Source organism: Cibotium barometz, chromosome 44 (assembly GCF_041138505.1).
Source record: "Cibotium barometz isolate CiBa-2024 chromosome 44, ASM4113850v1, whole genome shotgun sequence".
Lineage (NCBI taxonomy): Eukaryota > Viridiplantae > Streptophyta > Polypodiopsida > Cyatheales > Cibotiaceae > Cibotium > Cibotium barometz.
The window spans coordinates 16,374,142-16,518,320 of NC_141089.1; the positions used below are offsets into that span (position 1 = coordinate 16,374,142).

General features: G+C 41.8%; 3 protein-coding genes across 5 annotated transcripts; all 3 read left to right on the top strand.

The window, feature by feature from the left end:
* The first annotated feature begins 12,686 nt into the window (after window positions 1-12,686).
* LOC147613006 (protein NOI4-like) lies at window positions 12,687-14,326 on the top strand. Its single transcript, XM_086782019.1, has 3 exons — window positions 12,687-13,090; window positions 13,751-13,939; window positions 14,069-14,326. Exons 1-3 carry the CDS (start codon window positions 13,025-13,027, stop codon window positions 14,105-14,107), a joined length of 294 nt encoding a protein of 97 aa, XP_086638145.1. The 5' UTR covers window positions 12,687-13,024; the 3' UTR covers window positions 14,108-14,326.
* A 24,319-nt stretch (window positions 14,327-38,645) lies between these two features.
* LOC147613007 (putative WRKY transcription factor 3) lies at window positions 38,646-76,541 on the top strand. Its single transcript, XM_086782307.1, has 5 exons — window positions 38,646-39,990; window positions 40,143-40,307; window positions 40,416-41,149; window positions 41,240-41,401; window positions 75,499-76,541. Exons 1-5 carry the CDS (start codon window positions 39,493-39,495, stop codon window positions 76,049-76,051), a joined length of 2,112 nt encoding a protein of 703 aa, XP_086638433.1. The 5' UTR covers window positions 38,646-39,492; the 3' UTR covers window positions 76,052-76,541.
* Window positions 76,542-129,521: 52,980 nt separating this feature from the next.
* Window positions 129,522-132,694, top strand: LOC147613008 (uncharacterized). Of its 3 annotated transcripts, none has more exons than XM_086782310.1 (2): window positions 129,522-129,801; window positions 130,175-132,694. In XM_086782310.1, exon 2 carries the CDS (start codon window positions 130,188-130,190, stop codon window positions 132,447-132,449), a length of 2,262 nt encoding a protein of 753 aa, XP_086638436.1. In that variant the 5' UTR covers window positions 129,522-129,801; window positions 130,175-130,187; the 3' UTR covers window positions 132,450-132,694. The 3 variants fall into 3 exon arrangements, with proteins under 3 accessions (XP_086638436.1, XP_086638435.1, XP_086638434.1); XM_086782309.1 differs by having other exon boundaries at window positions 129,523-129,806; XM_086782308.1 differs by lacking the exon at window positions 129,522-129,801 and adding an exon at window positions 129,818-129,980.
* Window positions 132,695-144,179: the final 11,485 nt, after the last annotated feature.

Here is a 144,179-nt window from a genome sequence, read left to right on the forward strand (position 1 = left end):
GTGAGTTTTCTGAGCTTCTTGTATACACAAAGTCTATGCATAATATAGGCAGTAGTAAGAGAGACAGTCTATGCAATGTGTTTGAGACAGCACCATATAGATAGCATGCTCTTACACTACTCTCTCTAAATTTCTGCCGCCGGGGGGATCCAAGGGGGGCCGGCGGGGGAGTTCGGAGGCAGCGCCCCCGAAGCTTGAAACGAACTCAAAATCGTGATGATTTTTCTAATGGTCGACAGCAAAACATCCTATTATTTTGTGCGCTGAGTGCACAAATTCATTCAAGAAAAATAGTAAGAAGTAACGCTGCACATCTCATACTGTGTGTGGAGTGGTGGCAGCAAAACATCCAATTATTTTGTGTGCTGAGCGCACAAATTCATTCAAGAAAAATAGCAAGAAGTAACGCCGCACATCTCATACTGTGTGTGGAGTGTGGCGGCAGCAAAACATCCTATTATTTTGTGCGCTGAGCGCACAAATTCATTCAAGAAAAATAGCACAAATTCATGGATAATACCTTTCTGTGTCTCTTTGTTGGGGAGAAAGATTGGAGTGGGGAGAGGGCCCTGCGCATGAGATCAGCGTTTCTTTGCTGGGGAGACGTATGATGCTTCATGATCGCTTCTCTGCATGTGTGTTCGAGGGAAGATACTTCTGTGCACCGACTACTAAAAGCCTTAAGTAATTGCTTCATAAGAAGTAGCTGACTACAAAAAACCCTAAGTTAGGCACTGGACAATTTTTTTTATCCTGACACTAATGAATTTTAACACTAAAATTTAAGGGTTTGGTCAATATTTTTTCGATTTTTTTAAATCTAGCTAGCACAGTTATGCTATGGCATCCAACTGGTAGAGTTTTTGAAATCTAACAGGAGATTATGAAAAAGCACAAGAACTAACACAAAGCAAATATGTGTGTGTGTGTGTGTGTGTGTGTGTGTGTGTGTGTGTGTGTGTGTATACATACACACACACACACAAACATATATACATATATACAACATGTACTCTTTTTGATACCCTTCTTTATGACTATTTTTGCAATAAATATTTTTATTTGCTTCTACCCATAGTCTTACAATGAGCCTAGTAAAATTGTATTATGGCTGGTATATGCTATTGATTAGAGCAAGGACATCTAGTATCAAAATATTTTTGGCTAATATTCAATGTAAATTCCTTAATTGTTGTTGTGATTGCATTATGCAGGGAGGCTCGTGTTTTCCTCCATTCTACAATGGGTGCATGCATCCGAGTCTCCTTTTCGAATGGCAAATGTCTTGTGTCAATCAACATGATCCGGGGGAAGCTTGGAACTATTGGTGGGATAAATGTGGAGGCCTTACTTGAAATTGGAGGAGAGTATGAGCCCATTTGTCCTTTACACTTGTATGCAGGGATTGGAGATGAGGCATATTTTATCCTGGAGCATTCATTGTCCTCTGTATATATTGCCAGATTAGAGAATTATTTTGAGACCCCAGAACAAGGCCCCTCAACTATATTTCCTCCCGATTCTCGAAAGAGTACTCTAATGCAAGTGGCATTAACTTTGACTTTGACACTTTTTGTTTTGCATTGTGCATTGAATTAGAGAGCATTGTGCTTTGCAGTGACTTGGACACTGAAGAGATAGAAGAAATCAATGTCCAGGAACATGGGTCATTGCAAGAGGAGGTAGAGGTCTCGCCTGTGGAAAAGTGCTTTCAACATTTGGAAGAGGAAGATGTTCAGTTTGATAGTGCGGTCTCTTGCTTTCAAATAATCCGCATGTTACCTCCCAACTGATGTCTTGCACACTTTAATCCATGATTGTGATTACAAAGGCAAGGTAAAAGAGCTTCCCAAGGTGTACCTAGAGTTCAGTACGTACGAGCTTGAAGGTGGGAAAGGTATGGAAGGGATGGAGCAAAAATACGAGGGCAACATTTGGACAAAGCCACAAACGCAAACTAGGGCCAATAAAACTTTTGTTCTTAGGAAGAGCTTCTGTGGGGGAACCTTCCAGTGCATGAATGAGCACTGCTCCTTTAGGACACGTATGAATCAACCAAACAAACTCCACTGGAATGGGCAGCTGATAAAATCTCCAAAATATGGGAATTTAGCAATTGGGAGCTTCGGGAACCTTGAGTGTTTTTTCTGCAAGCATGTGCCAATGTGTCTTAAAGAATGTCCTGCTTGTGTCTATTATTTTATGCCAAAAGAATCAATGCACAGCAGACTATTTATTCATTATGGCAAACATACACACATGGTTTCCAAGGGAATGTGCCGAGCATCGATACGAAATATCAAGGCCATTGTAGCACGTGCAGTGGGCATCGACCACAACGCTGGACCCAGAAAGGTACAAATGATTGTGGCAAGGGAGGTGGTTCTAAGAGCATTCACTGATGATGACAAGGCACAGGGAGAATTCATGACAGAGAGGGAGCTGCAGGAGATGTCGCAAGAGTTGCAAAGTTTGATAAATGTCAAAAAGTACGTAGGAAGTGCAATTTAGCAAAGAATAGTATGTAATTATCATCTTTAATACACTAAGTATGCTTTATGAATGCAGGGTGAAGCAGATGGTAATGCAAACATGAAAAACAACACGGCCTTTGGGTGAAGGATATGAAGCCATTCTTAATCTAAAAAGAACATGCCATTTTGAGTTCTTCCATGGTTCTCGATTTCCATTGCAAGCCACCACTACTACTGAGCGTTGCTTTATCTTTAAGATGTCTACTACTGGACCTGGTTCTGGGATTGACATTGTTCGGCGAATGGACAAGGATGGTAATGGGGATCTTCATCAAGCATGGGTCTGCTTTGATCATGTGCATCGAGATGGCATACAATGGGAGCACATGTTTATGACCACATGTAAGTTACAAGCAGTAGAGGGCATTGCTTGTTTTGTGTCTTTAATATAACTCTCTTTCCATTTGCGGCATGCAGGATTGGTGAGCTGTTGACAATAGCAACTTGTGAATTTAGAGAAGAGGATGAGGATGCTCAAGTCATGTTTTGGGAAAACATGAATTTGGTAATGGTGGAGCACACAGGGAAGGTAGCAAATTTTTTTGGGTTTATGGCGGATGAGGTTGGCGCTAACTGGAATGCAGTGAGACGTGTCTTCAACAACGGCAAGGAGATGATTGAAAGGGAAAGGTCATGTTTATGGCATTGGGAAGACAACCTTCGTGTCCACACGCAGAGGTACATCTATAGCCCACATCAAGAAAAGCACAGGGAGATGTGTGAGAAGTGGAGGACTGCCCCAAACAAAGAAAGTGCCCTTCAACAATTTCGCAGGATACGAGCATGGTGGGCAACTGGCAAGGCAGCTGATAGAAACATCCCTAAGCTTGTTAGCTGGTTGAGTTGGTGGCACTATAGGGTTAGTCGATGGGGTGATTTCATTTTAAAGGTAATGTTCGTAAGAGATTATTCATTGTATTATTATGTGCCTCCTACTTATGTGCACTGCATTGTTTTTAATCAATTTCTACCACTCTCTTGTAGGATGGAGAGCCTATTGTCAATGCTCTTGTCCCAAGGACAAATATGTCGGAGACCAAGCATGCAAGCTGGTTGGCAGGGGAGGGGTATAGGCAAAAGATTAGTCTTTATGATGCTTGTGTGACAGATCTAATCAATGCTTACTTCCAATGTGCCAGATAATTGGCTTTCTTAGAAGGAAAATACACAGGTTCTGGGCCTACATTGGAGCTTTTGGTTGAGAGAGCTCTTTCTCGACAAAAAGCAAGTCCATCCCCAGTAGCTACCTCACGAGCAGTGGATGATGCAGTGGCAGGGACCCCTATGTTTTCAAATAGGGTAAAATTCAAGGGTGAGAATAAAACTATTCGAGCCAAAAGGCCACTACACGACTCAACAGAAGAAAACTTTGGAAACTCTAGCCATAGGATTGAGTTTAACTATGTGACAAGAGAGAGGTTAGAGCCTGCAATAGAGGTCGATGAGCAATGCAAAGTTTTAGAGAGCCTTGAAAGTGATGTGCATGATACAAAATGGGCCTTGCAAAGGATACCAACAGTGAATCGAGTTGAGTGCAACCACTGGGCATCGGGGAAAAAGTGTAGCTCAAAGTTGCGAGGGGGTGATGTCAGTCCTTGTTTTTGGAGTGATTGTCAACTATCCTCTTGGAAAAAGGAGAAGTATTGCTATTTTTGTAATACAGATGTTAGGCACACTTGAAAAATTACAAAGACAATATTACATCCACCAGAGGATGTCCCTTGTGTTTGGCCCATTGCTAAAGGTACCAAGTTACAAGTGAAAGAAGCCTGCAAGCTTATTAGAGCAGGATATGACGTTGGTATTCCTCTTGAGTTTTTTCTAGAAAAGGAGCTTGAAAAATGCACTAGTGAGACAAACAAGGAGGTGAAACAATTTCCATATCGACGAGGAATTTCAAAGGCTGCATTTGGTCAAATCACTGCGGCCTTAGATATGCATGCAGAAGTTGTAGGCAGCCATATACATATAGAAGGGGTAAAGGAAACATTTAGTATTAATCCATTGACCAATGGGAGCCAAGACACACCTCTGATAGAGGTCACTATTCAGAAGAATCCAATGTGTTCATGTGTGGAGTTCAGAGATAGAGTGGCCAAGAAAAGACCATATCTTGCATGCAAGCACATATACTTTGTGTTCTTAATGATTCTTGGACAGGATGTGAATAACAATATGCATATTCATCAAGTTTGTATTTCTGAGAGAATTGTAAAAGACATGCTAACTAAGTCTATTAGAAGTCATCCTCAACAGCTTTAGGAACCTGCAACCCACTTTAGTTGAAATATGTATGGGAGTCATGTCATACTAGCTGAACCGTAGTACGAGTTTATTAGTGATTGTTTTGGAAATGTTTTGGTTATTTTATAAATTTTCCTGTCTATTGTCTTTTGTTTGCTAATGGCTCTCCAACATTGTGAATACTATAGATTCAACATCCTTTTAGTGAGCCAAGCAATATGGGTTTAATAGTGATTTTTTGTATCTGCACCATTGGTTCGAAAAAAAATTTATTGCAATGGTCATTTTAGAACATTTCATGTTTTCTTTGTTTGATTGCTACAGAATTGCACTGTGGTTCCACTCTTCTCTTTAACATTGCATGCTCGCTTAACATCATACCATGCCCGTACCTGCTCTCTTTCACAAGAACTTGAGCTCTACTCATTGCTTTGTGCTCGCTGCTCTTGGCTCGCTTTTTGACCACCCCCACTTTACACACACAAGCTCAATCTTGCCATAACTCATTCACTCATCATCCCACTCATTCATGCATCCAATACAAGAAGAAAGCTAAGCTAATGCATACACAAGCTCAAAGCATACTTCATTCTCAAGCTCTTACTTCCCTAGCATGCACACTAAAGAATAGAAATGAGAAGACTCATATCATTGCATGGAATTAGAAGAGCATTGCTCATACAATAATGTAGATGGGGAGAGAGAAGAGCTTGCACCTCTATGAATAAGAGGGAGAGCTAGTCTCAAGAGAGCTCAAGCATAAGTTTAGCCCAATGTGTCTAAACTCTCAAATGAGCCACTTTTTATACTAAAACTCCTAAAACTCCCAAAACTTCCCATGTGGGATTATTCTTAAGCCCACTCCCACACTCATCTACAACTTGGAACTCTTTACAAGAGCCCTAAATAAGAATGTCAAGTCTCTGGTTTTCCTGCTTGCATCTTTGCGTTTCATCCTTGCATTGATCACCACTCGTCACGCAACACTCCCCCCTTCCTATTTTGCGCACGTCCTCGAGCGCGGTAGAAGCAAAAGCTGTAAAAAACAATGGATACAAGTAAAGCCTTTTATTGAAAAAAAACCAGCAATGACAATCTCACACGTGAGCATACAAGTGAAAGGCTGATTAGAGTTTTAAAGAGTGCTAAAAGAGGTGAGTAAAGACTAGTCAAAGTGAGACTAGGTGGTAGATAGTGCTATGCAAAGGCAAGTGTGCTTGTACACCGCAAATGCGTTCTTGCATGGTGACTTGAAGAGGTGTATATGGATCAGCCACCACTAAGTTTTGAGGATACAGGTCACCCAGAGTATGTATGTAAGCTTCGTAAGGCCTTGTATGGGCTGAAGCAAGCTCCATGAGCATGGCGTGACAAGATTGCTGAGTATCTTGTCACTATTGGTTTTCATATGGCATATGCAGATCACTCTTTGTATATGTGCGCAAGGGTGATAAGGGTATTATGATCATCATCATTTATGCATGTGAAAAGTCTTCTTAAAAGGAAGTTTGAGATGAAGGATTTGGAAGACATGCGCTACTTTTTGGAAATTGAGATCATTTGCACACTTGAAGGTATTTGGCTGTCATAGAGACAGTATGCATTGGACATGTTGTCCAAGTATGGGATGCTGATTGTAAACCAATCTCGGTGCCATTAGATTAAAATGGTAAGCTTAGTGCAGATGCAGGTTATGTGTTGGAGGATCCCACTATGTACAAGAAAATTATGGGGAGTTTGATCTATGTCACGACCAACATGCCAGATTTGAGCTACACTGTTGGCTTAGAGAGCCAGTTTATATAGGTTCCTCCATGCAAACCACATCTTGACAGTGTACGACGATGCACACTGCAATACTTGAGGGCCACTACTGATTATGCATTGTTTTATGTAGCAGGTGTACCATTGGAGCTATATGGGTACACAGATGCAGATTGCGCAGGTAGCATCTCAAACATGAGATTTACCAGTAGATTCATGTTTTTATTAGTAGGGAGTGCTGCTGTGACATGGAGCCACAAAAGAAGCAGCCCACACTTGCTTTGTCGAGTACAAAGGAGCTGCGGTGGTAACATGTGAGGTAGCTTGGTTACGTAAGCTACTTGTTTATTGATTTGGGGTTGCATGTGGAGAGAAAGGTTGTCATATATTGTGACAATCTTAGCAGTATACAATTGGCCATGAACCCTGTTTTTCATGCGCGGACGAAACATATTGAGGTACATTACCACTTCATCAGGGAGAGAGTCTTGGCAGGTGACATCAACTTGGCCTACGTCAACACACAGGATCAGGTTTCTGACATCTTTACGAAGGCCTTGGGAGCTAAGAAGCTTCGTAGATTTTGAGATATGCTTGGAGTTCATGAATGGATTTGAGCTTGAGGGGGAGTGTTGAGATGTCAAGCTCAACATGAGCTGACACTCACGAGGTGCCTGCATGATTGTTCAACATTTATATCACTAGTGGGTTTGGTAGCTGGCACCGACATATCTTTGCCAGAGATTCTACAGCTAGACTACACCAACTAGTCCACATCTACCCACTCCTCTTAGCGTGTTCATATTATGGACCGCTTGTATATACTCTATTATGTGTATTAGTCACTTTATCTTCCTTGTAGACCTTTTTTGTTGTGTGAAGAAGAAGAAGAAAAATTTTCAGCCTCTCACTCTTCTAGGGTTTGTGTGAGTGTGTGTGTGCTTGCAAGAGATCAAACTCTCTTCTCCCCTACATCTTTACAAGTTGCACTCTACTCTATGGACCTATTGCACAAGTTACACTCTGCTCTATGGACCTATTGCATGGCATACAAGGTGGTTGTCAACAACAGCACGCCTTTTTACCTTGCATTTGGGCTTAATGCAATCATGTCAATGGAAGACTTGGTTCAAGTGTGGCTAGACATAACCTCAAGGGGAACCCTCTCACAGAGAGATTAGTTGCCTTAAGAGTTACTTAGTGAGCAAAGAATGTGATCCACTTGATGGTTGAAAAACAATGGTGCAAGCAATGGTTGAAAAACAATGGTGCAAGCAATGGATTTACAACCAACTCAGGGATAAAAATGTATGGAGATAGGTGACATAGTGTTGACGTATTAATGTCAAGAACACCAAAAATGTCCCTACCAAGTGACAGAGATTGCTCCTCAAGGTGCCAATAAGATAGAGACCCTAGTAGATGGGATGGAGGTGGAAGGTTACTTCAATGCTAGCAAGCTAAAGCACTACTATGGGCCTCCTCTCACCCAAGATATGCTCTTCCAAACCCACAAGAAAAAATAGGAGAAACGAGAGGCTGATAAACAACAAAACAGAGGGCATGCCTTAAGGCTCATCGAACAAAAGAAGACCCAAAAAGGTTGGAATCCCCAAGCATACAGATCTCTGTACATGTTGATCTTCACGATGCAGCTGAAATAGAATCACTCGTGAAACCAAATTACCTTGAGCTAGAGCTTCCCCACAAGAAGACCATTTCATGGCCAGCCTTGGAGTTAACACTGGGGCACAATGTTTTGTCTTGGGAGATGTGGACCTCGTTAGGCCACCTGTCCCTCACACTGTCCAACTGCCACAACGACGATTACTACGGTAAACAATTCCCAATCCATGACCATCTGGTGGTGGTTGGTTTGAATCAGAGTTTCTTATTGGAAATAAACTAGCATCGTGCAAGTTTTATGTGACTCCCACAAGTACAATTAGAGAGAGCGTCATCCTCGAAAGGGGATGGATTGTGGCCATGCAACCTTTTTGAGTTATCTTGTTTAAATTTTTGATTGAAAAAGAGGCCCTTTTGAGATTATTCATGTGCTGAGGTTGGTTTTTGGACAGGAACCACCTCATTTTTAAAAGTATGTTCAAGACACTTCAAGGTTGACTTTATCAAGGTCTATACTTTTAGTGCATGAAATATGTTTGTTGGCTCATGGTTAAAATTGGTTTTAGGGAAATAATGATGAATAGCTCGAATCTATAAGGTATAGAAAGTAAAAATGGTCAATTTTTACAAGTTGAGTGTATAGTCAAAGTTTAAATCCATTCAAACCATTCCATTTGGTACAAAAAGATCCCTATGTTACATTTAGACCATCATTTTATTTTGATTAAGTACTTGATATTTTTACCTATGATTTATCCGATAAATCATATATGACAAATACCAGAAGATGGGGATATGCACAAGTATACAAGTCAAGCTACCAATTGAATATTGTAAGTGTGTGAAAACGAAGTGTGCAATTATTTCTATCATGGTTGCAACTCTTTGTACTCGCAATGGAATAAAGTAGAGATTAATGCACTTTATGTTCAATCATCAACTACATAATATCTAAAAATGAACTTTCTCTCTCTCTCTCTCTCTCTCTCTCTCTCTCTCACACACACACACACACACACACACACACACACACACACACACACACATAAACAGAGTTGAAGATAGCTTAGTAAGCACAACACACACATACACACGTGTGCACGTGCACACACATAAATAGAGTTGAAGATATCTTAGTAAGCCCAACAACATCCATAAAACTACATAGAAATTGCCGAGCAACAAGCATTACCATAAATTGATCATATGTGAATCAATTTATCAACATGCTTCGTTAAGATGGAAGATTTACATAGCTATAATTTTGTTAATTATATGCATTCTTACACTTTGCATCATATGCTATGATGATGTGGAAGGCCTAGTTTTTCAAAGAAAGTGTAAGCGTGTTGATTTTGACACAGTCATGTATTTGAATGGCATAAGTTTCTAAGAAAAAGATGCAAGGGTTTGGTTAACTTTATGAGGCCCTGCAAAGGTTTATTGTATGTGTATATAAATTAACCCCAAGTGAACAGACTTGTTAACATATTCCATTAGCATAGGAGATTTCTGCGAGTCTTCTATACATTGGATTGACAACATTACTCGTTCGAGCTATGTGCAGTTTGGAAGTCATCATATTAATGATAGAAAAACAATAAGCGAGTAGGTTGATAAAATGAGAGGAGGGAGAGTGTGTGTGTAGAAAGGCCCTATGTGGAGAAATGATTATGCAATTAAAATTGGACCTTGTCTTTATCATAGAGGCTTAGAGTTTTGCAAAAATTTAACTATGATTCTTACGTGTAGTAGCATTGTCATGTGTAAAGGCTTAGAGTTTTGTAAAATTTTAACTATGATCCTTACATGTAGAAGTATCATTTTAGTTGTTTTGGAGTGGTGAAAGCTAGCAACCTTTTTGAGTTGTCTTGTTTAAATTTTTTATTGAAAAAGAGGCCCTTTTGAGGTTATTCATGCTGATAGGTTGGTTTTTGGACACGAACCACCTCATTTTTAAAAGTATGTTCAAGACACTTCAAGGTTGACTTTATCAAGGTCTAGAGTTTTAGTGCATGAAATATGTGTGTTGGCTCATGGGGTTAAAAGTGGTTTTAGGGAAATAATGATGAATAGCTTGAATCTACAAGGTATAGAAAGTAAGAATGGTCAAGTTTACAAGTTGAGTGTATAGTCAAAGTTTAAATCCATTCAAACCATTCAATTTGGTACAGAAAGATCCCTATGTTACATTTAGGCCATCATTTTATTTTGATTAAGTACTTGATATTTTTACCTATTATTTATACAATAAATCATACATGACAAATACCAGAAGATGGGGGTATGCACAAATATACAAGTCAAGCTACCGACTGAATATTGTAAGTGTGTGAAAACGAAGTGTGCAATTATTTCTATCATGGTTACAACTCTTTGTACTCGCAATGGAATAAAGTAGAGATTAATGCACTTTATGTTCAATCATCAACTACATAATATCTAAAAATGATCTTTGGTTTGTGAAGTATTCCAACCTTCTTCAGAGTCACCTTTAAACCATGTAGGATACATTTGTTGCTTGAGCACAATTGCTTATATATAGCATTGCAAATCCTAAAAGTTTCTGTTTGTGAGTCACATGTCCACTACATCATGTCTACATGTATCAATGTCCAACTACCTTATGTTACAAATTGAAGAAAATATTCTGAGCATTTGATTCAACTAATGACATAGCCAAGCATTGCCATGTTGAAGCTAGCGTTAGATTGGTGGGACCTTGCTAGGTGGCGCATCCACTAAAAGCCATGTAGCTTATACGTTAGAACTCTCTCTCTCTCTCTCTCTCTCTCTCTCTCTCTCTCTCTCTCTCTCTCACACACACACACACACACACACACACACACACACACACACACACATAAACAGAGTTGAAGATAGCTTAGTAAGCACAACACACACATATATACACGTCATGTGCATGCGCACACACAGAAACAGAGTTGAAGATAGCTTAGTAAGCACAACAACATCCATCAAACTACATAGAAATTGCCGAGCAACAAGCATTACCATAAATTGATCATATATGAATCAATTTATCAACATGCTTCGTTAAGATGGAAGATTTACATAGCTATAATTTTGTTAATTATATGCATTCTTACACTTTGCATCATATGCTATGACGATGTGGAAGGCCTAGTTTTTCAAAGAAAGTGTAAGCGTGTTGATTTTGACACAGCCATTGTATTTGAATGGCATAAATTTCTAACAAAAAGATGCAAGGGTTTGGTCAACTTTATGAGGCCCTGTCAAAGGTTTATTGTATATGTATATAAATTAACCCCAAGTGAACAGACTTGTCAACATATTCCATTAGCATAGGAGATTTCTGCGAGTCTTCTATACATTGGATTGACAACATTACTCGTTCGAGCTATGTGCAGTTTGGAAGTCATCATATTAATGCTAGAAAAACAATAAACGAGTAGGTTGATAAAATGAGAGGAGGGAGAGTGTGTGTGTAGAAAGGTCCTATGTGGAGAAATGATGTCAAGAAAATCAATAATATATATGTTTGCACAATTACCTTTGGTCTAATCTATTGTTAGAAAAAGAACGTCTTTTAGTGCATTTCTCAAGGTTACGCGATTGAAAAAAACGGGTTGCAAATTAGGCTTGCATCAAAATTAATGACTGAGAATTTGAACTTTTAGTTATAGTGTGTAGATTTTCAAATGGAGAAAAAACTGTTTTAATGTAGTTTTAGAGGCTAAGGCTTTAAAAAAAACCGTTTTAATGTATTTCTAGAGGCTAAGGCTTTTAAAAATTTGTTTTAATGTATTTTTAAAGGCTAAGGCTTTAGAAACATGTTTTAGAGGCTATAGCTTTTTAGAACAAACGTTTTGATGTATTTTTAGAGGTTGAGGCTAAAAAAGGGTTGAGATTTTGGAGAAGTCACCAAATTTTTCTCCTTGTTCTTTTCTTGAAAATTTTAGTTATGCAACATGGCAGTAGCTCAGTTGTGGTAGAAGAGGACTAGTGTTATCAAAGAGGTCCTGGTTTCGATCCTCTCGCTGCGCGGTAGTGGTGTGTGGTGTGTGTGAGCTGTATACATAAGCCGAGTGTAAATATCCATTTCCTATTAGTTTCAAGCCTTCTTTTAAAAAAATGGTTGATTTATAGATTTTTAAACGTTTTTTTGGGTTGTTGAGAAAAATATTAATCTTATTTTAAATTGATTTTATTTTTGTTTTTCGAGCCGAGGTTTAGAGACGAGCAAGCTCATTTTTGAGCCGAGGTTTAGAGACGAGCAAGCTCATTCTGAGACTCGAATAGAGAAAGGCTTTTGTCATTAGCTTTGTCGGGTCCAGTCTAAGAGACACTCTCAAAGGCGATTTCGCTCCTTCCTTAAGGCACTAGGCATTACCGCTAAAAACCCATGTAAACCTTTATTTTGAAATTGATGTGTGTAGTTTTGTGTGTTGCCGTGTTGGACCAGCCTACCGAGCTGTTGACCAAGATCATGTGCATGCAACATTGCCCTCACCCGCCCCCCCCCTCGAGCTCTCCATAGCCATAGCTAGTGGAAGAATAGGCGCCATAGCGTACTCCTGCAAGTGAAGATTGTCGATCCACAGTCTGAAGAAACCCCCCGCCATAGCCAGAATCTGCAGAGAGCAGAGACGGGCTGCATCACCGCTCCGCCATAGCCATTAACTGCAGTCAGAGAAAAAGGACCAGGGAGCAGAATTTGCAGAGGAGGAGGGAGGAAGTCCACATCTCCGCCATAGCCAGAAATTCAGTGGGAAGGGGAGCATTCTCGCCTGGAAAAACCTACACTCTCTGCAGCCATTTTTTGCCTGCAGATCCAGCATTTGAGGTTTTGATTTCAGCTCATCCTCGATCATATGTCTGCAGCGGAAAACCCTAAAGTCAGAGAGCAGACACAAAAAGTGATTGTTACGGCTATGACGGTAAGCCATCTTGCGCCCATGTTGTTACATCTTATTTTCTCTTATCTGCATGCATACGTACATACATACATACCTGCCCACCTACCTAGCCACTTACATACATACATGCATATGTGCACACACACGCATTTGTTTTTGATATGCTTGCATGTCACAAGGACCTTTTCTCTCCGTCTACTTCATAGCTTTTAAATTATTTGAACAGACTATGCCCTTTTTTTGTAGTACATATACACATCTATCTATCTATCTATCTATCTATGTATATGCATATGTATATGTATGTTACATGTGTGTGTGTGTGTGTGTATAATATAGAGTTTTCGAACTTGTGGTTTTTTTAATGAAGCATGAAACCTTTTGAAAAAAAACCTTCAAAACCTTGAAACGTTTCTTGCGACTGTGGCACCTAGTTAGGATCTAAGCTCTTGGACATGTCATTTTGATGTCTTTCATTTATGTATGGACAATCAAACTGCATTTTGGCTGTGTTCAGTTTTAGAAAAACATATTTTCATCTCTCTCTCTCTCTCTCTCTCTCTCTCACACACACACACACACACACACACAGGCTCTCAGGCATGAGCACACACACATGAAGTTTTTCTATCCTGTGGGGACACTCTCGGTATTAATAGTACTGCCTTGGATTATGTACAGTCAGATAAGGGTGCAGCACTTCCTAAATTCGGTGCTTGGGATGAGCAGGATCCTTCATCTGGTGAAGGATTCACCGTCATCTTCAACAAAGCACGAGCAGCTCGCTTACATGCACAGTCTCCTGCGAAAATGCATCAGGATAATGTGCAGAGCATAACTCAAAATGCAAAACCTCAGAAGAAGTTTTTGGTGTGTATGCCCAGCTGTTCTTAATTGTAGATTTCTTATATCTGTGTAGACACCTGCCTTATGGTGGCTTTTTTTTTTGTTCTATTTAAGTTTGTGCTAACATGTTCCCTTTTTTGTTGGGCTTGTCAGATATGGGGATGCTGCTTTCAATCATCAGATGCAGCATAATCCTTTTTGAGTGTTTATTATCAGATCTATGGTTTCTGATGTTTGATCTTAGTTGGGTTCTTTGTAGTTGGCTTAACTTCAGCTGATACAACAGCTCTATTGTAGTGTAAATGTTGTACACATTTTTTGTTTGCCAGGAGCTTGTTCGATTTATCCTTTCGCATCTGTTATTCTAATTGCTATGCAAATTTTCACTCTCAAGAGTGAAGTTTCTTGTTTTTTCACACTTGTTAGGTGAAAGTGGCAACTTCAAACCCTACCAACAAGTCCTAAGTTCTAATCATGTTCAATACTGCTTTAGCAAACAAAACAGAAGCACTCTAAGATGATAGTTATCATTGCATAATTTTCGCATGACGACTTTTAGTACCATATAATAGAGGCTGCAACACAGGGCATCATCACTTGTGAATTCTCTTTCAAGACTAGTATGTGAATTCTCATTAGTAAGAACCTTTCTAATCAGTGAATCCCCATGATTAAGAACATTTCCACTACTTTGTGTACATTCAGCCCATGGTGGAGATGCCTTGCTGTCACAAGCAAGCTGTTTCACTTTCATGACAAATTGTCCAGCCTTCAAGCCCTCCCTCCTTAAGAATAACTTGTTTGAGGGGTAGCACTTTGAGACGTCACAAGACAGGATATTAGATGGTTGTTGGTAAGTACTCAAGAATGTGCTTGCTAGCTTGTCATAACATGTTATGACAAGCCATCTCGGTGGTTTTACTTGCTCAAAGTCATCTCATGTGCCGACCAACACCCCATGTCATTATTGTTGGATGACTTTACAGAATTATGGCCTACTGACTCTATATATAGTTCTGAAGCCACACCATGTAATCACCTATTTAAAGGTCCTTCATATATATGCTGTGTTTTCTCTTGAGTAGCCACTTGTTAGGCTCCACATTGCTTGCCCATCCCTGTTTGCCAACATAGGGCAAAAGCAAGGGGCAAAAAACTACCAATGAGAAGACGATTTTCAGCTTGTATGACGGTTTTTTTTTTCACCCTCTCTCAAATCCTTAAACATTTGCACGAGATGTTTCTCCCTTTCTTGCTTTCTTGCACATCCATATGGAGAAACCATGCCTTTCTTGCCAAAATAGCTTGCATGATGAGGGTACTATCTTGTACATCTTTCATGCCTCAAGGTCTAGCACTTGTTAGACCCAGGCTTTGATACTAATGAAAGGTCTCCATAGACCACACCCAAGGATTATCTGACCTAGAACCAAAACCTTAACGAGGTTTCATAGACCCAACATAGGCGTACGTATTGTATGACCGTGATGGATTGTACTCACCACCACTCAATTGTAGGTTCAATGCTTGGAACCACCTTCGAGCTTGAGGTCTAGTTACCGTGAACCTGCTTGGTACTGATGGCCCCTGTACCACTAGGCCAGACCACCCACCTTGTAACTCCATAACCACGAGATCTTGCACACTTCCTTGGTAGCCCCAAGCCACCAAGGGGCATGACTACTTGACCTCTCGTGTAATAAGTGACCCCAAGGACACTTATATAGTAACAACCCAGCTATTATTGACCCTTGGTCTATTTATTAGTATATAAGTGATCCTAAGGTCACTTATATAGGCCCTTGGTCTATTTATAAGCTTTCTTGCTTTATTTATAAGCTTTTCGCCATTATTAGTCCTAATTATAAGTTGTTAGCGAATCTAGAACTTTTCTTTGCTAGTGTCCTTAGAACCCTCTAAGTCCCCATGCCCCTTAATCATGGGTTAACCTTAACCTTAATCTTGGGTTATCACATGCCCCTAGCCCTAATCTTAGGCCTGTCGTGACTTAACAGATGGACTCTCACTTTAGATTAGCATTGATGAGATCTATGAATTCTTTAAATCCTAGACTACAAAGTTTAATTTCAATCGTCATCTTAGTTCATCTAAATCGCTTGATGGTTTGGGTTGGTTTTTCATCCATTGATGGACTTCATTCCAGGCTTATGGGTTCCTTGTTAAGTACTCAACCATCGCGAGTCACACAGGCAGAGAGGATTACCCTCAAGGTCCCTATTTCTTCTTTAAGCTCAACCATTGTGATAGCCACACAAGCAGAAAGGATTGCTCTCAAGGCTCTTATTTCTTCTTTAAGCTCAACCATCATGATAGTCACATGGGCAAAGAGGATTGTTGTCAAGGCTCTTGTTTCTTCTTTATGCTTTGACCTTATTAAAGGCACATTGGCTATGGTCACAGGCTCGTCTCATTGGAGCCGATGTATAAAGGCATGGTTTGGATTAGAGCACTAAACCCACTTGAAACTGCTAGCCATAAGGTCTTGAAACAAACCTTCATTGCGGGATTCTCACATAGTAGAGCTAGATGGAGCCCATTGCACAACCTCAAGCAAGAGAAAAATGAGATTATGTAGGACTATATTTCCATATGAGATATAGTCTCCATGAAAGGCTGGATGACTTATTGCTGATTGGTTTATGATTTATCTCAAGAGCAAGAGGCTTCATGACCAAGTCTAGGCGCACTACATCTTTGATGAGTGTTTCCACGAGGTAATAGGCCTACTACATCTTTGATGAGTGTTTCCACGAGGTAATAGGCCTACTAGTAGATAATATGTAAGACAGGAATCTACATAAACCAAGAGATAGGGGATACATTATCCAAAGCCTCAGCGAGTAAGGGTGCCCAACTAGAACTAGCGAAAGTCGTAGTCAAGGACATGGGCATGGATGAGTTGGTAGAAAATCTTCTTAAATTGATTAAGCTAGATACAGCTTAAAGGGAAACCTTACAGTCAAGCCCTAGTTATTTCCATGAAGAGATATGGTTTGGTGTGTATATTTTTATCGAAACCATACAAGCACATAGTGTCCATTGTTAAGACCAAGAAAATAACAATTTTGTGCTCATCGCCATCATGGGAACCATGACACAACTCAATGTGTGGAATTTGGCACCATGATAGATGCTCCTTGCGCCAAGGTAATAACCATTAGCCTTATCAGCCCCACTAGTCACTCCTTAACCAACATAAAATATAGTGCTTTTACCAAACCCATTACCGAGCGGTATGTATAGACCACTATAGATTCCATATCCACCTCTAATATTACCACCTCAATCGGTTCCTCCAAGAATAACACCAATATAACAATACTCAATGACTGTGACAATGACTCTAGCTATAGAGACAAAAAACTAGAAATAAGAGAGCTATGAGTATTATGAATAATAAGACCCATATGAGTAGCATAAAGATCCTTATGATTATCCTGAACAAGTGCTAACCATAGACTATGCCTCTTGGTTTGAAGCTAGTGCTCAAAGCAGCTCTTCCCAAAGAGAAGAAGCCCATTGACTATGCAAATCTTCCAAAGAAACGTAAAGAGTACCCCAACCTTATGCTGGAGAAAGGGCAAATGAAATAGGCTCAAGAGCTTGTGAGGAAGGTGCACGCTAAATTAGAGTCTATACTCGAGCAAGTGGTCAAGTACAAACTATTGACCCCACTTGAGCAGCATATTCCATACTAGAGCGAATCAGAGAACTTATGAGGGAGCCTCAGAGCATGACAAAGGCCTTGACCAAACCCGTAGCAATTCTTAAGGGGCCATGGAAAGAGCTAGTTCAGGAGCCTCTGCCCAACTAGACCCCATTGACAAATGCAATGATTGGGAGACAAAATTTAGCCTTCCATGGGTCATCATACCCACTATAACATTTCCTCTGAAAGCGATGATGAGGACTTCATATCATCTCCTTCATAGGCACCATCTTCTAGGGAAGTTTCAGTGTATATCCCGTACATATTCATAGGTCCAAGCCCACCTCCAAGTGAGTGCAAATATTTACCTGCGTGACATAGTAGGTGTTAGATACCTGTAACGCTGCTACGGGCGTTACCACAGGAGGGGACGGCCTCTGGCTCACCACCCACTAGCCATAGAGGAAGAATGAGGATTGCCCCTCATCCCCCAGGCTATATAGTGTGTGGCCTGCCGTCCACACTAGCCTGGCCGCCCATGACTCCGCATGGGCGTCCTCTTCCACTGAACCCCAGACATGGCCATCCGGTCTGCCGTCGGTCATCATAGGCGTTACAGCCTACGTGACATTCCCCCCCCCTTAAGAAGAGTTTTCGTCCTCGAAAACAAACTGGGGAAACCTTTTGGAAATTGCACTACGGCGTTCCCAGGTAGCTACCTCCTCATCCCTATCTGTCCATTTAACAAGTACCTCCTGATACACTTTATGTCGGGTTTGTCTGTCACGATACTATAGAATCTTTTCAAGTTCATGTGGTATCTTTGGTGGCTCTATCAAGTCCACCAAAATCTCTGGAGAAACTGCGTTCTCTAACCCGTGAACTGATTTCTTCAGTTTACTGACATGGAAGACAGGATAGACTTGAGAACTCTCCGGTACTCAAGTTTATATGCTACGTCCCCAATCTTCTTAAGGATTTTAAAAGGACCACAATATCTCTCGGAGAAAGTTTATCACACTTTCCCGTTTTCATGGTTATTTCTCCCCCCGACGAAGTTTATCACTCCCCTTTGAAGCCGTGGCAGTCAAAGGTGATGAAGGGCCTACGTCAGAGCTCTTCGGCTCCAAACTATACCCAGAAGACACGGCTAGTCTCTCCGGACTAACTCTCGCTTCCCTTCCCGTTGCACCTTCGGCCAGTCTCTCCGGACTAGCAATCTGTGCCAACGAGGGAGGTGTGGTCTTCTAAAAATCAAATCACCCATAGGGTAATTGATCATAATTTGGGCAACTACTAGTCTTGATTCCTAGAGACAACGCTTTTTTCCTCATCCATGCAAGGCACAGCTGTTGGCCTAGTCTTCTAGAATAGAATTGCTCGAGAACCTATTTATCTAACGTAGGGCTTTCACTTAATATGTTGGAAAGCTACCCGACTAATCGGGTCCACCCGTCCGTAGGATGGTGCCGTCAGGGCATTCCATCCTCCCACTTTCCACCCTACTCACACGTCAATTTGTTTTTTAATTAATCCTACCACATTGTTTGACATAAACAAACATGTTCCTTAATTAAGGCCCTTTCACAAGGTTTATTAAAACAACCTTTGCCTTTTTCCACAATAATGCCAAAGACAAGATTTATAAAAACAAAGTTTAAACATGAATCAATTTCATACAAGCCAAACTGGCTCTCTTATTCTTTTCCTTTATACTGCCGATGATCTAGAATTCGGCCTTCCAGCCTCCACATGCTGGGCAAAACCCTACGGGACCATACACCTCATCGTCGGCCGTTGGCGAGGACTCAAGCCGGCCTGTCGCCCTCTCAGGCTCCATCGCTCGATCCTCCCGCCCCTCAGAGGGATGTCTGCGCACTAGGGTGGGCTAATTCACCGCACTAGCCTGGGCCCTCAGAACTAGGCAGCATCATCACAATCACTTGCCTCAATCGACAAACCTCATTCTCCCAATGGTATGAGGGATACCATGGGCCAACTCCGGGCCTTACTAACGTCTCCGCCGTCCGGCTACACAAGCACAAGAACGGGGCATCGTCAAGGCAGGGAGAAGTTGTACCTGTACCTTAATTTAACCAAGATAACAATCCATTTACTCACTAAACCATATGACTAGGATCCATGTCACCTTCTTTAAGAAAACAATCTTTTTCACAAAGATTTTAGCATTTCAACTTGAGATTGCGATAAGACATTCTTTATTAAGGCATGTGCTATTGCTTAAAAGAATACAAACATTAAATGGTAAATCAATTAAATAGATCACTGTAACAATCAATAGAGAAGCTGGGGCCATACCTCAACCCCTAAGAATGATATGTAAATTAAAAAAAACAAAATATGTATATACCTTATAGAAATTTGTCGTTTATCTCGTTGTCCTTGCTTGTTAACAAGAGCTTTAGAACTTGACATATGAGAATAGAGTCTTCTAATACCTTGTCCTTTGATTGAAATCATCCAATAATCTCCAAGATTTATAAAATCATCCAATAATCTCCAAGATTTATCTCCTCTTACTCATACTGTGACTCTTCTCTCTTTCTAAGATCTATGGTGGCAAAATAGCCTTCTCTTTTACAGGGCTATGGCATACTATTCTTTCTCTAAAAGAAAAGCTATAGAGTTTTGGTCTCTTCCTCTGAAAGACTATAGCAATCTAAGCTTCTTTTCTGAGATATTAGATAAGAATGAAGGGATATATGCATCTCAAACTCTAGGATTACCTTGAGGCTACTTGCTTTTCTCTATGTAGAGACCCTGACAGAAACAGCAAACTGTTTCGGTCATAACTCTCTGGTAAAAACTCAGAATATGGTCATGTAACCAGTCAAAAGAACGGGAAGGCATCTTGTCTACAAGCTTGCGTGGGCAGAATAGGCAAAAACGTCTGTATATAGTCACAAAAGCACCATCTTTGGAAACGCGTTGTTTTTCCATATTTTTAGTATGCATGGACTCTAAATGTGTAAAAGTACTCTAAATATGACCTCTTATCACTTAAACTCGAAATTCTATTTTTGGGGATACTTATCTCTTAATAGAACTATTCTTATGTTCTTATTTCTTTTAGGATTTTTGAAGCTAATATTTTTATTCTAACACTTTTCTAATGTTTTATTGTCTCACTCTTTCTAATTACACTCTCTTTTCTTATTGAAATCTATATTAAAAGAGACACATACATACATGGCTTGGAAGGGACGTTACAGTATCTGAAGGTCAAACTCCTGTAGAATCTCCGCCCATCGAGCTTTTCTATCCTTCAGTTCATTTTGACTTGAAAGCCATTTCAGACTTTCATGGTCTGTCCGGACCTCAAAAGTAGCACCATATAAATAGTGTCTCCACTTTTTCAGTGCATGAACTATGGCTAGTAACTCTTGCTCATAAGCCAAGTAGTTACGCTGCGCACGATCTAATTTTTTACTCTCAAATGCAATTGGGCGCCCCCTTTGCATAAGTACGGCCCTAATGGCCTCATTACTAGCGTCTGTTTCCAAAACAAACGGTTCATTTGGATCGACAATAGTCAAAACAGGTGCAGCTGCTACGGTCACCTTGAGCTTATCAAAGCTCTTCTGTTGGGCTTTCCCCCAACTAATGTTTTTTGTTTTTGACCGTAAACTGGTCAGTCAACGGGACTGCGATCTTCGCGTAGTCCTTCACATACTGTCGGTAGAACCCCGACATGCCAAGAAAAATCTGCAGTTCCTCGAGATTCTTTGGCGCTGGCCATTTAAGAATAGCTTCTACTTTTTCTGGCTCCATCCGCGTACCATCAGCGGATATAATATGGCCAAGGTAGTGAATTTTTGTTTCAAAAAATTCATATTTGCTCTTCTTTGCAAATAGTTTGTGCTTTCGCAACAACTCGAACACTAGACGCAAATGCTCTATGTGTTCTTTGTGTGTCTTACTGTACACAAGAATATCATCTAGGAAAACTACTACGAATTTTCCCAGATATGGACGTAAAATGCTATCCATCAGCGTCATAAACGTCGCTGGAGCATTGGTTAGCCCAAATGGCATAACCAAAAACTCAAAATGCTCGAAACGGGTCCTAAATGCTGTCTTCACAACATCTTCTTGTTTAATTCTAACCTGATGATACCCAGATCTCAGGTCTATTTTTGTGAAGTATCTAGATCCATAGAGTTGATCAAACAACTCATCCATGCGTGGCATCGGATACTTGCTCTTAATCGTTATCTGATTAAGAGCTCTATAGTCTGTGCACATCCGCATAGATCCGTCTTTCTTCTTTACCAGAAGAATAGGCGATGCCCACGGACTTGAACTAGGCCGAATAAAGCCTTTGTTCAAATATTTCGTCAATTGTTTTTCCACCTCCTGTGCCTCGGAGTGGCTTAATCTATAAGCAGGTTTGCTTATAGGTTTTGATCCTGGCATAACTTCGATGCCATGGTCTACTTCTCTAGATGGTGGTAAACCATCTGGTAAATCATCAAGAAAAACATCCTGAAATTCCTCTAATAAATTCATTAAAGTATCTACGTACTTTTTCTACGTACTTTTTCTTTAATGTCTCATTCACCTTGGATTTTTTCTTGTTTGAATCACATGCATGCCAAACAGGGTTTTCAAACAGTGGGTCTCGTCCAAGGCTATTTTTTTTTTCTTGTTTATCTACGCAAACATTATTTACAGTTTCATCTACGGAAACAGAATTTAAAAGAGGGTAACAAGCATATACCTCTGCTATTTGGTCTCTGCGGACCGCTGTACACAGCTCCATGGAGGAAATAAGTGATGTGGCGGGGACAGTACGGTCGCCCTCCTGTGGTGTAATGACTCTACCTCCATGCTCAAAACATAGCGTATTATGTAAGTAATTCCGAGCTAGACTAGGGCTAGACTAGGGCCCAAGCCATACAGCCACTCCCTGCCTAGATATACGTCTGCTCTGGCTAAGTGCATGACCTGAAAGTCAAGCGGAGCCTCGTAGTCCTGCATAGATAATGGGACCCCCAATACTACGGTATTCCATACCGCTTTGTCATATCCGTTGGCTAGGCCAACAGTATACTCATGATCACTCCGGGTCTCAATCAACCCCAACTTCTTGACTAACGAGTAGTTCAAGAAGTTGTGGCTAGCTCCATCATCAATAAAAACTGTGACTCTACGGCCACCTATGGTGCCATACATGCGCACCATGTCATGCAGACCTACAGTAGGCTGGCACATCGCTGGTGTCACTGAACAAGCATGATGCTCATCACAATGACACACTGTCACCTCTCTGAACTCCGCGGAACTGAGAGGGAGTCTCTGCACTGTATGCAACTGCCTAGAAGATTTACCATCTTTTTTGGGCTCGTTGCCACTCGTGCTGGCTTTAGGCTTTGGACACAGCCTTCGTGTGCCCTACATCATTGCAATTAAAGCAGCACTACCCTCGGCCCTGCTCGAACCACCACGTGCACTACGGCGCTTGATGTCATCAAATATCTACGCATACTTAATTGCCTCTGCTAAGTCTTTAGGCTGTAAGGGCTCTACGTACTCAAGGTAATCATCTTTGAGGCCTCTCTTAAAGCCTCGTAATGTTTGGAATGCATCGATTCTCTTTAGCTTGAGTACTATCTCCCTATAGTCTGAGATGTACTGAGTTAGGGATTTGTTCTCCATCGAGCACTTGTCCCATAACTCCCAGCTTCTCTCTGCCTCATTAACAGGCAAAAATTCTTTTCGAAACATCGTTTCAAACTCCGTCCAAGTGGCAGGACGAGTTGTCAAACTCATCCACCACTTGTACGCTTTGCCGGTTAATGAGAGGCTAGCCTCTACGGGCTGTATACGGCTAGGCTGCTGTCGCAGCGCGTGCAAATCTGACCACTTCGCTAGAAACATATTGATCGAGTCCTTGTTTCTCTCCTTTTCCTCGCCACCAAAACTAGGCGGCTTTAAGTCTTTTAATAACGACGAAGCTGTCGCCACAGACGGCCCCACAGGCGCATCGGCCTGTACTCCTGCAACCACTAGCGAGGCTACGCTCACCCGTGCCGCAGGAGCTCGGCTACCACGAGGAGTCGGAGTACTAGTCAAGGCGGCTGTCAGTGCATCTAACCGTGTGGAGATGCTCTGTAGCATCGTCACTAAATCAGCCTGGACTTTACCCATACTGTTCAGTTTGGCATTAAGATATTTAAACAGTCCACTAGAAAGCTCCGTCTCTGTCAGGACATCAGCAGGGTCCAATAGGTCATAATCATCGTCGTCGTACTCCAAGAGGTCCTCCTCGGTCCCCTCGGCGACGTCTATATTCATGTCCTCTGGCTCATCGGCCAGAAAGGGTTCATTTGCCAATGCGGCCGCCTGCGGGCTCGTTGGGTCCTAAGGCAGGGTCAATAGACGAGGAGGGCGCTGGCGGATCACGCGTGATCGACGAGCGCACTCCGAACCGGACAACGGTCAGGCGTGTACGGCCTGACAATTCGATCGGGGTCAAACCCGCGATTGAGGACAAGAGATTTGAAAAACCTAGAGAAGTAGAAGGTGGTAGGGACACACTACGCCTAGCAGACATGTTTAATTCTTGCAAAAAAAAATAATGTGAGAACTCAAAAATTACAAAAGAAAACGCTAATAAAATGAGCAGTGGTGGAGAGATAATAATCCCCCCCCTTTACGGTCGCCTGTCGATTTGTGTTGCGCTGCGAGCCTCCAGACAGCGCCGCTTCTCCTGGATGCTCCGATCCGAGAGAAAAAAAAATGCCTGCAACTCATAACAAAAATTAAATTTGTTCGGGAGGCTGTGCCTGAAACAGTCGGATTATCCCTTGCCGGGATTATCCCTCCCCAGCCGAGAGAGAGGATCCGTTTGAATTTAGTTTCATTTTGAATTTTATTAAAAATGAATAATTAAAATATAAAAAAATAAATGATTTTTCTTCTTCTTCTTCTTCTTCTTCTTCTTCTTCTCTGGTGGCCGCCTGTTTGCTGCGCTGGTTGGCTGGCCGTGGGCCGTCGGGCGACGGCTGCTCTGGTGGCCGTCGCCCGGTTGGCCGCCGCCTAGCTGGTTGCTGGGCTGGCCGCCCCAGGTTCTTCGCCCCCCTCAGACAGCGCAAACGGGTCGGTGCTCTTCGCCCCACCTCAAACGGCGCAAACGGGTCCTGGGGCTGGTCTTGCCCCCCTGGTCGCACAAGAGCATTACGACTGTGATTACGACCGGACGTATCTTCGCTCCCCCCCGCAAATCACCCGACGCACCAGGCGACCTCTCTCTCACCACCCAAACGAGATTATGTTTGCGCAGACAAACTTCAACGTAGAAAAGAAAAAAAATGAAAATTGCTTACCTGCGTTTTTGGTGTGTGCTACCGAGAGAGAGAGAGAGAGAGAGAGAGAGTTCTTCCCTTCAAAAATGTCTTCCTTTCAATTCTGGCAGCCTCCCTCCACACACTCCATTGTGGAGATAAGGATGAGAAGATGAATGGTTGAAAACCATTGAGTGGGCTCCGGTCCCCCGGTCACTCACGGACCCTGATGACCCCATCGAACCGACGCTCTGATACCAGTGTTAGATACCTGTAACAGAGAAGAATGGGTACCTAAGAGCCCACACAACTAAACTTAAAGAGGAGGAGCAGTCGTGTCACATTGAAAGCACTCTCCCTCCATACCCAAAACTAAAGGATTGCCAAAATTTCCCATGAATAAGTTGGGAATGTAATGAAATGAACACCATGTTACTTCACATCTATAAAACCATGCACTTACTTAAAGCTAAGAATTTAATACATTGCACAAGGAACCTTCATGCACACACCATGGTGGATGGTGGACATCCACAAAATGGAAGCTTAGCCATTCCCAAAAATTGCACTTGGAAGTTTCAACTACATGGACAATAAGCTTGACCCATCGATGAGTGTCGATTTCTAAAGTGCAGAGGGAGCTACAAAGTTATGGGTTGGTTCCAATGGAATGAAATGGTTCGTGAGAGACCAATCTATGCAGAGGTGGGAATGGGATGGTCCCAAGGGCAAAAGGCTGATTGAAGCAAATGTGGTAGAGGTTGGGATGAAGTAGGAGTTGGTGTGACGGATTTGGGGAGGGTGGTGGGAACCTAAGAGCCCACACAATTAAACTTAAAGAGGAGGAGGATCAATTGTGTCACATTGAAAGCACCCTCCCTCCATACCCAAAACTGAAGAACTACCAAAACTCTCCATAAATAAGGTGGGACTACTTTGAATGCAATGAAATGAGAACTATGTTACTTGACATCTGTAAAACCATGCTTAAAACTAATAATTTAATTTGTTGCATAAGGAACATTCATGCACACATTGTTGGGCACACACCACAACATCACCCTTGCATAGGGAGCCTAGAAAGCTGCCTCTCGATCTTTTGGATCCATTCGTCACTAAATGTCACTCATCATTAGGGATGATTCCTACCCATTGGCATAATTTCATTCTACGTTCCATTTACCTGAAATAGGCCCTTACCTTGACAAGGTAGGCCTCATGGCCTTTTGTAAAAACCAATCACCTTGGGATCTAGATCTCCTTCTCACCCTATGCACTACATTGATTCCTACCATAATATGGATAATTTAGGGGAGGTTGAGCTGCCAAATGGGTAACTTCATTGGACCTTGCTCATTGAGGATCTCGTGTAAAGAGCCCTACACCTCCTGACCCCATATCCAAATGGGTAACTTCATTGGACCTTGCTCATTGAGGATCTCGTGTAAAGAGCCCTACACCTCCTGACCCCATATCCAAATTCCATAGTGGGAATGGTAGGCTCAGCACATGATCACCAATGACAGACTCAATTCTAATGGGGCTAAATTTGACAACATGATAGTCCCCGAATGGGTGCCTCTAGTCCGCCGTGTGCTCACCTTTCTCACACACCAAAAGGCCCGGGATGACCCAACACGGTGTCCCTCACCATCCTAGCTAAACTGCTTTCTGATCAAGTTGCAAATTGGGTCAAAGCCTTTACCACTAAACTCCAAAACTCTTGAAAGAACTCGATAGACAAGGTACATTGCATCCATATGCTCACAAAGATCCTTTGGCATGCCATTGCCAAAGAGTTTCCACCTCCTATGCCTTGCGTAGCCCACTCCTCGGCTTATGGCACAACATCTCATTGATAACCCCAAGTCCCAATCTCACCTAAAGAAACACAAATGGGAGCCATCTTGTAACCCATGTGTTTCTTCCCCAAGGCTAGCCATAGAGGAACCTTTAACCACCCACATGCCATTGACTAGCCATAGACGAACCTTCAACCAGCCACATGCCATTGACTAGCCATAGAGGAACCTTTTAACCACCCACATGCCATTGGCTCCAACCCAACCGTAACCTTAACCTCCCACAACCACCATCCCCATTCCCGGTCCACTCAAGAGAAGCTCCTCTCGGATTTGTAAGTGATATGTTTAAGGCTTCGTACTTCTTTGCACTAAACCCACATCTCGGAGAGGTTAACCCAAGCCAATGATGCCCATCAAAAGATTCACCAAGTGATCCATGAGTAGGCTCCCCAAATATGTCTCACCAACTCCTAGTTCATCCTAACCTCTACCACATTCACTTTGATCAACCTTCCGCCCTTAGGACCATCCCATTCCCACCTATGTGACACAACAAGGATGCCATAGATTAGTCTCTCACCAAGCATTTTATTCCAATGGAGCCAACCCATGACTTTGTAGCTTCCCCTTGTACTTCAAAAATCGACACTCATCAATGGGTCAAGCTTATTGGCCATGTAGCCATGCTAACCTCTAAGCGCCATATCCCCTAATGCACTAATGCACATGAAGCTTAGCCATTCCCAACAATTGTGCTTTAGGCTACCTATGAGAAGAATGCCAAGCTTGAAGCGAACTCAAGAAAGCAACATGTGAAATCCATCAACTTTATAATGATCTCATGGTGGTAGCTGAAGCCACCCAGGAGGAGCTAGCCCAGACTCACAAAAGCAGGACATGGATGCCCTCCAACTTTGATAATACCAAATCCTAGAGACTACTAAGATTGTGTTAGCCCAAGCAATCTATACGTTTAGCCATTTCATAACCATTTGGATACACCCTTTGACAAGGCCAAATTTTTCTTAATGAATCAACACATGTATCACCTATTTGCTCAGTGTAATATACCTACGGCACACACTAGAGGGGGGGAGGCTAGCACTTTGTTGATTCTAGAGACTACCCAGCTCTAGGTCACAGAGGATTCCAACCTAAGTGGCACACGGCCTATCTTCTTTAATGATCACCAAATATGGTAGGAATACATGGCCACACCCATAGAAGTTTGCATTGACCCAAAGCGCATTCTTTTGTCCTTCGAGGTTACTATATGAATTGGCATCGACAGAATTACTTCTTAGACAATTTTTTGTATCTGGAGAGTCGGACCATCCACCAAACCATTCACAACCTCCTTGGCCTAGGTAGGAACCTTCTAGACATTTTGGGTTCCACCTTGTGCCTCTTGCACTAACTTGGCAATCTGATCCCGAACACGCTACTATTCCACCCAATTCACCCCGCGAGCTTCTCCTTCATCTTTGGCACTTCCTGACTCCTTTCTTTCGTCTGAGGTAGATCCCTTTGCTTGATTCTATTGTAGCTCCAATTGATGGCACTATCAAAATTGGGCATTCCGACTTTCGGTGCCCCTGGAGCCTTATAGTAATAACATTAAAAGTGCCTCACAAGAGTTGTTAGTTGTGTTAGATTCATAGGTCGTTGCACCTTAGCTATTGTACCAAAATAAACTTCAGTAGCATGAGTAGTGGTATGGTATATTGCACAGTATGGGGTTAACTTACGGTTTTCCTTGGTATGACCTTGATTAGAGCACTTGGTACACTTCTAGTCAGACTCTGGATCCCAGTTCCTCCTGCACTTCCTTTGGTGAACTTTGCCAATATTGCCAACAATCGGCTTTGACTTTCTTATCTGGCTTCTGGCTTTTCTTCTTCCAATTCTAGTGCTTTAAATTTGAATTCAAATCCGTATCCAAGTCGTCGTACACAGTCTCATCCACTTCCTAGTTTGAATACTTTTATCCTTGGCAGTTCCTACCTCCTTTTGTCATGGGCCCTTGAGACCATGTGACCACCAATACAACCTGTGGTGGACCGTCTTCCATTGGTAATGGCTCATCTAGACCATATTAATTGTCGGGGCTTTGAGGTAGACCCCTCTGCTTGATTATGTTGTAGCTCCAATTAATGGCACTGCCAAACTGGGCATTCCGACTTCTAGTGCTCGGAGCCTTATAATAATAACATTAAAAAGTATCTTTGGGTATTCCCCCTAATCCACCTTTCCTGTACGAACAGTGGTGGGCTGGTGCTAAGTGGATTAATAGGAGTCACTTGCTACACTGGTATCGCTGGTTGTGCTAGCTCCACAAGTCGTTGTCTTGTGACGAACTTAGCTATTATACCAACAAGCCTCAGTAACATGAGTAGTGGTTTGGCATATTACATCGTATGGGGTTAACTTAAAATCTTCCTTGGTATGACCTTGATTGGAGCACTTTCTACACTAGACATCCGGTCTAACTTTGGATCTAGTTCCTCTAGTGAACTTTACCAATACTACTGCAAACAGTCAATCTTTTACTTTCTTATTCGGCTTCTTCTTCGAGATTTTCTTCTTCTGATTCTGGTGCTTTGAATATGAATCTAAATCCACATTTGATTCCTCATCCAAAGTGTCCTCCACTTCTTGGTATGAATCCAAGGAATCTATATCCCACTTGTGCTTTCTCTTCTTTAGGAGCCTTTTCTGTCAAACTGCATTCACCCATTGTGAGGTCTGCCGATATGATAGCTGGTTTTAACTTTTTACACAATCTGCATACAAACCACTCCCCCATTAAAGCTTCAGTTGGCCGATCCGTGTGATCTACCCTACTCCAGAGAGTGCCCACATTAGGTGCCCCTCAAAGGTGCCCCTCAAGTATCCAAATTTCACTGGCAAGGAGGAGGAGGATCCGGATACCCATGTCGCCAACTTTGAGAATATCTGGCGTGCCACAATGGCATGGCACCAAACTGTCTCAAATGTCACGAGACGATGAAGAGGAATGACTTCAGTGGAACCTTTGATCAAGTAACCAATTGGCATACTCAATATGGCCCTAATCATTTTTTTCACTTTCAAGGACCTGCGAGATGCATCATTTTCAGAAAGACAAAACGTCCTCATAGGTGCTGGGATAAGCTAGCATAAGAGTTTATCAGTATAAGACTATGCAGCTAAAAGTCAGCTGATGGGGTAATATTGTAGCCCTAAGGCCTAGAGAAACCCAAGGTCAAACATTCATACCAAGATTGGCAAAAAGAAGGCCAAAAATCAACAAATTCCATGCGCAAACAACCTCAACCAGGGTCCCTGATTGACTGTCAAAATCCTCCTCGGTGAAGGTCTCCTCCCACATGTCCTACCTCCCTTGGATTCTCTTTGTTCACCAACTTAATGAGTTGATCATACTCTAAACGAGCTTTATAACGTTGCCCATGGTCGATCATGCACTTGATCGCCTTCAATGGTCATAACTGTGCTCGTTCCAAAGGATTTCCAAATTGTCAAGCTCTTGCTTGGTATGTGGATCAAAAATTACAGGCATTCCGCTCAACAAAAGAAACAAACAGAAATCCTCAAACCACATGGGACAGGGAATGGTAAACAAAAGAAATAGAAATAGATAGAAATCCTCAAACCACATGGGACAGGGAATGGTATCGACATGAGATTACTTATGATAACCTAACCCATTAGAAAAATGGATAGTATTAAATTTGATACGGTCATCAAATATATGACTAGCTAATTGAATAACGAATAAGTTAGCCAGGCAAGAATTTATATATGATAAAGCATATGCATCAAATATATGACTAGCCAATTGAATAGCAAATAAGTTAGCCATACAAGAATTCATATATGATAAAGTATCAACATCAGCAAAAAAAAACCCAAATGTAAATTGGAAGGTTATTAGTAGTAGGGGCCAATTGCAATGAATTGATTCAACTTTTTTGGTCTCTAAAACATTGCTTGCTTGGTTGGGAGAGGTAATCCCTCAACCAACGACAAGTCCATGATAATAGAACAGCATTCTAAAGCAAATTTGAGAGAAACACCGAAGAATTGAATGCAGCAGGATCGCCAAAAGTGTTGGCTAATGACCAACACATACGAGTTAACATGTTAATACATTACAATCAAGTGATAACATAAATAGATATCAATACATACCAAACATTTACAAGATAAATAGTGAACGACATAACATATCTCTGGCTTACTATAAAAGATATCTCTGGCTGTTGATGGTCATTCATTACATTTTGAGCTTACACTTTGCGATATATGATAATCGAAAAAGATACAAAGCGACATGTACTATTTTAGTATGCCGGTTGGTATCTAAGTACAAAAATAATGAGTAAGGTGACTAAGGTTTTAATACTATATGGTTAGTCCTATGGGTCAATGATAATGAGTAAGGTGACTAAGGTTTTAATACTATAGAGTTAATACTATGGATTAACAATAATGAGTGAGGTGACTAAGGTTTTAATAATATATTGTTAATACTATGGATTAACAATAATGAGTAAGATGACTAGGGTTTTAATACTATATCGTTAATACTATGGATTAACAATAATAAGTAAGGTAACTAACATTTTAATACTATGACTAAGGTTTTAATATTATATGGTTAATGGATTAACAATATATACATGGGCTCTACATATAATAGACACATAGGCATCACTCTTTCTAGAACCTTCATTAAGCCATCGTCTCTCGACAACCATTACAATTTTAGATGGGGGGGCCATGGCCTAGCCCATGGTATGACCCATCGCCTAGACCTTTCTAAAATTAACATGAACCTTTTGTAAACCTCATCTCTCCAACCACACCACCTTTTCGTCCACCCTATCTCTATCACTAGTGCTTGCTATACTATCAAATCCCTTGAACCCAGAGGCCACTTTGCTCCATTTTGCAGCTATAGGCAAAGCCATCTACCCTGTATGACCAATCTAATGATCTTGACTCCCCCAAAATAGGAATTTTGAGTAAATGTCGAAGCAAGAACCAAAGAGAGTCAAAGAAAGAAATTGAGTTGGAGTTGGAGTTGGAGTTGGAGAAGTGCACGCACATGAGCATCCGTTCCACCCATTGCCCATGCACATCACCTGCAACTATTGCTATCACAATTTTCTTTTCACATCTTACACCTCACAGTATGCATGCACACATGCATTTGTAAGTAACTTTGTCAACACCAACCTTTCAGGTACATCTTTGGATGGATGGGGGGACTATGGTGGGTGCAAGCCTGGACCATGATATGACCCATCACTTAGAAAACCCTCGAGACTTTGCAAGTACCTCCAAAGAGCTTCACTATATGTAACCTCTATTTTTTAGCTCCAATTCAACACCAACCATTGCTCAGAGAACCCTCGATCTTGTAGGTACCTCCAACGAGCTTCACTACATGCAACCTCTATTTCTTGGCTCAAATTCAACACCAAAAAACCTCACCTTGACCAACATATTCATCACAAAAAGCCCCATCTTTGGGCAATCTCAAGGCATCACACTATGAGCTCGGGGTTTCAAATCATGTCATGCCAATCCGAACTACCATCTACCCATGCAAATCATTCCATGGTGGTTTTGGCACGCATTCTCACCAATCACAAGGGTGCGGACTACTTCTAATCACTACCTAATTTTGATGGGTCCAAGCCACTTCCACAACCTCGAAGGCTTCGCAACGAATCTCTACATCACCTATCATTTTCCATGTTGCCTACTACCACAAGGGTTACCCAAAGCTTCTCACCACTTTGCCCTATATCCAGTTTTACAAATCGGTCCTGAACTATACCACTTAACCTCACATGCCAACTTCATGATGGCATATCTTGGACCGTCAACACCTTTCCACCCCGGCAGACAGCAGCAACTTCAGCACCGACTTAGGTGATGTGAGGACATGGTCACAATCAGGAAGGGGCTATGCTAACCACCCCAGAGGTTAACATGGTTTCACGTGCCTGACCTACCATAATACGCTTTGCCATCTTACTCGCTCAAAGGGCACTTGTCCTTTTTATAAAATGGTGCTAGAACATATGATGCGGCCTTAAAATAGTCTAGTCTATGGTCATAGGCATCATTTAAGACCCTTGCTAGATTGGGCTTATTTCAACGTCTCATAGTGGGTAGAGGTAATGCTACACTAATTGGTAAAAGAGCCAAATTGGACCTCATAATGTGTGGTGTAAGCATGGTAAGGTGGACCAAAAAGTAGTGCCCTAGACAATGTGCTTTTTTATGCTACTTAATAATAGGTGAGAAGAAAAGAATTAAATTGTTTTTAAGGCTTTGTGCACTTTTTACTAGCATTAAAAGTACTTTAGAATTTTAAATAACATCATAGATGACTCTATATCGACATGGAGGGTTGTGATATATAGGAATACGTTGTTTGCATATTCTTATATTATTTTCTTTACAAAATGGCTCACACATACACATGCATGCTCACACATACACGTGCATGCATGCACATACACACATGCATGTGCATGCACACACACACACAAACACACACACACACACACACTCACTCACTCACTCGCCGCTCATGTGATAAAGTCAAGGCACAGATACAAATTGTCTCTTCCTTAATCATGATTATATTTATGATAATGTATGTTGCCACTTCTTGAAACCCGTGAATATTGAGTGAGTCATTGTGTTCAAATATTTTGATTAAGTACAAAACTTTTACAGAATTTGTTGATGCACCTTTTATTAGTGATATGAAGTCAGTGTTTAAGTAAAAACGATAAATATTTTATTGATGCAAAAGTGTTCAATGAAGTCCATTATGTTTTACCTTTTAATGATGCATCGATGATGGTAATCGAGGGCGTTGGGGCCCTTGGATAAGGCTACATTATAAGGCCTTTAAAGTTTTAGATTCTTTTACCTTTGAAGGTTTTTGTATAGCATTTCACACTTTTTTAACCTTGATGCATTAATGATGGTAATTATGAGGGAGTTGGGGCTTTGGATAAGGTTAGATTATAAAGCCTTTTAAGTTTTAGATTCTTTTCTTTGAAGGCTTTCGTATACCATTTAACATTTTGTAAATCTTTAAGTTATTTTTGAACCTTAGAGTCTAAACATTCTCCTTATAGAGCCCTCCCTTCAACTCAACTAAGGGATAACCTTCAGGCTTTGCTTAAAAGAATAAATATTGAGGAGGGCTATTGTTCATCACACTATGGATGTAGATGGGCAGAGATTAGAGAAGGTGATGAGGGCACTAAGTACCATAGCCATGTAAAATGAAGGTGATGAGGGCACTAAGTACCATAGCCATGCAAAATGAAGGTGATGAGGTGACTAAGTACCATAGCTATGCATAATGATGTGGAGGTAAGTTGCTATAGGAAGGGGGCCGCTAGTGATCTAATCTATGAAGGTGATGAGGGCACTAAGTACCATAGCCATGCAAAATGAAGGTGATGAGGTGACTAAGTACCATAGCTATGCATAATGATGTGGAGGTAAGTTGCTATAGGAAGGGGGCCGCTAGTGATCTAATCTATGAATGCTCTCCCACATCACTGAATGTGACAAGTTTGTGCAAATATCTCCAAATATTGTGTAGCATTAGTGTCACCTTGAAATTTTAGCATCGATTTAGCCACTTGATCTAGCTTGGCTTTTTCCCCCATAGAACCTCTTGTTCCTCTTCCAACTATGATTAAGAGATTGTGCAAGCCTAGATCATTAAGAGATTGTGCAAGCCTAGATCATTAAAACCAATAATGCATCATCTTAGCATTTGTTAATCATTATGTAGATGTCAAGGAAGCCCCTCTGTGTATATTGTGCAATGATGAATTGCTTGGTTAAGCCTTGATGTACTCTGAGGAGCATGCTAATAAAGAGTCAGATGAGTGCTTGTTTGCTGCCTATAAGCCTTGATGTACTCTGAGGAGCATGCTAATAAAGAGTCAGATGAGTGCTTGTTTGCTGCCTATAAGCCTTGATGTACTCTGAGGAGCATGCTAATAAAGAGTCAGATGAGTGCTTGTTTGCTGCCTATAAGCCCAAGGTGTTGAATTGCTCACAACTCATCGCCGCGATTACATAGATGAGCATGCAATTCTTGAAAACACCTCGCACATTATACTAATGATCTCCAATTAACCTTTTGTGCAAAACAGCCATACAAATGCATAAATTTTACAAGGACCCTTGCCTCTCCTCAATCATCAAAGTGAGGGGAACCCACAACTTGCCTCCATTCACACACATAATAATAGATGCATACGCAACATTTCAACAATGTTGGCATCATAAAACACAAAATTCACCTTGCTTGTGGTGTCATGTAGGCCATGCATGACTTACTAAAGAATAATGCATGGAACTTTATCAAATTGAACAAAAGACTAACTTAAAAGGGACAATTCCATGCATAGTATGTGTTTGCAATCAAATATCATCAAATTGTTTCAAGTTCCATGGCATGCCTTCTTATAACTTGCTTTACTAGGGGACAAATACTTCTATCTTAAAACTATGCACAATCCCTCTTGTTTGCTTGGTCTTATTGTTGCAATTGGCCTTTAAAGTTACTTCCCAATCATCTCCACAAACTTCATTGTCTTAAATACATGAAAATGACAACCTTTCATATTTGCTATAATCTTTTTCTTTGAAACTTTCTTAAAGAAAGAAGTTACATCAAGAAAATGAGATCAGGAGATGACATGACAGCTTCTTAAGAGATGTACACACAGAGCCATGTTGTCAAAGGGAGATGACAAATACGGAGACACAATTTTCACAGATGGTTGCATTATATAATATAGTTTTTTTGTAAAATACGACACATGGTAAAAAAGCCTCAGAGATTATTGATGCTTTTAAAAGGGATGCCATTGGGTTGTCTAAAACGTGCACGACAAACATTTGAAAGAAGATAGACTCACACAATAATTATTATTATTCTAGATAAAAGAAAGTAAAACAAGGTTAGTTCAATGTCACACTGCAAGTGTAGTTGACAATGTGATAATGCATTGAGTTTTATTCACAATTGAGGTTTTTTTTTATATAAAAGAAAGTAAAACAAGGTTAGTTCAATGTCACACTGCAAGTGTAGTTGCACATATAACCATGTGATATTGCACTGAGTTTTATGCACCATTATAAAATGGGTATAACAATCACTCCAACGAGATATGACTTATGGGTATAAAATGGGTATAACAATCACTCCAACGAGATATGACTTATGGGACTAAATATAATAACCACTCTAAGAATAAAAAGGGCACTAAAATATGGATATCTTTAAAGCTCAATCTCTCTTGAAGCATTGCCTACTTACTTTCCTATAACAAGTTGCTCTAACCTAAATGAGTTTAGCTCATTTATTCTTGAGCTATGTTGGAGTGAGCTCTATAGAGACCTAGATTGTTGTGCCCTTTATAATCTTAGATTACCTAAAGGCTGTAACTCTTTCTTCCATTGTTTTAAAAGTGATAACTACATGCCCACCACTGAAGTCCATAATTTAGATCACCTGAGGGCTATAACTCTTGCTTACATTATTCAAAAGTGATAACTATGTGCCCATTGAAGTGCATAATTTTGCTAATCATCTCCATGTCCCATGTGGTTTGTGGTATAACATCCACGATAATTTAAAATTTCTCATATGCTAGTGTAATACTACCGACCAATTTGTTCTAGTGCAATACCACCAACCTATTTAATTTATGGGTGGAATTTCCCATTGGTTGTCAAAGCTAATGCTTCCCTACATTTTTGTTCATAAAGTTGGATATTGGCATGCCATTTGTCTCCTTGTGATTTTTGTGGACATGGTTTTCCACTGCCTTCTTGAGGATGTCCCTAGCTATATACTACCAACCAATTTGCTCTAGTGCAATACCACCAACCTATCTAATTTATGGGTGGAATTTCCCATTGGTTTTTAAAGCTAATGCTTCCCTATTTATTTGTTCATAAAGTTATATGATGGCATGCCGTTTGTCTCCTTGTGATTTTTTGTGGCCATGGTTTTCCATGTCCTTCTTGAGGATGTCCCTAGCTGCATGGAGGTTTTCTACCACCTCCTTTGTGTGTGTGTGTGTGTGAGAGAGAGAGAGAGAGAGAGAGAGAGAGAGAGAGAGAGAGAGAGAGAGAGAGAGAGAGAGAGAGAGAGAGAGTTTGCACGGTGATTTCTTTTAATATGAGGTAAAAGAGTGGATGCCACTATTCATGCTCACAACTTATATTATTAGTCCTACTCATGAATTTTACGATGATTTCTCTTTATATTCATTAAATGTGAAGTTTTGTGCTAATTCTCAAATATGGATTCCACTTTGTCACTTTAGGCTTGATGTTGTAATAATAAGGCCTTTATGTTAAAGCCCACCCGCTTGCTTCATGATATTACCATAGTCATGCGTAGGTATTTATCTTAGTTCTAGAACCTATATTCTTCTTGTTATTCTCTTATGTGCTCTCCCCCCCCTCCCCCCCCTCCTCATGCAAGTGTGTATCTCACCCCAATGTCATGCAATCGTTGACATTAGGGTGCCTTCAAATCATGGAGTCTTACAAATGTCTACTATTGGATTCATGATGACTATAACACCCATGAACCCAACTTCTTTTGAATATTCTATTAACCAAACATGTGGTTGCTCTACCACACCACCATTATGTACTTACAAACAATATGCAAGGGAATAATTTGATAGCCAGAAACACATTGCCTCTAGGGGGGCATCACAAGCTATTTATTTGCTATTAGTAGAATTGTAAATGTTCATTAGATGATGCGGCATAGATAGGCTGGAACTTGGCACATCTTTTTTGATGTATTGGAATTCAACACGCTTGTCGTATTAGAAGAGCAACAAATGGTATTCATCTTCGAGAGTATGGCTTGCAAATGTGAGTGTGTGTATGGGGTTTTTTTTTTGGGGGGGGGGGGTGATGTAAGAAGAAGCTTGCTATTTTTTTTGCAAAACACAAAGAGCCTCGTTTTTCTAGGTGAGTGATGCCTATTACATCATTTGTATAGCCCGCTCTCTTACATGCTCCATCTTAAAAATCAAACATTCCCCTTGCTTTGAGCTTTGGTAACTTACAAACATTTTAACACTTTGCTTTGTCTCCAAAGGGGTAAGACCTCATTGCAAGCCTATGTAGAGTCTTATCCTGAAATCCAAGCCGCTGTAGTATTAGCATGTGTGCAATAATTCATAATCATTGCATCTCATGGCTAAAGTGAGGTACCACGAGGCCTACCAAAAGGTTGTCCCAAAGGGTTGTAATCCATGATGCTCTCGGCACTTAACAGACTTCATATACGTCTTCTTGCACACCAGTGGTCTTATTGGACCCGATAAATTGCCCACCATCAACAATGAGGGATGTGCAAGTGAGATCTCTTCTTTTATTGGGTCGGATATCGCCCACCATCAACGAGGGATGAGCAAGTGAGATCTCTTCTTTTATGGGGTCGGATATCTTGCGCCCACTAGAGATGCGAGGGTTCAACGGGGGATGAAGGGACATGATCATGTCTTAAAAGCCATGAAAATTAGAATATCATAAATTCACCCTCCTTCTTTTAAGTTTGTGGTGCATCATCAAAAGTTTTCCTTGACTTCCCCCCGAGTCCACTTCGTGGGTGGGCATGGGAGTCTCTCCAAGATTGTGTATGTCGGCTTCTCTCCTCTCGGTGGTAAGAAAAAACCCACGTCTTTTTGTAGGATATCTGATTACCTTTTCATATAAGGGGGTCCCTTGTAAGTTGTAGGGAAGGGTGCTGCTTTTTTTCCATTTTTTTGCCTCTCTTATTTTAAGAAAATGGGGTCCCTTGTGCTGTCATTTCTCAACTGCCCTCATTCATCTTTTTTGTTTCTGTAGTCCGAATCTCACCCAAATTTGTCTTTCTATTGATGCTTTCCTTCTTTACTGGTATGGTGTTTGTTGTGTATTTGGATTCTAGTTCCACCTCATCCCCTTGTGCTCGGCCTTAGGGCTCCTTGTTTCCTTTTACTGTGTTACTGTTATGCTCTTCCCAACAGCTCCCATGATATATATATATACACACACATACATGTATACATACACATATCCATTATTGCAATTTGGCACCACCTGATGCAAAACCTACTTAACCTACTGTCCTGACCATTTCCGGTTACCCTAAATCTCTCTTCTGACCTTGAATTCGCACCCATCAGGTGGGTTTTGACTGCTTCGCATACCCTTGTGGGTTTGCTGTACGTGGGCGATTTGAAAGAAGCTTGTGGGCGATTTGAAAGAAGCTTGTGGGCGATTAAACCCAGCTTGCTGCCGTATCTGGGGGGCGATTTAACACAGTATCTGGGCGATTTTGCACGGCTTATTGCATCATCCGGGCGATTTAATACCTTTGTTTTGGTGATTTCTGTGAGAACAGAGCAGGAGGCTTGTCGACGGTGATACAGGGATTTTTTCCAGCACAAAGAGGGGGATTGAGTTTTTTTTCACAGTCAGCGAGAGGGTATATTCATCTTGGTGCCGTGTTTTGCACGGGTCTGCCATTTCCGCTCAATAAGAATCTTTGCTGGCCCAGGCGATTTTGCAGACAATCTAGCTGGTGTTTTCTGCCGAGTTAGGCGATCTCTACCGCTGGCAAATTTTGGGTGACTGCAGCCAATTTAGCAGAAGTTCAGGTCACCAGTGCAGATAATTTGGCAGTGTTTTTGCCCCTAGTTTGGGGGCAAATTCGACAGAATGGAAACGACTGCAAGTAGCACAGACGTACTACACGAAGGTAGGCTGGCATCAGTCACGACGAAGCCTCCTTCAGCCCGCCCAACTTTAACCCTACCTTCAAGAAACCCAGCAGAAGCCTTCCTTAAAGGCTCTGATGCTGCCACCCCCAGCCCCATGACCTTTGTTTCTAGTCTTTTTGCAGACCACGACCCTTATGCTGGAGATTACAAGTCCTTCTCTCAGCTCCTAGCTGGAGCCATCACCTCCCCCACAGCTACCTATATGGGAGATGGGTTGATGACTCCATCCAGCCTTCCATCAACAGCAAATAACAACATGCCTGCAGTAGGAAACAGTGGTGCTGATGGAGGATCACCACATCGATCAAACTCGGCCAGATTCAGGTCCATGATGCCTCCCAGGCTCCCCATACCTCGCTCGCCATATCTCACCATCCCTCCAGGGCTCAGTCCTACTACTCTCCTAGACTCGCCTGTACTTTTCTCCACAGGCCAGGTGAGCTGTTTTTTAGTACATGCACTTGCCTTAGCATCATATCAGCTGCATTTGGTATGTGCCTTACCATCATTTAGCTCCATCTGCCATAACTTTATGTTTGTGATTGAATCATTTAGGTCCTAGTGTTGTGGTTTGTCATTGGCTTGCAGGCAGAACCATCCCCAACCACAGGCACATTCTTCTTTCCTCCTTTTCTTCAGGACACTGGGTTAACAGCTAATAGCTACAAGGAGAGGAGTTATGGACAAGATGGCAGTCCCACTTTTGTTTTCAAACCTCTCCCACAGTTACCAAATTCTCCTCTTGCTAGCATGGTATGATTATCTTTTTGGCAATTTTCGTCAGTGTTAGAAGTTTGTTTCAAAATGATGGGTCTTTTCTTTTAAATAAATCTTAACACGGTCAGTGATGATTTTTTTCAGGGTCCTTACGGGCTTTCACATCAGCAGGCCTTGGCACAGGTACAGGCACAAGCACAGTCGCAAGCATCATCTGAATCACCAGGAGCCGGCACATCTCCTACTTTTGAACTCTCATCCTTGGTGTCGTCAGCCATGGTCCCCTCATTCAATGGTCCCAAGCTTCCTTCAAATTCAGTAGGCCTTCTTGAACCAGCAGCAGAGCTGTCGACAGAGCCTTCAGAAAAGGCCCTATCATCTCAAGTATTGGTCCCAGCACAACCTTTACCACACTTGGTTGAAAGGCCTTCTGAAGATGGCTACAACTGGAGGAAGTATGGGCAGAAGCAGGTGAAAGGTAGTGAATACCCTCGCAGTTACTACAAGTGTACACACCCTAGTTGTCCTGTGAAGAAAAAGGTCGAGCGTTCATATGACGGACAAATAACTGAAATTGTGTATAAAGGAGAGCATAATCATCCAAAGCCTCAAGCTACTCGCAGGATGGCAATGAGCAATACGCATGCTGCAAACGGATTGGGAAGAGAGGCTTCACATGCATTGGAGTTTGAGAGACCCAGTGCTTCTCTTGGGATAGGTAAGACTGATAGAGAGAGGGGCTCAGCAGACCCTACAACAAGGGGTCAGTTGGTCCCCTTTTCTGGTGGTTTATCGGGAACCCCTGAACCATCTTTGGGCTCAACTAGTGATGACGAAGCGGAGAACGGTGGTGACGATGAGTCAGACTCAAAGCGCAGGTAGTACTGATTTTGCTCAAGAGTCCTCAAGCTTCTTTTCTTCTTCTTGTTTGTAATCAATTTTTTACCTTCTAATTGACTTGGATCTAGGAAAGTTGAGAAGGCTAAGGAACCGATTGCAAACCCCCCACTCAGAACCATTCGAGAGCCTCGAGTTGTTGTACAGACGACAAGTGAGGTGGACATTCTTGATGATGGCTATAGATGGCGGAAATATGGCCAGAAAGTGGTCAAGGGAAATCCCCACCCTCGGTTTGAGCTTCTCCCTTTCAAATTTTTTTTTGAGTACCTTTATTTTTCTCTTCCGTTGCTTGTGCTCTCTAATGTTAGGAAGCAGGAATATGAATTAAATGAGGATGTTCAAGTAAGTGCCTTCACCCTAACCATGGAAATAAACGGCTGGCTGATCACTGTGAATTTGTCCTTTAGATTTAATGAACATTTATAAAATGACCACTTCGCTCTCTCTCAGCCGCGCAGCCCTCAGCCCTCAGCCCTCAGCCCCATCAGACTAGCAGTAGAGAACAGCATTTGGGTGTCCAGAAATAGCGTAGAACCTGCAGCAAACAGAAGCTTCAGAGCCTCTCAAATCAGCAGCAGCTCCAGCAGACTTGGAGGAGAAGAGTTTCTGGCTTGGTATTTTTGAGGCAACAACCGATCACAAAGTTTTCAGCTTTTCGAGTCCTTGTCATTCATAATCTCATATATTTCTCATATCAGTAAAGCAAATACTTAGCAAAGAAAAGAGGGATGGGAGAGAGGGTCTTTTTTTTTGGGGGGGGGGGGAGGTCGTGGGTGCTATGGCCTAATGCTGGTTCTTTCAAGTACGCTCTTTCATCGTCTTGCTGTCTACATGCACTTGTGCATTAAAAGTTCACTAACCAGAGTATTTGACATTGTATGACAGAAGTTGGGACTTAAGATGGGCAGTCTCATGACCCATGGGCCCACTCCCCAGTGGAGATGGTGCCATTTGAACGCAACGACGCATCTCATTCACCTGCTTAGGGACCATTTGGAATGCCTTCAGGGCTACAGGAACAGAGTAGTAGCTTTTTTGTACCCTTGGAGCCTGGAACTCTTCCCTTCGTTGGAGGAACCCAAGGAACCCACCATGCCCCACCCCTCTGGGGGCTTGTTGAGTAATTTGCCTAACTAGAGGGCTGTCGTCAGTTTACTGAATGTTTTGATGTAAGCTTTTTTTTATTTGAAGGGTCTTTTAAAGGGCCACCCCCGAAACCACCATCTGGAAAGCTTGCTGTAATGCATCCACATTTAAGTGGCCAAAACGAAAGTGCCACAAATCTCCGACCCGAGAACCTGTCAACGAGGAGAGTGCAGAGAACTTGTAGATACCATTCTCCACACCGCCTTCCCAAACAACCTGGCTAGTCTCATGGTCCCGTAGAGCAACTGAATGCTCCTCAAATTCCACCCGAAAGCCAGTCTTCCATACTTCATGCACTGACAGAAGATGAAAACCCAGAGCAGGGAGAAGCATGCTTGCCCCCCTTGCCGTCGGGAATAATCTCCATTCGGCCCTCACTGTGTATCGGAATAGTGGAGTTGTCGCCAATAAAGATGCGACCTGATTGCCGTTTCAGATCCAAAAAGAAGTCACGGGACAGAGTCATATGCCTGGAAGCACCACTGTCAAGAATCCATTCCGGGGTATCCTTCGCGGTGAAGCCAACTGCCTCCTTGCTTGAAGACAATGAAGCGTCGGAGTCCATCATCTCTAAGTGCACAAATGCAGGAGTCTTTGCAGCTGAGACTGATGAATCAGCACTCTTCCCAGTCCGCTTAGGACACTTCCTCCAATAGTGGCCTTTCTCGCCACAATCATTGCAGGATCTTTCGGCCTTCAGCTTCTCTTGTTCTGAGTCAGGCTTCCTCTCAGAAGACTTCTCCGGTGAAGCCTTCCCTTTGCCCTTGTTGTTATATCGGCCTTTCGATCGTTGGCCAGTTAAGGCCTCCGAACCGCTGCTGTGAGGAGGGTTCGTGAAACGTTCCTCCTGGCCCAAGACCATTGGCAGAAGCTCCTCCCAGGTAATGGTGCTGAGCCTGCCACTCGTAATCAACGAGGAGTAGAAAGCAGAATACTGAGCAGGCAAGTGGGACAGCAAAGTGATGGCCATGTCTTCAGATGATATCTCCTTCCCAGCCTGGAGGAGTTCCTGTTGAAGGGCCTGCAGCTTGTTAATGTGTTCCCGCATCGTCGAGGACTTTGCAGGGTTCATAACCCGCATCTGCACTTCCAAGGAGATCCTTTTCATGGGTGATACCCTGTTATAAAGAGAAGCCAGGTGCTCCCATATGCCTCTGGCCAGCGTCATGTGCTTTACATGATTGATCACTTGTGGTGTGCAGTTGAGGAAAATAAATGACCGGACCCTGGTGTTGACACGATCCCACATGTATGCCTGTGCCTCTCGGTCCTTCTTCATCGATAGTAACTCCCCTTCCTCTGCTTCCGGCCGTGGAACCCCGATGATGATGAAATCAGCAAGGTCATATGACTCCAGCACAGACTCCATCATAACCTTCCAGATGCCGTAATTGTTCCCGTCCAACTGACGGTCCACTGGGAACGTGGGGAGAGTCGGGATCTTCACGTACTTCTCAGCCATCTCTAACAAATCTGCCATCGCGGGGATGTAACTGAAAAAAAAGGGTGGGTGGGTGGGAAAAAAAAAACTTTAAACCTGCAAGTGGCTGTCCAGCACCTTAGCCCGCCTTCTTTTGCAACTTCTCTTCCCGAACAGTCCAAAACAGTCCACCAATCAGCAACCTAACTATCCCCCTCTTGCTCAGAAAACTCCCAAGATCTATCAAGAGCCTAGGGCTCTGATACCATGTCAAAATATGCAACGTAAATGATAACCAAACTTGGGTCCACAAGAGCAAGTAGAATGCAGAAAATAGACAGCACAAGAGACATTGAGAGATAGGCGTGTAAACTCTTCTCTATAAACAAGATCCCGCACAAAACTGAATGAGACAATGGTGAGGAGCATGGGGTCTAGTTATATGCCCCATGGATGCAGTCAGCCAGCGCATGATGACTCTCCACGATTGCATAAAGCAGTCGGCCAGCAGCTGATGTCTCCACGACTGAGTAAAACAGGTCGGCCAACATAGAATATCTCCACGACTGTGTAAAATAGGTCGGCCAGCATGAGCACCTCCACGACTGCAGAATAGATAGCCACCATGGAGAGTGCAGAGAGCTTGTAGATACCATTCTCCACACCGCCTTCCCAAACAACCTGGCTAGTCTCACGGTCCCGTAGAGCAACTGAATGCTCCTCAAATTCCACCCGAAAGCCAGTCTTGCATACTTCATGCACTGACAGAAGATGAAAACCCAGAGCAGGGACATAAAGAACACGGGAAGCATACTTGCCCCCCTTGCCGTCGGGAATAATCTCCATTCGGCCCTCACTATGTATCGGAATAGTGGAGTTGTCGCCAATAAAGATGCGACCTGACTGCCGTTTGAGATCCAAAAAGAAGTCACGGGACGGAGTCATATGCCTGGAAGCACCACTGTCAAGAATCCATTCCCGGGTATCCTTCGCGGTGAAGCCAACTACCTCCTCGCTTGAAGACGATGAAGCGTCGGAGTCCATCATCTCTAAGTGCACAAATGCAGGAGTCTTTGCAGCTGAGGCTGATGAATCAGCACTCTTCCCAGTCCGCTTAGGACACTTCCTCCAATAGTGGCCTTTCTCGCCACATTCATTGCAGGATCTTTCGGCCTTCAGCTTCTCTCGTTCTGAGTCAAGGTTTTTCTCAGAAGACTTCTCCGGTGAAGCCTTCCCTTTGCCCTTGTTGTTAGTCCGGCCTTTCGACCGTTGGCCAGTTAAGGCCTCCGAACCGCTACTGTGAGGAGGGTTCGTGAAACGTTCCTCCTGGTCCAAGACCATTGGCAGAAGCTCCTCCCAGGTAATGGTGCTGAGCCTGCCACTCGTAATCAACGAGGAGTAGAAAGTAGAATACTGAGCAGGCAAGTGGGATAGCAAAGTGATGGCCATGTCTTCAGATGATATCTCCTGCCCAACCTCGAGGACTTCCTGCTGAAGGGTCTGCAGTTGGGGTTGAAGTCGGTGGTGAGGTTTTCTTCACATTGTTTGATTTTGGCAACCATATGATGGAATTACAATCATAGTATTCTTGTTGTTGAAGCACATGCACAGGCACCCATCTATGATGAACATTATAAACTGGTGGCGATGTGCTTGGTACTGAGGCTTCCTTCTTTGTGCAAGCTTAGGGGACTTTGTGATGCGCTTGGATACCCAAGTTTTGGTATTTATTTGGTAGTATCCTTGTGCCTGCAATAGTGTTTTTGGTACCCACACAATGCTCCCATATGCCTCTGGCCAGGGTCATGTGCTTTACATGATTGATCACTTGTGGTGTGCAGTTGAGGAAAATAAATGACCGGACCCTGGCGTTGACACGATCCCACATGTGTGCCTGTGTCTCTCGGTCCTTCTTCATCGACAATAACTCCCCTTCCTCTGCTTCCGGCCGTGGAACCCCGATGATGATAAAATCAGCAAAATCATATGACTCCAGCACAGACTCCATCATAACCTTCCGGATGCCGTAATTATTCCCGTCCAACTGACGGTCCACTGGGAACGTGGGGAGAGTCGAAATCTGTTACCATTTGGCCACCCGAATGGTTCACTCTTGCTTTCACACTATGTACATATTGGATTGCTGTCCATGGCTTATGGAATGTGCCTATGCATGTCATTGACACGTGTCATGCTGTATAGTTGGATATGATATTCCACTGGGACTTGATGTTATCATGCCCGGAATATCTGGAGGACTTGGCTTTCCGCAGGGACTTGTGCCTTTGTGTACATCCCCGGAAACGCCTGGAGGATTGGCTTTCCACTGGGTCTGGTATCGCATATACTTGCCTGGAAACGCCTGGTCTTATATGGTTTCATGAACGGAAATTGCCCATGCCAATGCTGCATTGCATAGCATCTTTATGTGCTTGCTTGCAAATGAAATTGCATGCTGTTTTCATGCCTGCATGACCTATGTGTAGTTCCGGGCTAGGGGACGTCCGCCCGTGAACCGTGCGTGTGAAACTGTCTGCTGACATGGTTGTGTGGCATGTGAACAGGTGGTAAGTATTACCCAATCTAGGCTCAAATAGCCCTTAGGACTTAGCCAATATTTATAAGTGAGTGCGTTCCCACTTCTTTAAAGTTTGGGCGCCCAAAAGTCACTTATAAATTATGACCGCTTCCAAGTTCACACTCACTGAAGTCCCGAGGCGGACAAGACTCAATGTCCAGGTCCTGATCCTCCCTTTTTACTCATAAATGGGCATCTCCCCATGTCCCTTCACCTGATTGGACCCCAATTCACTTACTTATTAAGAGAAAATTCGTGTTTTCTCTTCATGAGGATTTTTGGAGGCTGAAAACTCTGTTTTTCCACCATTTTTCTCCATTTCCAAGCTCTCCATAGCCATACCCAACTTGCTAGGGTGTTTTCCAAGCTTCCAAGAGTGTTTCCAAGTACTAATCACTCTCCAACTCATTCCCAACAATGACTGAATGTGCCTATGCATGTGATTGACACGTGTCATGCTGTATAGTTGGATATGATATTCCGCTGGGACTTGATGTTATCATGCTCGGAATATCTGGAGGACTTGGCTTTCCGCAGGGACTTGTGCCTTTGTGTACATGCCCGGAAACGCCTGGAGGATTGGCTTTCCACTGGGTCTGGTATCGCATATACTTGCTTGGAAACGCCTGGTCTTATATGGTTTCATGAACGGAAATTGCTCATGCCAATGCTGCATTGCATAGCATCTTTATGTGCTTGCTTGCAAATGAAATTGCATGCTGTTTTCATGCCTGCATGACCTATGTGTAGTTCCGGGCTAGGGGACGCCCGCCCGTGAATCGTGCGTGTGAAACTGTCTGCTGACATGGTTGTGTGGCATGTGAACAGGTAGTAAGTATTACCCAATCTAGGCTGAAATAGCCCTTAGGACTTAGCCAATATTTATAAGTGAGTGCGTTCCCACTTCTTTAAAGTTTGGGCGCCCAAAAGTCACTTATAAATTATGACCGCTTTCAAGTTCACACTCACTGAAGTCCCGAGGCGGACAAGACTCAATGTCCAGGACCTGATCCTCCCTTTTTACTCATAAATGGGCATCTCTCCATTTCCCTTCACCTGATTGGACCCCAATTCACTTACTTTGTCCAGGACCTGATCCTCCCTTTTTACTCATAAATGGGCATCTCTCCATTTCCCTTCACCTGATTGGACCCCAATTCACTTACTTATTAAGAGAAAATTCGTGTTTTCTCTTCATGAGGATTTTTGGAGGCTGAAAACTCTGTTTTTCCACCATTTTTCACCATTTCCAAGCTCTCCATAGCCATACCCAACTTGCTAGGGTGTTTTCCAAGCTTCCAAGAGTGTTTCCAAGTGCTAATCACTCTCCAACTCATTCCCAATGACTGAAATTCACAAAACAGCTCTCATTTTTGCTGTAATTTCTGGTCTTTTTGCTGAAAACCCTAATTTCAGCCTTCCTTTCTCAAGTTGAACCATAGGGGAAACTTTCCCAGGGTTCGAAGATATCAACACTTCTAAAGCTTCCAACATGAAGGCTTCCGCTTGCAACAACTTCTATTAAGACTGGTAAGCTAATTGGACAATGTGTTGTCATTACTTATTCAGTAGAAGGACAGGACTCCTTGTTTAGCCGCCCTGTGTAGTATTTCTCTTGTCCTATGTGCTCTTGAAGATGTTGCTAAAATATGTCAAAATATGCAGCGGAAATGATAACCCAACTTGGGTCCACAAGAGCAAGTAGAATGCAGAAAGTAGACAGCAGAAGAGACACTGAGAGATAGGCGTGTAAACTCTTCTCTATACACAAGATCCCGCACAAAATTGAATGATACAATGGTGAGGAGCATGGGGCCTATTTATATGCCCCATGGATGCAGTCGGCCAGCGCATGATGGCTCTCCACGACTGCATAAAGCAGTCGGCCAGCAACAGATGTCGCCACGACTGAGTAAAACAGGTCGGCGAGCATAGAATATCTCCACGACTGTGTAAAACAGGTCGGCCAGCATGAGCACCTCCACGACTGCAGAATAGGTAGTCGGTCAGCCACCATCGGCTCCTGCCAATCATCTGGCATCCATCCACACCATGGAAAAATGGGGAAAAAATACGGGGAGAGGAAAAATGATAAAACACCTATACAGGGCGGGCACTGTCATGTGCACAGTGGGTATCTACCGTGTGCTATACGCATCTGTCAAATCCCCACGGATCCCCTCGTGATCGATCTTGGTTCGAAACTCGAATCGTGCAAACAAACGAACAACAAACAAGCAAGGGGGTGCAGGCCTGACTCACCTCCCAACCATGACAGCCGTGGGCGAGCCCACAGTCTTGGCTGTCCCCACCGAGCCACGAGCTGAGCTAACTAGGTTGACGTACCGACCAATCTCCTCCTCGCGACGTCCCATACCGCCACGAAGCTGCCCTCGCGGGCCTCGAGACTGCTGCCGGCCTCGGCTGCATAAAGCAGGTGCACGTCTGCACTAGATCCAGGCTCCAAGACCACTCACGAGACTCTCTATGATACAATAACTAACCTTGGCCACCCTTTTATAGGCTCTTGGCCGGTCATCGGGCGTCCACACTTGGCTGCCCGCCCGTTAGTATATCCCTAACTCAGCTCGTCAATCAGCCTGCCTAGTTCCAAGCTTCCCCAGGCCTCGAAACTAGTCTTGCATGCGTATAGCACACGGTAGATACCCACTGTGCACATGACATAACAGGCCTGCACCCCCTTGCTTGTTTGTTGTTCGTTTGTTTGCACGATTCGAGTTTCGAACCAAGATCGATCACGAGGGGATCCGTGGGGATTTGACAGTGGTATCAGAGCATACCTCGTGAACGAGCAAGTCGGTAGGTAGAGAAGAAGAGGTCGAAGAACGGTATGTGTTAAAAAAGCTTGCTGTTTTTTCTGTGCATACTGCAGTTTTCAGATTTTGTATGTGTTTTTTCTTCATCAAAGAACCCCATGTTGATGGGAGATGGTAGGTTGAGTAAGGGTTGATTGCTTTTGCAAAGAAGAGAAGTTTTGGTCGTGCAGTCGTTTAACCTGCAGGGAGAGAAACAGAAAAACGAAAAAGCAAGTTTGCTTTTCGTTGATTGAACGAGAGAGAGAGAGAGAGAGAGAGAGAGAGAGAGAGAGAAAGAAGCGATTGAGGCATGTTGGTCGAACGCTGGTGTGCAGGCGTTTGGTCGAGTCTGTCCAAGCGATAAAGTTGGCAGGCGGCTCAGTGTGCGAGGGCAGCCAGCCACGTAGCCAGGCGGCCATGTCTACCCAGGCGGCCAGCAAGTTGCGCAGTGCCCAGGCCAGGCCGGCGCACAGGCCAGGCGGGTAGCGCCCAGGCCTACGCAGGCGCCCCAACCAGGCCTACGTAGCCTCACGCAGGCAGGCCAGCGCTTACGCCAGCCACGCCCTGTAGGCGGCCAGCGCAGGTAACGCATCCGGCTGGTGCGCAGGCTGGCGAGTTGGCACGGGTACAGCCGCATGCAGGACACGCAGGCGCCAGACGAAAAGCATGCGCCGGCAGCTCACCGACGGGCGAATCTAGGGGGAGGAGAAAAAAAAAACGCCAAGAAAAGCTTTCGTTTTTTTTTAAAGCTTTCAGTTTTTTGGAGCTTAAAACTTTTTTTTCCAAAAGTTTTAAAAGAACCCCCCCTCTCAAAGGTTTCAAGATGTTTATTTTTTTTAAGACAGGAGAATATATATATCCATATATATATATATATATATATATATATATATATATATATATATATATATATATATATTAAAAATATATATATATATATATTTATTCACGAAAAAAAAAAACACAAAAGCTAAAGCAAAAGCTAAGCCTAGCTTTTCGAGTTTTTTTTTGGGCTTTTGGGAAACCTTTATAAACCCCCTCACGTGGGCTTCTTGCCACACATCTCTCGAGTTCTCAAGTTCTCAAGTTTTCAAGCTCTCAAGCTCTCAAGTTCGCTCGCACTTTTGTTGTGCAAAGACCAAATTTTCTCTCCACGTACCCTCTTCACGATGTCGACCCAAGAATCAGAGTTGGAGCCCCTCGTGGAACGCGAAGGCTTGCCGGCTACGGAAGGCACTGATGCCGATCTTTTTGACGAGTTTGTGCCAAAATCAGATTTCCAAGAGTTCAAAGTAGCTCTCGAAGCTTCTTCGACGGAACGTCAGGCACAAATCGCAGCCCAGATGCAGGCTTTGCAGAACTCCATCGCTCTATTGACCACTACCCTCTCTACTTTCTCGAGAATGGATACCTTGGCTTTTGCTTTAGGCCCCAATATTACTCCGGAACCGTTTGGGGGCGAGCAAAAGCAGCGAACCAAGGAGATCGTGGACGCGTGGCTACACAAGTGGCAAGTTCACTTTCAGTTTCATCCATATGATGATGGAAAGAAGATACAGTTAGCAGCAGGTTTCCTGTCCGGCAAAGCTTTGCTTTGGTGGAAGGAACTGAACCCAAAGCCAACGACTTGGGCACAATTCGAAGACATTTTCAAGAAAGAATTCCTCAAGAAAGAGGATGACTATGATGTTGTTGCCCGGTTTTCAGCTTTGACCATGACCTCGCAGCACCTCACTTATGAGGTCTACCTCCAAAAGTTCCGTGACTTGCAGATGAAAGCTACAAAGATGGATCCCACTACTCTTTTGGGGTTTTTCGTAGCTGGTTTACCCGACTCGTACCGATTACAGGTAAAAAATAACAAATGTAAAACTTTGGACGAGGCCATTCATTCAGCTCGTATCTATGATGATACGATGGTCTCTTCCAAGTCAAAACCCGTTACCGAGCAAGGGAACAAGCATAAAAGAAAGTTCTCCGCACCTATGGCTAACATGAATGAAGGCAAGTCTTCGGACCAACCTTCGAAGAATTCCAGTTCGACACCAGCGAAGAAGAAACGACTCCTTAGGGCTTTAAAGCTCAAGAAGGAAGGACGTTGTTTTATCTGCGAAGAAAAAGGACACATGCGTAATGAGTGCCCGAAGAAAAAGGGTACCAAGTCAAACGCAGGACCCAAGCCAAAGGCAGCTAACCAGTTGTCTTTGACAGGTACGTCAATTACTGTACTTTCTCGCCCTAGTACTTGTTCTGATTGTCTGTTCAATTCTAAAGTATTTGGCATGCATGATCTTCTCCGAGTTTATGGAGAAGTGAATGGCCATAAAATTCACATTCTTTTAGACCCTGGCAGTTCGCATAACTTTGTTAACTACAAACTTGTGCAAAAATTGAGTCTTGACACGACACTCAGCGACCATACTTATGAGGTACGTCTACCTGCGGGCAGACAAGTTTGGGATCGCAAGGTGGAGATGCTTCCAATCCAGATTCAGGACTACAAAGATACTTTGGAATGCTATGTTATGCATCTGGAAAATGTAGACTTGTTATTAGGGATTGAGTGGTTTAAGACTCTTGATGTCCAGATAGATTGGTCTAGTCATATTTTTTCTTTTCAGCATAGGGACACCAAGTATAGTATTTTAGGTGATTGTATCCATCCCTCTCAGGGACCTCTTGTAAATACAATTGATTTTGGAAATATAATGAATTCTTCTTTGTACATCGCTTTCCATTGTGTATTGATTCCACTTTCTTCTTTTCTCATCCCTTCATTGGATGTGAATGAATTAAGTGTGTTTGAAAGCAAAGAATTACAGAAGATACTTGATTCGTTTCAAGATGTATTTCCTAAGGAACTGCCATCGGGTTTACCACCTGAACGGGCAGTAGATCATCGTATTGACTTGATCCCTGGTGCTCATCCTGTGAGTATTCCACCTTATAGGATGAGCCAAGCTGAGGAAGATGAGTTGGCTAAACAACTCGCAGATTATTTGAGGATGGGCCAGATCCGTCCAAGTAAATCACCTTGGGGTGCACCTGTGTTGCTTAGGAGAAAGAAGGACAATACTTGGAGAATGTGTATAGATTACAAAAGATTGAACAAGCTGACTATTAAGAACCGTTATCCTCTCCCTAGATCAGATGACCTAATTGACCGGTTAGCAGGAGCGAAATATTTCACGAAGATAGATTTGCGTAGTGGCTACCACCAGATACGTATTCATGAAAGGCATGTCGAAAGAACCGCCTTTCGGACTAGGTATGGCCATTACGAGTTTCTCGTATTACCTTTTGGGTTAACCAATGCTCCAGCCACTTTCCAGCAAATGATGAACGATCTTTTTCGTGAACATTTGGGAAAATTTGTGGTGGTGTTCCTGGATGATATTTTGATTTATAGTCGTACTCTTGAGGATCATGTCAGACACCTCACGATTGTCTTATCTCTTTTAAGACAGAATCGACTATATGCTAAATTGAGTAAATGTGAGTTCTTTATGACCGACATCATTTACTTGGGACACAAGATCACTAGAGATGGATTGAGCATTGACTATGACCGAGTTCAGAAGGTTTTGGACTGGCCTATACCACGAACAGTGAAACAACTTCGTTCTTTTCTCGGTTTTGTTGTATTTGAGAGGCAGGAAAGCTCGTTGGGCAGAGTTAATGCAAGATTTTGATTTTGAGATCCGTTATCGGAAAGGGTCCATGAATAATATTGCAGATGCGCTTAGTCGGATTAGAGAGGTGAATACTTTGTCGTTCACCGAGATTTCTACTGACTTATTTCAGTCATTGAGAGGGCTTTGCAGGACTGATAGTTATTTTGGTCCATTTTGGCAGAAGATCCAAGACGGGAGCTCATTGATTGACCAAGACTCGGTGACTGTGCAGTCTACCATTCAGGCTGCAGGAGGTCAGTGGATGATTCGGAATGGTTTACTATTCCGTAATGACAAAATTTGTGTACCATAGATCCCGGACATTAGGTCCAAGATTCTGAGGGAGTGTCACGATGCCCCTTCTGTTGGACACCCTGGGGTACACAGGACACTATCGTTAGTGAAACACACTTTTTATTGGCCGAAGATGAAAGGGTATGTAGAAGATTATGTTCTCAAGTGTCAGATTTGTCAGGCAAATAAAGCTGAACGCTTTAGACAGGCTGGGTTGTTGCATCCTTTACAAATCCCAGGTAATAAATGGGAAAGTATTTCCATGGATTTTATTACCGGATTGCCAAGAACACATCAAGGCCACGATTCTATTTGGGTTGTGGTAGATCGCTTGACAAAAATGGCTAGATTTTTACCGACCCGGAAGACTATGACAGCTACGCAATTAGCTCGGCAGTTTATCGAGCAATTGTTTAGACTGTACGGGTTACCGCAGGACATAGTCAGTGATAGGGACTCTAAGTTTACGAGTGAATTTTGGAAACTTGTTTTCGAGAAGTTGGAAACAACTTTGAATTTGAGTTCCTGAGATCATCCTCAATCCGATGGCCAGACTGAAAGAGTGAATCAGATTTTGGAGGATATGCTTCGAGCATATGTATCCAAAAGACAAAGTTCATGGGAGGATTATCTTCCTATGTTAGAATTTGCTTATAACAGTACTAAGCATACAAGTACAGGGTTTAGTCCTTTCATGCTTACGTATGGTTTTCAACCAAGATCACCTGTTACAGTAGGATTCTCAGGACTTCAGCATGATGCAGCACGTAATTTTTTGCAAGATATGCAGGAAATGTTACAAGTTGCAAAGGAATCTATTAGAAGTGCTCAAGACCGAGACAGGTTTTATTCTAATAGACATCGTTCACCTAGAGAGTTCTCTGAAGGCACGATGGTGTATTTGCGAGTTCCGAAAGATTCCGAGACTTTACGGACAGGTAGATCTCCGAAATTATCCCCTAGATACTGTGGACCATTTCGTGTTACACGACGGATTGGTTCAGTTGCATATGAATTGGATTTGCCTTCTCATGTGAAAGTTCATCCTGTATTTCATGTCAGTAGACTTAAGGAAGTACTGGGTGGAGCAGATCAGTTAGTTACTCCTCAAGAAATTATAGATGTCCAGGACATTACATTTGTTCCGCACGAACCTGAAAAGATTCTTGGCTTTCGTGAACGAAGATTGCGTCATACGCTTATCACGGAATACAAGATCAAGTGGAAGGATCATGTTGAGGAGGACGCTACATGGGAGACATTGACTTCTCTTCAGAGAGATTACCCTGGCTTTTTAGTGAGCTCAGGAGTGAGCTCTTAGAGGAAGGGGAGTATGTCATGTGCACAGTGGGTATCTACCGTGTGCTATACGCATGCAAGACTAGTTTCGAGGCTTGGGGAAGCTTGGAACTAGGCAGGCTGATTGACGAGCTGAGTTAGGGATATACTAACGGGCGGGCACCCAAGTATGGACGGGCAGGCGGCCAAGTGTGGACGCCCGATGACCGGCCAAGAGCCTATAAAAGGGTGGCCAAGGTTAGTTATTGTATCATAGAGAGTCTCGCGAGTTTGTGAGAGCTCTATGGTCTTGGAGCCTGGATCTAGTGCAGACGTGCACCTGCTTTATGCAGCCGAGGCCGGCAGCAGTCTCGAGGCCCGCGAGGGCAGCTTCGTGGCGGTATGGGACGTCGCGAGGAGGAGATTGGTCAGTACGTCAACCTAGTTAGCTCAGCTCGTGGCTCGGTGGGGACAGCCAAGACTGTGGGCTCGCCCACGGCTGTCATGGTTGGGAGGTGAGTCAGGCCTGCACCCCCTTGCTTGTTTGTTGTTCGTTTGTTTGCACGATTCGAGTTTCGAACCAAGATCGATCACGAGGGGATCCGTGGGGATTTGACAGGCACACCCACAACAGAGGTGAATTCTCCTCGACTATATTTCTCAGATTTTGTGCAGATCATGGCATCAAGAGGGAACTGGCCAATACAGGATCACCTTCAGAGAATGGAGTTGTAGAACGCAAGAATAGGACTGTGGTGGAGATGGCGAGGACCATGCTGGAGCATCGTGATCTTCCTCGTCCACTTTGGGGAGAGGCTGTGGCAACGGCTGTCCATACCCTCAACCGATCTCCGACGACTTCAGTACCTCATATGACTCCATTTGAGGCATACTTTGGCAGGAAACCTGATGTCTCGCACTTCCGTGTTTTTGGGAGTGATGCGTATGTACATATTCCAAAGAAGCAGAGGGGGGAGCTTGACTCCAAGTCCCGCAAGCTTTTATTTGTGGGGTATAATTCTCTTTCCAAGGGATACAGATTGTATGATCCAGACAGGAACTAGATTGTTGTCAGTCGGGATGTGGTCTTTGACGAGCATGTTCCAGTATCCACTGTCGAGGAGCCGCCACTTCTTGGAGATCCAGAGGAGTCTGATGATGATTCCCAGACCATTATTCCAGTTGATCAACCTCAGTCAGTCCAGGAGGTTGAGCCCGCGGCTGGAGTAGAGCCCCCGCGACCACAGGAGGCTCCACGATTCGTTGGAGTACCTAGGTGGTTGTTGGACACCCTTCGGGAGTCGGGTGTCACGGAGCTACCCTCCGAGTGGACCACAGAGGACGGCCCTCAAAGATCACACAGAGTTCGAGATAAAAGCAATACAGTGGAGCTTCTTGAGGTAAACTATGCTTTGATGTCTCGTATTATGCGGAACAAGGAGCCCACTTCCGCCCTTTCACAGGATACTTGGAGGAAAGCCATGCAGGTGGAACTTGATGCCATCGAGAAGAACAACACTTGGGAGCTGGTATTGAGGCCGTCGAAACGGTCAGTCATTGGTGTCAAATGACTGACCAAATATGCGTCTGATGGGTCGGTGGACAAACACAAAGCCAGACTTGTGGCTAGAGGTTATGCTCAGCGGGCTAGGCATCGACTACGAGGATACCTTTGCACCGATAGCACGGATGTCCACGATTCGGACCGTTCTTGCCCTTGCTTCTTCTCAGAGGTGGCCCGTGTATCAAATGGATGTAAAATCTGCGTTCCTTAATGGTGACCTGCAGGAGGAGGTGTATGTTGAGCAGCCTCCAGGCTTTATTGTTCCAGGATCAGAAGGGATGGTTTACAAGTTACGTAAGGCCTTGTATGGTCTTAAGCAGGGCTTGGAATCAGAAGATTGATTCCTTCTTTATTCAGACTGGATTTCAGAGATCGGTTGCAGATCCTAACCTGTATCTCTTTCGGGAACGCGGCATGGTCACGATTATCATCCTTTATGTGGATGATCTCATTCTCACCGGCGGTCATGTGGAGCACATTGGAGTGACGAAGACTGCCTTGTCAAAGGAGTTTGAGATGACCGACTTAGGCTTACTCCACTTCTTTTTGGGATTGGAGATCTGGCAGACCCAGAGGGGTTTTTTTGTCTCTCAGCAGCAGTATGTTCATGAGTTGCTTGAGGCCTTTGGGATGGAGAACTGCAAGCCTATTACTTCTTCATTGATCTGGTTGCTGAACACCAGATTGGACTTGAGCTTCTCTGTGGGGCTATTGAGCTCTTTTATGCAGACGCCATTGAAGTCTCATTGGGACGCAGGATTGTGGATCTTGCGGTATTTGCAGAGTACGAAGGATCTAGGACTCTTTTACACAGACTCCAAGGTTGGAGTGACTCAGATTGGGGAGGAGATCCAGACACGAGGAGATCTACTTCAGGCTACAGTTTTACCCTTGGCTCAGGAGCAGTTTCTTGGAGCAGCAAGAGGCAGCCAACTATTGCCCTCTCTTCGACAGAGGCAGAGTACCGGGCTGCTTGTGGTGCTGCTTGCGAGGTTGTGTGGCTGCGGAGGCTGCTAGGCGAGATTGGGTTTCCACAAAAGGAGCCCACAGTCATCCAGTGCGATAACCAGAGTTGTATAGCTATTGCTCGGAACCTGGTCTTCCACGCCCGGACCAAGCACATAGAGATACAATATCACTTTGTACGTGAGAAGATTTTGGCTGGTGATATCTTGCTACTTTATTGTTCGACGGAGGACAATGCGGCGGACCTCTTCACGAAGTCTCTACCTCAGGCTACGCTCAGGCGGCACTCCAGCTCCCTTGGGTTGATTTCACAGCCAGGAGCTGAGAGGGGGTGTTAGAAGTCATCTCTTGTCTATTTTTATACACCAGGGCCTCTGTTGTGGGTGTGCCCGCCTTGTATAGGTGTTTTATCATTTTTCCTCACTCCCCGTATTTTTTCCCCATTTTTCCCATGGTGTGGATGGATGCTAGATGATTGGCAGGAGCCCATGGTGGCTGGCCGACTGCCTATTCTGCAGTCGTGGAGGTGTTGATGTTGGCCGACCTGTTTTACACAGTCGTGCAGATATTCTATGCTGGCCGACCTGTTTTACTCAGTCGTGGAGACATCTGCTGCTGGCCGACTGCTTTATGCAGTGGTGGAGAGCCATCATGCGCTGGCCGACTGCATCCATGGGGCATATAAATAGGCCCCATGCTCCTCACCATTGTATCATTCAGTTTTGTGCGGGATCTTGTGTATAGAGGAGAGTTTACATGCCTATCTCTCAGTGGCTAGGGTGCTGCCTGAGCAGATCCTGAGAGAGCGACTTCGTGAAGAGGTCCACCGTACTGTCCTCCGTCGAACAGAACTCTAGCAAGATGTCATCAGCAACGATCTGTTCACGAACAAAGTGCCTCTGGATGACCATGGGTTCCTTCAGTGGAAGCCCAACCCTGCAATGCAACCTCTGCATCCTCACCACCTCACAAGCAGCATCACAAACAGCACTCTGCCTGGCAAAAGATGATTGCCTCTTACTGCTCCGTAAAACTCCATCCAACAATCCCCCTCCTGTGTACAAGAGTCCCTGATCCTTCGCATGCCGCAGAAACCACAGGAAACGCAATCCTGCCTCCCAAAGAGACATCCGCAACCATGAGCTCAACTGCCTCATCAGGAAGCTCTCGTCCAATCTGGTGTTCATCAACCAGATCAATGAACCATACAGCTTCTGAGTCACAGAGACATCACACTGCTCACAAGGATCAACACCTGTTACGGTGCACAAACAAGTCCTGGAAACCTTCTGAAGACCACGCAAGGCCTTCTGAAACCTGTCAACCACCCCCTCTGAATCCGGAACCAGAAAGCCTGGAGAAACCACCTTCTTCTGCAAGTAATCACCTGCCACCTGCTTGGCTTTCCGAAAGGTCCCCGTGGAAAGAACATCCGCATCTACTAGAGGTTCTTTGTCCCGAACACGACGAGACATCAGAGCATAAGTGACCTGTTCAGTTTCCTCTGACTCACGAACACAAGAACTACCAACATCAGTACTGGAAAGTTCCTGCCAACTGCTGCCATCTATTGGCAAGCTATCCACCATCTGGTCTCGGAAAGCCTGTACCCGCAGCGTATCCACACACAAGTGGCCATTACCAGGCTGCCACTCATCACAAACCTAAGGACCTGGGAGAGAGAGTGCTGAAAGCCTATAAACTCCATTCTCCACTCCGCCTTCCCAAACCACTTGGCCTGTTGCTTTGTCCCGGAGAGCAACAAAATGCTCATCAAACTCCACCCGTACGCCAGTCTTGCAAACCTAATGCACTGACACCAGATGAAAACCAAGTGCCGGAACATACAACACCTGGGAGGAATGCTTCTTCCCTCTGCCATCGGGAACTATCTCCATCCTGCCCTCACTGTGAACGGGGATAGTGGACGTATCCCCAGTAAGAATATGACCGGAAAGCCTGCAGAGATCCTGTAAACCGGAACAGGAAGGAGTCATGTGCCTGGAAGCACCACTATCGAGAATCCACTCTTGAGTATCCGTTGCGGAGAGTCCTCCAATCTCCTCCTTGCCTGAAGAAAATGAAGCATCGGTGTCCATCACCTCCAGGTGCACAAAAGCCGGAGTCTTCATGATTGTTGCTGAGGAGTCTTCACCCTTCTCGGTCTTCCGCTTGGGACACTGCCTCCAATAGTGGCCTTTCTCGCCACAATCATGACAGGTCCTCTCTGCCTTTAGTTTCTCGCGGTCAGCGTCGGACTTCTTCTCAGAAGACTTCTCCAATGAAGCCTTCCCTTTGCCCGAGTTACGGCCTTTCGACCGTTGGCCAGTTAAGGCCTCCGAACCTCCACCCTGAGGAGGGTTCGTGAATCGTTCCTCTTGGTCCAAGACCATGGGCACAAGCTCCTCCCACGTGATGGTGCTGAGCCTGCCACTGGTAATCAACGACGAGTAAAATGCTGAGTACGAAGAGGGCAAGTGTGACGGCAACGTGATGGCCATGTCCTCTGACGATATCTCCTTCCCAGCCTGAAGAACTTCCTGCTGAAGAGCTTGCAGCTTGTTAATATGCTCCCGCATCGTCGACGACTTTGCAGGGCTCATAACCCGCATCTGTACTTCCAAGGAAATCCTCTTCATGGGCGATACCCTGTTGTAAAGTGAGGCCAAATGCTGCCATATACCTCTGGCCAGCGTCATATGCTTTACATGATTGATTACCTGTGGTGTGCAGTTGACGAACCCTGGCGTTGACACGATCCCACATCTGTGTCTGAGCCTCCCGGTCCTTTCGGGTTGACGGTAACTCCCCTTCCTCTACTTCCGGCCGTGGAACACCAACAACGACGAAATCAGCGAGGTCGTAAGACTCCAGAACAGATTCCATCATAACCTTCCATATGCCGTAGTTGCTCCCGTCCAATTGACGGTCCACCGGGAACGTGGGGAGTGTCGGGATCTTCACATGTCTCTCAGCCATCTCAAACAGATCTGCCATTGCGGGGGTGTACTCTGAAAAGGGTGGGTGGGTGGGAACAAAGAAGAACTAAAACCTGCAAGTGGCTGTCCAGCAAATCAGCCCGCCTTCCTCTTGCACCTTCTCTTCCCAATCAGCCCAAAACAGTCCACCAATCAGCCACAAAACAGTCCCCCTCTTGCTCACACAAATCCCAAGACCTATCTAGAGCCTAGGGCTCTGATACCATGTCAGAATACGCAGCGGAGATGATGACCAGATCTGGGAACACGAGCAAAAAACGCATGCAGAAAAAACAGCACAAGAGAGAGAGAGAGATGTAGGCGTGTAAGTCTGCTCTGATATACACAAGAAGATCCCGGTATTGGTACAATGAGTGGTATGGGGGTGGGGGCCTATTTATATGCCCCCACGTGCAGTCGGCCTGCTGAAAAAGGCTCCACGACTGCATATGCAGTCGGCCAGCAGCATGCAGCCAGTCGGCCAGCTCTGAGGGTCCACGACTGCATCAGATACAGTCGGCCAGCTCCAATACACACATTTGATGTAGTCGGCCAGCAAATGGATCCTCCTGCCAACTCAGGGCTGCCTCCCAAGCCGCAAAAAAATGGGAAAAATAGGAGAAAAATACGAGGAGTGAGGAAAAATGATAAAACACCTAATAAGGGCGGGCACACCCACAACAAAGGCCCTGGTGTATAAATCTCGACAGGAGATGACTTCTAACACTTTATTGGCAACAACTCCACTATTCCAATACACAGTGAGGGCCGAATGGAGATTATTCCCGACGGCAAGGGGGGCAAGCATGCTTCCTGTGTTCTTTATGTCCCTGCTCTGGGGTTTCATCTTCTGTCAGTGCATGAAGTATGCAAGACTGGCTTTCGGGTGGAATTTGAGGAGCATTCAGTTGCTCTACGGGACCGTGAGACTGGCCAGGTTGTTTGGGAAGGCGGTGTGGAGAATGGTATCTACAACTCTCTGCACTCTCCTCGTTGACAGGTTCTCAAGTCGGAGATTTGTGGCACTTTCGTTTTGGCCACTTAAATGTGGATGCATTACGGCGAGCTTTCCGAGACCGGATGGTGGTTGGCTTGCCAGATGTTGGCAGTAGGCAAGGACGTTGCAGTTCTTGCATACGTGGTAAGCAGCACAGGGAATCCTTTCCGAAGAAGGCTTACAGGCGGGCTTCGAAACCATTGGAGTTGATTCACACTGACTTGTGTGGACCTCAGCAGACACCATCTTTGGGAGGATCTCTCTACTTTATGTTGCTTGATGATTGTACCTGATTCACGTGGGTCTACTTTCTTTCTCAGAAGGACCAAGCTTTTGCACGGTTCAAGGATTGGCACGTGATGGTGGAGGAGTAGTCTGGATTTCAGGTAAAGACTCTCAGGGCTGACAAAGGAGGTGAATTCTCCTCAACTGTATTTCTCAGATTTTGTGCAGATCATGGCATCAAGAGAGAACTAGCCAATACAGGATCGCCTTTGGAGAATGGAGTTGTAGAACGCAAGAACAGGACTGTGGTGGAGATGGCGAGGACCATGCTGGAGCATCGTGATCTTCCTCGTCCACTTTGGGGAGAGGATGTGGCAACGGCTGTCCATACCCTCAACCGATCTCCGACGCCTTCAGTACCTCATATGACTCCATTTGAGGCATACTTTGGCAGGAAACCTGATGTCTCGCACTTCCGTGTTTTTGGGAGTGATGCGTATATACATATTCCAAAGAAGCAAAGGGGGAAGCTTGACTCCAAGTCCCGCAAGCTTGTATTTGTGGGGTATAATTCTCTTTCCAAGGGATACAGATTGTATGATCCAGACAGGAACGAGATTGTTGTCAGCCGGGATGTGGTCTTTGACGAGCATGTTCCAGTATCCACTGTCGAGGAGCCGGCACTTCTTGGAGATCCAGAGGAGTCTGATGATGATTCCGAGACCATTATTCCAGTTGATCAATCTCAGTCAGTACAGGAGGTTGAGCCCGTAGCTGAAGTAGAGCCCCCGCGACCACAGGAGGCTCCACGATCTGTTGGAGTACCTAGGTGGTTGTTGGACACCCTTCGGGAGTCGGGTGTCACGGAGCTACCCTCCGAGTGGACCACAGAGGACGGCCCTCGAAGATCACACAAAGTCCGAGATAAAGCAATACAGCGGAGCTTCTTGAGGTAAACTATGCTTTGATGTCTCGTATTATGCGGGACAAGGAGCCCACTTCCGTCAAGGAAGCCCTTTCACAGGATACTTGGAGGAAAGCCATGCAGGTGGAACTTGATGCCATCCAGAAGAACAACACTTGGGAGTTGGTACCAAGGCCATCAAAACGGTCAGTCATTGGTGTCAAATGGGTCTTTAAGACCAAATATGCGTTTGATGGGTCGGTGGGCAAACACAAAGCCAGACTTGTGGCTAAAGGTTATGCTCAGCGGCCAGGCATCGACTACGAGGATACCCTTGCACCGACAGCACGGATGTCCACGATTTGGACCGTTCTTGCCCTTGCTTCTTCTCAGAGGTGGCCCGTGTATCAAATGGATGTAAAATCTGCGTTCCTTAATGGTGACCTGCAGGAGGAGGTGTATGTTGAGCAGCCTCCAGGCTTTATTGTTCCAGGATCAGAAGGGATGGTTTACAAGTTACGTAAGGCCTTGTATGGTCTTAAGCAGGCTCCCAGGGCTTGGAATCAGAAGATTGATTCCTTCTTTATTCGGACTGGATTTCAGAGATCGGTTGCAGATCCTCACCTGTATCTCTTTCGGGAACGCGGCATGGTCACGATTATCATCCTTTATGTGGATGATCTTATTCTCAAACGTCCCTCCAGAGCTTCAAAGCCTTGAGAAGACGGTTTTTCTTTGCTGGTGTCGACGTAGAATTCTTCGAAGGTTGGTCCGAAGACTTTCCTTCAGTCGTGCTAGCCATCGGTGCGGAGAACTTCCTTTTGTGCTTGTTTCCTTGCTCGGTCACGGGTTTAGACTTGGAAGAGACCATTGTATCATCATAAATACGAGCGGAATGAATGGCATCGTCCAAAGTTTTGCATTTGTTGTTTTTAACCTGTAAACGGTATGAGTCGGGTAAACCGGCTACGAAGAAACCCAAAAGAGTAGTAGAATCCATCTTCGTAGCTTTCATCTGCAAGTCCCTAAATTTCTGGAGATAGACCTCATAAGTGAGATTCTACGAGGTCATGGTCAAACTAGCAAACTGGGCGACAATATCATAGTCATCCTCTTTCTTGAGGAATTCTTTCTTGAAGACTTCTTCGAACTGTCCCCAAGTCGTTGGTTTAGGTTTGAGTTCTTTCCACCAAAGCAAAGCTTTGCCTGAGAGGAAACCTGCTGCTAGCTGGATCTTTTTTCCATCGTCATATGGATGAAACTAGAAATGGACTTGCCACTTATGTAGCCAAGTATCCACTATCTCCTCGGCACGCTGCTTTTGCTCGCCCCCAAACTGTTCCAAAGTAATGTTGGGGCCTAAAGCAGATGCCAAGGTATCCATACCTGAAAGAGTAGATAGGGTAGTGGTCAACAAAGAGATGGAGTTCTGTAAAGCGTGCATCTGCGCGGCAACTTTTGCTTGACGTTCCGAGAAAGAAGCTTCGAAGCAACTTGAAATTCTTGGAAATCAGATTTTGAAACAAAATCATCGAAAAGATTGCCATCGGTGGCTTCCGTAGCCGGCAAGTCTTCATGTTTGGGAACGGGTTCCAACTCCGATTCTTGGATCGACATCTTGAAGAGGGCAAGATGAGAGAAAGCTTGGCCTTGTACAAAGAAGAGTACTAGAGAGCTTGAGAGCTTGTTTGTCTGCGTGTACCTACCTGCCTATGTGCACATACTTGGCCACCTGCGCCTGCCTACGCATACCAGCCCGACTGTGAGGCTTACCTGCATACGTGTACCAGATGCGCACGTCTACCCACCTACCTGCGAGTACCACCTGTGTGTACCAGCGCGCCTGCATACATGTGTCTTCATTCAGGTGGGCTGCGCAACCCTTCAAGCGTCACACAGCTACAGCCATCGCTACCTCTCTATCTCTCTCTCTCGCTTTCTTAAATACAGTTGACATGCTTTTCACTACTTCTCTCTCTTTCTCAACTATTCACACAATTGTAAAACATACAGCCCTTCTTCTTGCAAAGCAAAACAACCCATACAAGACCAAAACCTTCATCACGGGTTCCTACGAAATCATACTGAATTTGAAAAAACAGCAGTATACACAGAAAAACAGCAATCTTCTCGAACTCGTACCTTTCTTTTGACCTCTTTCTCTCTACCTACCGACTTACTCGTTCTCGAGGTTTGCTCTGATACCACTGTCAAATCCCCGCAGGATCACCTCGTAGAATGCTCCTGATACAAGACTCGAAACCTGCAAAACAAACCAAGCAAATGTGAAGGGGGTGCATGCCTGACTCACCTCCCAACCTTGACAGCCTTGGGCATGCCCACATGTCTTGGCTGTCCCCATCGAGCCACGAGCTGAGCTAACTAGTTGGTTGTGCAGACCAATCTCTACCTTGTGACGTCCCATACCACCACGAAGCTACCCTTGCGGGCCTCGAGACTACTGCCGGCCTTGGTTGCATAAAGCAGGTGCACGTCTGCACTAGATCCAGGCTCCTGACCATAGAGCCCTCACAAAGACACGTGAGACTCTATCAACTATTGACTAACCTTGGCCACTCTTTTATAGGCTCTTGGCCGGTCATCAGGCGTCCACACTTGGGCGTCCGCCCGTCCATACTTGGGTGCCCGCTCGTTAGTCTATCCCTAACCCAGCTCGCCAATCAGCCTGCCTAGCTCCAAGCTTTCCCAAACCTCGAAGCTAGTCTTGTGTGTGTGTAGCACACATTAGATACACACTGTGCACATGACATGACATGACCTAACCGTCAAAGTTACTGAATATCGGCGCCTTAACGCCGAATATGCCACCACTGGTTCTGCCAGGTCACAGGAAGACCAGGTTATCACTTTACTAAACAAGTTGCCGCCTAGTTTCTTTACTTTCGTCACACAGACCATTAGTTTAGAACCTATGCCTAACCTATATGAGTGTGAGTGCCAACTGTTGTGCTTCGCTCGGTTGCATGACCAATTTTATCCCAAGAAGTCATCCTCTTCCTCCTCCACTCAAGAGGGGGCCCTTGTGTCCAATACCACCTCTAATCAAAAAGGACAAGGGAAGGGGAACAACAACTCAGGTAATCAAGGCAAACCTCCTGGCAATAACACTGATTCCAAAAACCCTACCTCAACACCCATTCCCCAATGGCAAAATATTCCCAAAAAGAATAGATTTCACACTTATTGCCAAATGCCTGGACATTTTGATGATGAGTGTGTTTTTAAAGCCAAGGAAAATAGAGGCAACACCTCCAACACCACTACCTCCACCCGCCAAAACAACCAAGGTGGTAGCAATGCCCCAAATTGGAGATCAAGAGGGGGTAATATTCCAGCACCTACTTTGCAGAGCTCCCCGCCAAGGACCCAACAACAAGGCAATGGTTCGACTTGGCCGCAATCCTCTATCACTAGGGTAGTTGATAGTGGAGCTACTCACCATATGGCACGCAATGCTGACATTTTCATCTCTAAGCGTCCGGCTAAGGGAGAAGTTCGATGTGGCAACAACACAATGATGGCCATCAAATCTGTTGCACCGTCTTATTTGACACTAACACTCGCTCCAACCAGGCTACCTTGGACAATGTTTATCCTGTCCCTAATTTAGGTCTCAACTTACTTTCTGTATCCCAGCTGACCCAACTCGATCGTGGAGTTTACTTCAACAAACGAGTTGTCGAGGTAATTAATGAGACTACTGGTCTTGTTATTGCTAGAGGTCAAGCTCAGAAGGATGGCTTGTACCGGATGTCTACTTTTTTAACCGAGCCTTCTTTTGATGGTTTAGAGTTTCATCGGATTCGTGCCTATGTGACCCGAGCTCCATCCGACATTGAACGACTATGGCACTTTCGCTATGGTCATCTACCCTATGACACACTCTACAAGTTATCTCGAGACCAGTTAGTTGCAGGCATACCCAGCCTCAAACTGATAAAGGATGTTTGCCAGCCTTGTCAAATGGGTAAGCAGCATCACTCCCCATTCCCACAACATGCTACTCATCGTGCTTAGGGAATCCTCAAGGTGATTCATTTTGACTTGAGTGGCCAATCACCAACCCCTTCCTTGAATGGATCTATCTACTACGTGCTGAATGTTGATGATTATTCAAGGTACATGTGGGTATATTTCCTAAAGCATAAATCCGACACTTTCCAATACTTTTCCACATGGGTTTGGTCAGTCACTAATCAAATGGGCATCTCAATTAGGATTGCTCGTAGTGACAATGGTGGTGAATTTATCTCCCACCAATTTACTAAGTTCTTACAAGACCAGGGCATTCAACGCCAACTCACCTCCACCAACTCTCCCTCACAAAATGGAGTGGTCGAGCGCAAGAACTGAACTGTGATGGATATGGCACGCTCCATGCTTTTTGCAGTTGAGCTGCCTGAACGCCTTTGGTCAGAATCGGTCAACACTATGGTGTACCTTCTGAACCGTTGCCCCACGGTTGCTGTTCCCCACCCACAAGACTTCGTTTGAGGCATTTTTTTGGCGAAAAGCCAACCGTTTCCCATTTCCGTGTCTTTGGGTGTCGTGCATACACTCACACTCCGAATGACACAAGGTCACCGCGAAACGTTTCACTGCTGAAACGAAACGTTGCTGAAACGATTCATTTTGGAATGAAACGTTTCACCACCGGGAGGTGGCTAGTGAAGCAATGGACCGAAACGATTATATACATAAAATCTGAAGGTTGGGCATGGTGCCAAAGGAGCTGAAAGTATACATACCAATAGTTCAATAATCAATCAATCATAACCCTCAAATTAGTGGAAGAATTGGGCAACCAATTTGGGGCTTTTGCCCAAACGAGAATTAAACCTGAATTTAGGGGTTTTGCCCAAACCCTCGAATTGGTGGAAGAATTGGGCAACCAGTTTGGGGATCCAAATTGATATTTGCTCAAATTGGGCAACCAATTAGGGGATTTTGTTCCAAATTGGACAAAACCCCCAAATTTGGGCATCGAATTGAATGCCCATTTCTAAATGTTGAGAAGATGGGCTTATAGCTGTGATTTTTGTATGTTTTTCTCATACTTAATAGAAGTCTCTTTTTGAAAAAAAAATAATAAAATTGCCCGCCCTGAAACGTTCTACGTTTCACTCCATGCATGAAACGTTTCACCAACGTTTCGCGTTTCCAAGGGAAGTGAAACACGTTTCGTGGTGACCCTAGAATGACACAAGGGGCAAGCTTGAGCCTTTGTGGGCTACTCTTTTGAATCAAAAGCTTACAAAGTTCTCGATCAAAGATCAAACAAAGTCTTCGTTCGTCGAGACGATGTCTTTGATGAGCGAGATTTACTTCGCCTTCCGCCGCTGCCCATACCAACTGAACAAGAATCTCATACTGTGCCACATGAACCCCGTCAATCACCTACTACTTCGCCTCTTGAGGAGGCTTCCTCCTCCCGACAGGCACCCAGGGACCCTTTACCTCGCTGGTATCAACAAACCTTGCGTGATTCTGGCATGCTTCCCCATGATACCCCTTGGGATGGTCCTCGTCGGTCCATCAGATTCGCTCCTTGTGCCTCATTCGCCCGTCTTTTCCGCAGACTATGTGGCGCATGATGAGCCAACATCGTGGAAAGGTGCTATCAAACTTCCATCCTGGAAACATGCTATGGAACTTGAACTCGAAAGCATTGACCGTAATGGCACGTGGTCCCTTGTGGATCGCCCTCGTCATAAGAAGGTCATTGGAACCAATTGGATCTTGCGCACCAAATTTAAAGCCGATGGTATCTTGGACAAATACAAAGCCCGACTTGTTGTGCAAGGCTTTCGTCAGAAAGAAGGCATTGACTTCGACGAGACCTTTGCACCCACTGCTCGAATGACGACAATCTGTCTTTTACTCAATTTGGCTGCTCACCACAAATGGCCAGTCTATCAGATGGATGTTAAGAGTGCCTTTTTAAATGGCATTCTTGAAGAGGAGGTCTATGTTGACCAACCTCCGGTTTTCCCGCTCCTCGGGTTTGAGGACAAAGTCTTTCGCTTGCATAAAGCTCTGTATGGGCTTAAGCAAGCCCCCCGAGCGTGGTATCATCACATCGACAAATTTTTTCGCAGCCAAGGTTTTCAACCATCTCATTGTGACCCCAATATCTATATTCACACTGATCAGGGGATGGTTTGCTACCTAGTGCTGTATGTCGATGACCTCATTATTTCTGGGTCACATCAAGCCAAAATGGCTAATATCATGGCACAGCTCAGACGAACTTTTGAGATGACTGATCTCGGTCTTCTCTCATATTTCCTTGGCATGGAGGTGGTCCAACATCCTGATGGTATTTTTGTGTCTCAATAGAAGTACTCTCCAACTCATTACTTCCTACTTTCCTGATGGTGCTATCCTTGTGGCTACTCCATTGGATCCCACCGTCAAACTATCAAAGGAAGTGGACTCACCTCCACATGAAGAGCGAGCCTACCACCAAGTGGTTGGGAAACTTATCTGGCTCACAAAGTCTCGTCCTGATATATCCTATTGCACATCCATTTTAAGTCAGTATTTCAATGCTCCTAAGGGGCCACATTGGAGTTCAACAATGAGGGTTGTTCGCTATCTAGCAGGTACCTATTTGTATGGACTTCACTACAGTCGTGGGATCACCCTACGTGGTTACACGAACTCCGACTGGGACGGTGATTTTGATTTCCGACGTTCTCATGGTGGTTATTTGTACTCCCTCGGATCTGCCCCTTTCTCTTGGTCTAGCAAAAAGCAGGATACCGTTGCATGTTCTTCCGCTAAAGCCGAATACCGGGCCCTCTATGATGCCACCACTGAGGCTATGTATCTTCGTCAGCTTCTTACGGAGATGCGCGTCCCCATTGACACCGCTTCTATCATCTTCGTCGACAGTTAGAGTGCGATTGCCCTTGCTGCATGTGGGTGTCCATTTTCATTTTACCAGGGAACAGGTTGAGCTTGGTACCATCTGACTCCAGTACATTTCTACGGCAAACAACCATGCAGACATCCTTACAAAGTCTGTCAACCGCCCCATCCTGGAGTGTCTTCGCGATCGGATCGGCATCGGTCCACCACCATCATCCTCCACACATTGAGAGGGGGATCTTCCTCTCCTTTCACATTTTTATCATCATTGTATCGGGCACACGAGTCAGTGAAAACCCCATGAGGGCACGGCTCATGTGAAAACCCACTGCATTGCATTTTTTTTCCATCTTGCATTCCCTATGCATAGCGTTTTGTTTTTGTGTTTGGGACGCATGTGTGAATGAAAACCCAAAAATGGGCGTTCATGCATGTGAAAATCTCTTGCATTGTGGCATTTTTCCAGTACCTCCCAAACTCAGAAGCTTCTACTCTGGTCTCAAAACACATGGTCCTCATCTTCGACAACCAAAGTTTTTTCCCCCCCTCATCTTCTCTCATGATCCCTTTTTGGTCTGAGAGGGGGTGTGTGAAAATATACCCAAAAGGGTATTTTACCGAACCCAAAAAGGGTTATTTTGGTCATTTTTACTTTACCTTTATTTTCTGCGACAGCCTCTGCTGGCCGACCAGCACCCTCCCTTCCTATATATAGGAAGCGCATCTTCATTCAGTTCACTCAAGAGAGCACCTCCTCTGCTGGTCGCCAACTTCTGAGTCACCATCAAGGCGCCTATGACAGGTGTGAGCTGCCTTCTTTGCTGCTGGTGCAGGTCGCCTTCGACTGGTGCAACCTGCCACCTCCTCTGCTGGATTCATCGCCTACATCACGGCTGTCTACTGCGTTTCTCCATCGCCTACATCAGGGGACTGTTCTGCGTTTTTGTCATCACCTACTTCAGGAATGATCTCAGTGTTTTCACCATCAGTTACACTTCTGTGTTTGTCTTCAGCACACCATCAGGCTGACTTCAGCGTTTCTACATAAGGAGTACTTCAGCGCTTACATCAGCCTTACATCAGGCATATATCGGCGCTTACATCAGGCTTACTACGGCACTGTTATCTGCGTTTTTGGGACAGCAGCCCTCTTTGCTCCTTCGGAGTCTCACATAGAGCTCATGTACTGGATTTCATCATTTATATATACATCCCCATTGCATGCTGTGTGATTTACTTTGATCTCTCATATATTCGGTCCTTTGGTCTCTTTTGCCCTCACATATAACTCTCTTTCCAAAGGCTACAGGTTATATGACCCAGAGCGGAATGAGGTGGTTGTTAGCAAAGATGTTGTCTTGGATGACCATGTTCCAGCTTCCACTGTTGAGGCGCCATCGCTTCTTGGATAGCTAGATGACTATGAGGATGAGTCTTGGGCTATTGTTCTTGCTAGCCATCCTTAGTCAATAGGAGAGGTTGATCCCGAGGTTGGAGATTTGCCACAGCAGCAGCAGAAGCAGGCAGCTCCGTGAAACCGGCCTCTGATAGAAACTAGAGTGCGGTAGACTAGCAGTCACCCGTCCACTTGTAGTCTAGATATGAAAACAGAAAAGATTGGGGCTAGAGTGCCCAAATCTGAAAGCAAGGCGACACCTGTTGGCCCCAAAGCTTGGCACCCCTTGCGGTATTTCTTTATTCAATTCCAAAAATATGAATGGCTGAGTACAACAAAAATCAGCCAAGAGATTACACCTCTATGTCCAATCTAACGGCCCACAATCCCTCTTAGCACAGAGGATCCATGCACACAGATCTGTGTCTCAAAATAACACACTGTGCCTCCCTCTGATCAGCCAAGATCACTAAGCAGGGCAGCCATGAGCATACATCTGGCATATCTCAAGCACATGATTAAACATCTCAGCTCATACATACATGTACTGTCCAACCTCTGTCCCAACCCTTGTCAATCTGCCATACCCCTCCTCTCACAAGGGGCCAGATAACTCAAATCTGCAACAGACATCAAGCAGTAGAAAGAGAGATAGATGAACAAAAGCGGAGCTTACCAAATTCAGCCCGTGAATCTGCACTGGAGGAAGCAACGGTACCAATCTGTACTTGCAAGCACTTGTTTCCACAACCCTGCTTCACAGATGTGCATGTACTTGTCTGTACCCTCCTCCTTGCATCCAACTCTATGCTGTACTTGATTGTACAGTCCTGAAAACAGCCCCGTACCCGTCTGTACTACCTCGGGATACGTGCCAGGAGTTGTCCTTGCAAACGCCGCCTGCAGCCAGCACTTGTACTCGCCTGAACCTGCGCAGCCAGACCTGTCCAGCGCCGCCAACAGAAATTCAGTCCAGCGCCGCCAACAGTACGGCTGTACCTGAACTGTCCGTACACTGTACGGCAGTCGTACAGTGCTGTACTTGCAGTGTACTTGTCTGCACAGCCTGTACAGAGCCTGTGCACAGCCTGTCCAGCAAAGAAATAGGCCCGCAGCAGCTCGTGTGTGGAACCTGTACCAAGAGAGAACCTGCAGCCTGTCCGTACAAGGCTGTACGGCTGGTTTGCACACAGAAAAACAGCAGCAACCAGAGAATTTGCAGTCGACTTGCTCCCTTCCTTGCTTTTCCACGCATGAGCACAAGCGCATCAATCCTCCACGACTCTTTTTCCCAAAAAGAAGAGAGAGAGAGGGAGGAGAGAGAAGCACACACTCCAAAAGTGGAGTGGCCCCCCTCCCCTTAAAGGGCCCCAAACTTTAAAAGGCCTAGGGGCAACTTTAATAAACATTAAAGTTTAATGTTCTAGTTCCCCCCTTCACACCTAGGGATGTCCACACATCTATAACTCTGTCCGGCCACCCCCCATGTGAATCATTCAATATTCTGACTCTGCAACCACCATGCCCACACTTGTGCTGTTCCATTTTCACAGGGCCATGACAGCTCCGTGTTCTGTTCGGGTACCGAAGTGGTTGTTGGATACCATTCTAGAATCTGGTGTGACGGAGTATCCCTTCGAGTGGACCACGGAGGATGGACCTGGAAGATCACATGGAGTTCGTGACAAATGTTAGTACGAGGAGCATTTACAGGTAAATTATGCCTTGATGTCTCGTATCATTCAGGATGTCCACACATCTATAACTCTGTCCGGCCACCCCCCATGTGAATCATTCAATATTCTGACTCTGCAACCACCATGCCCACACTTGTGCTGTTCCATTTTCACAGGGCCATGACAGCTCCGTGTTCTGTTCGGGTACCGAAGTGGTTGTTGGATACCATTCTAGAATCTGGTGTGACGGAGTATCCCTTCAAGTGGACCACGGAGGATGGACCTGGAAGATCACATGGAGTTCGTGACAAATGTTAGTACGAGGAGCATTTACAGGTAAATTATGCCTTGATGTCTCGTATCATTCAGGACAAGGAGCCTACTTCAGTTAAGGAAACTCTTTCCCAGGAAACTTGGAGGAAAGCCATGCAAGGGGAACTAGAGGCCATAGAGAAGAATGGGACTTGGGAGTTGGTTCCGGGGCCGTCAAAACGGTCAGTCATTGGTGTCAAGTGGGTCTACAAAACCAAATATAAGTCCGATGGGTACGTGGATAAGTCCGATGGGTACGTGGATAAGTACAAGGCCAGACTTGTGGCCAAGGGCTACGCTTAGCGGCCAGGCATCGACTATGAGGACACTTTTGCACCGATAGCTAGGATGGCCACGATTCGGATTGTTCTTGCCCTTGCCTCTCATGAGCAGTGGCCGGTGTATCAGATGGATGTTAAATCTACGTTCCTGAATGGTGACTTGCAAGAGGAGATGTATGTTGAGCAACCTCTAGGCTTTGAGGTTCTGGGCTCAAAAGGTATGGTTTACAGGTTGCGAAAGGCCTTGTATAGTCTGAAACAGGCTCCCAAGGCTTGGAACTAGAAGATTGATACTTTCTTTCAGAGACAAGGTTTCCAGAGATGAGTCGCAGATTTGAACTTGAATCTCTTTCGAGAACATGGTATGGTCACATTGATTATCCTCTATGTGGATGATCTTGTCCTCACTGGCAGTCATGTGGAGCACATAGCCGTGACGAAGGATGCCTTGTCATAGGAGTTTGAGATGACAGATTTAGGCTTACTCCATTTCTTTTTGGGATTGGAGATTTGGCAGACCCAGAGGGGGTTCTATGTTTCTTAGTAGCAATATGTTCATGAGTTGTTGGAGGCCTTTGGGATGGAGAACTGCAAGTCTATTTCATCTCTGATGGACTTGAATACCAAACTTATTGTACATGATCCTTGTGAGTAGGTTGATGCCTCGGTTCATTGATTTGGTTGTTGAACACCAGATTGGACTTGAGTTTTCTAGTGGGATATTTCTACTGGCCGCTACTGCCCCTTGCCCCTATATATGGGGCACTTGCCCCCCCCACACATTCTGTACCGGTTATAGGTTTATATTGTGAGAGCAAAAAGACGAAAGGACCAGATGTATAAGAGATCAGATCAAAACAACACAGCATGAAATGGGTGAGTGAGTGTATATATGATGGTGAGTGAAAATATGTAAGAGGCCAGTGCAAAAGCAAAGATGATGTTAGAGTTGAAGCATGGTCAGTGATGAAGGCTTTTGTCGATGTGAGGCAAAGCCACTCCGAGAGGTGATCGGTGTCGAAGGCTCACGTCGGTGGATGCATTTGAGAGCACAAAGGATGCTGAAGTATGCAAAGGCAGGCTGCATAAGCACACATGCTTGTCTGAGAATGTGGACTTGAGTTTTATCTGATGATTTTAGACCATGGTAGGATCCACCCTTTTATAAGTCCAGGGAAGGCTGGTTGGCTGGCTTGCTTTATTGCTGTCGGCGTGCTTTTGTCTGCCACGACTAGGATAAAATCAGTATTAAATTCTTAATACTATCGTGGGTGTCTAGCTGCTGGCCGATTGTCTACAGATCCTGCCGATTGTTGCCTAGGCCCCATATAAAGGTTGCCGACTGTGATGGTGATTTTCACCCATCGCAAGGCTTGCCCTTCATGAGTTGGCCTTGGGGCTGGCCCCTACTATATGGATGCAACTAGCATTCTACACCTAAGTCTAACATCTACATGTACCTACATGAGGACTACTTGCTGAATTCTCTAAAGTGGGTTAAGAGGATTGACCTGACAGACCTCTATGGCTGGAAGACTAACCTGTGTAGCTCGTGCTTGACATGTCCCGGGCTGGGGCGCACAATGGGGTCACGGCAGACGACAAAATCTCCTATCAAGGTACTACTTCTGTACATGTTTCTTGCGCTGTTGATGAACCAATGTGTCACCGTGTACCACAGTGCATGGGTGCACATGACACAAGAAGAGATGACAGCCATACAAGCAGCTAAATTAGTCCCTAAATGGCTGATTTGTACGCTTGAAGATAGCAAACTTTCAGCTCCTTTGGAAAGCAGGACAAGGGCAAACATAAGAGGTCAACCAAACAAGCATGAGTGTGACTATGCTTGTATGGGTAGTTTGTATGATTCAGAGGAGCCAGCCTTATGAGCAGGCTCAAGGCAATGATTATTGGGAAAAGGCCATGCAAGATGAAAATAGTTCCATTATCAAAAATGGTACATGGGAACTTGCTGATTTGCCTCCTGATAAAAATGTTATTGGTACAAAATGGGCATACAAAGGCAAATGGAAGCTGAATGGATCTATTGACAGATTCAAAGCAAGGCTTGTTGCTAAAGGGATATTCTTAAGAGAAGGGAATAGACTATGAAGAGACTTTTGGCCCTACGTCAAAGATGACTACCATCAGGACAATCACTGCATTGGCAACACACCATGGATGGAGTATGCATCAATTGGATATCAAGACGACGTTCTACATCGTGAGTTATGTACGATGTGTCATCTCACATGTATGCCAAAGAAGACCGTGTATAGCTCACAACGTTTACCTTTAGGGGGGTCCACCATATGGAAACCCTGTATAGTGCACACATATTCAAGGGGTATCTAAAAACCCCCTTTCTTAGTAGATTTTTAGCTGTTATAGACACCCCTTAAGTAAATTTGAGGCTAATAAAAGTACCCCTTTTGACACATAACTCACAATGTGGTCCACTATATGGAAACCCTGTATAGCGCGCACACATTCAAGGTATATAAAAAAAACCCTTTCTTAGTAGGATTTTAGATATTATAGACACTCCTTATGTAACTTTGAGGCTAATAAAAGTACCCCCTTTTGTAAACCATTTACCATATTTGAATTAAAAGATTCCTTTATATATGCATAATTTAGATAGCTCCATGGAAAATAAAAAAACCCTAATATTGAACTTCGGTGCTAGGTGCTACCTGACATAACTTATTAACTTATAAGCCCCATTCCAGACACATGCATGTGCACACAGGCATACACATGCACATTACGTTTAACACCTGGCTCATATTAAAAATGCATGAGAGTGCTGGAATATTATTTAGGTTGACTACCTTGCATGGATTTAGTTTCCACAGAGAGAGAGAGAGAGAGAGAGAGAGAGAGAGAGAGAGATTCTTAGGAGTTTGATTTTGTAACTTGCAGAAGCTATTACAAATGTACGAATGTGGGTTGCACTGTGAGGAAGCATGTGGAGAGGTCTTCTACTGATTCCAAAGCAGTGATAACAACATATGAAGGGAAGCACAATCATGATGTACCTGCTGCCAGGAACAGTAGTCATGAGACTAGTGGGCCTGTGGTGACCTCTGCTTCACTTCCTGCAGGGCCTTCTTTATCTGGACCAGGTGTTTTGGGGGTCAGCTCATTATCTAAGCCTGCTACTTCTCTTCAGGAACAATTATTTGGGAAGCCTTACGAAAACGGGCACAAAATGGTCGCAGATATGGAACCTGACAATGGAGGCTCAATGCATGGGGCTTTGATTTCTGAACAGAGCAGAGGCCAAGGACGTACAGACGGACCTTCACAGCCTGGATTGAGTATGATGGGCTCAAATATTGGTGGGCTGAGGCCACTCGAAGGAGGGGAATATTTTGGTCAAGGCTTGGGATTGAGACCCAAAGAGGAGCCAGGGGATGCTCATCCTCTCGGAGGTGTGCTGCAATCTGTTTATCAACCCAGGCTTCTGTCATGACCATAATCATTTCTGCCCGCAACCTTTCCTGGATGGCGGTCTGAAGAGAGGAACTAACTGCTGCAAGTGCTGGCCCCAGGTTTTGGGAGGCTGGGATGCAGAAGACGAGAGGCACTAGGTAGTGTCTTTCTTAAATGTGCTGCAGGAAATGTAACTGCAGACATTGCATTGTTTTATTGCTTAATTACCAAATGGAGGATCGACCTTAGGTGTGTCTTTGAGCTAGGCTATATTTGTTGCTCAATTTCCAAACAATCATGCATGCAGTTGGATATACACTTGCACAGGATCACAAGGACCTTATAGGAACTGGTCATGGTAGATTAGCTATGCTCGTGTAAATTCTTTTCTAATCTCCTTGTACCTTCTCCTGCCATAACTCAGTGTCAGTCAGGTGAGCTTCTAATTTTGTAAAATGGGGTTGTTTGTTATGCCCATTCTTTGGGCTCTGGAAATAAAGCTTGTCTGAGCAGCAGGCATTTTCCTTTAATGCGTATCTTTTATTATGATTGTAGAATTGATCTGTATAGACAAGGTTCTTAGGGGCTTTACAGATGTAACTGCTGCCGTTAAAAGCGGTGATCTCACCCACCTATCCCTCATGGGCAGGGGCATTTTTCCCGTCTTACCCCCACCCATTTAAGGGAGACGCCTGTATTAACCCTTAATATCTGTAATTTTCCTCCATCAGTTTGCTGTCTGAAGATTCTCTTTTCCTTATTTTACTCCATTACTCACCAATTTGAATGAATGGTTCTTATTCAAGTGGAATTTTGATATGCGATTTCTTGTGAATAATGCAATGTTTCTGAGATATCTAATCCTGCACAGCTTTAATAGTAATGTTCCTTGAATATTTTTGTATGCACACATGAACATCTTTCAAGCAATCTATAGGGAGTAGTCTACAGGCTGTATGAAAGCAATGGTTGGGAGGCCAATGTCTCAACTTATCATTTAGCTAGTTACAATTTTCCTTTGTAGTGTTAGATACTGAAGGACATCTGTGAGGATAAAAGAGGGTTTCAACCCTATTTGATGCCTTGTGAAAGGAGAGTGTAGCCTTGCTCAAGATCATGGAAGAACCCAGCACAGAAAAGGAAAAGCAAAAAGCAAAAACCATGAGATTAGGCAATGTTGACAGCGAGAAGGGGTGGGACCAGTAAGCCATCAGACTCATTGTCTTGTACATACTGAGGTACCACAATAAAGGCACCCTGTAATCTATGGTTGGCAGGCCTCGCATGCCTATGTAATGGAATAAGCCATCATGCACGACCCCGATACACTTAGTCCCCGGTAGCAGCGATTCTTTACTTTCTTGTAATTGATATTCACATAGGATATAAGCCTTGAGGCACATCATAACCCATGTCGCGGGGTTGCTAGATAGTTGTAAATGTTTGTTTTATCAATTTTGCACAGCACAGAGTTAGGGCTTTCAGCATCTTGTAAACTTATTCGATATTGAATAAGCAAAGGCGACTAAGCTTCTACGCAGTTGTCTTGTCAGCGGCCAATGTGTAATGTTTGCTCATCTTAGTATTTGTCCTTGGGCATTGACTTCTGAAAGTAGCTGGACTGTGTCATTCGGATATATTCCACTGTGTTCCAACACTTTTGGTGATCTTGCTATTCTTACACCACTTCTTTGTAGAAAAAGTACAAAATGAATAATTGCACCAAATTATCACTATATTCTTTGCCATCAATGTCATGGTTAGAAGGAACGAGAGCAACAATGAGAGGTGAACAATCAAGAGCCAATCCAGAACGACCGAGAGTTGGCTTAAAGAAGAGTTGCAGAAACAGCTCGAAACATCTTAGTAGCAAATCTAGTTTTGGGCACAATTGCAAAAAGAGGTATGTCAGCCTCAAGGTTTACAAGGCTTGGGCAACCTACCTCCACTACCTCTCAGAATCAATAATTAACAAAACCCAATGGCGAACATTTTGAACATCAAGTTCCCAACATTCAATGGGAAGAAGAATGAAGATCTCGATACTCACATGGCTTGCCCCCCCCAACGAGAGAAAGATGTACACCTTTCAGAGCACATTGGATAATAAAGCCATAGAATGGTATGTTTAGTAGCGGTTGATGTCACAGTCAATGGCTTCAACAGTCTAGTGGACAGCCCATAGGTCTGTTGGCAAGAAGAGCGTTGATGTTGCAATAATAGTAACAACAGAAGCAGCGTCAATAACAACAATAACAAAATCAGAAGTAGCAACAACAACAAACAACTGCAATAGAAAAAGCAATAGCAGAAGCAGTAGCAGCTTCCAGAGCTTCTATAGCCTCAAAGCTGCAACCAAAGAGCCAAAGAGAACATTTGATTGCGGGCTGAAGTAACCTGCCCCCTAGAAGATGCAGAGAAAAGGTGTGTCAGAGACCACCACCATCTACCATTGCAGTAACCTCTACAAGTTTCAAAGATACCCTACCTGACATCACCACATCCACCCTCGTCACCACCCAAAAACACATAACCACTACCATATCACTCGGCATGCCCATTTTCACAGCCTCCACCATCAATCCCACTACCATCTCATTAACCACCATCTTTCCCCTCCCTAACCCCCTGTTACAAACGATACCAATGATGTTAGCAATAGCAAAAGTGGACATTGAAAAAGTTGCATCAGGCGCTTGGCTATGTCAGCCATTGTGTCCTGATTGGAGTGGCCTTGTTGGAGCGGGGGTCAGTGTTTAGCTCTAAGAGAGTGAGCAGGCTAGGAAGGACATCTGGCAAAAAGTAGAAGAAATGAGTACAAAGCTCAATAGGTCGGAAGCTGAGACATTGGAAGCAACTCGTGGAGGTAAAAATAAAAAGTAGGGACTAGTCACAAGCTTGCAGAACTTGAGCGGCAATTGAAGGAGACAAAGGACAGCAAAAATAAAGAGAATGTGGGGGAGAGGGAGAGCTTGAGTTCCTTACAAGCAAACACACACACACACACACACATTGAGGGGGAGAGGGAGAGCTTGAGTTCCTTGCAAGCAAACACACACGAGAGAGAAAAACACACAAGAGAGATGGATGGCTAAATTTTCTTCTCTACAATTTCTTCTCTTCTCTACAACCATATAACTAAATACAACCATATAACTAAAAAGATAAGAGTACATACTATAAGGAAAAGTACTCTCCTACAATAACATACAATGGTCGGTCCATAGTGTGAACTCAACTGTATGAGCTGGCACTATAACTTTGCCATAACTCTAGTACTCCAAAGTGGCTATCACACAGCCTATCATCCACTGGCGATATATCAACCATAGTCTCACCAACCATGCTAGTGGCATAAGTGCGAAAGTGATCACCCAGGCGGGTCATCTTTGTTTGTAACACTAGTTGAGCTAATATCTCAACACTCCCCCTCGAGCTTCACTCCACACACTGCACTCCAAGTAAGCTCCTAAACTTGTGGAGCTTCTATGTGCCCAATGCCTTCGTAAAGATGTCAACCGCCCAATCCTCTATGCTGACATATACTACATCACCTGCTAGAACCTTCTCCCTCACAAAGTGATAATGCACCTCAATGTGCTTCGTTCTAGCAAGGTGTACTGGGTTATTGGCCAACTATATGCTACTCATGTTGTCACACAATAAATGAAAACTGCCCTACCCACGAACTCATCCATATTACCAAGTAGCGTTTGAAACCAGCCATAGCAGCACCCCTGTACTTAGCCTCTGTACACGATAAATAACTGTTGGTTGTTTCTTACTACTCCAACTCACAGTAGGACTCCCAAACGAAAACATAAAGCCACTTGTAGATCTCCTATCTGTTACACTACCATGCCAATCAGTATCTGTGTACCCATGTAGCTATATCTCTGTACTAGCCTCAAAGAAAAGTCCATAATCAACTATGGACTTTATGTACATGAGAATCCATCTAGCCATATCCAAGTGTGGCTTCCTAGGGGCCTGCATAAACTGACTCACAAGTCCAACAACATAGCTTAAGTCTGGCCTAGTAATGGTCATGTAGATCAAGCTACCCACTATGTGCCTGTATGTAGTGGGATCCTCCAAATGCTTGCCTATATTTATGGAAAGCTTTGTGTTTTGCTGGTCCAATGGCACTGAAATAGGCTTATAGCCTGTCATACTATACTTGGACAACATGTCCAAGCCATACTGCCTCTGTAATAACAAAATGCCATGAGGTGATCTCACCACCTCTATGCCCAAGAAATACCGCAACTTACTCAAATCCTTCATCTACTTCAAAAGCCCTGCTGACATCATGTATGTGAGCATCACTATCACCAATGATAATCAAGTCATCCACATAAATGACTAATAGCATGATCCCCGTATCTGTCTTTTTCACATAAAGTAAAAAATCTGCGTTGGATATCTGAAATCCAATGGTAACAAGATACTCCTCAAGATTGGTTGACCATGCTCTGGGTGCTTGCTTCAAGCCATACAGCGCTTTGCGTAACTTGCACAAAAAATCTAGGTGTGCATCACTCTCATAACCTGGTGGCTGCATCATGTGTACTTCTTGCAAATCGCCATGCAAGAAGGCATTCTTTACATCCATCTAATGTAAAGACCAACCCTTTGCTGCACCCATAGCAATGATAGCTCTCACGGTTGCCATTCTTGCAACTAGGCTGAATGTCTCCTCATAGTCAATGCCATAGGTCTGCGCATAGCCATTGGCAACCAATCTTGCCTTATACTTGCTCACTGAACCATCTACATTACTTATACACCCACTTACATCCAATTGCCTTATACTTGCTCACTGAACCATCTACATTACTTATACGCCCACTTACATCCAATTGCCTTCTTTTTCTTAGGCAACTCCCATGTTGCATTTGCATCCAATGCTGCCATCTCCTCATTCATGCCATCTTTCCCTTTTTAATTTCCAAGTGCCTACTTAAAACAAGTGGGCTCCAACTCATGTAATTGCTTTACCTATATAAGCATAATGATGGGATGTATATCCATCATATCTCAACCTCTCAACAAGGTACCTAACTCTCATAGAATTGTGTACACCTAAACACTACCAGGTATCCTCAAAACAACCCTAGTTCTCCTTACACCAGGAGTAACCACAGATGGAATGCCAAGCTCCTCATCAAGGCTCTGCTCAGAGAGCCACTAGAGTCACCATCCACATATGAGTGATGCACTTGTGCCATATGTCAATATCAGCAAAATGACACATGTTCCATGCGCAAACATAGCTACCTTTACCTCGGCGTATTCACATCCAAAGTAAACATCTTGCCATTTATGTTACCCTTTGCAACCAAACGACATTGATTTTTGAAGTCTTCCACAAAGAATCCTCGAGGATTAAATCTCACTTAACCATCTGTCCAATAGAAATCGGTTCTTTGTAATATTTAAAACATGAAGTACATCTGCCAGGTACTTCATTTTGCCATCTTGCATAGACAATGACACTTTACCAACATGCACAATGGGATTTACAGTATCATCACCTCTTTCTACATAACCTAGTTTTCTCATTTTTTGCATGTCTCAACCATTCACTATATGACTGATCATGTGGTTAGAGGCGCAGAATTCACATACCATATATCCTTAGATCCCGACACATCTCCTATTGTAGAACTGAGCATGTCCTGTATCACAAACAACTGCTCACTTTTGTTATCACCACCATGTTTACTACATGATGCATAGTTGCCTTGCTGCAACTTTCCACTTTTAATGTCATTCTATTTTTTAAAGCAATCCTTTGCCATGTGCCCTGGTTTGCCATAATAATAGCACTCTATGCTATTTGTACTCTGATGTTATTTGCACTCTATGTTATCTCTCTTACTTGCCTCCTTAGCTCTCACACAAACCGTGGCTCTAATACCATAAAGAGAATGTGGGGGAGAGAGAGAGCTTGAGTTCCTTGCAAGCAAACACACACACACACACACAAGAGAGTGCAAGATACAATAGAGAGATGGATGACTGAATTTTCTTCTATCTTCTTCTCTTCTCTACAACCATATAACTGAAAAGATAAGAGTGCATACTAAGGGAAAGTACTCTTCTATAATAACATACAATGGTCAGTCCATTGTATGAACTTGACTATATGAGCTAGCGCTATAACTATGCCATAACTCTAGTACTCCAAAGTGACTGTCGCACTCCACTGGCGGCATATCAACCACAATCTTACCAACCATGCCAGTGGTATAAGTGCGGAAGCTATAATCTAGGCGGTTCATTCGTGTCCACAACACTAGTTGAGCTCGATATCTCAACAAAAAAGAACTCACAGAAGTAAGGGAGGAAGACAAAGAGAAGACAAGGCATGCATAGGAAAAAATGAACAAGGTCTTGGCCACACACCAAACCGTGCAGAAAATCAGATGGAATGGCAAAATGATCGTATATGAAGTTGTAGATAGCCGCCGAAGCCAAGATGGGGAAGGTAGGGCTAGTACTGGTAAAAACCCACATATACACACGTGGGTTTGGTCCTTTGAATCTAATTTTGAAGACTTTAAGCTTATTTAAGGGACCATGATCTCAATCAACCTTTGATACAATTTCAACGTCTTCAAATATGATGCTATGACTCACTAGAAGATATTGGAGCTTATTTTATTAGACCTCAAATACTATCATCCAAATATAAGTATAGATGCTCAAATTCAAGTCTAAATCATGCATGCTAATCACATTAATTTTCCAAATTTAGTGAACCCAAATAGAGGCCACCAATCTTCTGGATCTCAGGGTGATGTTGTGCTCCAAGCAGAACATGAAGCGCTGAAAGCAGAAGCACCTGCTATGGTCGTGCACAGGAGAAGATAGAGGAGATGAAGAGAACACTCCAAGCTCAGGTCGCTAGACACCTAACATTAGATGAAGCCAAGACTGAGCAGCAGCTCCAAAGGATGTAAAAGGCACTTAGAAATGTGGAATCACAAAGATGGCTAGGCTTGACTACAATAGATCTAGGAAAAATAAAGCAGACAACAAGGCGCTTGCACACATGCCAAAGGCTGAGGGCCTTGGCATAGGAACAATAGAAGATGGTAGAAGAGAAGGGGAAAGTTGTTAAATTTGTTAATGCAATCAAAATTATGGCCACAGATTAAGAGGAATTGGAGCAACAACTCATGTGCATGACCACACAACTTAATCAAAGAGAGAGAGCCAGAAGAGCTCCAAAGAGCCTATGCATTGGCTCAGTGGTGGGCTTCTGTGCTTGAAGAGGTTGGCGACCATCTAGAGAAAAACCACTTGAAGAGGTTGGCGACCATCTAGAGAAAAACCACTTGCCCTATCCAGTGAATTGGGGAAGGATTGCCAACTTCATTAATTCATACAAGCTACAATTCTTTTCACATATCATGCATAATATTCCATATGTTCAATTACATAACACAAGGTAACACATCATCAACACATATTAACACAAGGTAACACATCATCAATACATATCTCCTTGCACCATGGCTGTGATCCTCAACAAGACGACACATACTATTAAGCATGATCACTTTTGAATCTCGTTAAGACCAATGCATGGAGGAGACCATATATGTCTCACATCCACCAAACCATGAAATCCCACTATTCCAAGGAGTCGCTTCACCCAGCGCCGTTACCAATCCTAGAAGCATGTACACTCCAGTGCATGGCGATAGGGGCACATATGTCTAGTATCGGCATGTATACATGTAGTCACCAAGCCTTGCCCTACCCATAATCAATCTAGAGCTGCTTCCTCGTCATCACACCAACTAAGAGCACACCCACATTTGACCGAGAGGGGTCAAGGTCTCGGATGAACACCTTCATGTCATGCACCCCACAGATGATATCCACATAGCAATCCATGAAAATACAATGTCGTCCAAACAGTAATTTCAAGATATAGTTTCAAGTGACATGCATCATAGGAAAGAATAATGGGAACCTACTAGCAATCCAATCAAATAAAGAAACAAGGTCTAGCACCTTATCTAGTTTAATTAAAAGTCAAATCAAAGCACTAAGATCTGACCCACCACCCCAAGATGAGAATAAGAGCCTTAACAAACAACACTCTCAAGAAACCATGCTTAAACTAGTTAAAGTATTAACTAGATCACCAGTTTGACATTGAACCACATCTTGTTAAGCCCAAGGGAATTCTCCACAACCACCACCTAAGAGGATTCCCAAAAACCACTAGCCAGAAGAGGAGTACCACTTTCCTTTTAAAGAGAAAGAGGCACTACCTACCAAAATTGATCCATTAAGCCATGATGCCATATGGGAACCTCCAAGGTCTTCACAAACTTCTAAACAAGTCTCAATAAACATAGTAATAAGTTCATGCTAAGCACCACATTGGGTACTCTTCAAAATGATGGAAAAAAAATGAGGAAAACTATATATACTTCAGACCAACTCTTTGGGAATAAATCTAGGAGTAAAGATTCAATGCTTTCATCTTAGAGAAAACTAAAACTGTAACTGAAACTGAATGGGAAATCGAAACTAAGACTAAGACATTCATGATCCCATTTGAGGACCCTACCAAAGTTTGGCTAGATTTCCCTATGGGAATGAATGTTGAACAAAAAAGAGCAGTGTTTAGTCCTAAATCTTGTCACAATATCGTATGAGGGAAAACTTGGCTATCCATAGAAAAACCAACACTCACCCCTAGATTCTAATGGGAAATACATGGAAATATGGGATTATTTCATTGTTCCCATTAAGGGGATGGACATATCATGGGGTGCCAAGTTACTCCTTGACGACCTTGAAGAAATCATCTTGTGTGGCCTTTGGATAAATAGTTCTCTCTATTGACCAATCAATGTTGCAAACTATCACCTTAGGTCACCCAATGAGTACACTCACAATTCTCTTACAAGAAGAGGAACCATTGCTAGAATGGAATCTTTACCACCTAAACCCATGGAGCTTGAAAATCCAACACACTTGAACTTAACCCTACTCTAAATCTTCTAAGATTTGATGTGGGAGTTAAAGTATTTGGAAATATCAACACAAGAGTCAACCCCAAATTTATCATCACCATGAACCTAATCTTATGACCCTTGAACTATTGGAAATTATTATGTTTGGGGTACTTTTGAACATACAAGCATACAAACTAGCCCCCTTAGGCTGCTGGAAATTCTTTGTGGTTGAGTTTGTGTTGGAAGCAGACTTAGTTATTCAATGGGAATGGATTATTGCTACCAATATAAACCAAGCTTCATTTAGTAACACAATTACCTTGAAGATACACAACATGGAGATGGTGTAGAGATGGTGCTACCATTTGATGATAGAGAGGCTCCGACACTGAGGGATCTATGTGATGCTAATAGCAAAAGGCTACAAGGATCCTCCCAAAAAATATCCTCAACTTGAAAACTCATCTTCTCCATGAGAAGCCCTTTTTTTGACAAAGTTTCTATTATTTCAGCTCTATTCTCATCATCAAAAGAATAGGCTTCTACCACTAACTTCACAACCTTGCGGGCACTTGTCTTGCACGATAGCCACTCTAGAATATCTCCCTTCTCATACCCCATCGACATCAACAACACAACTTGAATCTTACTCTGACAAAGATAGCCCTTTGCAACCTTCAACATCAATAGACCCTTTATTTGAGAAAATAGCCTCTTCAGTAAAACTGCCATTGATAATAAAGGCCTACCCTCTACTCAACAGTACCTCATGTTGATGAAGCTTCTACTCTGAGAGCCCCTCTTCGACCAACTGCACCCAAGGAGTTAAAGTCTTCTATCACAAAAACCTCATCAACAAGTCTAAAATCATCACTGTTAGCTGACAAAGGTAAATCCAAGTGACCTCACCATCGGCAACCCCTTTTATGAAGACCCAAGCCTCATCATCTCGATGGTGCCAAAGCAATCAATGTCACTGCTCCATTGTGCAAACATGCCTAGGAAGGTACCAAAGCTTCAGTTCCACAAAAGAAGGTATATCCACCTCATAAGTCAATGTCAAAATATCTTCATGGTATCAAAATGTGGGTAGAGAAGCAATTATTAGTAGCTCATGTAGGTGGCAATCTGATTTGGCTACCTCACCCACTTTGGGAGTCACTACCAAAGGAAACCTTCCAGATCATTACACATGCGTAGATCACTTGAATGCACTGCAATAATAACAAAAAAGGGGGGAGGGGGGAAGAGGAAAGGAAAAAAAAAGGGGAAAAATATCAATTGGGATTCACCCCTACCATCTATGCTTCATTCATACCTTTGAGTCACACTAAAGAGACTTCAATAAGTTACATAGTTGTGATACTTGGTGCAAAAGCACATGTCACTAGTAACCAATAACATCAATGGGGATTATTATTCTTCTTTCAATTGGCTAACTACTATAGTAGCTTAGTAAACACAATTCACCCACTAGTGGAAAAATGCAATACTTGGTGCAAAAGCATGACACGTCACGGTAGCCAATCACATCAATGGGTAAGCTCATTGTTTTACCATTGTTCTTTCGATTGGCTGATTACTATAGTAGTTACTGGTATGGTTTTTTAAATGCTATTGAAGTTTGAATAGTAGTGAAGAGTTACATAATTTAATAAATGCTATTGAAGTTAGTTTTCATTTATGTTTAAATTCTAATGATTTTTATGTAAATTCTCTCTCTCACTCAAGAAATGGTCATACTCATGACCCGTTCTCAATCCAAATCAAGCTTTTCATAAAGCTTTTACTTAACCCAAGATTAAGCTATGCTTGAGGTCAAATTAATGGGTTTTTTCTATGCTTTTAGTTTATGTATATTGATGATTCAATCCATTATGGATCAGATTCTATCGATCTGTTTTTGAGGCCGTGAGATTACAGAGAACAGTTCACTACGTGAAGTGTCAACCGGAGAGAGATACGTAGAAGAGCCAACACAAGAAGAAGAGGAGGTCTAGGAAGGGGGGGAACAATTCCTCAAAGACCAAGGATGGATCCAACCATTGACCTTAATGCAACCACAAGGATAGATCTATTATGAAGCCACATATTATTTCCAAACTCGTCCAAAAATTCTCTGGGGACAGAGATCCTATCCACAACATGTAGATATTTTTGAATCCACATGTGAAGCTTGCGGGCCTATCTCAGTGATGTGATAATGATTCATGCTTTCTCACTAACCCTGGAAGGAAAAGCACATCAGTGGTAGGAACGTAGGATGATTGATCATCTACTCAATATCTTTCTAGTGTATAGACGGTCCTCCACTTCACTCGCCACTCTTGTTAGATTATCCCCTTCGTCTAGGGTTACAAACGCTTCCTCAGCTCTGGGCTCCTCATTTATGGGTTCTAAGTTTGGAATTTCTTCCTCATTTTTTTCCATGACTAATTCCGGCTCCTCACCCCATGATTGGAGTAGGTTTAAACTTTCCATCTCCTTTTGTTCATCTCTAGCCCTTCGAATATTGAGCTCTTGTTTCCTTAAGCTCAACTCTCGCAGCTACCGTTCCAGCTCCTTTTGAGATCTAACTCTCCTTACTCTGACATGGGGAAGAATACTTGACCCGTCCTGGCCGCACTTTCCATGTCCTGTCTCATTCGGGGGTCTCATTCGGGGGGTGTCGGTGTTTGACAACCTTGAATTTGATGTTTGGAAGGGCACTTCTTGTCTTGGACCAAGTCTAGCGGCGCTGGTTGACGGACCCATGCCCGCAGATTGCACTTCTTCGTCTCATGACTGGTTTGGAGACCAAAAAATCCCCGGGTGATATCAATGATACCATTGGACCTGGTTGGGGAGGGTGGTTTCTTCTCTTTCCCAAACCCAGAGTACCTCAACCCTTCTTCCATGGACTCTTCACTACTAGTTTCCACGGTGGTCAGGTTCCTTAAGACACTCAGGTGAGTGCTTTGCTGAGTGACCTGAACCCACACTTTTTTATAGGAAGATCCTAGGTGATTCGATGCACTATCATCAGGTGTAAGTTCGTCTTTAATGAGCTTTCCAGATCTTTAGTGCATGTATGTATGATTTGATAAGCTACTTTGGTAGCCTAATTTAGTTTTCAATCGTAAGACAAGGTATTAGAAGACTCTATTCTCATATGTCAAGTTCTAAAGCTCTTGTTAAAACGAGCAAAGACAACGATAAACGACAAATTTCTATAAGGTATATACATATTTTGTTTTTCAATTATATATCATTCTTAGGGGTTGAGGTATGGTCCCAGCTTCTCTATTAATTGTTAATCATGATCTATTTGATTGATTTACTATTTAAAGTTTGTATTCTTTTAAACAACAGCATATGCCTTAATAAAGAATGTCTTATCGCAATCTCAAGTTGAAATGCTAAAATCTTTGTGAAAAGGATTGTTTTCTTAAGAAGGTAACATGGATTCTAGTCCTATGGTTTAGTTGAGTAAATGGATTGTTATCTTGGTTAAATTAAGATATAGGTACAACTCTTGGTTAAATTAAGGTACAGGTACAACTCTCCTTGCCTTGACGCTGCCCCGTTCTTGTGCTTGTATAGCCGGACGACGGCGGAGACATTAGTAAGGCCCGGAGTTGGCCCATGGTATCCCCCATACCATTGGGAGAATGAGGTTTGCCGATTGAGGCAAGTGATTGTGATGTTGCCTAGTTCTGACGGCCCAGGCTAGTGCGGGACTTGATTATCACTAGTGATAGTGATGTTGACATACATGATGTTAAGAGGCTTTTGAAGTAGAAATTTGAGATGAAGTTTTTGGGTGAGCTACATTATTTCTTAGGCATAGAGGTGGTGAGATCACCTCATGGCATTTTGTTATCACACAGAGGCAGTATGGCTTGGACATGTTGTCTAAGTATGGTATGACATGTTATTACAGAGGTAGTATGGCTTGGACATGTTGTCCAAGTATGGTATAATAGGTTGTAAGCCTATTTCAATGCCATTGGAGTATAACACAAAGCTTTCCATAGATATGGGTGAGCTTCTGGAGGACCGCACTACATATAGGGATAGAGTGGATAATTTAATCTAGGTGACCATTACTAGGTCAAACCTGAGCTATGTTGTTGGACTTGTAAGTATGCAAGCCCACTAAGAAGCCACACTTAGATGTGGCTAGATAGATTCTCAAGCCCACTAAGAAGCCACACTTAGGTCAAACCTGAGCTATGTTGTTGTTGGACTTGTAAGTATGCAAGTCCACTAAGAAGCCATTACTAGGTCAAACCTGAGCTATGTTGTTGGACTTGTAAGTATGCAAGCCCACTAAGAAGCCACACTTAGATGTGGCTAGATAGATTCTCAAGCCCACTAAGAAGCCACACTTAGATGTGGCTAGATAGATTCTCAAGTACAGAAAGTCCACAATAGTTAGTTATGGACTTTTCTATGAAGTTGATATAGCTACATGGGTACACAGATGGGTACACAGATGCTGATTGGGCTGGTAGTGTCGTAGACAAGAGATCTACCAGTGGCTTTGTGTTTTTGTTTGGGAGTGTTGTTGTGAGTTGGAGCAATAAGAAACAACCAAAAGTTTCTTTGTCAAGTACAGAGGCAGAGTATAGGGGTGCTACCATGGTAGCTTGTTAGGTAGCTTGGTTTCAGAAGCTACTTGGTGATATGGGTGAGCCCGTGGATAGGATCGTTGTCATTTATTGTGACAACATGAGTAGCATACAGTTGGTCGGCATCCCACTATACCATGCTAGAACAAAGCACATTGAGGTGCATTATCACTTTGTGAGGGAGAAGATTTTTAATAAGTGATGTAGATCTGGTATATGTCAGCACCACAGAGGATTAGGTAGCTGACATCTTCACAAAGGCATTTAGCACAGAGAAGATCAATTGGTTTAGGAGCTTACTTGGAGTGCAATGTGTGGAGTTAAGATGGAAGGGGAGTGTTAAGATATCGAGCTCAACTAGTGTTGCAAACATTGATGATCCAACTGGGTGATAGCTTTTGCATTTATGCCACTAGCATGGTTGGTGAGATTATGGTTGATATGCCATCAATGTATGCCATGCTATGTAACGGCCACTTTGGAACACTAAAGTAATGGCATAGTTATAGTGCCAGCTCAAATAGTCAAGTTCAACCGACCATTGTATATTATTGTAGGAGAGTACTTTTCCTTATAGTATGTACTTTTATCTTTTAGTTATATGTTGTAGAGAAGATAAGAAGATAGAAGAAATTTCAGCCATCCATTGCTCTCTTATGTGTTCTCTTCTATGTGTGTTTGTTTGCTTGCAAGAAACTCAAGCTCTCCCTCTCCACCGTATTCTCTTTAATTTCTTCATAAATCATGTGATTCTAATCGTGTGATTTAGGACCAATTCAATCAGTGATCCAACTTCTTCTATCACCTAATTCATCTTCATATTGGCCGATTGATCTTTTCCAATCATCTAATTCAATCTTTCAATGACAATTCAATATTTAATCGATGATTTAACTGCTTTGATAGAGTGAGAAGTTGAATCACCCAATTGATCTTTTTCGATCATCCGATTCAATCTTTTGATCCATGGTTCAACTTTTTTGATTAGCGATTTAACTTCTTTGATCAAGCGATTCAACTACTTTAATCGATTCTACTACAATTCGATTACTCAATTCTACTTCAATAATTCTACAGTCGTTTGATTTAAGTCTTCAATCGCTTCTACTACAATTCGATCACTTGATTCTACTTCAACAATCATTTGATCCAAGACTTCTATTATCCAATTTAACTACAAATTTCAATTATCCAATTCAACTACAAATTTTTAACAAACTTACAAATTGGTCATCAAAATCTAATGATTTCATCTCAAGCTATTTTTAGCATCTATCTTTCTTAGATTCAACAACAGATAGGTATAGCCACACCAACTCATCTAATGATTTATTTGGTGTTCTTTTAAAATAAGACAAGTTAGATTGAGTATTAAACCTTACTTGCATGCCCTGTTCAACCATCTGTCCAATAGAAACTAGGTTCTTTGTAATATTTGGAACATAAAGTACATCTGCCAAGTCCATTTTGCCATCCTGCACATAGAGAATGTGTAAGATCCCTCCCAAGCCATTTAACGATTCTCTTTTAATATAGGTTTCAAGAAGAAAGAGAGTGCACTTCGAGAGAGACTAAGGCTAGAAACATTAAGAAAGTGAGAGTAAAAATATTAGTTCCAAAAATTTGAAAAGAAATAAGAAGATAAGAATAGATATAATAAGAGATAAATATCTCCAAAACTAGAATTTCGAATTTAGGTGATAGGAGATCATATTTAGAGTCCATGCATACTAAAAATATGAAAAAGCAATGCGTTTCTAAAGATGGCGCATTTGCAGCTATATACAAACATTTTTACCTATTCTACTCGCGCAAGCTTGTAGACTAGATTCCTGCCGGTTCTTTTGACTAGCTACATGACCACATTTTGAGTTTCTATCAGAGAGTTATGGCCAAAACAATTTTCTGGTTCTGTCAAGGTCTCTACATAGGGAAACTATAAGAAGTAGCAAGTAGCCTCAAGGTGATTCTAGACCTTGAGATGTATATATATATATATATATATATCTTCATTCTCACTTGTGCATGAGCTTAGATGCTAGTGGAGAATCAAAAAACAAAAGGTGTGCATTCCCAATCTCTACCACATTCTCAACAGTCTTCTTCACAGCCTCCTCTTTGAGGAGAGGACTCTCCTTGTAGGTCAAAATATCTGCCAATGTAGCCCTGGTGCTCTCCTCAACGAGGAATGAAAAAGCAAACTCGTGCAACTCCACAACCCATTTCATCGCTGCCTTTGACATGTTGGTGCCATTGATAAGCTGTGGTAAAAATGTGTAGCTTGTCAAGAAAACAAATGGCTGAGGTAGAAGATAATGGCAGAACCGCCTGCATGCATATACCACACTTGCCATTACAAGCTCTACTTCTGACATGTTCCTTTTTGCCATAGTTTTGACCCTACTAGCACAATAAACTGGGCGCATAAAATGAGAGCCCTTCCCCTTGCGATAACATGGCACCAATAGCATCATCTCTAAGAGATGGATTTACATAGAAAACCCGTTTCCCAATTAGGAACCTGCATGGTTGGCATAGCCCCTAAAACTTCCTTGACATTTTGAAAAATTGCTTCACATTCAATGGTCCAATTCAATGGATCATGCTTAGCTGCTTGTAAAGGATAAAGTAATTGTGAAGAGAGAGAAATAAACCTGACCATATACTTCACCTTTTGGATGAATGTGGCAAGCTGTTTGGTATCCCTAGGTGAAGGAAGAAGGATGAGAGACTTCACTTTATCTGGATCAACTTTGATGCCATTTTTCGAAACCACATGCCCTAAGAGCTTCACTCTTGGTTGTGCAAGGAAGCATTTCTTGGGATTGAGTTGTCCACCACACTCGTCATCATAACGCTCAAAAGCTAGAGCCAACTTTTCACAACAATGATCTTGCCTAGAGCTATATATATAAAAATCATATGAAGTCTCTAACAAACTTACCAAGGAAAGGAGACAGCACCCAATTAGCTCTCTTTTGGTAGTGAGCAGGACCATTGGTTAGTCCAAAAGGAAGAACCTTGTAGCAGAAGCAACCCCATGGTGTAATGAAAGTGGTTTTCTTTTGGTTTTCAGGAGCTATCTTCAACTGAAAGTAACCAGAAAAACCATCACAAACACTATACCTTTCAAATCTAGCTACTACTGCGTCGAGGATCTCGTCAAGGAAGGGTAATGGATAAGGATCTTTCTTGGTAGCCGCATTCAAGGGTTTGAAGTCTACACAAACCCTCCACCTTCCATCTTTCTTTGGAGTGACCACTACTGGGCTCACCCAATCGGCGGTGTCGACAAGATTAATGAAACCTGCTCGAAGAAGCTTATCCACCTCCTCCTTCAAAGCTTGCATCTGCTCATGTCCCATCCTTCTAAGCTTTTGCCTTATGGGTTTCGCACCTTCCTTTAACTCTATCTTTAACTCCTCACCTTTGAATCCCCTTATTTCCTCATATGATGTGATAAAAAGATTAGGGAACTTAGACAATAGCTCCATATACCTGCTTTTCTCCATAGGAGATAGACCTGCACTCAACATCTTCACCAAAAACTCTTGTGTTTGGCTTGGTTCCATCTTTGGCTACATAAGCTCCTGTATCACTTCATAGGGTCCAAGAGTGTCTTCTTCTTCCATATTAACTTGTGCCACAACCTCATCTTCACCTTTCTCTTTATCTACTAAGAGGAAAGCAATATCAACCTCCTCTTCACACTGGTAGAAGAGCTACTGGTTTTTGTTTCAGAATCAGAAGAGCTAGTAGATCTCTCATCTCACTAGAGTCATCTTTATCTTCACCTACATCTTCCAATGACTTCCTGCTATGCATATCAAACAGCTTCCTATTACCTTTTTTGTTGTAGAGGCAAACAGTGCCACATCTCCAATCCTGTACAGCTCCTACTGCTTGCAACCAAGGCCTTCCAAGGATGATTGGATAGGCTCCTAAACCTGCTGGCATAACATGAAAATCCACAACCGCTTTAACATCATAGGCCTCCACTTCAAAGTCTTTCACCAAGCCCAAACACTTGACCTTTTGATGGTTGGCCAAGCATATACAGAAACCTGAAACACCAGAGACGGTAAGACCAAGCTGCTCCACACAAGAGTGGGTGATGACACATATCTGAGCACCACCATTACAAGCCGAAGCACATCGGCCTCTAGGCTCACACATAGTGTCAAACTGGCATATATAGGCACCTTGGCAACGTCGATCCTCATCTCTAAAATTAGCAAGCACATGCTCTTCCATAACCGACATAGCAAGATTAAAGTGCACTCCATGCTTCATCTTTCAAGGCAGCTCATACACACAAGATTGTCTACAATGTACAATTGACCACATGTCCCTACTTAATTGTCACCTTCCAAAAACTATATGCTTAGCTTTAAGCTTCAATTCACAAATAAGCCTACTAAGCACACTCCCCATCTTAACAACCTCTTGTTCACATGCCATATCAAATACCTCCTTGCAAGCACGCAAGTCCACGCTAGGCTTGAAGATATATTTTGCAAGTCATCGTCTTGTAGCCAGCATCTATGCCATCTTAGAGCATCCACACCAAGCCAATCCCTACAGCATCTGGTAAATCAATTTTTGCAAGTGTTACTAACTCTGCCTTTGTTAATGGCTCTCCTTTGATCCAATGCTAGTGATCTCCGTGATGTGTCAACATCATGAAGACCAAGGGACTCATGCTGCCTTTATCATCATCCTCTTGAGCTATCACATACATGCCAACAAGCAAACACTATAGATCTATACAAGATCCAACTACAGCACACACCTCTTCCTACACGAGCTGAGCAAGCATAAATCCAAAGCACATCATCGGTTGACAACTACAGCACACACCTCTTCCTACACGAGCTGAGCAAGCATAAATCCAAAGCACATCATCGGTTGACAAGTCCAATAACACATGCCAAGCTAATGTTCAAGACTCAAAACTCAGTTTCCGAAAAACTCCCAACAATGTCACCACCACCACCACCAAGGATGAGGGAACTGGGGACCCACTTCATAGTCCTCACCAAGAGGGTGAGTGATGTTCGGAGTTCTAGACCCCTCCAGGAATAATTACTACCTCAAGAACCATGTTGCCCATGTTGGTGCAAGGGTTTACCTGGGAGCACGTGAATAATGTAATGAGCAAGTGATAATGTTATGACTAAGTGTGAAGATCCATTTGTTTTCAACTATTTTGGAACTGTCTTAATAATGAATCAATGATGGGAAATAATTAAAGAACCTATTTTTATATGTTTCACAGTGTGGTAGAACCTAATTAGATAACAAAAATGATTGGGTGCATGGGTGGAAAGTGGGTGGATGGATGCCCCGATGGCACCATCCTATGGATGGGTGGACCGGTGAGTCAGGTAACTTTCCAACATAATTATTATTTACAATCCATAATAGAATATTACCCAAACGAGTTCCGTTTTAGGAGAATGAGTCAGTGGGCGGTGCCTCATAAAGAAAAGAGGAATAAGGCATTGGTTTCCATGTACCAAGTGCAAACTTGTTCCATCCTCGATCACACACATTGAGTGCTGATTGATCAAAGGAATAGATTCCTATTAGAAGAATAATTACGTTTCCCCTGCGAGATAGAGTTAGGTCCCTTCGTTTGCTCGTATCCTCGTATTTCCAAAAGATCGAGGTATCTTCAATCGAAGACAAAGGGGACTTAGTTGCCTATCAAAAGGATCCCCTTAAGCCAACTAGGGCGGGGACCTTACAGAATGGCACTTTACCAACATGCGCAATGGGATGCACAATATCATCACCTGTTTCTACATAGCCTTGTTTTTCCATTTTTTACATGTCTCTAAACCACTCACCATGACTGGTCATGTGGTTAGAGGCACTAGAATCGACATACCATATAGCTTGAGATCCTAACACATTTCCTATTATGGAACTAAGCAAGTGCTGCATCACAAATAGCTGCTCACTTCTGTAATCACCACCATGTTTACTAGTGATGCATAGTTGCCTTGCTCTGTAACTTTTCACTTTTAATGTCATTCTACTTTTTAAAGTAGTCCTTTGCCAAGTACCCTAGTTTACCACAATAATATAACTCTATGCTGTTTGAACTCTGATTTCTTTGCCAACCACCTTGGCCTCTTTGGCTCCCCCACCTCTAGACTGGGGCCTCTTCTACCTGTATATAATTGTTGCTGTTACGAATCATTAGACTGTTGTTGTCCATGATTCTGTTTTTCTTTTTGGCCACCACCTTGGTTTTGACCACAACCTCTACCTCTACCTCTACTACCTGAATTAAAGTAGAAGGCATGTTCTGATGCGTTCTTACTTTGTGAAGAAGAGTCCTCACCCACATACTTTTCTTCTATGATCATCATAGACACCAAGTTCCAAAAGGTTGTTCTCTCTAATGGATTGCAATGGAGGTCTTAAATGGCTTGTACTCTTTGCCAAGCCCATTCAAACAAACACTCACCAAATCATATCTTCCACCGATACATTGATAGACCCAAGGGATTCAACAATGCCCTTGATCTTTAAATCATACTCATATGATAGACATGCTTTTCTTTTGCACACTATGCAGCTCTTGTTTTAGCTACAATTTCCTTACCTTTGTATTGGTTTGGAACATCTACACCAAGTTCTACCATGCAAGGAGTGTTAGCATCTTGTATGCGTCCTATCATTGTGTCTTTGACAGTGATCAAAAGAAAATACATGACTTTCTTTGCACCCTAATTCCAATCCTTGAATGCCTTTATATGTGTAAAATCCGATTATACGCTTGTTGTCGGCATGGCAAATGGTATTGGGAGAGGTGCATTTGGGACATGGATCTCAATGGCTTGAAGATTTCAGTCATTGGGTTGAGTTTGGGTGTGGGCCCACGTAATCCCTCTATCGTTGCCATATCTTAATGTTGCTACCAATTTCGCCTTAATGAGCAAGCACACGTAAAAAAAAAACTTTTTTAGGTTCTTACAGCCCGTTATAGCCTCAGGAGGCCTGGCGCACCTTCTTTGGTTAAAACGAGGGTTCGTTTGCCTTAATTTGCTTAGGTGCACTAAGTGCAAGTAAACTACCACTGAGATATTTTTTCAAAAAAAGTGCATGCCACTGGTGTCTCTGATGGAAGACAAGGTCTCAAAAGTGCATGTGAACACTCTCTTAAGATGAACTTTTCCAAAAAAAGTGCATGCCACTAGCATCCTAAATGGAAGAGGTCTCAAAACCTATTTTTTATCACTGTCTCAAGATGAAATTTTTTTTTTGGAAAGATTTTTCCTTTTTAGTAACTCGTTTTTTAATGTGTTCCAAAAGGAATTTAGAAAAACACTGTATGAGAGAGTTGTAGTATTTTTGGAGTACTACAACTTTATCTCTTTGACTTTTTCATGATTTTGTCATTTAGACACTCAAAAAGTAGCTTGAATATGGTACGCGATCTTTTTCGGGCTATTTTGGACAATTTTAGTGCTTTAAGCCCATTTTTTGCCTTAATTTTCGGGTTGAATTTTGAGGCTGTTGGTTAGAGGCTAAACGATGGATTTTGCCCTAGGTTACTCAAGAGAAATTTTGAAGAGCTCAGTTAGGGCTTTTTGATGAGCACTAGAACGTGTTCATCGGTCTCACAATTTAGGAAATACGGGGCTCCTAACAGGGCTATTTTTTATACTCTTAAAAAAAACTCCATGAACCTTTCTCACGCTGTGAAGTGGAGGGACCTTTTCACGCCGTGAAGTTTTTTGTTTTTTAATGGATCTTTTCACACTGTGAAATGTAGAGGATCTCACGCTGTGAAGCTTTTTTTTTTTCCAGAGTCTAGAGAGAAATCTGAGTTTTCTTGTGTGGAGGGAATATTTTTTGAATTTTAAATTGGGAAGATATGGTAATTTTTTCAAAAAGCTGACTCCCAAAATGGACAAGTTGACAGCTTGGTGGTATCATTACATTAAATGCTCATTAGCCACTAATGATTTGTGTGAAAATATGATTAAGAATTAATCAAAGATTAACTCTTTCACTAATCTTTCTCCCTTTTGAATTAATCAAGAGTCCCTAATTAACCCTTAATCACATCAATTAATTCACACCATTAAGCACATCATTAGATAGATCCTTGGATTGCTAAGCTTTGTGCTTAATCTAAAGTGTAAATTAACTAATAATAAAAGATTAATTAAGCCCTTAATTTTGGTTCTTTTCTTTATGCAAATTAGGCCAAAGAGTACAAAAATTCTCTAATTGGTAAAGAAATTGATGCAATTAGATGTTTTGATGCATCTAGAATCTCCCAAACAACCAAAAACAATAATTTTGACACTCTACATGATGAATTTTGATCCCAAAAACACATTTGCTAGTTTTTTTTGCCTCTTGAATTGGATTAATTACCCCTTAATGATAAAAACTAGTCAATTAAGGAAGATAAGTCAATTTCAAGAGTTTATAAAAAAAATTGTGAAATTTTTCAAATGATTAAGCTACCTCTAATACTTGCTAACACTCTAATGTATACAAATCAAACAAAAAATACACAAATCAAGCAAAAATTAATGATTCTAGCTTTATGTTTAACTCTAAAGAGAGCTAAAAATCACAAAATTACAATCCATTGCATTGTTTGATACAATGGAAGCAAACCAAGCCTAATACACACTATGTGCTAAGAATAAAGCAAAAAAGCATTCTATACAAAACAAAAAAGAGAGCTATTCCTCACCAAATCACACATAAATCACCATCAAAACCACATATTTTTTTATGGTAAACCATTACTAAAGATAATGGGAAATGGGTAATGCATAGATTAGAGAAATATGTTGGAAAAAGCCAAGGGATGGCTCCCCGACAGTGGCACCAAAAATGTTATGGCTTGCCTAAACCCTCTTCGAAACACATCCAACAAGAAGATTACCTCATGAACTATAACTATTGTGTGGATCTTTTCGATGGTGGCTGAGCTCGTAACCCTTGAGGTCTCCAAGCCCACCACTCCTTGAGTAGCGATTCTGGTGCAGCCACCCACGTGTGTTGTCACCTTGTCGCATTTCACTACGTGTACTTGTCCCTCCTCTCACCTCACTTCACTCACACAGACTCTCTAGCGTGCATTAGAGAGATAGATTAGTAAAAGCCACACTCAATTGCACAATGGGAGAGCTTTTTGTATTATGAGAGATTTTCACTTATATACACGGCCATAAGTATTCACACTCACTTAAACTATGGCCGGCCAAGCACTTTAGGCTCATAGGAGGCCTAATGCTATTATAATGACTACTCTCATAATATATCCATGAATTACATTACTTGGGACTTCATCCTAACATGCTACCACACGCTCTTGAAGTGAAAATCGCCAATAAGTAATCCATCGAACCATTACGGGCGCTCGTCCAAGTTGTGGATTTGGACACCATTGCTTCATATCTTGAATATATGACCTTTTGGTGTGTGTACCTTGACTCCTTGATGTAAGATAATGGTAGTAGCTCTTGTAAGATGCTGTGGATAAGAATAACTTCCAACTATAGAAGTTCAAGATGACCAATTTTCTCTTATGAGAAAATGATATTGGAAGTTTATCACATAGGCAATGAAAAGGAGCCAGAGATTGGTTAAGAAAATCCCACCCCTTAGAAATAAGTGCAAGTACATAAAGCATGGCATGAAAGAGCCAAAAATGTGTTTTATTGGTTGTCTGTCATCACAGTGTGACAGATGCTACGCTTGTGCATATATAGGATGCACACACAAATGCCTAAGGAGGTTTGGGACACCTTGGTGAAGATGTACATAAATACCCAAGCTTAGAAGATGCAGCTAAAGCAAGAGCTTCATAGTATGACAACAGGAAAAATGAGTGATTACTTAGTGAAGGTTAAAGGGCTTGCAAATGCCCTTGCTTCTATTAGATCACCAGTAGATAAAGATGATATGGTGCCCATGACCTTGAATGGAAAAGAATATAGTTAGTTTCAGACCTCCATTGGAGTTCGAGAGAACTTTTGTGATTTTCAAGAATTGATTTCTCTCTTCATTTATGAAGAGGTGAATATCTGGAAATGCAAATGGACAAGCCTTCCTCTTAGGTGGTATAGGTAGAGGCAAAGATAAGTCATCATTTAGAAGCCAAAGTGGAGGCCGTTTTAGAAATAGAAATCATGGATAGAAACAACAACATGAATCACATGTATAAACAGGTGAAAGAGGCCACTCTAGAGATAGAGATAGAGACAGGTTGTCATCTAAAGGCCGTTTTAAAAATAGAAACCATGGGGAACAAATGATAGGAATCAAATGTATAAACAGGTGGAAGAGGCCACTCTAGACGTAAGGAGAGCCAGAGAGGCCAAGGTGGTTGGTAAAAAAATCAAAATGCAAATAGTATAGAGTGCTATTACTATGGCAAACTAGGGCACATAGTGAAGGACTATTATAAAAATTAGAATGATAACAAAAGTGGAAAGTTACAGCACGACAACTATGCATCATCAAGCAAATAGGGTGATAAGAGAAGCAAACAGTTGTTTGTGATGTAGTATATGCTTAGGTCCACAACAAGAGGCATCAAAATCTAGAGATATTTGGTATGTGGATTCTTGTGCCTGTAATCACATGAACAATCATAGTGAGTGGTTTAGAGACATTTGAAAATAAAAAAATGAGGTTATGTAGAACAAGTGATGATATTGCACACCCCATTGTGTGTGTGTGTTGATAAAGTGCCATTATCTATGCTGCAGGATAGCAAAATGAAATACTTAGTAAATGTACTTCATGTTTTAAATATCATGAAGAATTTAGTTTTTGTTAGACAAATGGTTGAACAAGGTCTACAATTGAGGTTCAGTCCTCAAGCTTGTTTTGTGGAAGACTTCAAAAACCAATACCGCTTGGTTACAAAGGGTATGGCAGGATGTTTACTTTGGATGTTAATATGCATGAGGTGAAGGTAGCCAATTTTTACGCATCGGCTAAAGTCTATGTAGGCCCAAAATATTGTTGCATAAATTAACATATATGGCACAAGTGCACTGGTCATGTGAATATATAGTGGCTGAAGCTTATATAGGCCCAAAATATTAATATAGGTTTTTTAAAGTTTAAGGTTGATGGTATGCATAAAGTATGTGAAGCATGCCAGATTGGTAAGCAGGCCCAACATGCTTTCCCGCATGAAAAGCACATTAGTGCAAGGCCATTGGTGGATGTTATATACATTTAGATATATGGGGATTGACCAAGACTACAACAATTTGGTATTATGTTACATTCATTTTGATGATCGCACTAAGAAAGTGTGGGTTTATTTAATGACAGAGAAAAGTGAGGTGTTTTCTCAATTTCAAAGATTTTAAAGCCTTGGTCATGAAGGAAAAGACATGCAAATAAAATGCCTGAGATGAGAAGGTGAGAGAGAGCATTTCTCCAATGAGCTCAGTGATTTCTTGACAAAGTAAAGAATCAAGAGACAATTCACATTTAGGTACACTCTGCAACATAATGGTGTCATAGAAAGGAAAAATAAGCATATTGCAAAGTGTCACGTGCCGCCTTTATTGAGATATCAAGCTTAACTAGTGCTATGGTAGACATTGATGGTGCTAGCTTCCACACTTATGCCACTGGCATGGTTGGTGAGATTATGGTTGATATGATGCCAGTGGGGATGACAGGCTGCGTGACAACCACTTTAGAGTACTAGAGTTATGACATAGTTACAACGCGACCTCATATAGTTGGATTCACACTATGGACCAACCATTGTATGTTATTATAGGAGTGTACTTTCCCTTTATGTATGTACTCTTATCTTTTAGTTATATGGTTGTAGAGAAAAGAGAAGAAGATAGAAGAAAATTTAGCCATCCATCTCTCTCTTGTGTCTTGCACTCTCTTGTGTGTGTGTGTGTGTGTGTGTGTGTGTGTTCTTGCAAGGAACTCAAGCTCTCCCTCTCCCCAACATTATTTTTATGGTATCAAAGCTCCGGTTTGTGTGAAAAAACTAAGGAGGAAAGCAAGAGGCAAGAACAAGCAAGCAAGGAAGCGGTACGTGGGTAAAAGCATCATTATCTCTTTCCCTTCTTATTTAGGTACAACACCCCCTTGGTAGCTCTGGGAGCTACACATCTCCAATTGAGGAGCTCTCTTCGTAGGCTTGGATGTGTCTTTGTGGTATGTAGTATATTGTATTGTAGTTCGACGGCTTGATTTACGTTTTGGGCACATTTTGATCTCCGTTTGTTCACTGTGCAAGGTATTTTCTCCACTTTCGGGAAGTTCTGGTACATAACTCTCTCTTATCAAAACATGGTTATTTATTGCAGTGCAATAGTGTATATTGGGAGTGAATTAACACTTTTATTAATAAAATATTCATCTCTTATGCATACCTCTATGCATGAATTTCAATTAAGCTAAAAGTAACTCTTTTATAATAAAATATTTATCTCTTATGCATACCTCTATGCATGAAGTTCAATTATGCATAATATAAAAATCAATTTCTCTAGGATTACAATGAATATCTTTCAATTAATCTAGGATGATAATTCCTAGAATATGGTAGGAAATCCTCTTTTCATGCTTTGAATGAAATTATTTTATGTGTAAATTTTTATAAAATTTTACCATAGCTCCGCTACTATAACTAATAAATCTCAATTATTTTAAAAGATAAGGCTTATCTTTAAGGGAATGATTAGAATGATCCCTAATTGGATCATCAACCCTTAATGGATTGAATCAAAAATAATCATGGAATACATAAACTAAAAGTATAGGTAAAAAAACCATTAATTTTTTCTTAAGCATAGATTAATCTTGGATTAAGGGAAAGCTTTATGAAAAGCTTCATTTGGATTAAGAATGGGTCATGAGTATGACTATTTCTTAAGTGAGAGAGAGAAAAAACCATTAGAATTAAACATAAATGGAAATTTATGTAATTCTTTACTATCATTAATCAATTAACTTCAATAGCGTTCAAAAACCATACCAATTAAGCTTCTCAAGCTTGAGAGGGGTTGAGAAGAGAGAAACATTGAGAAATTATAGAAAGATCAAAATTTCACCATACTTACCTTACAATTTGCTTGATTCTTTGTTCACGGTAGAGGCCCCCAACCAATCAATTGGTTTAGTATGTTGATGGAGCCACCAATGGGAATTGAAGAAAGAGAGAAGTGTCAAAAACTAGTGAATTATTAAAGAATTCACAGTTCTTGGCTTAGGTGGAGTAGAGTAACAATGTGTAAACACTATATTTTTTTCAACAAGGGAAGGCTTCTATTTATAGGAAAAATTGAGCTCCTAACCAAACAAACTGATTCTAGAATTTTCCAAGTCAGTTTGGTTGAATTTGGACTAGATTTGGACCTAGTTTGGTTACTTTTTGATTCGGTTTGGTTCCATTTTGATTTGGTTTGGTTCAAGAGAGATGAGAGATAAAAATATCACATTATTTTTGAGTTTAAAACTCATTCAAGTATGTGAAATATGCACCTCCTTTAAAGAACTCCCCTTCCTTACATATGTGTCAAAATGGAATCATTATACCCAAAATATCTCATATTTTTAATATTGCTCATAGTTTTTTACTAATAAACCTTGTACATTTTCAACTCTTCATCTTATGTGAGCATTTACTCATTTTTGGGTATCTTGTTTTACAAATTGGATTTATCTCCTCCCTACACATGGATTGATGCTATTGGCCCATAGGAACCTTAATTGGACCATAATCCAAAAATTTCTGAAAATCTAGACCCTTAGGCTAAGGTCTTTTATACCCATTTCTAATAAATTCTAATTGCACATTGAAAAGTTCTTTTTGAATTTCTGTTTCAGGGGAATTCATTTTAATAATATGAGAAATTTTTCTATCTAAAAATATTCAAAATCTGAATATTCTCTCTCTAGAAAATTTTCTCTCTCTATGTCAAAATAGGCAGAGACAAGATCTTTTATATTTCTGACGAGGGAATTGATTACAGGGGAAGATGCTGGACATCTTGAGAGGCTGGGGAGGAATCTTACACATAAGATTAGATGTGTCTCACTTGAAAGTGTTTGGGTGTATTACATATGTGCATATTCTCGATGAAGTAAGAACAAAGCTAGATCCAAAGGCAGAGAAATGCATCTTTATGGGTTAGTGCTGACCATACGGTGCTCGGGCTCTGGGTCGCCTAGGATACCCACGCGTGCGTCGAGGAAGATATTGGAACAGAGTTGGAGTTGTTTTCTGAAAGCGGGCATGGATCTGGTTGATTGACCTTGTTGGTCTTCAATGGATGAGTCCATGGCTCTTTATATGGATCTGTTGGTTGATCTTGCTTATCTTCAACGAGAGTCCATCTTGATAAGAGATTATATTGCCGAGTATTATGGGCTAGGGATTAGGAAACGGCCCCTGTGTAGACAGGTGGTGAGCGTCCTAGTTGCCAATGATGCCATAGATACTCTGATGAAGGAATGATGGGAAAATTAAGAATCAACTGGATAAATTGGAAGATGGTGATCAGTGATACTATGGTTTTATTAAAGGATTGTTTTAAACTGGTTGAATTTGTGAAAAGGCAATTTCATATTGGGTGTGTGAGTGGTGTGACTAGTTTTATTTTGCATGAACATCCGGCTAGGGGGCCTTGGAACTCTTTTTCTTGGTACCCGGGACAAAACCTAACCAAATTATTAATTGGATCCCATCACTACAGTGGTTGGGCGGTTGGCTAACCCATGGGATCGGATGGGGTTAGGCTGGATTGATGGATCCGTAAATCGAGACTCAAACTTTTGTTTTTACGATAGATAAAATAAATCCCGGACAGTAACTGTTCTATGGATAGGAATCAACGGCTGTGCCTCTTGAATGGGGAAAAAAGCGTTGATCCCAATGATCCAAGTGCAAGTTTCTTCCTTGATCTAACCAAGTATCTTATAGATGTAATTGGATCAACTCGATCAGAAATGATCTTGACTACGTTAGAGTAAAAAGTTACCCTGGTGGAATCGCCCGTGCTTTCCGGTAAAGGAAGTTTTTTCGGGTTCGGTTTTGGAACAACCGACGGATTAGTCTCTTATCCAGATATCCGTGGGTGAGGCCCCGAATGTGGGACCCCTGTCCCGCACGAGAAGTGCTACTTCCGCTGCTAGTATACAGAATCTGTTGCTCGGTGGGAACAGGGATCTCACAATTGGTATCAGAGCATTTGGTTAATAAAAAGATCAACTGAGAAGACAAATATGTCAAAAATTTATTAAGAAACACAAAAAGGTTATAATTGTGTGATATAATTCATACAATTTGATATTCAAACTGAAATTCATAATTTGGTAATTGGTTCTTCAGATGGAAGTACCGCAATTATATAGAATCCCTGACTTGCTTGAGGCCTAGACATGATAGTATTTACCTTATAATTCCAAGGGCCGTGACTACCTGTATATACCAAGAGTATACTGCAGCTCTTTACTGATAGTATATACGAGTAAATCTAAGACTTGAAATTATAAGCGTTAATGCTATCTAGATGATGATTTCAAATGTGATTGATATGATTTTTAATTCTGTTTGAGAATGGATGAATTGATTTGGATTCTGATTGAAAATGCTGATTGAAAAATGTTGATTTTTAAAAATTAGTTGAAATATAATGAAACCACAATGAGGGGGAATGGGACGAGTCCCTGTGATGATATTCATAACTAGAATGATGATAATGAATTCAGCAAATCACTATGAGGTTAGTGGGTTGTGCTGTTAGATTGCTACTGTTAATACTTGACCGGTAGATCAAGTTAAGGGATGTCAAATTGAGAACTTGCTTGACTGAAATTTCCATGGAGGAATGTTCCAAAGGAAACTTTTCGGTCTAATGGACCATTATCATGTTAAAGATATGAATAATATGATCTGAATGAATTGTTATTTAATGATGAGTTCTATATAAGGGATATTTATCCCAGTGTTCTGTTGGGTTGACCAGAATATAAGGAACCCCAGAATAAAATTGGATCTTAAGAAAAAGAGCTGTCCTCTACCTTGCGAGATGAGGACATCTCGCACTTTTTAAGTGGGGTAGAATGTAAGATTCCTCCCCAGCCTTCGAGGTATACAGGAGTAAGAATCTCCCTTTCTGATCTTATAATTATTCCCTCTCTAAAATAAAAGAAAGTTTCTGTTTAAAAAAGGAAGACCCTTTCCCTAGAATACTTCTCAGGAGTCCCACCTGTTTTAAGGATTTAGAACAATGAGTTCAGAAGTGAGAATCGGTATTTTGGATACCAAGGTTTTGGTTTTCATTCGAGCACGGCCCAAAAGAAGTTCTTTATCTCTTGGGGAGTATAAGAAGTTATCCCCCAGATATTGTGACCCTTATATCTGAATTCAATGAAAGTAGGTGACTTAGCCTACAAGCTTCTGTTATCTCCTCATCTCAAAATTCTTAATGCCTTCTATAGAAAAATGTGTCAAACACAAATCTTGGAAAGACGGTAAAACTTCAGTGGCAAGTTACCGTTGGCTTCTAGGTTACGCTAGCTCCTTCCTTTATATAAGTCGTAACTTTTACTTGTCGCTCACAGTAATCTTACTCCCATCAATCTCCTTTCTTTCTTAATCTCCTTCATGGCTTGGCAACAAGAACTAGTTTTATCCATGATGATTTCTCACCTTCAAGACACAAGAGAGTCTGTGAAGAAAGACTTTATAGAACAGTATGAGCGCTCACTTTTTCCTCACCTAGGAACTTCTGTAGCGCAGACCAAATGGCAGACCTATCAAAACATAACTAGGGTAACACCCTGGGGTTAGCAGCACTTTCGTAACAATGTCCGCTTGGCCATGGTTATTGAAGCTTTGGGTTTGGGTCCCCGATACTACTGCGTCATGAGATCAAGGCATCTTGGGTTTTCTGAGCGGGTCTTCTTACTGGCGTGTTTTCTTCCTCATGAGAAGATATGCCTTTACCGTTTTTGGCTTGCCTCTCAGAGGTCCTTTTGTTAGATCACCTCATACCACTGAGATAGGTGCGGCAATAACCAGCAGAATCATTCCCATAGATGAGTTACCCTATACTTGTGCAACTTGTGAGTGCTGCTTTTGCGACCATATGATGGATAGGCTTATGGAAGTGTAAAGAGTTCTCCTATCTTTACTGTATAAGTTTCGAGAATGAATAAAGTTTAAATCTTGTTCTATCTTGCTTTCTTTAAGACTTTTCTTGGTGGTTAATCTTGATTAAAATTTTTCTCTAAGTCTCATATTCGTGCATCTTACGAAATTATCCCAGTTTGCGAGATGAGGACATCTCGCATTTTTTAAGTGGGGTAGAATGTAAGATTCCTCCCCCAACCCCTTTTTGATGTCTAGTATCTTCCCCTGTAATCAATTCCTCTTCAGAAATATAAAGACCCTGTTTCTAACCGTTTTAACCTAGAGAGAGAGAATATTCTAGAGAGAGAATATTCAGATTTTGAATATTTTTGGATAGAAAAATATCTCATATAATTAAGATGAATTCCCCTGAAACAGAAATTCAAAAAGAATTTTCAAATGTGCAATTGGAATTAATTGGAAATAGGTATAAAGAACCTTAGTCTAAGGGTCTAGATTTTTAGAAATCTTTAGACTATGGTCCAATTAAGGTTCCTATGGGCCAATAGCATCAATACATGTGTAGGGAGGAGATAAATCCAATTTGTAAAAAGAAGATACCCAAAAATGAGTAAATGCTCACATAAGGTGAAGAGTTGAAAATGTACAAGGTTTATTAGTAAAAAACTATGAGCAATATTAAAAATATGAGATATTTTGGGTATCCAAAAATGAGTAAATGCTCACATAAGATGAAGAGTTGAAAATGTACAAGGTTTATTAGTAAAAAAACACATATGTAAGGAAGGGGAGTTCTTTAAAGGAGGTGCATATTTCACATAAGATGAAGAGTTGAAAATGTACAAGGTTTATTAGTAAAAAAAACTATGACACATATGTATTAAAGGAGGTGCATATTTCACATAAGATGAAGAGTTGAAAATGTACAAGGTTTATTAGTAAAAAACTATGAGCAATATTAAAAATATGAGATATTTTGGGTATCCAAAAATGAGTAAATGCTCACATAAGATGAAGAGTTGAAAATGTACAAGGTTTATTAGTAAAAAAACACATATGTAAGGAAGGGGAGTTCTTTAAAGGAGGTGCATATTTCAGATAAGATGAAGAGTTGAAAATGTACAAGGTTTATTAGTAAAAAAAAACTATGACACATATGTAAGGAAGGAGAGTTCTTTAAAGGAGGTGCATATTTCACATGCTTGAATGAGTTTTAAACTCATAAAAATTGAGATATTTCATCTCTCCTCTCTCCTCATTCAAGTCTAGTTCCAAAAAGTTAGCTTAACTGACCTAAAAATGGTCAAAAAGTGACCAAACTGACTTGGAAAATTCTAGAATCAGTTTGTTTGGTTAGGAGTTTAAATTTTCCTATAAATAGAAGCCTTCCCTTGTTGAAAAAAATATAGTGTCTTATGCATTGTTACTCTACTCCACCTAAGCCAAGAACTGTGAATTCTTTAATAATTCACTAGTTTTTGATACTTCTCTCTTTCTTCAATCCCCATTGGTGGCTCCATCAACATACTAAACCAATTGATTGGTTGGGGGCCTCTACCATGAACAAAGAATCAAGCAAATTATAAGATAAGTATAGTGAATTATGATCTTTTCTATAATTTCTCAATGATTCTCTCTTCTCAACCCCTCTCAAGCTTGAGAAGCTTAATTGGTATGGTTTTTGAAATGCTATTGAAGTTAATTAATTAATGATAATAAAGAATTACATAAAATTCTATTTATATTTAATTCTAATGGTTTTTCTCTCTCTCACTTAAGAAATGGTTATACTCATGATCCTTTTCAATCCAAATGAAGCTTTTTATAAGGCTTTTCCTTAATCCAAGATTAAGCTATGCTTGAGGCCAAATTAATGGCTTTTTTTTTTCTATGCTTTTAGTTTATGTATAATGATATGGATTGATGATCCAATTAGAGACCATTCTAATTATTTCCTTAATGATAAGCTTTATCCCTTAGAAAAAAATTGAGATTTATTAGTCATAGTAGCGGAGCTATGGCAAAATTTTTATAGAAATTACCCATAAAATAATTTCATTCAAAGCATAAAAAGAGGACTTCCTACCATATTCTAGGAACTATCATCCTAGATTAGTTAAAAGAATTTTATTATGCATGGAGATGTGGATGTTTGCATGTAGATGTAGATGTATGGATGTGAGTGTGAATGTGGAGGTGGATGTATGCATGGAGATGTGGATGTATGCATGTAGAAGTAGACGTATAGATGAGGATGTAAATAGAGATGTGGATGGATGCATGTAGATGTAGATGTATAGATGTGGATGTGAATGGAGATGTAGATGTATGCATGTAGATGTAGATGTATAGATGTGGATGTGGATGTATGCATGTAGATGTAGATGTATAGATGTAGATGTGGATGTATGCATGTAGATGTAGATGTATACATGTGGATGTGGATGTGGAGGTGGATGTATGCATGTAGATGTAGATGTGTGTGGATGTGGAGGTGGATGTATGCATGTAGATGTAGATGTATAGATGTGGATGTGAATGTGGAGGTGGATGTATGCATGTAGATGTAGATGTATGGAGGAGAATGTGAATGTGGATGTGGATGTATGCATAGAGATGTGGATGTATGCATGTAGATGTGAATGTACGCATATAGATGTGGATGTATGGATGTGAATGTGCATGTAGATGTGGATGTATGGATGTGGATGCATGAATGTGCATGTAGATGTGGATGTGAAAATAGATGTATGGATGTAGATGTGGATGTATGGATGTGAATGTGGATGTGGATGTAGATATATGTATGGATGTGAATATATGATATGTGATGTGAAGGAATCTGAAGTGATGAGATGGAAAATGATGTGATGGGATGAGTACACATATAACTGGAATGTGGAATTAGAGATGTGGATTGATGAGGGATAATGTGGAAAAATGAGAGTTAATATAGAAACTGTATTTTTTGACTGTTTGTAAATGCTGTTTGTAAATGACTGTTTTATGTCAAGATTGATGGGAAAGCATTGTGACCATCTTGTGATTAAGGTCGTGGAGACCTAAGTGAAAAAGTTGCAACTGCTGACGGAGAGTCAATGAAGGACGTCTCGCGTAGCAAGGTCGGCCGAGGTCTTGACCAGCCTCGGTGCGATTAAAATGGTGAGCTTCCGGTACGGTGGATGAGGGGCCAAGGAAGCGGCCTATGAGTGAAGCGCTAGGTCACCTGCGAAGGATCCTAGAGAGTGCTGACCATATGGTGCTCGGGCTCTGGGTCGCCTAGGATACCCACGCGTGCGTCGAGGAAGATATTGGAACAGAGTTGGAGTTGTTTTCTAAAAGCGGGCATGGATCTGGTTCATTGACCTTGCTGGTCTTCAATGGATGAGTCCATGGCTCTTTATATGGATCTGTTGGTTGATCTTGCTTATCTTCAACGAGAGTCCATCTTGATAAGAGATTATATTGCCGAGTATTATGGGCTAAGGAGTAGGAAACGGCCCCTGTGTAGACAGGTGGTGAGCGTCCTAGTTGCCAATGATGCCATAGATACTCTGATGAAGGAATGATGGGAAAATTAAGAATCAACTGGATAAATTGGAAGATGGTGATCAGTGATACTATGGTTTTATTAAAGGATTGTTTTAAACTGGTTGAATTTGTGAAAAGGCAATTTCATATTGGGTGTGTGAGTGGTGTGACTAGTTTTATTTTGCATGAACATCCGGCTAGGGGGCCTTGGAACTCTTTTCCTTGGTACCCGGGACAAAACCTAACCAAATTATTAATTGGATCCCATCACTACAGTGGTTGGGCGGTTGGCTAACCCATGGGATCGGATGGGGTTAGGCTGGACTGATGGATCCATAAATCGAGACTCAAACTTTTGTTTTTACGATAGATAAAATAAATCCCGGACAGTAACTGTTCTATGGATAGGAATCAACGACTGTGCCTCTTGAATGGGGAAAAAAGCGTTGATCCCAATGATCCAAGTGCAAGTTTCTTCCTTGATCTGACCAAGTATCTTATAGATGTAATTGGATCAACTCGATCAGAAATGATCTTGACTACGTTAGAGTAAAAAGTTACCCTGGTGGAATCGCCCGTGCTTTCCGGTAAAGGAAGTTTTTCCGGGTTCGGTTTTGGAACAACCGACGGATTAGTCTCTTATCCGGATATCCGTGGGTGAGGCCCCGAATGTGGGACCCCTGTCCCGCGCGAGAAGTGCTACTTCCGCTGCTAGTATACCGAATCTGTTGCTCGGTGGGAACAGGGATCTCACAGCAAGGGATCCGTGTGTCTGAACAATGCATGGTAGGGAACCTTTGCATGTGAGCGAGGGCTTATTAAGGTCTCTTTACACCAATTTAGGGCTTTAATGAAGATATCCTTCATACTATGAGTCACACAATTAAAAATGCTATCTTCTCTTTACATTCCATATTCCCAGGAAAAAGACATGGCACTTGATATGGAACTGTTAAGTGCCCATGAAATTTCAGGTCTTTTTGTGGAAGGTTTGTATGTGGGCACTTCCTATTAGGTACAAATTGCATAAAATAAACATGGCTAGTGGTATTTTCCCTAGATGCAGGTCTTCTATGGAAAGTGGCAAGCATGTGTTTTAGGACTGCCCTGCCTTAAGGAGCACCTAGGGTAAAATGACTAGGTGGATACATAAGGGCTTAAATATGCAAACCTTTTGGGAGGACTGGCTACTTGGAAAGTGGGCAATCGGTGAATTCAGTGGATTGGTTTTTAACATTGTCAAAGCTTGCACTTTATGGGAAATCTGGACCAAAATTGTGTTCTTAAAGACTACATGTACAGGATTGTTGGATTCTGAGTTTATGTATAAATGTATATGCATGTGTTGGTCTATTTGTAATGTAATAAAATCTAGTCTGTGGAGATGGATTTACTGATTCAGAATTTACAGCAGAGGAATATTCCATGATTATGTCCCCATTATCTTGGCATAGCTTCATGCATACTAGGGTTTTTTCCCTAATGTGGATTTGTTGGATGCAGGTGAGGTGCTAGATTGAGAAGAGAAGGCCTCCCAGATTTGGGCCCAAAACTCAGAGATAGTACCACAAGGAAAAGCAAGTGGATCATACTTTCGTGGCTTTTATTGAGAACCATGTTGGCAAAAGACCTACTGTTAAGGTGTGATCAAAACATGGAGGAGTGCTGGAAAAACAATCTCCCCGAGGCTGTACTACTGAGGCCATGATGGAGGCCTGCTTACTGTTGGGATATCAGATATCATGGGATCAGTCCAATTTTTTATGTAAAGATGAAAGATGGGATTTTATTTGTAAAATTTTAAATGAGATAAAAAAGGAGTAGAGTAGTGTGGGTGTGGGGGTGATATAAGTAAGAGTTGGATAGTCAGGTGTTGGGGTGATATATGATGTTTGTTTGACTTTAAATAGCTAATATAAATGCTTTATTGTTTTTTTTAACGTTATCTTCTTGTTTTTTAAGCTTTCGATATTCATCATCTCGCTTTTGCTCTGTGTGGATAAGGCCCATTACACATCGCCATACCCCTGCCTGCCCATGCTGATGTGGTGGGGGTATCCACCACCCATAATTCATGGGCAGGCAATCTCCCCCGCCCATACATGGGCGGTGGGGTATGTGTAACGGGCTTAATATTAATAATATTTTCCTTGCTTCCCTTTTATTCTTTCCCCATAGCTTCTTGCATCCTTTGCAGCTTCCATGGTGTCCTTGTCTCTTTTGATGTAGGGTTTTCTGTCTTGAGCAATGTGACTTTGCTATTGTTCATCAAAAGCCTTATGTGTGGCCATCTCCATTATTTCTTCATCAACCAAGAGCTGATGCTACTCAAAGTGCTTCCTTTACTGCTGTGCTAAAGCGATGGTGGCTTGCTTCCTCTGCTACTATTCACTGGCAGTGGAGGTTTGCTGCTACTTTCTCTCTAACTGCAATAGCTTCCATGATGGCCTTTCTCAGCTACTTTGTTTCATAGTCTACATTCATTGTGGTCTTTAGGTGGTCCTGCCATAATGTAGTTTTCTAAGCTTTTGCAAGCCTTCCTTCTTGTTGCTTGCTCTTTCTTGACCTTGCCATAGTATCTTCACTCTTTGAATGTGTTTGTCCCTTAGCCTCTCCATATGGGTTGCAAACATCCCACAATCACTTGCCCCCAACCGAACAAGTTTGCACCTTCATATGCTTCATTGCCAATGCAAGAAGCCATGGAATTTGCAAATTCCATAACAAATAGCAACCCTTTTTGCAGTTGGAAATCAACTAAAGAGTTGAAGAAAGTACAAAGTGTTGGAGTATGAAGAAAGTTGGAAAAAAGAAAAAAGAAGAAGTGTTGGAGACAAAAGTGAATTGAGTTAGTAGAGAATTCATCCCCACTACCAATTAAAGATTAACCTAAACTCTCTACCAAACCAAGCCTAGTGCCCCAAGGGCAAGAACTGCCTCCCATCAACATCATCAACCAAGGTTGATGTCAAATCATGATTTAGACTCGATGGTGGCTTCTTATTTTATGATCCATAATTCTAATAAGCTCATAAATTTATCAAACAATCATCTTGTGTTAAACCATAAAATATTTGTGCTACCTAAATCCTTTACAAAGGTAGCATGACTCTCATCAATGTCTTCCCCCATGTGATATAATGCCATGCATCATGTGTATTATCTAGCCATCTAAACCGAAGTTTTGACTATAACATGATTTATTACAAAGTCAACACAAAGTAAATGATCTCGCCCCTTGATTAGCCACTTTAGTCTACTTACTATCTCTCTCCCTCTCTCTCTCTCTCTCTCTCTCTCTCTCTCTCTCTCTCTCTCTCTCTCTCTCTCTCTCTCTCTCTCTCTCTCTCTCTCTCTCTCTCTCTCTCTCTCTCTCTCTCTCTCTCTCTCTCTCTCTCTCTCTCTCTCTCTCTCTCTCTCTCTTGCGCGCGCGCGCAATGGAATTGCAATGGATCCCTTAGAATAGATGCAAGATACTTTGAGGATACTTTCAGGCACAGTGATATTGCTATGTATACGAAGACCCATCAGTGCACAAACAAGAGGCTTCCTGACGTGCGGGGTTATAGATGGGAATCAGTGTTCCACCCTCAACCATGCATAGTGGGAGGTACCAGAGGATCTAGAGAAGTGGTAATACTTTTCATAGAGGAGCTTCGTGACAAAATACATGTGGTACATAGAGATGCGGATGCAATCCGAATATGCAAAGAGGGGCTCCGTGAGCTATATGTGGCGGTATGCTACTTTCCCCCAGCCCACTCCAGTTTGCGGCCCTATACGCCACTATATGATGATATCATGAGGTTTTCTAGCATGGGAGACATATTACTATTGGGAGACTTTAATGCACATATAGGCACAGAGCAGACAGAGCTATATGATACTCAAGAGGCTATGTACCAGGAGATCACGGCGGCAAAGGATGTAGGGTTGCAGAGATTAGCACAGGATGATGGGGAGATTACAGATTATGGCAAGCATTTTCTCACACTCGGGAGTGCACATGGGTTGGTCATATACAATGGCCTATCGAGATGGCAAGGATCAGATGCTCTCACACACTAGGACTCTAAAGGGGGAGCGAGCACAATGGACTACTTGATGGGATCTCCTTCATTGATACCTGATGTGCGGGGTTTCACGATTTCCAGTCGGCCCATTGGCATAGCAGCAGCAGCCGATCATGCATACCTGAGTTTCACACTAGTAGGTAGATCCCCGAGAGATGGGCTAGCCACTCATCTACCTAGGTACCCGAGATATAAGTTTACATGTGAGACAATTGGGGTTTACCAAGATGTAGTATCTGATGGCTTGTTTGCTTTATCTCTCTCTCTCTCGTTTTTTGTTTATACTGTATTCTTCTCATGTTCAATTCTTAATATCAAATTGTTTGTACTATATTCTTCTCATGTTCAATTTTTATATCAAATTATAAAACATGCAATGAAAACTAAATGTTGGCCTGTCTTGTTCTCTCTCTCAATGGTTACTAATACCCTCTTTGTGATGGAAAAACTCTAAGGAGAGTTTTGTGTTTGAAAAAATGGCAATGAGTAAGAGGGAGAGATACTTGGGGGGTGGGAGAGAGAGAGAGAGAGGGTGGAAGAGATAGAGGGAGGGTGGGGGAGAGAGAGAGAGAGAGAGAGAGAGAGAGAGAGAGAGAGAGAGGAGGAGGAGGATGAGGAGAAAATGAAAATGAAGATGAAGATGACGATGATGAAGATTAAGATGAAGATGATGAAGGATGAGGATAGAAGCACTCTAAGGAGAGAAGCACTCTAAGGAGAGTTTGTTGTTTGCATAGGCAATCGGTAAGAGGGAGAGATAGAAAGAGGAGAGAGAGAGAGAGAGAGAGAGAGAGAGAGAGAGAGAGAGAGAGAGCTATTGATTGGTTGTCCCATCAGGTTGCAGCATTGCACGAGAATAAATTGTGAGATATATGCTTATGACTTGAATGGATGCCCTAATGGATTCTAATTGTTAGTCACATACGTTCTTTGCTCATTTGCAGCAAAAGCATGCACGTGAGAATATTGTCAAGATGCAAGATAGGCAAGGAGTATCGATTACTGATCCTACTTATGTTCTAGATGTGTGCATGAACTTTTATCACCATTTGTTGGGTCCATAGGAGGTCGTATATCCTGATGTCATTGGAGCTAAAGAGTCTTTGTTTCACTTGGTTCATCACAATAGGTATCAGATGTTTTTGTAAATGAATTGGAAAGAGATATATTTTACGAATGAGGTCAAAGATGTGTTGAAGCATTTGCCTAAAGGGGAAAGTCCTGGGGATGGGACGGGCTCCCTAATGAGCTTTTCACGAAGTATGTTGATGAGTTGAAGGTCCCTCTCACTTCTATTTTTCAAGAGGTGTGGAATACAAGTATCATGCCTACGAGTTGGAAGATTGGGCTTATATGTTTATTAAAGTTCCATCCCTAGTTAATCTACATCAATGGAGACCAATCACATTGATGGGGAACATGTATAATATATATTGCAAAGGTCATGGCTAACAAGTTGCAATGATTTCTTCCTACTTTGATTCATCCAAGGCAATGTGGATTTATTAAAGGTTGAAATATTTTGCATCATATAATGAATGTATAAATTGGAATTGATTATGCAAGGGCTTTGAGGCAAGAGGTGGTTATGATTCAACTCGATATTGAAGAAAAGGCTTTATGATCAGGTTAGTTGGTCTTTTCTTTTGTAGCTTATGTAGGCTATGGGATTTGGCCCTTGCATGTCTTCTTTGATTTATACTATTAGCCAAAATGCAGTGCTAGGCTGTCTTCTTTGATTTATACTATTAGCCAACATGCAGTGCAGTGGCTAGGATTATGATTAATGGTGGGGTGACTGAGCCCATTCATTTGACGAGATCGGTCAGGAAGGGATGCCCACTTAGCCCTCTCTTATTTGCAATTGTTACACATCCAATCTTATCTTGATTGGATAATCTAGTGGAGGACGGTGAAGTTGTAGGGCTTACTCTTCCAAGCGAAGAGCAAATGGTCGACCAAGCATTGGCAGATGATTCTTTCATGTTCCTTAAGGTTCAAAAGGCTATGGCTATTCAAGATACTTTTGATCTTCCTTTAGGATTATACATTAATATGCAAAAATCTGCTCTAATAAGCTGTACTAAGAGCGATTTGCTTGGTTTGTGATGGAATGGATAGGTCATACAAAGGGGATGAATTACACGCCACTTGGGTTATCCGATTGGAGTTAATAGTGATTCATAGGCTTTGTTGGCATGGATTTCTACAAGAATAAATGAAAAGTTTGTGTATTGGAAATCTCAAGGTTGGCCTATGCATGTTCGGCTCAAAGTAGCACAATCCATTATGATTAGCATGATATCTTTTTTCTTGCCTTTATTGCCATGGATAGGTAAATATTTACATCAGATACTATAGCCAATTAGATTTATGCGATGGAAAAGAGAAGGAAATAAGCTAGGGCAGACATGGATTTCTTAGGAACATGTTACTACTCCGAAGAGGAGAGGAGGGGCAGCCCTATTAGATGTCAGATTACATATGGTCACTCTAGGAGATGGCCTTTATTGCAAGATATATGTGTATCTCGAGAGCCATGGATGGTAATGGATAAGGCCCTCATAGAGCAGGTCGCACTTGTGCATGGTAATACCAGGATTGATGGCACATGGTGGGATGTAGTAGTGAATGGTTCCCAATAGGTTCGAGTGGTGACTTCACCTCTCCTTTCTCATTTGATGATCTCATGGAAGGAGGTGTTGGCACACACTAAATGGAAGCCTTTAGATCAATGGTTGCAGTTTAATTCTATGTGGCAGGTGAGGTGTTGGCTACTTCACGACTTCCAGAGTGGCCTGATAAACTTGTTGAGCAGCCAAAATTCAATATAATGGCTCGATTGGGACTAGTGAGAATTATGCATGCTTTGTTGCCACATAGAGGCCGCTTATTGTCTTTTCAAAAAATATGTCAATATTTTTGGGTTCCATGTGGATACGTACAATTATGGGAGAGAAGGTGAGAGCAGGACCTACATTGTTATAGCAACCTTGGTTAGATTAGGCATTTTGAAACCCTAGGATATTGTCCAGCGTACCACAAATAGTGTACCATATGATGGTGGAAGATAAGCGTTGGATCACTGAGAAGGCTAAAAGGGTATGGAACATCAGGAAAAAGAGGGCCTGGTGGAAGGAAGTAATCTTACGGGGCTAGTGGTCTAAGATTCCACCCATGTGCCCTCCTAAATAGATTCATATTTCAATGCAGTGAAATGATAATAGTTGTAGCTTCGAAAGCCTACTCCTTTTGTCATTTATTTGTTATGCTATGTGGTTGGGCTTCAAACTCAAGTCTTGTTATCTAGAGAAGAAGAGTAGCAACTTAACATGCCATGTTTGTTATGTTAGTGCCACAAAAATGGATAATATACTTAACTTAGACTTTGTACTTTGCAAAAAAGGACACAAAACTCATTCACTCTTTAGAATTAGAGAGGGTTGAGGCTCAATCTTGGTTGTTTTGATTGCTTGAGTCTCCAATTTGAGATTGCACCTTTATTACCCCTTTTTGTCAATAAATGTATTAATACATGTATTAAGATCTAGAGACAAATAATTGTTGTCGTTTGCATACTGGATTTAGAGCTCTCCAAAAAGGCTTATAAACTTCATGAGGAAGGCCATCAATCCCAAGGGTTTTTTACATCATGGATTTAGAGAATTTTCCAAAAAGGCTTATAAAATTCACAAGGGAGAGCCATTAATCCTAAGGGTTTTTCCATCTTTCATGGATAGTGGATAGCATAACAGCACAAAGCTCCTCTTGAATCAAGGGGAGATCTAAAAGGGGAATAATACCTAGGGAAATTTTAGAAGTGCTGACTTGGGGAATAATGGTTCTACTCTATCTGAGGAGAGCAAATATTGGATAAGTGATCCTTTGCAAACTAGAGGTTATCCTTTTTAGAGGGTGCATGTGTGACAAGTCAAGGAGAGAAAAGATAGGCATAAATTATATTTTCTAGGAGGAAGCTTCAAGGTCTCTTTAGAGGGATTTTGTGCCCACCATTCCCTAGTGAATAACTTTTGATGGGCTGATAAGAAATAGCTTCCTTCCTTTTGAGCTCCTATCTTAATTTAGCTACACATTATGTTACAAAGACACAATGTTCCCTGATTAATTTCATCTTCTAAGGTCTCTTCTTTTAGTTTTGATATCCCTGAGGAAGGGCACCTTATGTATGTGTAACATAACACAATGGTTAATGGAGGGGACTTTTTTTAATTGAGGGACTTTCATGTTGTATATATGTAAAGTAGATTAAACAAATAGTTATTTAATATAATCCAAGTATGTATGTTCATATAGGGGGTGGGGTTCAAAATTCAAAATCTAAACAAGTATACATATAAGAGGGGTGAGGGGGGAGATGGGAATATTTACCCCAAAACAAAGTAAGAGTGTGATTTTTATGTGAGCTTTCTCTTGCAAGCTTTTTTGACCTTATAGAAAAAGTGTGAGTTTTTCTAATCGTAGTCAAAAACTTATTCTCTCACAATCAACACACACTACTCCTCGATATGTATCCATGGAGAGATTATTAGTCAAAAACTTATTCTCTCACAATCAACACACACTACTCCTCGATATGTATCCATGGAGAGATTATCAACTATTACGCATGCATATTAGACTAGTCCTTATTGTTTCCTTCCTTGAAAGGGTATACTACTTGATTAGAACTCATATATTGTTTTAATTTTCTTTAGTATGTTATAGACAGAGCGAGTCTCATTTTGCATGTATGTGACACTAGTTGATTAAGTGAGGTGCAAAACAAATTGTCCCACCAGAACTAAGACAGTGGTGGTTGTGTCTCCATTGTGCTCCACTTAAGCGTGCTAGGGTGCTGTAAATTGGTGGGACTTGCTGGTACAGATGCTTCTATTGGAAGCAACCATGGCTTTAAGAGAATATTTGATAGATGGAAAAGGTTTGGTGTGGTATTGATGCACACACAATGCCCAACATGCACTATTTATAATACCGAAAAAATATAAGGTTCTCCCCTTTCAAATGATAGAGAATTGCTATATAATGACGCACCTTGGCTAATTAATACATAAAATGGAAAAACACGAGTATTTATTTAATTCCAAGAATAACACAACAATGGAAAAGAGGAGTTGATAGAATTGTGGGCATAATTCAAAACTTTTTCAAAAAGAAGATTAATCTTCCTACACACTCTAAATAGCCCCAATAAGTACTATAAACATCCTTCAAAACATCTTTTTTGAGAATATGAGGCTGTTTACATATTACTCAAACAATATCATTAGCAACCTTGAAATTACGATTTCATGCCATCTGGGGGCTATATTCTACACTCAATAAGGCTATCACCTTTTTTGCATGCCTTTTTTTTATTTTGATGACATGAATCCCCATGTGCCCTCCTAAATAGATTCATATTTCAATGCAGTGAAATGATAATAGTTGTAGCTTCAAAAGCCTACTCCTTTTGTCATTGATTTGTTATGCTATGGGCTTCAAACTCAAGTCTTGTTATCTAGAGAAGAAGAGTAGCTACTTTACATGCCATGTTTGTTATGTTAGTGCCACAAAAATGGATAATATACTTAATTTAGACTTTTTACTTTGCGAAAAAGGACTCAAAACTCATTCACTCTTTAGGATTAGAAAGGGTTGAGGCTCAATCTTGGTTGTTTTGATTGCTTAAGTCTCCAATTAGATATTGCACCTTTACTACCCCTTTTTGTGAATAAATTTATTAATACTTGTATTAAGATCTAGAGACAAATAATTGCTGTCATTTGCATAGTGGATTTAGAGAACTCTCCAAAAATGCTTATAAAATTCATGATGAGGAAGGCCATCAATCCCAAGGGTTTTTTACATCATGGATTTAGAGAATTTTCCAAAAAGGCTTATAAAATTCACGAGGGAGAGCCATTAATCCTAAGGGTTTTCCCATCTTTCATGGATAGTGGATAGCATAACAGCACGAAGCTCCTCTTGAATCAAGGGGAGATCTAAAAGGGGAATAATACCTAGGGAAATTTTAGAAGTGTTGACTTGGGGAATAATGGTTCTAATCTATGTCAGGAGAGCAAATGTTGGATAAGTAATCCTTTGCAAACTAGAGGCTATCCTTCTTAGAGGATGCATGTGTGACAAGTCAAGGAGAGAAAAGATAGGCATAAATTATATTTTCTAGGAGGAAGCTTCAAGGTCTCTTTAGAGAGATTTTGTGCCCACCATTCCCTAGTAAATAACTTTTGATGGCTGATAAGAAATAGCTTCCTTCTCTTTGAGCTCCTATCTTAATTTAGCTACACATTATGTTACAAAGACACAATGTTCCCTGATTAATTTCATCTTCTAAGGTCTCTTCTTTTAGTTTTGATATCCCTGAGGAAGGGCACCTTATGTATGTGTAACATAACACAATGGTTAATGGAGGGGACTTTTTTAAATTGAGGGACTTTCATGTTGTATATATGTAAAGTAGATTAAACAAATAGTTATTTAATATAATCCAAGTATGTATGTTCATATAGGGGGTGGGGTTCAAAATTCAAAATCTAAACAAGTATACATATAAGAGGGGGTGGGTTTAGAATTCAAAATCTAAACAAGTATACATATAAGAGGGGTGAGGGGGGAGATGGGAATATTTACCCCAAAACAAAGTAAGAGTGTGATTTTTATGTGAGCTTTCTCTTGCAAGCTTTTTTGACCTTATAGAAAAAGTGTGAGTTTTTCTAATCGTAGTAGTCAAAAACTTATTCTCTCACAATCAACACACACTACTCCTTGATATGTATCCATGGAGAGATTATCATCCATTATGCATGCATATTAGACTAGTCCTTATTGTTTCCTTCCTTGAAAGGGTATACTACTTGATTAGAACTCATATATTGTTTTAATTTTCTTTAGTATGTTATAGACAGAGTGAGTCTCATTTTGCATGTATGTGACACTAGTTGATTAAGTGAGGTGCAAAACAAATTGTCCCACCAGAACTAAGACAGTGGTGGTTGTGTCTCCATTGTGCTCCACTTAAGCGTGCTAGGGTGCTGTAAATTGGTGGGACTTGCTGGTACAGATGTTTGTATTGGAAGCAACCATGGCTTTAAGAGAATATTTGATAGATGGAAAAGGTTTGGTGTGGTATTGATGCACACACAATGCCCAACATGCACTATTTATAATACCAAAAAATATAAGGTTCTCCCCTTTCAAATGATAGAGAATTGCTATATAATGACGCACCTTGGCTAATTAATACATAAAATGGAAAAACACGAGTATTTATTTAATTCCAAGAATAACACAACAATGGAAAAGAGGAGTTGATAGAATTGTGGGCATAATTCAAAACAAAGTAAGAGTGAGATTTTTATGTGAGCTTACTCTTGCAAGCTTTTTTGACCTTATAGAAAAAGTGTGAGTTTTTCTAATCGTAGTCAAAAACTTATTCTCTCACAATCAACACACACTACTCCTCGATATGTATCCATGGAGAGATTATCATCCACTACGCATGCATATTAGACTAGTCCTTATTGTTTCCTTCCTTGAAAGGGTGTACTACTTGATTAGAACTCATATATTGTTTTAATTTTCTTTAGTATGTTATAGACAGAGTGAGTCTCATTTTGCATGTACATGACACTAGTTGATTAAGTGAGGTGCAAAACAAATTGTCCACCAGAACTAAGACAGTGGTGGTTGTGTCTCCATTGTGCTCCGCCTAAGCGTGCTAGGGTGCTGTAAATTGGTGGGACTTGCTAGTACAGATGCTTCTATTGGAAGCAACCATGGCTTTTAGAGAATATTTGATAGATGGAAAAGGTTTGGTGTGGTATTGATACACACACAATGCCCATTATGCACTTTTTATAATACCAAAAATATATAAGGTTCTTCACTTTTAAAATGATAGAGAATTGCTATGTAATGACACACCTTGGCTAATTAATACATAAAATGAAAAAACACGAGTACTTATTTAATTCCAAGAATAACACAACAATGGAAAAGAGGAGTTGATAGAATTGTGGGCATAATTCAAAACTTTTTCAAAAAGAAGATTACTCTTCCTACACACTCTAAATAGCCCCAATAAGTACTATAAACATCCTTCAAAACATCTTTTTTGAGAATATGAGGCTGTTTACATATTACTCAAACAATATCATTGGCAACCTTGAAATTACGATTTCATGCCATCTGGGGGCTATATTCTACACTCAATAAGGCTATCACCTTTTTTGCATGCCTTTTTTTTATTTTGATGACATGAATCCCCATGTGCCCTCCTAAAATGATAATAGTTGTAGCTTCAAAAGCCTACTCCTTTTGTCATTGATTTGTTATGCTATGTGGTTGGGCTTCAAACTCAAGTCTTGTTATCTAGAGAAGAAGAGTAGCGACTTTACATGCCATGTTTGTTATGTTAGTGCCACAAAAATGGATAATATACTTAACTTAGACTTTGTACTTTGCAAAAAAGGACACAAAACTGATTGACACTTTAGGATTAGAGAGGGTTGAGGCTCAATCTTGATTGTTTTGATTGCTTAATTCTCCAATTTGAGATTGCACCTTTATTACCCCTTTTTGTGAATAAATTTATTAATACATGTATTAAGATCTAGAGACAAATAATTGTTGTCATTTGCATAGTGGAATTAGAGAACTCTCCAAAAAGGCTTATAAAATTCATGAGGAAGGCCATCAATCCCAAGGGTTTTTTACATCATGGATTTAGAGAATTCTCCAAAAAAGCTTATAAAATTCACGAGGGAGAGCCATTAATCCTAAGGGTTTTTCATCTTTCATGGATAGTGGATAGCATAACTGCACAAAGCTCCTCTTGAATCAAGCGGAGATCTAAAAGGGGAATAATACCTAGGGAAATTTTAGAAGTGCTGACTTGGGGAATAATGGTTCTACTCTATCTCATGAGAGCAAATGTTGGATAAGTAATCCTTTGCAAACTAGAGGTTATCCTTCTTAGAGGATGCATGTGTGACAAGTCAAGGAGAGAAAAGATAGGCATAAATTATATTTTCTAGGAGGAAGCTTCAAGGTCTCTTTAGAGGGATTTTGTGCCCACCATTCCCTAGTGAATAACTTTTGATGGTGGCTGATAAGAAATAGCTTCCTTCTTTTTGAGCTCCTAATCTTAATTTAGCTACACATCATGTTACAAAGACACAATGTTCCTTGATTAATTTCATCTTCTAAGGTCTCTTCTTTTAGTTTTGATATCCCTGAGGAAGGGCACCTTATGTATGTGTAACATAATACAATGGTTAATGGAGGGAACTTTTTTTAATTGAGGGACTTTCATGTTGTATATATGTAAAGTAGATTAAACAAATAGTTATTTAATATAATCCAAGTATGTATGTTCATATAGGGGGTGGGGTTCAAAATTCAAAATCTAAACAAGTATACATATAAGAGGGAGTGGGTTTAAAATTCAAAATCTAAACAAGTATGCGTATAAGAGGGGCGAGGGGGGGGGGATATTTACCCCAAAACAAAGTAAGAGTGTGATTTTTATGTGAGATTTCTCTTGCAAGCTTTTTTGACCTTATAGAAAAAGTGTGAGTTTTTCTAATCGTAGTCAAAAACTTATTCTCTCACAATCAACACACACTACTCCTCGATATGTATCCATGGAGAGATTATCATCCATTACGCATGCATATTAGACTAGTCCTTATTGTTTCCTTCCTTGAAAGGGTATACTACTTGATTAGAACTCATATATTGTTTTAATTTTCTTTAGTATGTTATAGACAGAGCGAGTCTCATTTTGCATGTATGTGACACTAGTTGATTAAGTGAGGTGCAAAACAAATTGTCCCACCAGAACTAAGACAGTGGTGGTTGTGTCTCCATTGTGCTCCGCCTAAGCGTGCTAGGGTGCTGTAAATTGGTGGGACTTGCTAGTACAGATGCTTCTATTGGAAGCAACCATGGCTTTTAGAGAATATTTGATAGATGGAAAAGGTTTGGTGTGGTATTGATGCACACACAATGCCCAACATGCACTGTTTATAATACCGAAAAAATATAAGTTTCTCCACTTTCAAATGATAGAGAATTGCTATATAATGATGCATCTTGGCTAATTAGTACATAAAATGAAAAAACACGAATACTTACTTAATTCCAAGAATAACACAACAATGGAAAAGAGGAGTTGATAGAATTGTGGGCAGTCTGCCTACACACTCTAAATAGCCCCAATAAGTACGATAAACATCCTTCAAAACATCTTTTTTGAGAACATGAGGCTGTTTACATATTACTCAAACAATATCATTAGCAAACTTGAAATTACGATTTCATGCCATCTGGGGGCTATATTCTACACTCAATAAGGCTATCACCTTTTTTGCACGCCTTTTTTTTATTTTCATGACATGAATCCCCATGTGCCCTCCTAAATAGATTCATATTTCAATGCAGTGAAATGATAATAGTTGTAGCTTCAAAAGCCTACTTCTTTTGTCATTGATTTGTTATGCTATGGGCTTCAAACTCAAGTCTTGTTACTTTACATGCCATGCTTGTTATGTTAGTGCCACAAAAATGGATAATATACTTAACTTAGACTTTGTACTTTGCAAAAAAGGACTCAAAACTCATTCACTCTTTAGGATTAGAAAGGGTTGAGGCTCAATCTTGATTGTTTTGATTGCTTAAGTCTCCAATTAGATATTGCACCTTTATTACCCCTTTTTGTGAATAAATTTATTAATACATGTATTAGTGGATTTAGAGAACTCTCCAAAAAGGCTTATAAAATTCATGATGAGGAAGGCCATCAATCCCAAGGGTATTTTACATCATGGATTTAGAGAATTTTCCAAAAAGGCTTATAAAATTCAAGAGGGAGAGCCATTAATCCTAAGGGTTTTCCCATCTTTCATGGATAGTGGATAGCATAACAGCACGAAGCTCCTCTTGAATCAAGGGGAGATCTAAAAGGGGAATAATACCTAGGGAAATTTTAGAAGTGCTGACTTGGGGAATAATGGTTCTACTCTATCTCAGGAGAGCAAATGTTGGATAAGTAATCCTTTGCAAACTAGAGGTTATCCTTCTTAGAGGGTGCATGTGTGACAAGTCAAGGAGAGAAAAGATAGGCATAAATTATATTTTCTAGGAGGAAGCTTCAAGGTCTCTTTAGAGGGATTTTGTGCCCACGATTCCCTAGTGAATATCTTTTGATGGGCTGATAAGAAATAGCTTCTTTCTTTTTGAGCTCCTAATCTTAATTTAGCTACACATTATGTTACAAAGACACAATGTTCCCTGATTAATTTCATCTTCTAAGGTCTCTTCTTTTAGTTTTGATATCCCTGAGGAAGGGCACCTTATGTATGTGTAACATAACAGAATGGTTAATGGAGGGGACTTTTTTTAATTGAGGGACTTTCATGTTGTATATATGTAAAGTAGATTAAACAAATAGTTATTTAATATAATCCAAGTATGTATGTTCATATAGGGGGTGGGGTTCAAAATTCAAAATCTAAACAAGTATACATATAAGAGGGGGTGGGTTTAAAATTCAAAATCTAAACAAGTATGCGTATAAGAGGGGAGAAGGGGGGGGGGAATATTTACCCCAAAACAAAGTAAGAGTGTGATTTTTATGTGAGCTTTCTCTTGCAAGCTTTTTTGACCTTATAGAAAAAGTGTGAGTTTTTCTAATCGTAGTCAAAAACTTATTCTCTCACAATCAACACACACTACTCCTCGATATGTATCCATGGAGAGATTATCATCCATTATGCATGCATATTAGACTAGTCCTTATTGTTTCCTTCCTTGAAAGGTTATACTACTTGATTAGAACTCATATATTGTTTTAATTTTCTTTAGTATGTTATAGACAGAGCGAGTCTCATTTTGCATGTATGTGACACTAGTTGATTAAGTGAGGTGCAAAACAAATTGTCCACCAGAACTAAGACAGTGGTGGTTGTGTCTCCATTGTGCTCCACTTAAGCGTGCTAGGGTGCTGTAAATTGGTGGGGCTTGCTGGTAACAGATGCTTCTATTGGAAGCAACCATGGCTTTAAGAGAATATTTGATAGATGGAAAAGGTTTGGTGTGGTAGTGCCACAAAAATGGCTAATATACTTAACTTAGACTTTGTACTTTGCAAAAAAGGACTCAAAACTCATTCACTCTTAGGATTAGAAAGGGTTGAGGCGCAATCTTGGTTGTTTTGATCGCTTAAGTCTCCAATTAGATATTGCACCTTTATTACCCCTTTTTGTGAATAAATTTATTAATACATGTATTAGTGGATTTAGAGAACTCTCCAAAAGGCTTATAAAATTCATGATGAGGAAGGCCATCAATCCCAAGGGTATTTTACATCATGGATTTAGAGAATTTTCCAAAAAGGCTTATAAAATTCACGAGGGAGAGCCATTAATCCTAAGGGTTTTCCCATCTTTCATGGATAGTGGATAGCATAACAGCACGAAGCTCCTCTTGAATCAAGGGGAGATCTAAAAGGGGAATAATACCTAGGGAAATTTTAGAAGTGCTGACTTGGGGAATAATGGTTCTACTTCTCAGGAGAGCAAATGTTGGATAAGTGATCCTTTGCAAACTAGAGGTTATCCTTCTTAGAGGGTGCATGTGTGACAAGTCAAGGAGAGAAAAGATAGGCATAAATTATATTTTCTAGGAGGAAGCTTCAAGGTCTCTTTAGAGGGATTTTGTGCCCACCATTTCCTAGTGAATATCTTTTGATGGGCTGATAAGAGATAGCTTCCTTCTTTTTGAGCTCCTAATCTTAATGTAGCTACACATTATGTTACAAAGACACAATGTTCCCTGATTAATTTCATCTTCTAAGGTCTCTTCTTTTAGTTTTGATATCCCTGAGGAAGGGCACCTTATGTATGTGTAACATAACACAATGGTTAATGGAGGGGACTTTTTCTAATTGAGGGACTTTCATGTTGTATATATGTAAAGTAGATTAAACAAATAGTTATTTAATATAATCCAAGTATGTATGTTCATATAGGGGGTGGGGTTCAAAATTCAAAATCTAAACAAGTATACATATAAGAGGGAGTGGGTTTAAAATTCAAAATCTAAACAAGTATGCGTATAAGAGGGGCGAGGGGGGGGAATATTTACCCCAAAACAAAGTAAGAGTGTGATTTTTATGTGAGCTTTCTCTTGCAAGCTTTTTTGACCTTATAGAAAAAGTGTGAGTTTTTCTAATCGTAGTCAAAAACTTATTCTCTCACAATCAACACACACTACTCCTCGATATGTATCCATGGAGAGATTATCATCCATTACGCATGCATATTAGACTAGTCCTTATTGTTTCCTTCCTTGAAAGGGTATACTACTTGATTAGAACTCATATATTGTTTTAATTTTCTTTAGTATGTTATAGACAGAGCGAGTCTCATTTTGCATGTATGTGACACTAGTTGATTAAGTGAGGTGCAAAACAAATTGTCCACCAGAACTAAGACAGTGGTGGTTGTGTCTCCATTGTGCTCTGCTTAAGCGTGCTAGGGTGCTGTAAATTGGTGGGACTTGCTAGTACAGATGCTTCTATTGGAAGCAACCATGGCTTTTAGAGAATATTTGATAGATGGAAAAGGTTTGGTGTGGTATTGATGCACACACAATGCCCAACATGCACTATTTATAATACCGGAAAAATATAAGGTTCTCCCCTTTCAAATGATAGAGAATTGCTATATAATGATGCACCTTGGCTAATTAATACATGAAATGAAAAAACACGAGTACTTACTTAATTCGAAGAATAACACAACAATGGAAAAGAGGAGTTGATAGAATTGTGGGCATAATTCAAAACTTTTTCAAAAAGAAGATTACTCTTCCTACACACTCTAAATAGCCCCAATAAGTACGATAAACATCCTTCAAAACATCTTTAGAGTGTGTAGGAAGATTACTCTTCCTATACATTCTAAATAGCCCCAATAAGTACTATAAACATCCTTCAAAACATCTTTTTTGAGAATATGAGGCTGTTTACATATTACTCAAACAATATCATTAGCAACCTTGAAATTACGATTTCATGCCATCTGGGGGCTATATTCTACACTCAATAAGGCTATCACCTTTTTTGCACGCCTTTTTTTCCCCATGTGCCCTCCTAAATAGATTCATATTTCAATGCAGTGAAATGATAATAGTTGTAGCTTCAAAAGCCTACTCCTTTTGTCATTGATTTGTTATGCTATGGGCTTCAAACTCAAGTCTTGTTATCTAGAGAAGAAGAGTAGCTACTTTACATGCCATGTTTGTTATGTTAGTGCCACAAAAATGGATAATATACTTAACTTAGACTTTGTACTTTGCAAAAAAGGACTCAAAACTCATTCACTCTTTAGGATTAGAAAGGGTTGAGGCTCAATCTTGGTTGTTTTGATTGCTTAAAAGTGTACAGCATGGCCACACACACGCGTGCATGTACATGCACATCGCACACACATCCATCCCCTAGTGAAAGGCTACTACCTAGAAACTTGTTCACACACTAATTCTAGTTTGCTAACCAGTCATCGGCAAAAGCGATTTTATTTAAAGTAGTGGGTCCTTTGATTGACCCACTTCAACACCAATTGTGATCTACAAGTCTTGGCTTACATCAACATAGTTGTGGCTGGATAGGCCTACAACCATTGTTCCTTTGTCGTGATGCACTATGCGCTCATTTATTATGAGGCTAGTTACACACAACATGCCTAGCCCCTGCCCACATCCAAATAAGCAGTAAAAGGAGGGTGAAGGGTTTAATTTAGCTCCCTGCCCACGCCTTATAGACAGGGAGGGAGTCTCCCCCGTCCATTCCCTGCATCCTTGTATTTAGCTGACCCCCACAATGGTGGGCAGGGAGATGAGTTTGGAACGAGCGAGAGAGTGTTTGCATGAGTGTGAGACGCTCGCAACCATGATCGATCATGGAATTCTTTTTGAAGAGGCATTGGGTAGAAAACTATCAACAGAGAGAGCACTTTTCATTTGAAAGGAGAGGAGGGAAATTTGAACTCGGGCTCATAAATGAATAAGGAAATGGATTGAAAAAAGAGGGTATTTTTAAAATTGGCGGAAAAAAAGAACAGTGAGAAATGGCGGGGCGGATTCATAACGAGGGGGTTGTGCTTCACCCGGGGGCCCAATAACAATATATTTGGGTCGTCGTCCTCGCGGGTGGTTCCCTCAGCACGAAGCTCCCTGGCTACGGCGATGCCTGCTGGTGTATTCCTGACAGGCACCCTTCTCACCCCTCTTTCTGCTCGTTTCCCCGCCCTTTAGCTTTCGTTTTCCCACACGCGATTGCCCAATCGCCCCGCATTCCTGATTCCTGTCTAATCGGTGCTCTGTCTCGAAGCTAGGACAAAATCTTCGGTTTTAAGTTTCTCAAACCAGTGGTGAGGTATCTTCTTACTTTGCTTTCATTTCTTGATCAAGTTCATCACTGCGGATTGCTGCTATTTCCAAGGTTTCTTCTAGGGTGAGAGTTAGGGTTAGGATTAGGCTTTTCCGTCATCTGTACAGGTTTCGTTGTGCTCATTTGAAGCCTTGCACTTGATCGAATGCATCTCTGCAGGTATTGTAGTCTGCCTGAAAATTTTGCAAAGGGCTACTGTTAATAGAGTTTTCTAGGTTTTGGGGAAGCCATGGGTTTAGGCCTAAAAGAGGGTTTTGAATGTCAATGCACACATGCATGCCCGCATGTATATTTGCAACTCAGAAAGCCATATCTGATATCACTGCATGCATTCTTTTTTTGTTGAAATGCAGCTTAGAGGGGAGCATGGATTGCAATAGAGATGAAGCGGCTCGGTCGAGGGGGATTGCAGAGAAGAAATTCTCGCAGCAGGATTATGCAGGTGCTAGAAAGTTTGCCCTAAAAGCACGCCAGCTTTTTCCCGACCTTGAGGGCCTGTTGCAGTTCATAGCAGTGCTGGATGTCCATGTCACAGCACAGGAGAAGCTGCAGTGTGGGGAGATGAACATGTATGCCATTCTGCAGTCTGACCCTTCTGCAGATGAAGCCTCCCTCAGAAAGCAGTACAGAAAGCTTGCCCTTGTCTTGCACCCAGACAAGAACAAGTCCATGGGAGCCGAAGCTGCCTTCAAGTTCATCTCTGAAGCTTGGACCATCCTTTCTGATAAAATAAAGAAAGCAGCATACGACAACAAAAGAAATTCTATGGCTTCAAAGATGGGACTGCACAAGAAACCACGGCCAGCCTCCTCTGGTAACCATAATGTTACGCCCCCTCCCACGGCTTGCCCACCCCAGCCTCCCCCCAATCCCCCTCCTGTCATGATGACTTTCTGGACTGCATGCCCACTATGCAAATTGCAGTATGAATACCATAGGATCTATGAGAATAAGAACCTCTGCTGCCCCATTTGTTTTAAACCCTTCCAAGCTAGAGAGATTTCTGTGGTTACTGGGACAACCGTTTGGCCCCTACAAGAACAAAAGAGAGCCAATATGGACGCCAGAGGTGCACCTCATCATGCCAATGGATATGTGAACGGTATCAAGGTGGGCCCATTTTCTGAAGGTAACTTCCCATGGCCTTTTGGAAATGGAAATTCTTCGGCTGCCCATTTGGCACAGTCACAGGTAAATGTCAAAGCAAGAAAGGAGAACATAGAGGTCCAAACAACTTCCATGTCAAAAAGAGAGAAGAGGAAAAAAGAGAGGGATCTGATCAAAGCCAAGGAGAAGGCCCGGACCAAAGAAGCCCATGATCGCCTTGCAGCTAAGTCAAAAGGGGTGATAGATCAAAAGTTGTCAGCTCATAAGCAATTTGCGTCAGGATGTAAGGGTTATGTGGATGATGCAACTGCTCATGGCTGTGTAGGGATTCAAAAACCTTCAACACCAGAAGGGCATGATGCATCTGGCCAAAAAGCATGTGCCAGCAGAAAGGACATGCCTGTATACTCAGATGATAAAAATAATGCAAGAAAAGAAAACTGGACTGTCCAGGACAGCAAGGATGTCCATGAAGAGGGAAGTTTTGGTCTTGTAGATCATGAACAAGTAATTCCTGAATCTCAACATGCCCAAAAGAATCCCCTGACTGGAGCTGATCATGAAGTGCAGCTTGATGTTTCGCCTGCAAAGAAGGCTAGAGTAGATTGCCAGGGTTCAATTAATGAACAAATTTCAAAAGAGAACAATGGGTCAAAGCTTTCTGAGGTTGGATCCAACAAGGGGAATGATGGGAATTGCCTGGCTGGTGGTTCTAAGTTGATGGTTAACAAATTCAAGGAGCCTCCAATGCAGGAAAATGATCTTACTTCAATGACAGGCAAGCATGATCCAAGCATGTGTCATACAGAGATGGACTCCATGGCAGAAACACCTGATGCTATGAATGTGCCAGATGCCGACTTCTATGTCTTTGACAAAGATCGAACTGAGCATCACTTTTTGGCCGGGCAAGTATGGGCTTGCTATGATGATGATGAAGGGTTCCCACGCTATTATGCTCGAGTTTCGAAGGTCATTTCTCAACAGCCATTTAAGATACAATACACCTGGCTTGAGGCACGTGGATCCTCCAATGAGATAACTTCATGGCTGGATTCTGGGTTCTCATATACATGCGGGGAATACAAACTTGGTAAAACATTGACGATTGATTCTGTCAACATGTTTTCTCATAAAATGACATTTGAAAAAGGGCAGAGAGGGTGCTTCAAGATTCATCCAAAGAAAGGGGATATTTGGGCTCTATACAAGGAGTGGAACACCTTGAAAACAAAAGATGAAAACCATGGTTATGATCTGGTAGAGATACTTACAGATTACACAGATGAGGTCGGTGTGCAGGTTTCTGTGCTGGTTAAAGTTGAAGGGTATAAGACTATCTTTCAGCAACAGTTTGGAGCTGTGCATTGGATTCTCCCTAAAGAGATGCTGAGGTTTTCTCATAGCATTCCTGCGCACTGCCTCATGCCAGGAGAAGCCCCAAGGGCTGTAGAAGGTTGTTTGGAACTTGATCCTGCCTCAACTCCAGCAAATATTGTCATTAAAAAGCTAGTAAAGTAGGTGGTAGTTCCACACCTTTTGGAAGCTGAGACTCGGACAACTGACTGGTGCTGTACGGTGCCTGTTTGCCAAGGGAACTTTGTACAGAATATGGGCCATTTAAAGGGCCAATGCAATCTCTAACTTTAGCCACCTGCTATGATGAGATGTGTTGTGGAATTTTGGAGGGGGCCTATTAAGACATCCTTGTGCTAGATGCGGCAAGAAAAGAAATTATTAAGAGTCATTGCCTACTGTTTATTTGTGGATCTTTTGTGACTGGTCATGAGGTCATCTGACAAATCTTTATGGTTTTGGAATTGGAAGCATCAGTTTATTCCCCACTCTTTGCACATGGTGGGTTTGAATTTATGCCCCTTGAGAATTATCTTATAGTGCTTGCTTCTCACATTGGGCTGGACTGAGTGTCAAGGACCCAGCATGTGCTGGGGTGGTGCTGTGCACTCCTTGGTGGTGCTATGTGTTCTTTATGGAAACTCGCATACATTGTTTTGGTTTGCATGCAATATTAGGGCTAATTTATGAGGTGGCTGCTGCTGCTAGACCTTGACTTCAAAACTACGTTTCCATGTCTTCCGTTTTCTTTCATATCATATGCTTGAAGTCCCATTTCTCTCAATATTATATAAAGATTTTGTAAGAGAACCAAGGGGTGGTGGCATTTTTTAATCAATAGATTTTTATATTGTTGGTTAGCCTTAAGTGCATGCAATAGGGGCATACAACGAGTGAAAAAAGATATTCAATTAAATAGTTGGGATGATGGATTATCATTAGTGTTGAAGGTTTTCTAAAACCTTAATTTGAATTTGATTTATGTGTGAGAGGTAGTTGAACGGTTATATGCCTTTTTGCAAATCGGCTCTTGTATGCCTCACCTGCTCTGCGACCAAATTTGGTTCCTCCTTCCGCAAAGCCATCGTCGGTGTGGGAAGCCTCTCCGCCATCAAGAGTGCCTACAGACAGTTGGCCAGGCGCTACCATCCGGACGTGTGCCCTGGCTCGGACTTGGAGGCGTCCACGCACAAGTTCTTAGCGGTGCAAGAGGCCTATGAAATCTTGTCAGATCCGGAGCGTCGGGCGGACTACGACTTCACGCTGCTGCATCCCTTTTGCGCCCAAGCCCTTGGTAAGGGTGGGTTCCCCTCGATTTCCCGCATGTCGCAGCGGAGGGGCAAGGCTACCCATGCCCGCAGCAAGGCCTCGGCCGGCTGGAAGCTGCAGTGGGAGGCGCAAATCAACATGCTGAAGCAAAGGCGACAGTCGGGTCCGTTTGCAGTCGACACAAAGTCTAACTCCATAGGAATTTTCTTTGGTATATTGGGGCGTTCCTTTTGAGAGCGCTTGCAAAAATCATAAAGTGGCTTGATTGAATTTCATGACTGTAGAGAGATGGGAGAAGAAGCCTAACCAGAGTTCAAGCTAAGTCTTTTGCTTAATGAGAGTTATTGCTTGTTTGACTCAATCATTGCTCAAGATGTTTAACATGGAAAGTTGTAAACCGATTTTTATACCAATGGAACTTGGTGTAAAACTTAGCTTGGGGTGGTACCACCTCCGAATTTAGTTTCACACCAACATGCTTTTCGAAAAAGAAATAACCTCTTGATCAAACCAAGCATGGAATTATCTCTAGATTTTAAACAACTTTGGAATGGCATTGTTCAATTCCACAAGCAGAACTTAGAAGTGATTGAATCAATTTATTTACAATAACAATGTAGACATGTCCACAAGCAATCTCAAAAAACCCAATTACCTCGATCATCCTATTGTTAGGAATAAAGATAACTAGATCAACTAATTATGCTACACAATGATTTGATTTGCAAAGAGTCCTCCAAATGCCAAAGTTGGTCACTCATGCACTAATAAAGATAACAAGATCAATTAATTATCCTACATGATGATTTGATCTCCAAAGAGTCCTCGAAATGCACTCAATTACTTAAGGTCACATGAAGGATTTTAAGCTTTGCCATTTTTTATACTTGGTTTAATTATAGGGTGACTAATAGCATTTTTCAAGTGTGGTTTATCGCACAGAGAGGTGAGTGCAATGATGTGGTTACTTTTGTTATTGGGAAACTACATGAGCATGGCTTTTTTAGAAATAGAGTTGATGGGGACCTAGGAGTATGTTGTCAATGAAGCTTGGCCATGGAAGATGTTGTGATAGATGATGCTCCAATCAAGATAATCAACTAATGTCCAAATTTATGATACATGATGTCTTGGTTGATGTTGCAAACAATCTAACCAAGTACGTGTAGCCATTTATATGGTAGTGATGTGTAGACATAGGTTAATAATGGGTTGGGGTACTTTTTTCCTCTTTAGGAGGTTTATTCTTCCAAGTGTATGTGCACACTTTTATGAATGTGTAAGTGACCTTATTATAATACTTCACTCATTCTCATTAATCTACTTTGAGTGATATGCTTCCATCTATCTTTCCTTGCTTGTTGTATCTATGTGTGTGTTGCTACCTTGATCTCTACTCCAACAACTGGTATCAGAGTAGCAAGTTCTCTTAGCCCTCACCCCCTTAAAGCCAAAGAACGAATCAACTCAATCTTCTGGAAAGAATACCAAGAAGTGGGGTGATAAGCCTAAGAAGAAAGGCCAATGCAACTATTGTCTCAGCAGCTAGGTCTTTTGGAAAGGATACCGAGAAGCAGGATGATAAGCCTAAGAAGAAAGGCCAATGCAACTATTGTCACAAGCTAGCCCATTATATCAATGAATGAAAAATGAACGCTAGAGAAGGAGAAGAAGAAAGAGTAAGGCATGGGTATGATTGATACATCAACACCAAGTGTTAAAAAGGAGTCAACAAACTATGCACGGGATGATTGGGCATTCATTTTGCACTACAGTTATGATCCTTCTATCCATGATGTATGCATGTCAATGAACAGATCAGCATGTATGGTATTTTGATAGTGGTGCTAGTAAGCACATTACTTCTCTAGCGGGATATATTTTTCTCCCTTGAGTCTATTCCTCAAGGAGGCACAGTCACATGTGCAAACAACTCCTCATATCCAGTGAAAGGAGTTGTGCTCACTGCTACATAAATAATGGGACAATCACTCTCTGAAGTATTGTTTATTCCAGGCATAAAAAAGAACTTGTTGCTGTCGGTCTCTCTGCCATTACTATTAGTGGTCAGATTTGTTGATGAGAAGTGTACAGTTCATGATCGGAGTGATGGAGACATCATTGTGGTATCTGGTACTCTAAGCCATAGGATTTACAGATTGGACAAGTATGAGAGATTGACAAATAATACTTGTTCAATTACTACCACGTGCTATGAGTGATGTAGAGCTATGTCATGCTTGCTTTGGTCACTCGAATTTTTACAGTTTATTGCACCTTAAACAACAAGAAATGGTGTTAGATTCACCAAAGCTTGAGGCCCCTATCAACATGTGAGGGTGCATTTTGGGCAAGGCGCAATGGGCATCATTCCCAAAAGATGGATTAGTAAGGGCTGTCCAAAAATTATAGCTTACACATAGTGATGTATGTGGTCCTATGAGGACACCATCACTCGGGGGATCTCTACTTTGTGAACTTTATTGATGACTACTTTAGGCAAACCTAGGTGTATTTGTTGAAGGAATAATTAGAGGTTTTTACATGCTTTAGACACTTTGTTTCTATGGCTAAAAAGGTCTCTGCATGTAAAGTTGGCACCCTTTATACAAATCGAGGAGGGGAGTATATAGAAAAGGAGTTTCATGTATATATGGCTGAAAGAGGCATAAAACATCAATGCACAGTGCCTTATACACCTTAGCAAAACGGTTTGGCTAAGAGGAAGAACATATCTCTCATGGAGATGGCACATTGCATGGTTAAACGCCAGAAAGGGTGGGATTCTAAAGTATGCAGGTTAAGAAAGCTTTATATGGCCTTAAGTAGGCTCCAAGAGCATGCTATGAGAATATAAATGCAAACTTGAGTCTTGTAACAATCCAACTCAGAGTACCCTCTATGTAAAGAGGAGTAAAGATTGTTTTCTGGTCATCGTTTTGCTCCTCTTTATTTACATAGAGTACCCTCTATGTAAAGAGGAGTGAAGATTGTTTCTTGGCCATCGTTTTATACATTGATGACATATGCTGCTCACATGCCCTAATGAGGAGAAGGTTTCAGCCTTCAAGGCTGAAATAGATATGTCATTTGAGATGACAAACTTGGGCTTGTTGCATTATTATTTGGGCTTATAGCTTATGCAGCGTGATGATGGTATTGTGATGTTGCAGTCAAAGTACATACAGAGACTACTTACATGGTTTGGTCTTGAAGACTGTAAGGTTGTGTGTGACTCAGATGCAGATCTTGGTGTTGGAGACATGAGTCCCCCAACCCATCTTCATTGGCAGTCACAGTACATTAGCCATTATGAGGAACCCAGTGTCTCATGCTTGCACAAAGCACATTGAGGTGCTTGCACAAAGCACATTGAGGTGCATTGCAGGAGAGATTAGCCTGGCTTATGTCTCTACACACAACAATGTGGTAGATATGTTCATGAAGGCTCTCTCATGAGAGAAGTTTGAAACTTTTCGCAAAGGTTTAGACTATGCCATTTGGGAATTGATCAGCCACATGATCCCTGTGCATGTTTACCTCATCACTACAAGGGGACTAGCCATTTACATGGTAGTGATGTAAGATAATAATGGAATGGGGCACCTTTCCCCTCCTTAGGAGACTTCCCTCCCTGAGTGTATGTACGTACTCTTATGAGTATGTGTGTAAGTGACCTTATGTCACTTCACTTGTACTTCACTCATTCTCATCAATATACTTTAAGTGTTGTGCTTCCATCTATCTCTCCTTGCTTGCTTCATCTTTGTGTGTGTTGCTACCTTGATCTCCACTCCAACAACATGAATAATGAAATGTATAAATTGTTAGTGCTAATTTCAATGTGGCTGTGGAGTTACCATCGTGACATTGATAAAAATAATAATCAAGTGCCCCTCACATTTCATATTGATGATTAATGAGGTGGTGGACAAGGCACTACAAGAATACATGTTCACAAAAAACAATTTTCTCGACAAAGCAAAAACTAAAGCTTTAAAATTTTAAAGGGTTTTCTTGAGAATTTGCATGATTTCAATAAAATGCCTTAGATTTTGCAAATTTGAGGAAATAAAATTTGCAGATAAAAACAAAAATGTTGTAGGTCCAATGTATAAGGTTTGCAAGTTTTTTGTGGGTGCATAGGCAAAATGGACTTGCAACATTTTTGTAATGGTATGGCTCTTCAAGCATTCTTGATATGCCATGGTCCAAGAGATAAAGTGCATATATGATGAATGCAAATATGACACTATTGCCAATGTGTTTGACGCAAGTCCTCTCCCATATGCATTATTATTGAGACATTTTGTCCAACATTTAGCATACCAATACTACACAAGTAACTCACTATCCTCATATGCTGAGATGTCCATATATACTTTGAGCTACCGTGGGATGTCCTTATCTACTTTGGGCTACTAATGGCAAAGGTGAGATATTCACTCTCATCTCTAAGGTGGTGAATCAAAGCTCTGTAATGTCTTATTCTAACTCAAACACAAGATGCAACACAACAAAAGGAAAGATCCAAGGCTTAACAAGATCCAACTAAGGGGATGTAAAGAGGAGTGAAGATTGTTTTTTGGCCATCGTTTTATACATTGATTACATATGCTGCTCACATGCCCTAATGAGGAGAAGGTTTCAGCCTTCAAGGCTGAAATAGATATGTCGTTTGAGATGACAAATTTGGGCTTGTTGCATCATTATTTGGGCTTATAGCTTATGCAGCGTGATGATGGTATTGTGATGTTGCAGTCAAAGTACATACAGAGACTACTTACATGGTCTGGTCTTGAAGACTGTAAGGTTGTGTGTGACTCAGATGCAGATCTTGGTGTTGGAGACATGAGTCCCCCAACTCCATCTTCATTGGTAGTCACAGTGCATTAGCCATTATGAGGAACCCAGTGTCTCATGCTCGCACAAAGCACATTGAGGTGCATTGCAGGAGAGATTAGCCTGGCTTATATCTCTACACACAACAATGTGGTAGATATGTTCATGAAGGCTCTCTCATGAGAGAAGTTTGAAGCTTTTCGCAAAGGTTTAGACTATGCCATTTGGGAATTGATCAGCCACATGATCCCTGTACATGTTTACCTCATCACTACAAGGGGGATTACTAGCCATTTACATGGTAGTGATGTGTGGATGTAAGCTAATAATGGACTGGGACACCTTTCCCCTCCTTAGGAGACTTCCCTCCCTGAGTGTATGTACGTACTCTTATGAGTATGTGTGTAAGTGACCTTATGTCACTTCACTTGTACTTCACTCATTCTCATCAATGTACTCTAAGTGTTGTGCTTCCATCTATCTCTCCTTGCTTGCTTCATCTTTGCGTGTGTTGCTACCTTGATCTCCACTCCAACAGCATGAATAATGAAATGTATAAATTGTTAGTGCTAATTTCAATGTCTCTCCTCTAATCTAAATCCTAATAAATGAAAACAATAGATTCATGGTGTTTCCAAAATGAACCACTCAATTCAAAACTTTACGAATAGCAATTAACCCAAAAAAAAAGCTGATATTGACAAGATACCAAGACCTACACAATAATGGCAATGATGCTTGATTATTGTAAAGTACCAAAGTACAATGTCGATTTAGCAAAAGCACGTTTTACAAAGCCTTGTTTCATAATCTTGTTAACATGAATATGGCATAGCAAGCAGCACTCAGGATCTCCTAGAGCAAGCTCCTGGATTGGGATTTCACATGATTGATTACATTGACAAAAGTAATCGTAGGTTCTCCCCATCATTCAACAATGTCACTGTTGATGTGGCTGTGGAGTTACCATTCATTAATATGCAACCCAATTTTTATGGATATAATTGGAGGCTTGGGAGCATTGTTAAAATGAGGAAAAAAAACAATCCTCTATTTTTCATGGCTCAATCTGGAAAAAATCTGTTGATACAGTCGATAGATTTGTGGAATTTTGCAAGAAAAACAAGCGAAAGTAAACACCTTTCACACCTTATCCAATAAGAAGAAGAAGAGCATTCTTGATCCCAGAGGTAGCTTCTTTCCAAGATGCAAATTGCAATCCAAATGATTACCAAGTCATTTGTTTTTTTTGGGGGGGTTAAATTGGTTGTTCGTAAGCAACAAATCCACCAAACAAATCTGTACTCAATTTGGATAAGCATGAAGAAACTACCTTTTTATAGGCCCTTGAGAGCCTTGACAACATAGGAGTTTGGGGACCATTCATCAAAAATCACATGGATTAACCTTGATGCTTCAAACAAGAGCATGAAAACTTCTTGATGTCCTAATAGTTGACAACATCAATGCAAATTCAATAAAATTGACTTGATTTTTTAGTATCCCAGAAGAAGTTATGAATTGAATATTACACATGAAGAAACACTTTTTTTGGCAAAAAATGCTAATAAAATAAGTTGGTGTGAGTTGCATAGGGTCATAGAGGGTATAGTGGTGTGCCTCCTACCCAAAGGATAGCCTCAACAAACAAACCTTCCAGTTTGTATGAGTTCTTTCTAATAGTATAATTAGAAACATAGTCAAAACAGTAAAATTGGCATAAGAATGTGCATAATTTTTAATATAAAGACCTATATCAATTACATGAGCATGGCTTTTTTAGAAATAGAGTTGATGGGGACCTAGGAGTATGTTGTCAATGACGCTTGGCCATGGAAGATTTTGTGATAGATGATGCTCCAATCAAGATAATCAACTAATGTCCAAATTTATGATACATGATGTCTTGGCTGATGTTGCAAACAATCTAACCAAGTACGTGTAGCCATTTATATGGTAGTGATGTGTAGACATAGGCTAATAATGGGTTGGGGTACTTTTTTCCTCTTTAGGAGGTTTATTTATGTGCACACTTTTATGAATGTGTAAGTGACCTTATTATGTTACTTCACTCATTCTCATTAATCTACTTTGAGTGATATGCTTCCATCTATCTTTCTTTGCTTGTTGTATCTATGTGTGTGTTGCTACCTTGATCTCTACTCCAACAACTGGTATCAGAGTAGCAAGTTCTCTTAGCCCTCACCCCCTTAAAGCCAAAGAACGAATCAACTCAGTATTTTGGAAAGAATACCAAGAAACGGGGTGATAAGCCTAAGAAGAAAGGCCAATGCAACTATTGTCTCAGTAGCTAGGTCTTTTGGAAAGGATACTGAGAAGCAGGATGATAAGCCTAAGAAGAAAGGCCAATGCAACTATTGTCACAAGCTAGCCCATTATATCAATGAATGAAAAATGAACGTTAGAGAAGGAAGAAGAATAAAGAGTAAGGCATGGGTATGATTGATACATCAACACCAAGTGCTAAAAAGGAGTCAAAAAACTATGCACGGGATGATTGGGTATTCATTTTGCACTACAGTTATGATCCTTCTATCCATGATGGATGCATGTCGATGAACAGATCAACATATATGGTATAGCGGTGCTAGTAAGCACATTACTTCTCTAGCATGATATATTTTTCTCCCTTGAGTCTATTCCTCAAGGAGGCACAGTCACATGTGCAAACAACTCCTCATATCCAGTGAAAGGAGTTGTGCTCCTGCTACATAAATGATGGGACAATCACTCTCTGAAGTATTGTTTATTTTAGGCATAAAAAAGAACTTGTTGCTGTCAGTCTCTCGGCCATTACTATTAGTGATCAGATTTGTTGATGAGAGGTGTAGAGTTCATGACTAGAGTGATGGAGACATCATTATGGTATCTAGTACTCTAAGCCATAGGATTTAGAGATTGGACAAGTATGAGGGATTGACACATAATACTTGTTCAATTACTACCACGTGCTACGAGTGATGCAGAGCTATGGCATGCTTGCTTGAATTTTTACAGTTTATTGCACCCTAAACAACAAGAAATGGTGTTAGATTCACCAAAGCCTTGAGGCCCCTATCAACATGTGAGGGTGCATTTTTGGCAAGGTGCAATGGGCATCATTCTCGAAAGATGGATCAGTAAGGGCTGTCCAAACTTATAGCTTACACATAGTGATGAATGTGGTCCTATGAGAACACCATCACTCAGGGGATCTCTACTTTGTGAACTTTATTGATGACTACTTTAGGCACACCTAGGTGTATTTGTTGAAGGAATAATTAGAGGTTTTTACATGCTGTAGACACCTTGTTTCTATGGGTAAAAAGGTCTCTGCATGTAAAGTTGGCACCCTTTAAACAAATCGAGGAGGGGAGTATATATCAAAGGAGTTTCATGTATATATGGCTGAAAGAGGCATAAAACATCAATGCACAGTGCCTTATACACCTTAGCAAAACGGTTTATACAAATCGAGGAGGGGAGTATATATCAAAGTTGGCACCCTTTATACAAATCGAGGAGGGGAGTATATATCAAAGGAGTTTCATGTATATATGGCTGAAAGAGGCCTAAAACATCAATGCACAGTGCCTTATACACCTTAGCAAAACGGTTTGGCTAAGAGGAAGAACATATCTCTCATGGAGATGGCACATTGCATGGTTAAAGGCCAAGTTTTGCCTCACGTCTTTTAGTTGGAGTAGCCAACTATGTGCTAAACAGTTGCATCGATTGTGATACAAACTTAGCTTTGAAATGTGATACATTCTGAAGCTAAGGTTGTAGCTTAAGCATAAAGCTGATGGTTGGTTCTTCTTGCCATTCCAGCTTAAGCATAAAGGTGGTGGTAGCATTCTGAAGCTAAGGTTGTAGCTTAAGCATAAAGCTGATGGTTGGTTCTTCTTGCCATTCCAGCTTAAGCATAAAGGTGGTGGTAGCATTGGACCGTTATAAGACAAGGCTTGTTGCAAAGTGTTATGCTCAAGAGAAGGACATAGTTTATGATGAGAACTTTACACCCATGTCTCATATGACTATAATTAGGTGTATTATTGCATTTGCAGCGTCGCATCATGGTGATTTATATGAGGAGGTCTATGTATATCACCCTCTTGGTTTTGTTGAGAAAGGGCAAGAATCTAAAGTATGCAGGTTAAGAAAAGCTTTATATGGCCTTAAGTAGGCTCCAAGAGCATGTTATGATGAGAATATAAATGCAAGCTTGAATCTTGCAACAATCCAACTCAGAGTACCCTCTATGTAAAGATGAGTAAAGATTGTTTTCTGGTCATCATTTTGCTCCTCTTTACATAGAGTACCCTCTATTTAAAGAGGAGTGAAGATTGTTTTTTGGCCATCGTTTTATATATTGATGACATATGCAGCTCACATGCCCTAATGAGGAGAAGGTTTCAACCTTCAAGGCTGAAATAGATATGTCGTTTGAGATGACAAATTTGGGCTTGTTGCATTATTATTTGGGCTTATAGCTTATGCAGCGTGATGATGGTATTGTGATGTTGCAGTCAAAGTACATACAGAGACTACTTACATGGTTTGGTCTTGAAGACTGTAAGGTCGTGTGTGACTCAGATGCAGATCTTGGTGTTGGAGACATGAGTCCCCCAACTCCATCTTCATTGGCAGTCACAGTGCATTAGCCATTATGAGGAACCCAGTGTCTCATGCTCGCACAAAGCACATTGAGGTGCATTTGCAGGAGAGATTAGCTTGGCTTATGTCTCTACACACAACAATGTGGTAGATATGTTCATGAAGGCTCTCTCATGAGAGAAGTTTGAAACTTTTTGCAAAGGTTTAGGCTATGCCATTTGGGAATTGATCAGCCACATGATCCCTGTGCATGTTTACCTCACTACAAGCGGGATTACTAGCCATTTACATGATAGTGATGTGTGAATGCTTGGCTTATGTCTCTACACACAACAATGTGGTAGATATGTTCATGAAGGCTCTCTCATGAGAGAAGTTTGAAACTTTTTGCAAAGGTTTAGGCTATGCCATTTGGGAATTGATCAGCCACATGATCCCTGTGCATGTTTACCTCACTACAAGCGGGATTACTAGCCATTTACATGATAGTGATGTGTGAATGTAAGCTAATAATGGACTGGGGCACCTTTCCCCTCCTTAGGAGACTTCCCTCCCTGAGTGTATGTACGTACTCTTATGAGTATGTGTGTAAGTGACCTTATGTCACTTCACTTGTACTTCACTCATTCTCATCAATGTACTTTAAGTGTTGTGCTTCCATCTATCTCTCCTTGCTTGCTTCATCTTTGCATGTGTTGCTACCTTGATCTCCACTCCAACAGCATGAATAATGAAATGTATAAATTGTTAGTGCTAATTTCAATGTCTCTCCTCTAATCTAAATCCTAATAAATGAAAACAATAGATTCATGGTGTTTCCAAAATGAACCACTCAATTCAAAACTTTACGAATAGCAATTAACCCAAAAAAAAAAGCTGATATTGACAAGATACCAAGACCTACACAATAATGTCAATGATGCTTGATTATTGTAAAGTATCAAAGTACAATGTCGATTTAGCAAAAGCACGTTTTACAAAGCCTTGTTTCATAATCTTGTTAACATGAATATGGCATAGCAAGCAGCACTCAGGATCTCCTAGAGCAAGCTTCTAGATTGGGATTTCACATTATTGATTACATTGACAAAAGTAGTCGTAGGTTCTCCCCATCATTCAACAATGTCACTGTTGATGTGGCTGTGGAGTTACCATTCATTAATATGC

Bases quoted from the DNA above. Each gene is read 5' to 3' on its own strand.
- LOC147613006 (XM_086782019.1), top strand. From the start codon at position 13,025: ATGTCTGCAGCGGAAAACCCTAAAGTCAGAGAGCAGACACAAAAAGTG. The intron at 13,091-13,750 runs GTAAGCCATCTT...GATTATGTACAG, and splicing joins TGATTGTTACGGCTATGACG to TCAGATAAGGGTGCAGCACT. The intron at 13,940-14,068 runs GTGTGTATGCCC...TGGGCTTGTCAG, and splicing joins AACCTCAGAAGAAGTTTTTG to ATATGGGGATGCTGCTTTCA.
- LOC147613007 (XM_086782307.1), top strand. From the start codon at position 39,493: ATGGAAACGACTGCAAGTAGCACAGACGTACTACACGAAGGTAGGCTG. The intron at 39,991-40,142 runs GTGAGCTGTTTT...ATTGGCTTGCAG, and splicing joins TACTTTTCTCCACAGGCCAG to GCAGAACCATCCCCAACCAC. The intron at 41,402-75,498 runs GTTTGAGCTTCT...TGTAACTTGCAG, and splicing joins AAGGGAAATCCCCACCCTCG to AAGCTATTACAAATGTACGA.